This window comes from Ylistrum balloti, unplaced genomic scaffold (assembly GCF_031769215.1).
Source record: "Ylistrum balloti isolate Yb309-2 unplaced genomic scaffold, AGI_CSIRO_Ybal_v1 Utg371442, whole genome shotgun sequence".
NCBI classification, from domain to species: Eukaryota; Metazoa; Mollusca; class Bivalvia; order Pectinida; family Pectinidae; genus Ylistrum; species Ylistrum balloti.
The window spans coordinates 369,268-486,548 of record NW_026782756.1 but is presented as its reverse complement, the minus strand read 5'-3'; the positions used below and the strand labels follow the sequence as shown (position 1 = coordinate 486,548).

At 35.2% G+C, this 117,281-nt stretch overlaps 10 protein-coding genes across 11 annotated transcripts; 4 read left to right on the top strand and 6 right to left on the bottom strand.

Annotated features, from left to right (window-relative positions):
- Positions 1 to 4,297: 4,297 nt before the first annotated feature.
- LOC132562520 (dnaJ homolog subfamily C member 21-like) lies at positions 4,298 to 21,753 on the bottom strand. Its single transcript, XM_060227265.1, has 17 exons — positions 21,613 to 21,753; positions 20,793 to 20,917; positions 19,585 to 19,713; positions 19,125 to 19,219; positions 18,808 to 18,933; positions 18,341 to 18,514; positions 17,871 to 17,921; positions 17,060 to 17,139; positions 16,524 to 16,636; positions 15,904 to 16,012; positions 14,296 to 14,460; positions 6,778 to 6,921; positions 6,338 to 6,413; positions 5,989 to 6,038; positions 5,545 to 5,634; positions 5,179 to 5,221; positions 4,298 to 4,491 (listed from the first exon to the last, which is right to left on the bottom strand). The coding sequence occupies exons 2-17, from the start codon at positions 20,905 to 20,907 to the stop codon at positions 4,339 to 4,341; spliced, it is 1,713 nt and encodes a 570-aa protein (XP_060083248.1). The 5' UTR covers positions 20,908 to 20,917; positions 21,613 to 21,753; the 3' UTR covers positions 4,298 to 4,338.
- LOC132562521 (uncharacterized) lies at positions 11,519 to 12,623 on the top strand. Its single transcript, XM_060227266.1, has one exon. It carries the CDS (start codon positions 11,652 to 11,654, stop codon positions 12,402 to 12,404), a length of 753 nt encoding a protein of 250 aa, XP_060083249.1. The 5' UTR covers positions 11,519 to 11,651; the 3' UTR covers positions 12,405 to 12,623.
- A 3,364-nt stretch (positions 21,754 to 25,117) lies between the features above and the next one.
- LOC132562535 (microcephalin-like) lies at positions 25,118 to 37,477 on the bottom strand. The gene is made up of 12 exons (XM_060227281.1): positions 37,408 to 37,477; positions 36,340 to 36,544; positions 34,275 to 34,368; positions 33,415 to 33,588; positions 32,356 to 32,443; positions 31,758 to 31,838; positions 29,520 to 31,263; positions 28,991 to 29,153; positions 27,885 to 27,962; positions 27,132 to 27,272; positions 26,434 to 26,521; positions 25,118 to 25,394 (listed from the first exon to the last, which is right to left on the bottom strand). The coding sequence occupies exons 1-12, from the start codon at positions 37,475 to 37,477 to the stop codon at positions 25,312 to 25,314; spliced, it is 3,009 nt and encodes a 1,002-aa protein (XP_060083264.1). The 3' UTR covers positions 25,118 to 25,311.
- Positions 37,478 to 41,683: 4,206 nt separating this feature from the next.
- On the bottom strand, positions 41,684 to 58,877 carry LOC132562525 (uncharacterized). Of its 2 annotated transcripts, XM_060227269.1 has the most exons (10): positions 58,760 to 58,877; positions 56,106 to 56,173; positions 52,773 to 52,893; positions 51,708 to 51,898; positions 49,616 to 49,862; positions 48,304 to 48,453; positions 47,707 to 48,066; positions 46,939 to 47,187; positions 44,889 to 45,011; positions 41,684 to 43,924 (listed from the first exon to the last, which is right to left on the bottom strand). In XM_060227269.1, coding segments are annotated over exons 3-10 (1,650 nt in total). In that variant the 5' UTR covers positions 52,774 to 52,893; positions 56,106 to 56,173; positions 58,760 to 58,877; the 3' UTR covers positions 41,684 to 43,595. The 2 variants fall into 2 exon arrangements, with proteins under 2 accessions (XP_060083252.1, XP_060083253.1); XM_060227270.1 differs by lacking the exon at positions 56,106 to 56,173.
- A 5,243-nt stretch (positions 58,878 to 64,120) lies between these two features.
- On the bottom strand, positions 64,121 to 73,327 carry LOC132562537 (uncharacterized). The gene is made up of 4 exons (XM_060227284.1): positions 72,185 to 73,327; positions 65,647 to 65,881; positions 65,263 to 65,436; positions 64,121 to 64,698 (listed from the first exon to the last, which is right to left on the bottom strand). The coding sequence occupies exons 1-4, from the start codon at positions 73,325 to 73,327 to the stop codon at positions 64,178 to 64,180; spliced, it is 2,073 nt and encodes a 690-aa protein (XP_060083267.1). The 3' UTR covers positions 64,121 to 64,177.
- An 877-nt stretch (positions 73,328 to 74,204) lies between these two features.
- On the top strand, positions 74,205 to 80,845 carry LOC132562529 (homeobox-containing protein 1-like). Its single transcript, XM_060227274.1, has 7 exons — positions 74,205 to 74,290; positions 74,706 to 75,366; positions 75,688 to 75,773; positions 76,247 to 76,408; positions 76,868 to 77,068; positions 77,216 to 77,314; positions 79,695 to 80,845. The coding sequence occupies exons 2-7, from the start codon at positions 74,765 to 74,767 to the stop codon at positions 79,865 to 79,867; spliced, it is 1,323 nt and encodes a 440-aa protein (XP_060083257.1). The 5' UTR covers positions 74,205 to 74,290; positions 74,706 to 74,764; the 3' UTR covers positions 79,868 to 80,845.
- Positions 80,846 to 82,402: 1,557 nt separating this feature from the next.
- Positions 82,403 to 101,821, bottom strand: LOC132562527 (structural maintenance of chromosomes protein 6-like). The gene is made up of 26 exons (XM_060227272.1): positions 101,763 to 101,821; positions 101,117 to 101,264; positions 98,959 to 99,073; positions 98,438 to 98,543; positions 97,721 to 97,857; positions 96,612 to 96,754; positions 96,215 to 96,316; positions 95,507 to 95,644; positions 94,547 to 94,627; positions 94,154 to 94,389; positions 93,531 to 93,695; positions 92,814 to 92,992; positions 92,169 to 92,344; positions 91,295 to 91,321; positions 90,722 to 90,805; positions 89,475 to 89,573; positions 88,543 to 88,812; positions 88,194 to 88,250; positions 87,774 to 87,944; positions 86,242 to 86,379; positions 86,014 to 86,132; positions 85,651 to 85,750; positions 84,770 to 84,928; positions 84,319 to 84,471; positions 84,002 to 84,099; positions 82,403 to 83,491 (listed from the first exon to the last, which is right to left on the bottom strand). The coding sequence occupies exons 2-26, from the start codon at positions 101,255 to 101,257 to the stop codon at positions 83,371 to 83,373; spliced, it is 3,315 nt and encodes a 1,104-aa protein (XP_060083255.1). The 5' UTR covers positions 101,258 to 101,264; positions 101,763 to 101,821; the 3' UTR covers positions 82,403 to 83,370.
- A 1,996-nt stretch (positions 101,822 to 103,817) lies between these two features.
- LOC132562519 (heat shock protein 70 B2-like) lies at positions 103,818 to 105,736 on the bottom strand. The gene has a single exon (XM_060227264.1). The coding sequence runs from the start codon at positions 105,731 to 105,733 to the stop codon at positions 103,832 to 103,834; it is 1,902 nt and encodes a 633-aa protein (XP_060083247.1). The 5' UTR covers positions 105,734 to 105,736; the 3' UTR covers positions 103,818 to 103,831.
- A 3,767-nt stretch (positions 105,737 to 109,503) lies between these two features.
- Positions 109,504 to 109,938, top strand: LOC132562524 (uncharacterized). The gene has a single exon (XM_060227268.1). The coding sequence runs from the start codon at positions 109,504 to 109,506 to the stop codon at positions 109,936 to 109,938; it is 435 nt and encodes a 144-aa protein (XP_060083251.1).
- Positions 109,939 to 114,190: 4,252 nt separating this feature from the next.
- LOC132562523 (uncharacterized) lies at positions 114,191 to 115,594 on the top strand. Its single transcript, XM_060227267.1, has 2 exons — positions 114,191 to 114,223; positions 114,626 to 115,594. Exons 1-2 carry the CDS (start codon positions 114,191 to 114,193, stop codon positions 115,592 to 115,594), a joined length of 1,002 nt encoding a protein of 333 aa, XP_060083250.1.
- The last annotated feature ends 1,687 nt before the right edge of the window (positions 115,595 to 117,281 follow it).

The window sequence follows — 117,281 nt, the reverse complement described above, 5'->3', positions numbered from 1 at the left end:
ATGTCGAGCTGGCAAAACATTCAAATTCTGAATGTTGAATGTCTAATGTCTAGCTGGCACAACATTCAAATTCTGAATGTCTAATGTCTAATGTCGAGCTGGCACAACATTCAAATTCTGAATGTTGAATGTCTAATGTCGAGCTGGCACAACATTCAAATTCTGAATGTCTAATGTCTAATGTCGAGCTGGCACAACATTCGAATTCTGAATGTTGAATGTCGAGCTGGCACAACATTCAAATTCTAAATGTCTAATGTCTAATGTCGAGCTGGCACAACATTCAAATTCTGAATGTCTAATGTCTAATGTCGAGCTGGCACAACATTCAAATTCTGAATGTCTAATGTCAAATGTCGAGCTGGCACAACATTCAAATTCTGAATGTCTAATGTCTAATGTCGAGCTGGCACAACATTCAAATTCTGAATGTCTAATGTCTAATGTCGAGCTGGCAAAACATTCAAATTCTGAATGTTGAATGTCTAATGTCTAGCTGGCACAACATTCAAATTCTGAATGTCTAATGTCTAATGTCGAGCTGGCACAACATTCAAATTCTGAATGTTGAATGTCTAATGTCGAGCTGGCACAACATTCAAATTCTGAATGTCTAATGTCTAATGTCGAGCTGGCACAACATTCAAATTCTGAATGTCAAATGTCTAATGTCGAGCTGGCACAGCATTCAAATTCTGAATGTCTAATGTCTAATGTCGAGCTGGCACAACATTCAAATTCTGAATGTTGAATGTCTAATGTCGAGCTGGCACAACATTCAAATTCTGAATGTCTAATGTCTAATGTCCTGTTGGCACAACATTCAAATTCTGAATGGCTAATGTCTAATGTCTAGCTGGCACAACATTCAAATTCTGAATGTTGAATGTCTAATGTCGAGCTGGCACAACATTCAAATTCTGAATGTCTAATGTCTAATGTCGAGCTGGCACAACATTCAAATTCTGAATGTCTAATGTCTAATGTCCTGTTGGCACAACATTCAAATTCTGAATGGCTAATGTCTAATGTCGAGCTGGCACAACATTCAAATTCTGAATGTCTAATGTCGAGCTGGCACAACATTCAAATTCTGAATGTCTAATGTCTAATGTCGAGCTGGCAAAACATTCAAATTCTGAATGTTGAATGTCTAATGTCTAGCTGGCACAACATTCAAATTCTGAATGTCTAATGTCTAATGTCGAGCTGGCACAACATTCAAATTCTGAATGTTGAATGTCTAATGTCGAGCTGGCACAACATTCAAATTCTGAATGTCTAATGTCTAATGTCGAGCTGGCACAACATTCGAATTCTGAATGTTGAATGTCGAGCTGGCACAACATTCAAATTCTAAATGTCTAATGTCTAATGTCGAGCTGGCACAACATTCAAATTCTGAATGTCTAATGTCTAATGTCGAGCTGGCACAACATTCAAATTCTGAATGTCTAATGTCAAATGTCGAGCTGGCACAACATTCAAATTCTGAATGTCTAATGTCTAATGTCGAGCTGGCACAACATTCAAATTCTGAATGTCTAATGTCTAATGTCGAGCTGGCAAAACATTCAAATTCTGAATGTTGAATGTCTAATGTCTAGCTGGCACAACATTCAAATTCTGAATGTCTAATGTCTAATGTCGAGCTGGCACAACATTCAAATTCTGAATGTTGAATGTCTAATGTCGAGCTGGCACAACATTCAAATTCTGAATGTCTAATGTCTAATGTCGAGCTGGCACAACATTCAAATTCTGAATGTCTAATGTCTAATGTCGAGCTGGCAAAACATTCAAATTCTGAATGTCTAATGTCGAATGTCGTATGTTGAGCTAACTTCACACAGCTGATATAATGTCTTTAGTTCCAGACCAAGGAAATCGAAAAAGGATAGATGCATCACCAGTCAGACAAATATAAATCCATATAGTACAAGTCAGCGTGATCTACTTAAAAAGTCTACAGCGAGACAGCAGTAACTTTACCGTTTCTCAAGTTGTAAACAAAATGTTAGAACCCGCATCTTTTTATTTTGGCGGAATACTTTTTCCTAGTTTGAGATGAATACCTCGTCGAATATAAGATTCTGTAGTTCTGGTTTTGGTTGAGTTGAAGCGAGAGCATTGTTCTACAATCATGGTATGGTTCATCAGATTCTGCGTGAAAGGTTTTGTGTTGGTGTTATTCGAAGGTATCTCGTGGTGCAAGACGACGTCCTAGGTTGTGAATAAAACAAAACACCGGAAATATGATCCTCTCTTATCGTAGCAGTAAATTTGACAAATAAAAACCCCAAGTCTAAAATATCCTAATTTGATTCTGCAGATGTTGACATCCGTACAAGTTATTCTTATAAACGTATATGTACATCATAGACTGATTAAATAACAAAGATTAAGGCAAGTCTAACCATATCTAAAGTTTCAATTCTAACCAGATTAGATTTCAAGTCTAACCAGATTAGATTTCAAGTCTAACCAGATTAAAGGATTAGAGTCTTACCAGGTTCAAGGTTTACAGTCTTACCAGATTAATAGTTTGGAGTCTAACCAGATTAAAGGTCTCAAGTCTAACCTGATTAATAGTTTGGAGTCTAACCAGATTAAAGGTCTCAAGTCTAACCTGATTAATAGTTTGGAGTCTAACCAGATTAAAGATCTCAAGTCTAACCAGATTAAAGGTTTCAAGTCTTACCAGATTAAAGGTCTCAAGTCTAACCAGATTAAAGGTCTCAAGTCTAACTAGATTAAAGGTTTCCAGTCTTACCAGATTAAAGGTCTCAAGTCTTACCAGATTAAAGGTCTCAAGTCTAACCAGATTGAAGGTCGGAATTTAACGCACTCGTCTTTCATCAAGAGGTTTGATATCCAATTCCCAGAATAGTTTCATCATAGACCCTGGCAAGGTGTCAGAAACATAAACTGTATTTAAGCATATAAAAGATGCTCTGAAGATTATTCTGGTGAAAAACTTGTGTGGAACATCTTCGGGGCCTACTGAAGCATCGCATACTATTTGAAAGAATTTGCTTTTCAATATCAGCGAATTCTTATTTTATCTTATTTTTCCACTCTTTGTCTTATGACAGGATTTTTTGGAATTGAATGAAAATGAATTTGACAAAATCATATGCCATAATAGATACTGAGGTAAGAGTTGATTTTGAGAATTATTCCCCAAACATTTTAAGAAGAGGTGTTGGAGGGGGGAGATATTCTGTTCAACTATTCCTCTTGTGATTTTTATAAGAGTGCCGTTCTCTATATCTTAAAATTATGCTAGTTTGTAATGCAGGGCATGTTTACAGCTGAAATAGTTACTGGAATATTCTTCTAGAAATGGAACTTTTTAAGTCTGGCCTTGTATTTGCCTGTTCAGCAATACAGTGATTCTATAGCTGGTTAATAGGGTTGTTAAATGCCTCTTCCTCCATCGTCTGTGTTAAGACAATATAAGAGAACCGCATCATCTGTTAAGGCCATTAAAATCCTCTAAGATAATTGAAGGCTTACATCACTTCTAACTGGATCAGTTAATGGTGGTGAAGATCAGTTGATGGTGGTGAAGGGGTGGGGGTTAAAATGAGCAATTAGTTACCCATCTGAGTAGTGTAAGGATATTGCAATATCTTGTAAACCATTTGACCATTTGTGGGAGAATTTGAAATTTTACAATATAATGCATACAAATAACTAAACATTTAAAATGAGAGTTTAGTCACTTGCAGCTGACATTTTGTGTTAGCAGTTAATGTAATGCCCAACAATCTCTGTTATTATCATGTTTCCTGTTTTCCAAGTCTTTCACTGAAACAATATAATATACCCAATATATGATCACAAGAGGTAGATATAAAGGCCCCATGGGGCATTAGGTTGGTTCAAGTGATTTCAGTGTAATATAACAGCAGGATGTTTAGATAAGCCCTGTGAGTGTAGAGTGCACATGTAGTCATAAAATTAATTCCCTAGATCAACACTATATAATATTTTCTCCATTTTTGTTGAATTTGTTGAAGATAGGCTCTTCCCACTGATGTAGTCAACTTAATTACAGCGGATTCTACCGGACAAAAATTCCGTCTCCATGTGTTGTATGAAAATAAGTCATCAGGAACGTACAAAGTAGTGGTATTTTGTCTGTTAGAGTTTTGTGATGCTATTGTTGAAAATTTAGTACACTTGGTATGTTTCCAAGACTCCATTTGTTTCTTCTTTCATCATACAAGTAAACAGATGTAGACACAGCATACACAGCTGAGAAAGACAAGAACAAAAGCTTGTATTTGTACATAGATTTAATGGTAAAAGATGATAGACTTATGTCTACTGTCATCTCTTTCCTTTGCGTTTGTTTTTTCTGTCTCGCTTCGTGGTTTCTTGAGGAGGTACATCCAGTCGGACGGCATGGCCCTCTTTTTTTATATGATCAAACATTTTGTTTCTTGTTGGAAAGACACCGCTACATACATTACACTTAAAAATCTGAAAACAAATACATTAAAATTTTTTTTGAAATAAATATGATATCGTGATTTCGAGAAATGAAAACAGACTCAATGGCTAATAAGTTGAGATATTTTGTAACTTAAAAAGTGATTAATAAAAGTTTTCATAAAAATTCAGTAATTCGGTGCCTCTAATAACTATAGGTGTAAGAAGGATTGAAATTAATTCATTGTTGATAACACTTGTACTACACCTCAAAAAAGGAACTCTAAAATGGCTGTTTATGTTTTTGGCGACATTATTAAAAATCCTATGTTACTTGGGTCACTGTTGCCTAACTAAGTTGAAATGGTTCAGTGGTCTGGAATCATTCCACTATATACAAACACATAGGTACCAGATGTTGGGCCTGATACATGTAAAGCTCAAATATGTACGGAATTTCCTGTCAAGCATAAGTCAATTAACTAAATTAGGATACCCTCCATCTCAATCCTACTTAATCGCTTCTGGAAATATATCAGTGCATCAGCCCTACTTTATCCTGAAATTCTGAAAACTAATGGTATGCAGCAAGATAGTTTTGGACAGGTATGCACATGCCAAATATTCCACAGACCAGCCTTGGTCCTGGTCTGTACCTGGTATTTTTCTTGCACGTCTAACCGTTTCAAGTGACCTTAGTATATCAGGAGTGTAGGAAAAATGCAGATTTAAACTCACCTGTGCAGGTTTTTCATGTCTTATATTTCCAGAATGATTATCACTGAAAAAGAATATTATTGAAATAATTTTTATTTGCCTGATTCACATAATTTAAAAAATCAAATAACAATACAGATGGAACAGAAACATGTATTATATCAGGCTAAGAAAGTATACAGATGAGTTTTAGTTACAAGTAAAAACACAACAGTCATACTCAGTACCTTTGATATTGAAAATTCTTTCACATAAAAATTACATTAAGGGCAAATCTATACAGATCTGAAGAGTTCTTACTTCTATTTGGTGCTAAGTTAGTTAGAACCTTTAAAATCATATCTAGTTTAATCTTAAAGATGACTAGTTCACATCTATAAAACAGACCTTTGAGAGTTGTGTGTGGCTGCAATATCTTCAGGCACTTGTTCTCCATTATCAACTGCTGTTTGCTCCCCATCTACATCACCATTAGTACTGGCAAATGATAGAAGAACAATCATACTATCTTACCATTAAATCGCCTAGATGCTCAAACTTTAATGATTTAGAAACCAGTGTTTCAGTTTGAAAATCACATTTTGTCTTTAGTTTCAGCATCTGTTTTATTTTTGTTTTTATATTGAGCAAATTTTTAATTATCCCAAATGTTCTTTACATGTAATGGTATTATGGTTACTATCACTAACTTCTGTTAAATATGTCAATATCATGTAATATTTGACTGGTAAATATTAAAATCTAGCTTTCCATTTTATAAAGAAGTTTTGTATATTTAAACTACTGTAGTCCTGATGGACAGTATACACCTAGTATAAACCCAGTATATACCTTTGTGCCTCAGCTACACTTGCCTCCTGGTTGCTGTTGTTATGGTTGATCTGGGAAAACCAAAGATCATTAAACCAAAAGTCTGCAAGAGTTGTTCCCCTTAGCACTTCAAATTTTCAAACTTGGATTACTTTTTGTTAAAGGATTATTGTAAAACATTCATCAGATTCATTCAAATGTGATGCTCAACCTTAAATAGAAATTGCTGAATATTTAATAAAAACTAATAAATCTATTGTGACTGTATGCAAGCACAAGAGTTCTTCATACAAAATTAAGAATATCTCAGATTTTTCCACAACAAAAAATGTACAACTGATATTTGTTTTTTTTTTCATAGTGAACAAACCTGAGATTCCTCAGTCTTTAAACTTTCATCATTTTCATTGCCTTTCTTTTTCCACTTTTTTTTTTCTCTTTCTTTTCTGTAACAAAGAAATATCACTAATTAACCAGTGCTAAATACTCAAACGTAAGTGATTTGGCTTGAGCAAATTTGTATTTCTTATCCACCAAAGTATCTGCAGACGATTTTTAAGGAATGTGAAAATATGCCAATTTTGATGTAAGCCCATTAAGCTAACCTCATGTGGATGGCAGGCCCTCTCTTTTAATAACTTAGGTTCTCTCCAGGATCATTCCGGCTAAGTATCATCAAAATCCGTTCAACGGTTATTTATTTTCACAGTGAATGATGAAAACACAATGGTTATTGATCATCCTAACCTATTTGATCACACAGATGGACTCAACAGAATTAAATGTATATATACAGTATAATTGTCTGACCTGGTGTCCTGTGTAGTAACTTCTGTCTCCTCACACACCAATCCATTAACTGCCTTAGAGAGCTCATCTTCCTCCTCCTCCTCCTCTTCCTCTAATGTGGCACGCTTTTGCTGTTTCCTTTTTTTCTTTTGCTTTTTCGACAACCTGAACAAAAGTAGTTGGTCACATGTCATTTATCAAATAACATTGTTTTTTATATCCCTCAGGATTGCATATCTTCACTGTTGTTTTATAAGTAGTCAGGCATTCATTCTCACTCCCATGGGAGTCTCCATGAAATATTGATAAATTCATCCTGTCTTACACATAAAAGTGGTGTTCACCTGAAGATGATTCCAGGTTTTTGAGGATGTAAACAGTTTAAAACTGACTCATGATTGATCACCCCTTGTGAAGTCATTCTGATGATAGGATACGGAGAGGGGAGCTACTACATACATTCAAGTATCTTAACCAAGAACACAACAGTATAGGACTGTCTATGATGTCAGTTTCCTGATAAACACGGACCCAGGTATGGATCAAACCAGAACACATCTGGGATTTTAACACGAGGTCACAAGTCTGATGCTCTGCCACTTGAGAAAGCACAGCTTAAGAGCAGAAAGGGCCAAAGATGTATTAATAGTGACCATGACACATTAATTATATAATAGCAATTACTGTTAAGGTCATGTTCAATATAATACAACTCAACTAGTGACCATAAGGTCATATTATATGCTCTCCTTAACAAAAGCCTAATGAAATGTTATTATTTAGGTCCTTTAACAATCTGTATTACGGTTTGTCAAATTGTTAGAGAAGGAGTCCATCATACGATCGTCACACAGCCCTAGTGCCCATACGATCGTCACACAGCCCTAGTGCCCATACGATCGTCACACAGCCCTAGTGCCCATACGATCGTCACACAGCCCTAGTGCCCATACGATCGTCACACAGCCCTAGTGCCCATACGATCGTCACACAGCCCTAGTGCCCATACGATCGTTACACAGCCCTAGTGCCGATACATGAGGAAGTTGCTGACAGTTACACAGCATGTGACTTTAAAGTAGGGTGGGATAGTGTCTCATCAACAACTGTACAGAACTAGAACACAGGCACATCTAAATACAGGGACAACAATAAAACACAGGGAGATGAAAATTACAAACAATAGGAACATTACAATAAAAAAAAACATATACATAAGGATAACAAAAAAACAGGGAAAAAACAAACACAACATAGGGACATGACACTAACAAAAAACAAGGAAAAAACAAACACATAACACAGGGACATTACATTAACAGAACACAGGGAAAAAACAAACACATAACACAGGGACATGACATTAACAAAACACAGGGAAAAAACAAACACATAACACAGGGACATTACATTAACAAAAAACAGGGAAAAAACAAGCACATAACACAGGGACATGACATTAACAGAACACAGGGGAAAAACAAACACATAACACAGGGACATGACACTAACAAAACACAGGGACTTGAAAATAACAAAACACAGGGACATAGGGACATGAAAATAACAAAACACAGGGACATGAAAATAACAAAACACAGGGACTTGAAAATAACAAAACACAGGGACATAGGGACATGAAAATAACAAAACACAGGGACATGAAAATAACAAAACACAGGGACTTGAAAATAACAAAACACAGGGACATAGGGACAAAAATAACAAACACATAACACACAGGGACATTAAAAATAACAAAACACAGGGAAAAAAAAATAACAAAACACACATAACACAGGGACATGACATTAACAAAACACAAGGACATGAAAGTAATAATAGAACACAGGGACATGAAAATAACAAAACACATGAAAATAACAAAACACAGGGACATGAAAATAACAAAACACAGGGACATGAAAATAACAAAACATAGGGACAAGAAAATCACAAAACACAAAATTTTCTGGATAAGACATACAGTATAGGAATTAATACACAAGTTTTATAGATAAGACATGTAGGAATTAATACACAAAATTTTCTCGATAAGACATATAGGAATTAATACACAAAATTTCCTCAATAAGACATATAGGAATTAATACACAAGTTTTATAGATAAGACATGTAGGAATTAATACACAAGTTTTATAGATAAGACATGTAGGAATTAATACACAGATTTCATAGATTAGACAAACATGATTTTTTTTTCTAAAGATTCAATCATTCATCTTACCAATATATATCTTTAATTATGCGATAGATTATCTAACAAAAGTAATACCCATGGGATATGGCCAAATCAATACTATTCTAAATCAACAGCTTTCCTAACCTAAGGCTGCTTTCCTTGTCAATATGATTATAGTGTGTGACTGCATCCACTAACCCATGTTACTTGTAACTGTATATGAATTTTGAAGGAGACAGAAAATACCTGATCTTTGACCCCATGTTGAAGAGAGGTCAGATAACAATGTTAGATGTTCACATGTCTTCTATACAAAGCCTGACTGACAGTATACAAGTAGCTCTCCATGGCTACCATAAATATCCAGAAAGACACTACCTCTCTCTAGCTACTATAAATATCCAGAAAGACACAGTATAAATATCAAAAGAACTTACCTCTCTTTAGCTCTCTCTCTTTATGGCTCTCTCTACCATAAATGTCCATGAAAGACCATAAATATCCAGTACCTCTCTCTCTCCAGAAAGACACTACCTCTCTCTAGCTACCATAAATATCCAGAAAGACACTACCTCTCTCTAGCTACCATAAATATCCAGAAAGAACTACCTCTCTCTAGCTACCATAAATATCCAGAAAGACACTACCTCTCTCTAGCTACACCTCACTGTAACTACCATACATTGTTTAACGATTGATGCATGTCACTACAAAAATAAGGTAACATCGGTATTTTCATTGCCACCTCGTTTTTAATAGGAAGTTCTCATATAAATATCTCGATCTCTCATCTATAAGCTTAAGATCTAAATAAAACTGACATCAGCCATTTTGTAACAATCTACCATTCTCTCTATCAATATTTGAGCTACATGTATGAAATTGTTGTAGTCACCCTAAATATATAACATGACAAACATGAAGGAGTACACCTCAATGAAATCTAATTACACTGTTCACCACATGTTTACTATAAAGCTCTGGAATGACATAAAATTTTAAAGGCAAGCAGATATTGTCAGTTATAATTGTTATACATCTTACATCGGGTATTCAATAAGACTGAAACTTTTCCTGCATGAAATAAAGACACATCATACCATAATAGCAAAACTTTTCAGACCCACTATCTTGAGGAGTGAGATTGGGAATTTCAATTTAAAGGGCCATTAAGGCTTGCCAAGTGTTTGACAACTTTGGAATCTTTTGTAAGGGTTGAGATCCCACTATCATCTCATCATCCAAGGCATGTATGATACTTGTGTCATACTGATTCTACAATTGTACCTCTTTATCAGATCACTGACTGGTCACAATATATAGAAACATATACAGACTCAACCCTAGGATAGGAAACATTAAACTGTCATCCTCAAACTGATACCCCTCTTCCCCCTCCCCCTACTATCATCACCCACCAGATGCAAGAGCATATATGGTTTCAGTCACAGTGTAAGACATTGAATTTCTCTAGACTCTAGGCTTCATCTAACCAAAATTGTCACACACACCAGTGTTTAATTAACTGATTACCATGACAATGAAAATTTCTGAATACAAAATATCTGCATGAACATCTACACATGACCTCTTCATGCTCCTGTACCGATTCATTGAAACTGTTTCACAAGTTTGGTAAAAGTTGACCAGATAAAACTTCATACAAAAGCTGGTATTTAATGAGCTGGCAACCATGACAAACAAAATTTCCGCTCAAAAAATCTACATGCTCATTTACACGTGGTCCCTGGCATTTCTCTGTAGTTCATAGAAATCAGTTCTACCTGATTCCAGTATATTCTCCCTAACATCACTGCATGGGGCTATAATAACACAGAATGGATGAATCTTGTAGTGACTGATTATTTTTCTCTAATCCAGCAGGTCTTCAAATGTAGGTAACAAAGATGTTATTAAAAGGAAGCTGCCCTGGTTGCAGTGATTGCTAATGTGCTGACAGTATAACCTGTGCAATCAAGTGTTAGTTTTAGACCACTTTCCCCAAGAACATGAGTTTGAGATGCACTGGTGGTGGGAGATGATGCCAGTTGGGTTAGTGGTTCATTGTGATAGAATGTTGGTTTTACTCAATGGGGTTTTCCTCCAACAACCAAAACAACATGTTTTCCCTAAGCTGTGTCATGATAAAGCTCTAGAGCTTATGTTAATTGTTAATTTGGAAACAACACAAAATAAAAGGCTCAGAAATGCTTGGTTTTGTTGATGTGATTCTTAAGATTGTTCATGTAATATACAATTGTAATATACAATTGTTTTACATGTAAATGTGAAGGGAGGTTCCCAAATCTGAACTCAAACAAAATAATCACACCTGTTAAATTGTGGCTAAAATTATAGTTCAGGGTAAAAGATTTTTTTTGTGGTATGATTCAAATAAAGCATATTTACATGAACAACTATGGTATCTAGGGAGGGGGTAAACACTGCTGCATCTAATTGTTAATACAATACAACAGGATACAATTATTTTGTCAGGAAGAGTATATAAGGGCCACACAATACGTGACACTTCATACCTTATAGCCCAGCACCACAGACAAGCATCACAAGTGACAGGGGATACACATCCCAGTTAAAGCCAGTCTGTGAGAAAACGTTTTTGATCAAGCTAGACTTGATATTGGAGTGTGTGTGTGTACTCATTACTTCAAAACAAGGCCTTTTTAAGACAATGCTTTGGTCAGTGGTGTTTGTACTCGGGCCTATGTCAGTACTGACTCTGCCCACCACTACACAAGTGTATACTGACCCCCCAGCTGCGACCAATCCAACCGTTTCTTCTGTGCCCCTACCCCAAGGGGAACTGGAGCTCATCCTGGACACCCTTCTGACTCAGGTAGACAGACACAACACCTGGCTAGAGACACTACAAGAAGATGTCTATGGCCTCGGTGATTCTGTAGAATTACATTCGCTTGACCTCCAGAAACTCAAGGAGAAATTCCACAAGATAAATAAGGAACAGAACAAATCTTCCAAACAAAGCAGAGAGGACAGCAAAGGCTCAGATGAACATCTCTTATCACTTGACAAGTCATCATGGGACAAAAGTGGATCATCCCAGGATTCCTCTAACTATGTATATGATGAGGAGGACTGGGAACTTTTCAGGAACAAAGAGTATGAGTTCATGGAGAAATACGGCACAAATGGCAACAGAAGAAGCAAAAGTGAGAGGACTGCTTCCGAAAAGAACTCAGAGGAAGAGAAGACATATGGAAACAATGTACCACAATATACCAGAGAGGAACAAAGTTACAGGGAACAACGTGTGTACGACAACACTAATGAAAGTAGCGAGGAAGGGACAGTTCATGAAAGTCATAGCTCACATGAGAGTCAGAGTGACAGCAATGAAGAAAATTATGAAGATCATGATCATTATGAAAGCCATGACAACAGTGATGGACACAACTCAAAGTAACAATAATACATAATATGTACCAATATATATAGTTGACCTGAGTTAAAAATGACAGGAATTAAAATTCTAAGGAATACATTGACTATAAAAACATAATCTTGTTCTCTTGGTAAGTGTTTGATCTTTTACGTTATCTTCAAGTTTTAAAATATGTACATTTTTTGTATGGAACTGCAGAAACATGAAATATTCCATAATTTTTAATAAAAATAAGTCACATGACTGTTGAGAAATCCTTTGTTATTCCATTGTTTGATTAGATTGGACATTGCATAATTAATTGGTTGAACAAAATAACGATGAAGTCACCAATGGAACTTGTAAGAGATAATACCCATATATTTTCAGTAAGACTTTTTCTTATTTCTGTACTCACATTTGTTTGTAACAATAACCAGCTGGTATATTTCTGTACTCACATTTGTTTGTAACAATAACCAGCTGGTATATTTCTATACCACATATGTTTGGTACAGTAACCAGCTGGTATATTTCTATATCTCATATGTTTGGTACAGTAACCAGCTGGTATATTTATGTACTCAAATTTGTTTGTTACAATAACCAGCTGGTATGTTTCTGTACTCACATGTTTGGTACAGTAACCAGCTGGTGTATTTATGTACTCAAATTTGTTTGCCACAATAACTAGCTGGTATGTTTCTGTATTCACATTTGTTTGTTACAATAACCAGCTGGTATTTTTCTGTACTCACATGTTTGGTACAGTAACCAGCTGGTATATTTCTGTACTCACATGTTTGGTACAGTAACCAGCTGGTATATTTATGTACTCACATGTTTGGTACAGTAACCAGCTGGTATATTTCTATACCACATATGTCTGGTACAGTACTTAGCTGGTATATTTCTGTACTCACATTTGTTTGGTACAGTAACCAGCTGGTATATTTCTATACCACATATGTTTGGTACAATGTCCAGCTGGTATATTTCTGTACTCACTTTTGCTTGGTACAATAACCAGCTGGTATGTTTCTATACCACATATGTTTGGTACAGTTACCAGCTGGCATATTTCTACACCACATTTGTTTTGTTCATTAACCAGCTGGTATATTTTTATAGGGGAAATTTGACAATCAATGAATATCTAGCCTTCAGTGTATTTCAGCATATTTCATAGTTTAATATATTAGACAGCTGGTATATTACAGTAACCCTTACAGCTGTAGGATGTTAAGCAATACAAACCTAAGTTAAACAGTATTACAATGACTTGGTTAAGTTACTAGAACCATGGTTAACTAGTACTACATTGACTTGGTTAAGTTACTAGAACCATGGTTAACCAGTACTACATTGACTTGGTTAAGTTACTAGAACCATGGTTAACTAGTACTACATTGACTTGGTTAAGTTACTAGAACCATGGTTAACCAGCACTACATTGACTTGGTTAAGTTACTAGAACCATGGTTAAACAGTACTACATTGACTTGGTTAAGTTACTAGAACCATGGTTAACCAGTACTACATTGACTTGGTTAAGTTACTAGAACCATGGTTAACCAGTACTACATTGACTTGGTTAAGTTACTAGAACCATGGTTAAACAGTACTACATTGACTTGGTTAAGTTACTAGAACCATGGTTAACCAGTACTACATTGACTTGGTTAAGTTACTAGAACCATGGTTAACCAGTACTACATTGACTTGGTTAAGTTACTAGAACTATGGTTAACCAGTACTACATTGACTTGATTAAGTTACTAGAACCATGGTTAACCAGTACTACATTGACTTGGTTAAGTTACTAGAACCATGGTTAAACAGTACAACATTGACTTGGTTAAGTTACTAGAACCAGTAAACAGTATTACATTGACTTGGTTTAGTGACTAGAACCATGTATTAAGGTACTCACTTTTGTTTGGTATCCTCTTCCTCCTCACGAGGCTCTGTACCAGGGTCTTCTCCGAGGTCTAGTCCATCCAGAGCCTCTGCCAGCTCTCCGTCCTCCTCCTGCATCTGTTGTCGTAGAAATGCAACATTTTCTTTGTGTTTCTTAGACCGCTCATGATTTGAAAAACTGAAAATAACAATTTCAATTTATACATCATCTGTCATAAGATGAAAAGCTATACAACAAAATTATCATTTTGATGGAATTATCAGGGATTTTATATGGAGAAAGCATATTCTGCTTTTTACTGTCATGCAACTTCAACATCGAAGGGCCAATTCCAAAATATACATACACTCTAAACCTTTCAGGTAAATCATGAAAAAATAGTAGGATCTAAATGTACCACCCTATGGATACTTTGGACAAGTGTGGACAGATAAAGAATCCTGAGTACCGTATTTTCTGGGTTATAAGCCGCACTGGTTATAAGGCAGAGAACCAATTTTCAATGATTTTTCAATTTGATCCTAATATAAGCCACACTGGAATAAAAGCGACACCCTTTCCTACAATATAATGACCACTATTGTTGACATTCCCAGTAACAGATAACAGAACACAGTTCTTATGACATGGTAACTGTTACGCTGTTCACTGATACAACAGACAACAGAGGGCGATTTATCAAGGTCATCAGCGAATCATTTAATAAAGTTTGCAAACGAATTATACACCAATAATCCTTTATTTCAATGATGTAATTCAAAAACGCAAATAGCAAATATTTCACTCCATTTGTGTCTGTACTGTTGAATATCAACGAAGGCACTTGCATGCTGACCAAATTCTTATAGTCCTATATCATTTCTTCTTATAACATACATGAAGCCATTCATGTCACAAGCAGAGTGTTTGCTCTAGAGTTTGACCTATAACCTGATGACTTATTGATCCCAGAATGCAAAAGGCTATTGTAAACTTCCGCTGTGGCTTCCAAGTAACTACGAAAGTCCATAGGATTTTATTGTGATTCATATTAAAAGGTATGATTAGTTAAATACACAAAAATGATGTTTTTATTTCAATCTTCAATTTATACTGTATAGGATAGCTAATGACAGTTCTAGACGATCTGCAGCTTCTTATGATACAGGAGTATACTGTCTGGTACTGGTGCACTGGTACACTTCCCAGCTTTTTTGTTTCATCATTCCAATTTTTTTTTTTGTCCACATATAAGCTGCACAAGTATATAAGCCACACGCCAGACTCACAAGGAAAAGAGGTGCAGCTTATAATACGGAAAATATGGTACTTATTATCACTGTGACACACCCGACTCACAAGGAAAAAAGGTGCTGCTTATCATACGGAAAATATGGTACTTATTATCACTGTCATACAATATCAAATGAATTCTTATGCAACTTAGTACTGTAATTAAGAGACTTGGACATGATCAGAGTTTGTCGATAATCTTAAAATGACAGATATTAACCTAGCAATTAATTGGTACCTTAAAATAAAGTCTTAGATTCCATCAAGATATATAACAAGCATGCAAACGAGACATGTTTACACGTGTGTTGAATCTAGGATTCTGAAAACTGCTGTTTAGGTACTCACGCTTTATCGCTCTTGAATGCCTTGTTACACGCTACACAGAAAAAATCATCATAGTATTCCTCTTCTTCCTCCTCCTCGCCTACCTGGACCCCTTCCACATCGCCATCATCTTGAAAATCACAAGAACACATGATAACATGATATTGAAAACATTCATCAAATATCACAAGATTTTAATGGAGAATTTAACTCAAAATAAGTGATAAAGCTGTAACTTTTGTTCCAAAATCCCACATAATCCTTAGTGTAATGAAGAAAATCCCTTGTCCTCATTTCTGAAAAGGCCTTTGCTATATCAGTGATAAAGACAAAACATCAACCTTCATGTGGAAAATATTCACCAACTACTGGATACAGCTTGATTATAGATTAAAACCTTACTGCTTTGTTGCTTGTTTAATAAATCAGTGGGTTTAAAATTTTTTTAAGAATTTGTCTTTTTCTGTTTACAAAACTGTTACCCACACTAACAACAGCTTTCCTACTTTAACCATATCCATTCCTAATAAACCACAACTACTTAAATGCTTCTAAAAATTATTATGAAAAACTATTTTTGAAAATAATTCACTTCAGTGCACTACATGAATTTTAAAGCAAAATATAAGAGTAATTTATACCTTCTCTATGTGTTTCACCAAACTGGTGGGAAAGACTCCTCTCCAACTTCTGTAAGTCATCCTCAAGCTCTGTCATAGCTGACCAATCTGTCTCCTTGTAATTCTCCATCTTCCTAAGAAACCAGGGCCAATCTTAATATTTGGTATACTCAGTGTAAAAATGATTCATTGAAAAGTGTTCATATTTTTAATGGATACTTGCATCTTCAGGTGTTGTTCATTTCAAAGCACCTGTTGTATCTCATCTTACAAGGCTTCTTCTTAATCTTGAACCTCATTATAAAACAAAGAATTCCTCCAGTTTCTACTGAGAAATGTTAAATGGTAAATCAAAACTGATCTGACACAAAACATTTGTGAAATTTTACCTTACTTTTATGTCCCTTTTCAACAACTTTGTATCTCTTCAATCGTCTCCATAGACTCATGTTTTTTTAAATTTTCTTTCCAGCCTTGTATGAATATAAAGTGTTAATAATTCCCATCAAAATATGTTAAAACTTAGTTATATATAATGGTGTGAAACAGAAACTTACTTCTGTCTCTCCTGAATCTGTCTCTCTCGGTTATCTTTGGCTTTCCTCTTTATCTCCTCATTCCTTTCTTCTAACAGTTTCTAGAACAAATTTTTACTCTCTTGTGTTTATATCATCATGTTATGATAAAAAAGTGATATGATTATGTGCATATCAAAGCATTATATTATTGCTTCAACATAAATTAAGGAGAACACAGAGAATACCACCACATACACATCCTACTTCCTGAAACAAATGGACACCACTATAGATCCCCACACTTCGTCTGACACTAAAGTTATGTAGCATAAAAATGAATCAGAAGGTGATGTCTGAAAATGGACAACTGGTCACCACTGAGGAAGCCTGCATAACCTAACTACTTGGTAAACAGACACTGCACAAGTTTGAACAAGGAATAATGTTTTTTTTACAAGTACACACAGAGTTTTAATATAATCAACAATTACTTGGAGGAAATTTTATCTCAAAAAGCTCAGTATTGCAACATATCTGGTAATCAGATATGCACATTCCAGTAAATTTTATTATCATCAAACTTCTTACTTAACACTATAACCATGAAAAAAAAATTCCATAATTTAATCAAAGACTTTGTTGACAGACATATCTACTAAAAACAAAAAAATCTATTTTGTTTTTAAATGCAGAGGAGAATATTCAAATATAACACAACTTTCAAAAGGCTCAAATGTATAATGACAGCATGTGGTACCCTGATACAAATGTATAATGACAGCATGTGGTACCCTGATACAAATGTATAATGACAGCATGTGGTACCCTGATACAAATGAATAGTACATACCTTATATGCTTGTACTCGTTTGTCTCTTTTCTTAATAAACTTCACCAGGGCCTAAAAGAAAGAATACAAGTTGATATCAAAACTGCGCTATTCCAGTCACACACTTAGGCATTCTTGTATAAGGATATAATGATCTAATTAAATTAGCAATTCAGCAAAGATTAAACAGTATTTGTTGTTTAATTGATACAATTTTTAATAATGATATACAACTGTATTTTTATATGAAATTTTTTAAAGAACTTGTACTGAATCATGATATATTAATTTTCAATCTTGTTCTTGAATTAAAATTGTGTTCTAATTATTTTTTCATTTTTTTCTTCTTGCAAATCTCAGTCATTTTTTGCTGAAACTCTCCAGTTTCATCTGATAACAATGTATATATTTATTTCTGAAAATAATCAAGATAGCATTGTGTGAGTGAGCTTGTCACTACATAAAATAATGTCTGAACTAAAAATACTAACCCTGATTTGTTCATTCCTCTCCTTTTTGGCAGCATCTCGCAGCTTCTTGTTTTCTGCCTCCATAAGCCTTCGACATCGACGATCTGGTGCCTCCCTTGTATCATACTTTTCAACCCACACATAAGATTTGGCTGTCTGGTAACTCTCCCAGAAATCATAAAATGGCTTCACCACCTACAGATACAACACGAGAAGTAATTCATAATAGCATTATTACTGAGTCTAAGATGTCATAATAAAGTGTAGGTCATAAACAGATCATCATATGGTTCATCATCTTGCTCTCTGATTTAGTATTGTCTGCCTTGTCTTAAAAAAATCTTCCAATGAAAGATTTGTTGATAATTCAGAAGCATCAATAAACATCATTGAAAAGATATGTAAGGTTTAAACCACAAAAGTAAAGTACATATGATGAACATTCCATGTTATACAGTACCATACGATGGTAGAAAATGGTAACATACTTCTTCATAGGAACTCTTGGAGTTTCCAAATTCTGGAAAATCACAGTCACTTTCTCTGTCATCCATGAAATGGTAATCTTCTTCAGATAGTTTTGTAAACACGTCTTGGTATACAGAATAAAATCCCTAAAATAAGTCAAACAGATAAAAAACTATTTCCTGTGTGAAAAAAAATCAGAATCTTATTATATGCAATGAAAAGCAACTCCACTTCAACAAATAAATAATTTCATAAAAACCTAAGAGATTTAAACATGAGCAGAGACAACAAATTAATCATTTCATTAGACTCCATCGAGACATATACTATGGCTTACACTTTCATCATCCCCGAATCCTGTATAACATGAAGAATTGAAGTACTGGAAAACATCCATACTATCATCTTCATAATCATCACCATGACCAAGACCTAAACACAAAAAAAAATTTGTTTCTAAACAAATCATACATCAATTAATTTGTCAATATTTTTAATGTTGATTAGTCATCAGGATGTATCATGAAGTCTTAAAGTTAATTAACATTAAAGGAATGATTTCACCATTTGTTTAAACCAATTTTTGCTCTTAAGAATGATTATAGTATACAATTTTGTCATCCATCAATCTCAATACTCAATAACAAATCACACAAATCAGTAAAATAATTGATTCATTCATAAATTGTATCAAATACCTGTGTAATAATTGATAATTATACAGTTGGGTTCGGTACCAGACATAGGGTTATTGCCTGATACAGTAAACAAAACTGTTATATGACAAACTGACTTACCTCCCTTGAGTATAGCTTCTCTATGTTTATCATACCATGCACGCTCCTGTGGGTCACTGAGTACATCATATGCCTGTTGTACAAGGCGGAACTGTGTTGTACATTCTTCCACATTGTCTGGATTTTTATCTACAAATGGCAAAGGAAGACTTCTTTAAGAAAATCGCATTTATTAAATGTACAATCCAAAATGTAAATATACTGGTAAGAAGTCTACAGAATTGTTAACATGGCAAGATCAGAGAAATAAATCAGTGTTTTTGTATCAAAATCAGAAGTCAATTTACTAAACCATAGTCTCTTATAGTATAATAGGCTTTAGACTATTAAGATCTCTGCTGTGATTATGGGGTTTCATCAAACAGAAGAAAACCTGATAAGTAATATGGAAGTGGTGTTCAGTATGTGTTTCTATGTAAATATCAAACATGGTACCTTGATTGATTTAAGATATCATGTTTGATATTTCTTAAACAATTATTTAAGGTAAAAGATATAATATTTGAATACAAAATGCCACTAAAAGGTAATTAAGAAATTACATGATATTTTAACAATGGAATTAATTCAATGCCTCTGTAAGGACTCGAACCCAGGTCCTCTGGCCTTCTAGTCTTGCGCTTACCCAATCAAGCTAAAAAGTTCTCTCAAGCCAAGCAGTATATTGCTTCTAGTATTTACCAAATTACATACTTCCCCTCCAAGAAAGAATTTGTCTGAGTTTTCATGAGATTACAGCGATGTTTGTGAAGTAACACTAAATATCATTTCTGATTCCCTATATTGGTGCCAATGTAAATGAGGTCATTACTTATTTTAATGCTTCTGCAAGGATTTGAACCCATCACCTCTGGCTTTCTAGTCTTACACTCAACTGATTGAGATTAAGAGAGGTTCTTTCTAGCTGAGTTGTATAATGTGACTAGTATTTACCAGGGTTACATCTTTTTATATCATGGCTGCAGAGCTAACAATTTTCATGGAAGCATCACAACACATTTTTTAACGAGATAATATGGCCCATGTTTTTAGTCATTCCAATGATCTGCAAACCCTTTGTTCTTTACAATAAAAACATTGTAATATTTTTCACTTTCAATGTTACAACATTGTAATATCTTTCACTTTCAATGTTACAAATTGATGATTTGTCAAAACCATGCATGTTATATACTCTCAAAATATATGCATGCTTCTTTCATGTGTACCTGGATGCCACTTGAGGGCCAATTTTCTGTAGGATTTCTTGAGATCATCAGCTCCAGCATCTCTCTCTACACCAAGAACCTCATAGTGACATTTCATTTTTGTCTTCCCCGCCATTTCTAGGTTTCTGTAATAGAAAAGTTCAAAAGCACTGTTATAATTACGAATATATGTTCATGAATATGAGAATACAGAATCAATGAGAATAATAACCTGGATGGAAGACCAAAAGGCCTTTTCCCAATTTTCATAAAGTTTGTTGAAAATAATTTTCAAATGTAAGCATTAATTCTCTTGCCTTAATCATGTTATACATTAATTTACTACATGTACCTATACATGTAGAGCCCTTGTTTCCTTTACTTATATAGATTAAAACCAGTGACTACACCCAAACATTGGCGAGATTCATGTCTTGTTCAAACCTCTGTAGTACATAGAATACTAAAACTAATTCAAAAACATCTACAGTACCCTTATAAAAGAAGTGAAGTGGCATCTTACTTGTTAGCTAAAAATTTGAAATTTGAACGAGTTGAATTCACATTATTTACGTCATTAATCTATATCACTTGGATATCTTAAAACTAATACAATTAAATTTGCTTTAACTACTGATTATCCCGTCTCTTAATCTAAACAAGGTTTTATTGTCATATCTTCATGATACAGTCGTGCATAAAATGGTACAAATGTTGTGAAATCCAACAATGAACAGATAAAATATCCTTTCAGATTGATAATTCAGAAAATTAATTCTGTTATGTGCGCTTGTATACAAGTTCACGCAAAGGTTGTACATGTGACCAGCTCTAACAATACCGTTAATGTTTGTCGCAGAAGAGTGACACGATAGTCCATACAACTGTATATTATCCCGTTTCTACTAATCCATTCACATATCAACACAACGCTGTAACCTAACAGCCAGACAGAACCACGATGGCACGTTACAATCCAAAGACGAGAGAATAGCCCGGAAGTTGCGCAATAACTTTCGGAAGTCTCTGTATTGTGAGATATTTGTATGTAAAATCCCGACGCACACAGAAATGTTTATAAAATCTGCTCTAACAAACGCGCCGAAATTTGCTTGATATCGTGTCTTGGCGGGTCATAATTACTTAAACGCTTTATGCATTATCAGAATATTCTAAAGCTTTTGCTTAATTAAGAAACACTGCTGATTTTAGAACTTTTCGTTAAGCTAAAGTCGTTTGAAGCTTCTATCACATTTGACCCCTGTGATCTTGAATATGGGTTAAGGTAAAACTTTCATAAGCTTCATTCCAGGAACCTTCCAGGCATATTGGTTATTGAGAAGAAATTGTACATGTAACTTTTAACAAATCTTATATAGGTCAAGGTAATTTCTTCTCACATTGTGACACTGTTCCAGGAACCTTTAGGACAAATATCATGATTCTACGCCTTTTGGTTAATTAGAAAAATTCTATGCCTTTTGGTTATTTAGAAAAGGTTTTTTTTTTAAGTTGCCAACATAATGGAATCCTGAACCTTCCATCCAAATATCATGATTCTAAGGCATTTTGATTATTGAGAAGTCATTTGAAGGTTTCAATTAATTTAACCCATGTGACAGTGAATGTAGGTCACCAAATAACATGGGTTTTATCCCAGAAGTCTTCCATCCATATATCAGGATACTTGGTTTTGATTTAAATTGAATTTATGTGAAAGTTTAAAATTTGACCCTTTTGACCAGAGACGTATAAATACGTCTCTGTTTTGACCTTGAAGAGGTAATGGTAATTTCTTTTCACAAACTTTGATGGACCTGATTGTAGTAACCTTTCAGTCAAACATATCATGATTCTAGGCTTTTCGGTTATTGAGAAGAAATTGTCTGAAGGTTTTAACAAGTTCGACTCTGCAGCCTTTAATGCATGATAGACTTGATTACAGGAACCTTCAAGCCAAATATCATACTTCTGGGCCTTTTTGGTTGAATAGAAGAAGTTTTTTTAAAAGTTTTTGTCCAATTTGACCTGTAACTATGAATATGGATCAAGGTAATTTCTTTTCACAAATATTCAACCGAAAACCTTCCAGCAAAATATCACAATTTAAGAAGAAATGTTATAAAGGGGAAAATCTGAAGCCAGACAAGTGACATTAAAGAAAAGCTCACCTGGCTGACCTGAAGAGCCAAGTTAGCTAAAAATTCATCTCCAAAAAATGAAAGGAACATTTTAGGATAAAGGAATACACTACATATCCTTTGGTATTGAACTATGGAAGATACACATTTCATCTTAGAAATAATGATAACTTGTCCTAACAATCAGTATATTTATACAATAGTCCAAATACATGTATATATAGTGATAGAATTTTATCCCATAACAACAAGAGGGTCCTACACATGAAAGTAGTTCCGAAAACAATGTGATAACAAACTATCCAAGATGGCTGCTTATCAGCCTTTTTTTCCCCTGATCAGTCCGAAAATTAAACTGAACATTAAGTGACCAAGTGGAAGCTTCAGATCCACCTTTTACTTCACAAGAAATACTGATAATAATCTTTGATTGTCAAAATCTGAGATGGAGGCTTCTCAGCCTTTTGTTTATCTTCTCGGTCCAAAAATAAAAAATGGGAATAATTGGAGACCAAGCTGCAACTTCACATGAAAGTTGAGTAAGATCCATACAGTACTTTTCAAGAAATGGGGATAAAAAGAACTGTTACAGACGGATGGCAGGCTGATGGACATAAGATGTAGGGTGATTTGAATCATTTGATGATGCTGGGGCTAAAAACATCCGTTAGATATTTGTAACTACAAGAAAGTACAAAAAACTAAACATCAATATTTTATTCTTTAATTGCATCACAGTGAATAGACAAATTTACTGACTTCTTTTCATCATACAGAAAATGGAGTGTAAAATAGGTGTATAATTCATTCTAACAGAAAATAAAAGTGGCAAATTAGGTCAAAAGTAATAGAAATATATATCTGAAGTTTATTGAAATGCTAGAAAATAATTGAAACACTAGAATAACCAAAACCCAATTGACGTTGCTATCATCATAATAGGACATTATAGTCTTGAAAACCATATAGATGTCCCCTGATTTAACTAGCTGTAGTGTTTCAAAAGTTACTTTCAGAATTTATCAATCAATTCAACAGCATAAGCTTCACCTACAGCTATTTTGTCTCGATCTCTTGTAATCCATTTCTGGTTTACTGCAGCCATTCACCAATGTTCCACTCTTTCACTGGTAGCATTATAGAAGAAATCTGAGTTTCCTTTACAATGGGATATTATCACAACACTTTCCTAAAATGGGGAAATATTGCCAAATAAGCTAGCATCAGCTGTCCATTCTTTCATAAAAAACAATAACAATAAAAATGAAATATCAACTGCATGATATTGTAGAATGATCACATAGCAATGTTAAAATGAAATTCAATCTTTATTTTAATATTATTTCGGAACATGTTCTTCAGGTTAGTAATGTCAATAGAACAGAAATTCTTATAACACAACCAATAGAAGATCAGTGTACACGCTAATCTTCTACTCATTGTGTTATAAGAACTTATTATTGTCACATTATTCGGCTTTAACATTATGAGTTATGTCTGTACATACAAATATATGTATGAAAATAATCAAGGACTACTGTATGTGGGGTTTATAATATTTAGTATGTCACAAACGAGGGAGGGCCTGCTGGTCATGAGGCAACATTACAATTTACTAGTGTGTTTTTTATATTTCTCTTGGTTCCACATTAAACTAATATCTTACTCCATCTGAAAAAATGTTTCAATTCAATTGGATATTAGCCATAATCCAACCTAATCATAAATTAGCTCCCCTATGTTATGTGTGGTGTCATAATTTTACCCATCTTACAAGGTAATAATATGTTTCAGTCTGTCTTGAGGTATATAATATGGTTATATTTATTGCACTAAAACTCCATAAGGGTGATACATGCAGGCCTCTAGACATCTTGCAATGCACCCTGAAGGCAGCTTCCATTTGGTTGCACTTAATCTTCAGAGACATGTCTGAGTTCACCTTGAAGTGTGCCTCATTTTGGTTGTACTAAATATCCGGGCATGTTCAAGTTCACCTTGAAGAGTGCCTCCTTTTCATTGTGCTAAATATCTGGACATGTCTGAGTTCATCTCGAAGAGTGCCTCCTTTTCGTTGTGCTAAATATCCGGACATGTCTGAGTTCACCTAGAAGAGTGCTTCCATTTTGTTGTACTAAATATCCGGGCATGTTCAAGTTCACCTTGAAGAGTGCCTCCTTTTCGTTGTGCTAAATATCCGGACATGTCTGAGTTCACCTAGATGAGTGCCTCCTTTTGCCTGTACTCTATCTCCAAATCTCTCTGAGTTCACCTCTTTTTGATTGTACTAAATCTCTGGACATGCCAGATCCCATTTGTGACGAGTATCTTCAATTGTTTGTTCTTAACCTTCAGCCATGTAAGAGCCTGCATTGAATAATGCCATCTTTAGGCTTGTATTAAAACTCTGGACTACTATCACGTTTGGGTCTACCTTGAAGGTAGGCCTCCATGGGCTCTAATCTCTGCTGTATGATACAATCTGAAAGGAAAAACAATCAAACCATAGAAGTATGTCAAGTTTGTAGTTTATTCGAGGAAATTCCTGACAGATTTGATAAAGAACCCTTTCCTGTGTTATGTATAGTTACAGAATAACACGGTTTATGTTTCATTCTTACAGGTTTGTTGCTTGCAAAATTGATAATTCACAATAAGAAGGTCGTGGGGATACCCAATTAATATGTAATACAGAATTTGTTTTCACAATGCTATTCACCAGTGAGTAAATTTTACCTGAGAAACCAAAGAAGTGACACCATTTGTGGATAGTAAAAATATAGAGGACATTGATCCTTACAAGGAGAATTCCGAGAGATGACACATGTGACTTACAAAAAGGTGGATGACTTTGATACATACCAAGAATCCCGAGAGATGACACATGTGACTTACAAAAAGGTGGATGACTTTGATACATACCAAGAATCCCGAGAGATGACACATGTAACTTACAAAAAGGTGGATGACTTTGATACTTACCTAGAATCCCGAGAGATGACACATGTGACTTACAAAAAGGTGGATGACTTTGATACATAACAAGAATCCCGAGAGATGACACATGTAACTTACAAAAAGGTGGATGACTTTGATACTTACCTAGAATCCCGAGAGATGACACATGTGACTTACAAAAAGGTGGATGACTTTGATACATACCAAGAATCCCGAGAGATGACACATGTGACTTACAAAAAGGTGGATGACTTTGATACATACCAAGAATCCCGAGAGATGACACATGTAACTTACAAAAAGGTGGATGACTTTGATACTTACCTAGAATCCCGAGAGATGACACATGTGACTTACAAAAAGGTGGATGACTTTGATACATACCAAGAATCCCGAGAGATGACACATGTAACTTACAAAAAGGTGGATGACTTTGATACTTACCTAGAATCCCGAGAGATGACAAATGTGACTTACAAAAAGGTGGATGACTTTGATACTTACCTAGAATCCCGAGAGATGACACATGTGACTTACAAAAGATCGAAGAAATTGACATTTACCTAGAATCCAGAGAGGTGAAACACTGGTCCTGTCAGGGTAGAAATCGTTACCTACAATTATCTGGGCCTTCGATGTAGACATTGTTACCTGTGGTACAAAAAAATCCTTCAGTAACAATCTGAAGACAATATCTACAACAACTTGGACAAGATCTATCATTTTATGTTTGATAAATCTTCTCTCATGTTAATCAATACATTTAGTAATATTTTTGTGTATTTGCTTGTGTAATACAATATGCAGAGATAACAATGAAAGGATGTCAACAAACGCATTATAACGTTACAATGAAGACTATAACTACAGAACCAATATGAATAAAAAATTGGCACTGAAAAGATCAAAGAGGTCATGGGTGACCTTTGATCTTTAACCTTTACCACCAAAATCTAATCAGGTGTGAATATTGGATTCATGAGATATATTGTACATAAGGTTATCATGGACGCGAACTCGCATGTACAGACAGGCACATAAACAAAGTGATTTTGATATGCCCAGTATTACTTAATCAGAGGGTAAAGTTAGGACTTTTCACAATAATTTCTACAAGGAAATCCTCAATCAATTATTAGTAGATTTTTTGTTTACCTTTGAGAGAACATACAATTATACACAAGGCGTTAATTTCTATAACTTATATGTCCCTAAGTTCAAGCTAACCAAGAACTGTTCATAACTTTGTTAAAATCCTTACCTGCCCACCACAAAGTTTGATGAGAGCACAAAGATGTGACCTTGGTGGGGAAGTTTTCTGTGCCACGAACATTATCCCTTCACCTGAAAACAGTGTTGACTTGTAGTTCTCCTTCAAACTTTCTTTTTGTAGTCGGGCAACCTAAAATGGGACAACAATATGCATGTAATTTCATGCTCTCAAATGTAATACTAGATCTAACAGTATCATGTACAAGATAGAGTATAAATGATACAATAACACATCTTCATCCTTTGAATCAATGCATGTAGTGTACATTGTAAACTGTAACTGTAAAACTCATCAAAGAATAGAAAAGAGCTGGAACTCCTGAGACCAGGTTAACACAAAAAGCTGACATGTTTTGGCCTGATAGGCAAGCCATCACCAGGACACAATTCATTTGTGACTGTTACCTGAGGATGCTGGTTAACATCAGAGGTCATGTTTTCAAAGACAAACAATGTATCAATTCATGCTCTGTTTCATCCTCAAACTCATGAATTCTGACACTATAGTATTTAGCTAAGAAATATCGTCATCTCTATTTTTTTCCCAAAGAATTTTATTAAGCCTATTATCATTGACATAACTGAAGTTAGGAATCACATTCTGTGATACATATAGCAACTGAACCTTCAATTTTGGTGTAGCCTTGTTTTTAATGGGAACTTAAGGTGCTTGACAGATGTTTTACTTGTACACTTCCTGTGTACATGTTAACAGATCAACAGAAATATTACGGTACTTTACCTTGACAGATGGAAACCAATCGGTCACCTCATATTCCTCTTCTGGTAACCATTGACCAGCATCCAGTGAATCGTAAACCTTAAAAGGAAGCATCAAAGTACTACAAGTCATTGCCTATATCTTAGTGATCATTTCATTAAGTTGTTACCTTTTTTTATTTGTATAGACCGCCAATGTTATTGTATAATAGTTATTGTTATACCCTGTAGATTCAGTTCCTATATATTTATATAGAGAAAGAAATGTCAAAAGTTTAACTGTTTTGTTCACCGGTCCAAATGGACTTTTAAAACCGACTGTTGACCACTTTACTGAAACATACAAGTACGCCCGAGTGATAATGTTTTGTTTACATTACAGTTATCTTCTCTTATCGTCTGCACAACAAAATGGCAACCAGGACCATAGTGACTCAGACAGATTCGGTCTGGCATCGGAGGAGGAAATACAGTGAATCTTAGACGATCGTGACAGCAGAAATACCAAGAATGTTATTAAGACTACTGACAATATCCTCAGCGATTTGTGAAGGATATAACAAAACAGTTATTGACTGGGGTTTCGGGTTCAGCCGAGGGCAACAGTTTGCATTCGGGTCCAACAGATCATCTGTTGCCCGAAACCCCAGTCAATAACTGTATACTATTTTAATAATCAAAATATTTGTTTACAGCTGGTGTGCAGTAGGCACTGTATTCATGACAATTTTGATTTATGAACTTGTTCAATTGGTTCAATTAAAACCAAGGCACTTTAATCATTAATTCCTAAATCAAATATGGATGTGTAATGATAAAACGCAACCAATCGGGGAACTATATTGTTTTCAGAAAAGCGAATTATTTGATAAGGGGGCAACAATGTCATTGCTCATGCACAATGCAAAATCTTAATGATAGGCATCACAGAATCTCATAATTAGTAACATGTTTCAAGAAAGCAGTTTTACTCTATCACCATTTGATAACACACATTGCTTTTGCTATCTAACAATTTTTTCACATGCAATCCCTCAGACCTACATTTACTATCAAAACAACAGATGCGTTCATAGACAATATGAAAATGCTACAGCTGAATATTTGTACCACAGTATGTGTTTATACCCATTTTTGGTGGAGTATCCAGGAGCCCCTAGACACAGCATACAACAGGTTGAGGGTGCGTCGAGGACCGCCACATATTACATGACTGGTGGTATCAGAAACATTGTCAGAGATTACAAAGTGACCAATATTTTTCACAATGGCGATGACACTGTCCTGTTCACTAAAACACAAAGTCAACAGAATATTAGATGTGTACAAATGTGACAATAACATTTAAAGACAATGCAAATATAGCATTACAAACTGAAAATGTTTTTTGTATTGATACAAGTTTTACCAAACTCTACAGAGTCTTCTTTTAAACTACTGCATAATTCAGCAGTATTTCAAATCATTATACACTACTAATTAATCTATATTAAATGTAAACAAACATACGAAGCTTTAAAAACATTGACTAGTTATTTCTGCAATAGTTTAGAGACTTCTCCTTTATTCCCATTTTAGGAAATAAAGAAACTACATGTAATTTATTTGTGGAAAATTTTGACATGTAGTTTTTTTTCTCTCTCTAATGCAGACTTACTGTGAGTGTAAACTTGTCATGACAATGGAAGGTCTATGTGGACTGCGTCTGAAGGAAGACCCTACATCTCCAAGGACCTTGGTTTGAGATTTTCCAGTTCCATCACTATCACTACTTGATTTTTCACTATCACTACACTTTTTCTTGTATTTGCCCACTGATGACTCAGATAATGCTTTCTTCCTCGTCTTGTTGTGGGACTTAATCTTCTTCAGGTTGAATTCGTCAATGCTGGGTCTTGGTGGTGCAAAACCACAGACAGAGGTAGTCATGGTCTCGTCCCCAAACACTGTTGACAAGGACATACCATGAGGACCAGTTGTCTGTAAAACAGACTCAGTCTGTATACCTGATGCACTCAAAGCACTGTTATTCTCTAATATTTCTCTCATTATGTTTCTGACAGGAGCAACATGTCTTTCCGACTTATCACTGTCATCACTATCTGAAAACATATCACTAGCTTGTGGTTGCTGGGTTTCAGATCTGCTGCCCTTCCTCGACTTTTTATGCGATTCCTTATTACCTTCTTCCATTGTAACTTTTCTCTTCTGCCCCACAACACTTGCCAATTCTTTAGGATAGTTATCTAGAAGGGTTGGAAGTACTTTATCTGATTTCATTGTTGGTTCAATCAGAAATGAGCTAGGCATGCTATCTTGTGACATCAACATCTTTTTCTTGGAGATTCTCTCTTTCTTTGGTTGCAGTTTTGTTCTAATGTTATCACCAGTTGCCACGGGAGGACTTAGGTTATCATCAGACTTATCAGAGAACCCCTCCCCTACACTGGGAAAATTAAAATTTGATTTTTCATCATTAACAGCTGAACTACTAGTATGTGAATCATCAACAACATTTACACTAGCCCGATCTGTATCAATCTTGGAAATGTTTGAGTATTGTTGCTCATCATCAGTAGACTTTTTACCAGCAGACTCCTGATCAATGATACTAGCTTTTGAGGTGGAAAATGTTACAGACTTCCTTTGTCCCCTCCTTGAGGGAAGGGCAGATGCTTTCTTTGTAGTTGTGACTCCTGTACAGGGATCCGATACCCGACTTCTACGTCTACTCACCCCAGCCTTTACATTGGCTATGCTCCTTTCAACAGGGGAGGGGTCCGATATTCTTCCTCCATCTCTAATGCTCCCATCTTCTTCATTGGCTATGCTGATAGAGGAATCTCTACCACCACAAGAAACATCCTTAACAGTGAGTTGTGTGGTATTATTTTTATCAACCAAAGATTTTCTACGACCTTTAGCTGTTGCCTTGTTGCACTTAAAATCAGTTATTTTCTGTTTTATTTCAGGAGTATTTTTGTCAGATGATTTACACTTGGCCATATTTTCTTCAGTACTAACAGGAGCTATATCTTCGTGGTGTATTTGTACAACATTTGAGGCATGTTTATTTTCAGGGTTTGTGGCTTCGTCTTGCAGTCCTTCTGGTACTTTATTGTCCATGTTAAAAGATGTCACAGCAATTGACTTTCGACGTCGGGATGATCTTGTAGACAAATCCATACTATCTTTCTCTGAAAACTTTTCTGAAGACATTGATTTACGACGATTACTTGTCCTCCTTGACGTTGTTAATTTTGATGTCTCCAGAGCAGCTAAAGAAGCTGATACTTGTGTGCTGCTGTCCTCATCAGGTACTGTTTTGTTGATTGATTTTGCTCTGTTTAACACCATCAGTGGATCTTCTTCCTCCACCTCCATATTAACCTCACTAGTGTCTGAAACATTGTAAAATTACATTGGAATTCTCATATTGCATTGGTAAATACATTTTTTTTTCACATCTTCTGTTTGATTTTCTATCTTATTTCCGTGCACTGTTGCATTTCATAACTCTGGGCTGACCATTACTTTAGAAAACTTCAAAATCAGAACCAAAAAAAAGATTCCCTCCTCAGTGTAGAACATGATGTTATGACATTAACTCGTAATATGAACTTAACCTTTTCAGAGATTCTCAAGATATGACACTGCCTGGAATGAGACAGATAAAATGGCTTTTAAGCTCAGTTTAATGCTACTCAAATCATTTTGCCAGAAATCAACACATCTAGAAAAACCAAATCTTCATTCAGTTTTATTTATACATTAAAACTGCATTCAAACTATTACAATAAAAGAATATGAAGTGTTCTTTCCTTATTTTCTATATGTAATAAAACATCATGATGTTTTACTGTCAACTTATCATATAGATTAATACATGTCTTACTGAACAGCTTCCTGATTAACGGCTTATCTCCAGTCATTTGATCTGCTTCTTTACTGAGAGATGTATCAGGCAGGTTGGAATCTAAAATAGATGAATCCACTGCAGTAAAAACAAACAGAAAGAAACAAAAAGTGTACCATTGAACTCAATTCTTTTATACAATATACATCAACCTCTATCTACTTTTTATACAAATCAAATTACATCACACATAAAAGTTTTTTTAATGAAATTTGTTATATTGAAAAACATTCATATTCGACTTAAGTGGATACTAAAGGGACTTTCCACTTTATCCTTAATATGAAACATATTCAATTGTGCAGGCTACATGTTTACTGACCACAATGCAAAGTAAAATACTGCAATGCTTATACAAAAATTGCTTTATAAATTCTTGTTGCAGTATGATAAAACCGATACTTGTCCCTTGGCAAGGAAGTGTCAAGAGCTCAATACATCCTGACAATACAAACAGGTTTTTAAAAATATCTAACATCTCATAATTACAAAATATTGTAGTATATCATAAATTCTATCATTTTCAGCCATCAAACATTTAATATTCCAGTAAAGCATTATACAATACAATACCAACCATTATTCTTCCTGAGCTCCTTTAATCTGGCTCTCATGCTGGGAGGTGTGTCTGGAATTGTCAGTCTTAGAGGGGTGGGAATCTCCTCCTTTATAATAGTAGAACATCATATCACAAATGTTATACATTTGAACTTTTCATCAATAACATTAATGGCTGTCTAAAGCATATTTCTGCTATTTGAAAGTTAGAATGGAGTATAAGTATTTTCTATATTAAAAAAAAATTAATTACAGATTTCAACAAGAGTTCTGCAAGTGTTACAAAATATGCCCATCCTAAGTTGAGCAACCATAACTGGATGAATTTCAGACGGATAATTTTGGTTTCTAGGTTTTAAGATTGATTTCCAAGATTATCTACTGAATTTCTCTACTGTTAACAGTGCTTGTGCAAATACTGCTAGGACGATTTGTAGCAAAGGATATTTTTGATTCGTAGAAAGGATTACTGACAACTCTTAAACAAACTGACAATGACGATTGGTAGAAAGGTTTCATTCATAGGAAGGTTTATTGATGAATTTTGGTTATCGAAATTGCCTTGGGTTTTATGGTAATAACCCTTCATGTGAAGTTTCCAATTAATATGTAAAAAATTTCATACGTTATTGATCGGAAACCTATTTTGCAAACGTACCATGACCATAACTCTGTAAATATTAGATGAAAAATTTTGGTTATCAAACTTGACCTGGCTTTTATGGTAATAAAACTTCATGTGGAGTTTCAAATTAATCTGTAAAAAATTATTCAAGTTATCGAATAAACCTATGTGCAGCCACCCACCTGCCTGAAAACATAATACATCCTGTCTTTCGACGGGCGTATAAAAATTGCATATTCAGGGAATAAAGTAAACTCATGAGTGTATTTTTTGACAACACAAATGAGGTATAACACTGTACTGAAGTTTATAGGAATGCTTCTATATCACATATGTTTTTACCCTTCAGGTTTACGATTTCTCATCACAAATTGCCAAATATCAAGAGTCAGCTGAAGGTTCTGTCAAACATTAATAGATGACAATTCTTGAAGACTTTACGATGTTACTCACTGGTGACCGTGGCTGTGTCTCCATAACAAGGATTCCTCCAAGGCCAGGAGAGTTACAGGGAGTACTATCTTTCCCTATCTTGAGAAGTTCCACCTTACGTTTCCGCTTTGTACAGCGTTCTGCACTATTGGCAACATCTTCATCAAAATCTCGTGGCTGCATTGACTTCATTTTCTATCAAAAACATTGGCAATATACATATAGATAATGTATGTATAAAAACAGGCTATCTTTGACTTCATGTCAAATTTGTTTCCTTATCTGTAGATAAAATAATTACATAAAAGCAATGAAATGATCATGTCTTAAAGTGACCTTTCTAGGACACAAATATACCACAAGCACATAACTACACTTTTTATCTAAGGATCATCGTAGCTGTGACATAACATCCTTCCGAATTCCTCAGGCTGTGAAACTTTGCAGCCTTCTTGGTGGATAACAAATTCTATTCATTAAATTTGGTAAGTAGATAAACATGGCAAGCACAAATCAACATGGGTTGTAAAATTGTGAAAAATGTCCCGGTCTCAGGAAATTTTCTTAATCGAGAAGGCAATATGCCCAATAAGTTACAAAAAACAACTAGGAACTTACCTGGTAGATTATTTTACTTTGCACAACAACACAGGCAATATATACACAAGTGCTACTTCCATTTAGTTATTTTCATTAAATTGTTACATGGAATAAACACGCTTTCCACTTTTTTCTCAAAGAAAGAAGTGAAAAAGAGATTTTAAGGAACTTAGAAGTAGATTTATGAAGTAATGTAATGTAGGTTTAAAATAATTACCCCCTCCTTCCCCTACCCCCTCTCTCTTTGGGCCTGTGGGCTGTTTTACTGTAACATTACAAACCTTGAGTTTTGTGAGAAGTATGGGTGTGGACTTGTCATCTGGAAGTGTAGCTGGATAAAGTCTCTCTGATACATGTTCTTGATTTTGTTTACAACTGCAAGTATGAAAAAAGGTTAAAACTTAAAAACAATTTAAAATCCAATCAACAAACTTTCACTGTGTCTGAAGATAGTATGAGATATCACCAGTCATTACATTCTAACACTGGTGAGCAAATGTTCAGTCAGCATAAATTTTCTAAAAAGTATTGTTTACCCATAGAAAACTATGATAAAAAAATTAATTTACCTTGTCAAGCAAATGTCTCATTATAAAGATGAGGAGATGGTCCTGATGTTACAAAAACCACAACAAAAGTACCAATTATCAAGAAATACTGGGTACACATAGTATATTATTATTGTTTGTATGAAATACGCTTCATAAAGTCTTCATGACAAAAGTTCTGCAAAAGTTTATGTCCGACAATACCTTCTATGAATGAAATAGACTAACATGTATGTCACTGAAAGTGTGTACAAAGACATCACACTGAAAATAATTGGAGTTCTTGCCAATTTTCTAAATATACCAAAAATTAATGGGTTTTTTTTACCAAAGCAGTTTTGGGGAAGGATTCATATACAAAGTAAGTTTCAAGCTTGTTTACCAGTCCTAAATAAACTGTATAATTACAAGCAACTTGTAATTTTACTGAATTTTTTTATCAAATAACGTTTTAATTGAAGATTTATTTTTCTATTCACTAAGGTTGATCAAGCACTTACAGAATTTGAGAAAACTGAGCTTTATCAAATGCTGATGCAGATGCTGATATCAAGAAGAACTTTCATCAAGCATGACAGAAATTGTACTGCTAAAATTGATCCCTAATCCCCTTATAACTCTTTACAGCTAATGATGACATATGATGACCTTGCTAGTAATTCACAATTTGAATTTGAGTAGCGCCCCGGAATAATTAAGAAGAGCCTACCAGCCCTTACAGTCATCTATCTATGAAGACCTATATATGATATAACAGCAGTAATACATGTAGTAGCGTGAACAATTCTGATATTCAAGCAATTAAGATTACAAAAAACTATTAAGAATTTCTACATCTCAAAAAATTTTCAACTCAATGGCACCAGTGGAGCTGGAGAGGAAGTTCAAAATGTGTTTTTCAAAATGGTGACCATGCTGGCCACTTTGGACCAACCCCAAAAATGAGAACGCTTGGTCAGGACCACCTCAGAATCATTTCAAGCTGAATCTGTTTGGTGGGTTTGAAAAGTTTAAAATAGTCCAGGAAAACCATGTTCGTGCAAGGATGTTACAAAATGACCATCATGTCTGCTATGTTTCATTTTTGTCTGCTTCCTATCCCTAAATATATCAACCAATTAACAGTTCAATAGCAATGATGAAACTTAAAATGATGTTAAAAATTTTTTTTTGTAAGATGGTGTTAATTTTGGATTAAGGACATCTGTGAAAACTAACTCCTGGAAAACACCATCTCAGGATCATTACTGGAAAGTTTCTGGAGGCGTTAAACATGAAAAGTTTATGTCACACAGTGCATGATGACAGAACAAACATTTAAAAACATATTAATATTCAAATCAGCCTAAAAGATGCGTTTGCTATCCAAGAAGTGATTGCCATACAAAATTAATCACTGGAACATCAAGAATAAGATTCCAACTTCAATGTGAAAAGTCAAGTGATACATGAGATTAATTAATAGGTAAATCCACAAGTCAGGTAAACTTGTTAAGTTTAGGATTGAGGAAACTCTGGACATTTTTTTAAAATGTCATTTCAGGAATGAACATGATACCTGTAAGTTATTTGTTCAAAAAGGTGAGAGGAAAATTCTTGCAACTGTTGAAATTTTTCAAATAAATTTAAAGTATCATTGGATTAGGTTTGTGAATTCCGAAAAGAAAAAGAAAGTTGTTATATATCATCATTAGGGAGGGAAAGAGGCAAGGGAGAGTCAAATGTCCTTGATGGTGGAGGATGTGGAGTGTCTGATGGTAAAGTGGGACTTTACTAGAGCACTGATGGTTAACTTTACCTGTCAACCCAGAGGACGGACACAAGGTAAACACCTCTTTTCTGGGCTTTTGTCCTCGTCCTTTTACAGCCTTCTTTGTACACAACATGTGTTACATCATCTGTGAACGTCTTTTTAATCATGGCCCCAAGATTCTCAAGCTCCTTACATATAGCTTTTGTTCTATTGTCATTGGTAGATCGTACTTCTACATAGGCTACAACATCTGTAATGAGATACCATACAAAGAACTGTGTCTACATTGATATCCCAATAATGCAAGCATTATCATACTTCAATCATTTTGCATGAATACTATATCTGAAATTGTCGTCCATTCAAACCTCTTTCCTCCATTTGTATATTACATGTTTACCTATGCAATTATCAGGACTTCAAATGTCATCATTAAGTTTCCTGTCAGTGTAATATCAATACAATTGGGTGAAAACAACAAATGTTGGTATGTGTATACAAAACTATTACACTGTTCCTACCTTTACCTGATAGAAGAAGCATCTATGTATATTAAAAGATACTAGAATTTTGATTTCAATGTAAAACATTATCAAGCAAGCATTGGAAGTTGGAGGGAACCAATGAAAAACACTCTAGAGTATATTACACTAGTGACATACGTTTTAGTAAAAATATCACATGGGTAAATTCACTGAATAACAAACTGTAATAAATAACATTGCATGATACTGATGGGAGATAACTATGCATGGGGTTCGAATGCAGAAAGTGGTGTTAATAAAGGTTAGAGAGAATTTTATTCTCAAATCTGTTGAATCAGAAACTGAAACTGCCAGATTGATGGATATTTTGTACTTACTTGTAGCTGTACATTACGTGTGCAGTGATGTTCTTTTTTAACACAAACAGACCCAGGTTAGGATCAAACCATACATCTCTGATTTTTTATCTTACATTATATTCAGTTCAATGCTTTAGCAAGTAAATTATCACTGTCCTTTCATTTGAATTTAGTTTCAAAGAATGTGACACTCTGTATGAACCTGTCAGCATTTAGCATTTCTGTATACCAGGCTTTCAGATCAGGATTTGGTGTATAGATAGGTATACCTTTGAGAACTCTGTCATCCAAAATCTGTGTATTGGGAAGGTCCATATCATCTTCCTGATAGTTAGCCATCCTTTGTTCATCACAGTGTCACCTGTTCAAATAAATAATATCCATCACTGGGAATGCTGTATTTAAATTTAAATATTCTGTCCATTAGAAATAACTTTACATTACACATCCTAAATTAACATTAAATATTTATACACCATGTCATAACATATGGATGTAGAAAATCAAAGTAAATGAAGCTGAAATGAAATTGTTTGTTTCACGCCTATAGCAAGTTTGAATACCAATTCTACATACATTGTAATTCACTATATTTCATATTTTCCCGATTGAATCATCTTCCTTTACCGATGGTGAAAACTGTTTATGAAATTTAAATATACATATAAAGGAATTGAAAAATTAGTTTAATTCTTTTGAAAGTCGTAAGTAAAAGTATATTTTTCGATAACTATGACGTTCATTGTACTCTCTCTCACAAAAAAAATAATAAAAAACAGCACTAGCAAGTAGGTCCACTGATACCACATGCACACTGCCGAACTCATTTACTGCCAATTAGGCCTATTATCAGCTGATCGTGAGTTATTGACAGTATACACATAACATAACAGAGCAGAATTGTAACGGTAACAATTTGTGGGTTCCGCAACGATAAACTGATGGTAAAATATCCTGCATATAGTCATTTTATCTAATTATATCGCACATCACCTAAAGCATCCACGCACACCCTGTTGTTAAAGGCCAAAAGATGTTGTAGCAAATCACAACTTCCCAGCCATTCAAAAATGGCGCTGTACTAAAATGTACCTTTTCACTGAAGAGTTCTAATTGCCATGTCAGGACTGGAGTGACCGTTCTTTGCTAGCTTCTCTCCGATTGATGCAGGGAAAACGAGTCCTACGCCTTCCAATAGGTCTATTTCGTAGGACCATTCCGGCATTTTAGCATTGGCCGTGTTCGAAAGAAAACAAGAATTAGACGTGATAATATGTCTCCTCAGTTGTCCCGTTTTTATCGTGCAGTAGTAATGTCTAAACAAACTATACTGAAAAGACACTAAAGCATGTAAATTTCCCCCCGTCAAGATAAGTTAAATTCACTTTAGAAAATGATTAGTTATTTTAGTTAAACTTCAACTTTTCGAGCAACAGATCAGACTGATACCTCGTGAGCACAAGGTTTAAACGCAAATGTTGACGATGTCACTCACTGCCACTGTCGTTAGAGTAATGGCCAAATATCGGTCGACCTCTCTCTCAGACGAGAAAAAACTGTGCGCCAGTGCACCCGCGTCCGACGATAATGTTAAATACATGTGGCCAATTGATATACATCATGTTAATTGCATATGTATGTCCACATTAGGCAGATCAATAACCTATATGTAACCATTGGTGATGATCAAGCTTTAATAGTTGATATATCAAACCATGAGTGGATAAGTGGATGTTAGATTTAACCCATAATAAATCAATAATACAAAAAACACCTGTTGTCCGTCGTTTGTTTTCCCATACACACAGTTTGTATATTGTCATGAACAGTAATGACCAATGCGGATGAATCATGGTCTGCCATATACAAAAGACTTATGAGGAACCTTACACACGTAATTTTTCTCGAAAGGTCTCGAATATAAGATGAACATATATAAAATTTTATTTATAAATCTTACGAAAGAGAATACTCTTACAATTCTTAAACATAAATTATATATAAACATTAGGTCAATACAGGAGCACACGGTATTGTATGGGACAATTGTAATACTAAATAACGGAATCAATTCAGATATAATTTGTACGGGTTATTACTGGGCTTAAGAGAGGTATATCTTGTGACAAAATTATGAAGAATTCGGCAGGAAATTTCTTGCCAATCGTCTTAAAATCAAAACCTTATCCTAATGCACCGTTTCTTAATAACTGCACCACTATAGATAAGTGATATAGTCAAACTATTAGGTAAAGCCGAAACTCCCAGTAAGTGATCTCCGAATATAACGGCTGCTTGATTCTTTCTGCAGTTCTAACAATTATTTTAACATTAGTGTATTCGCCCGCCAAAAAATGACCGCGAAATGGTGTTGTCCTTGATCGTCATTACCTTCTTAAACCCCACAAACGGGGTGTCCATTGAGCATGGTCAACGGTTTATAAAGAGGCGAAAACGGTGGCACGATGAGTTAAACTCGAAATTTTGTCTTAAATAAGGCTGAATGTGTCTTGAAAGTGTGTCCACGGGTTGGCCGAAAGTATTCGGTCATTATCTAAGGAAAATCCACAGATTAAGAGTTTACTTCTGGACAAGTTAGATTTTCATAGATAACTGAATGGTCATTCTTCTCATTCACTCTTTAGTGGATGGTGATGTTCAACTGTAACTTGGTACGTATAGATGTTTTTAAAGGAGTAGACTTATGGTCATTTAAACTTTGAGAGTTTTGCTAAATTTTTACCAGTGATATAACCAAAAGTGTAGAGTCTTGTCTAGTCCAGTGGGAATTACGAAACATGACCATTGAACGCTATAAACTTTTCAGGTTTTATACATATTGTTCCAGTGCTTTTTATGTCCCTTGTGTGCTGCACCTTGACCTTTAAGCTGCGATGTTGTACTCTCTGTATTATTATGATTTTACACCATATCATAATACTACAGATTTCTAACAATTGATTCTCCAAGCAGACTTTACAATTTGATCTCAGATTAATCATTTAAATATTGCAGGTATATTTCCAATCATGTTATTGTTACTGTATTTCATTTATTCTTTTGTTAGAGCTGCAATTCTGCTTTCGGTTCTTTATCAAAGATTCTTCAAGCAGGTCATCATTTCATGTTCTTTACCATATATGTTGTAAGCAAAACTTTATTTAAATATCCAATACGGCACCAAGAAGAAGGGCTGTTCATTACACTTCTACATTCAGATTCTAGGTTTTGGCCGTTAGCAACACTTTGGCTCCGAAACAACTTCAAACAGTGGGAAAGTGAGAATGACAAAACATTTGTATTGGTGGATAGAAAATATAAAGAAATTCTCAGTTTATTCTCATTCTCAGTTATAACTCACTGGAACATTAACTTTGGTCAACCATAACTCGAGTCTGTAAAAGCTACAAGAACATAAAAGCCAATGACACTTAAACTAAAAAGTTAACATATTTCTTAATGTCTTAAAAATCGAGCATTCATGTGACACTGACGTATCTCTACGAATCGGCATACGGATGAGAGGTCAAATAATTTGGAACTTCCTTAATCTATGATAAGATATTGGCAACCAGTGCAAAAGTTGGATTTCAAGAGCGCACGGTAATAATGATTTTTTGAACATTTTTTTGCTATACTCACTGAAATTGCCATTTTGTGTATTCGCATGATGAATAATTTTCTTCTCGAAAACTGGTATTTTTCACCAATTTTCAGTTGAACTTACAACTGCAACTCTTTCGTTGCTATGAAACGTTTTCGATTTTTATCGGACATATACTTCGGTTAAGTTACACGACACTTACGACGTTTATATAATTATGTGGATAGCCCACCTCCACATCTTAATTTTGGCTTATTCTTGGATCACTTTGAATTTTCCTCTGTCGCCTCCTCGGCTTCAAACTTTAGGCCCTTAACATCACTGATGAGTCCTAGGACTTTCACTACCGCTCTCTGCACTCCTGGAACACGTCATGGCAAAACTGAAGGTTCCATGTGCGGCAGCTTATGGACACGATTAGTTTGATCCTTTGATATACATCAAACGAATCTCGAGGTCGAACAATGGTATTTTGTTCTGGCATGAAGTTGGGTGTCGCTCTTTTGTGATCTTCAAAGGAGCGTACCAATCATTGATTGGTCAGTTTTATTTCTCCTGGAACCACTCTAGACCAATCAAATTACTTCGCTTGTGCTTTCAAGTTTACCGTCACATATTCCAGGGATGCAGAGAGCGAAAGTGAGCGTAACCGTGTTACATCATTTGATAAGATAACAAGACATTGGTAACGTTTCTAAAAATATCAAATTAATTCATTTTTCATTACTCCTTCAATTCAAATCACAAAATCCGTGTGAGATTCTGGCCAGATCAACAATATTAACAAAAGTGAATCATCAGACACTACACTTAGTAAATAGATAAACGTGTTCTAGTATTGTTTACGACTATATAAAATATACTTGTTAAACATTAAATAACACGGGTCAATCACAAATGCTAATTAAGTATTGTTTTTACACTGTAAACGTATCATAAAATATACTTGTTAAACATTAAATAACACGGGTCAATCACAAATGCTAATTAAGTATATGAGTCCATAATTTACACTGTAAACGTGGATCAAATGACACGAGTCAATAACATAAATGCCAATTAAGTATACGAGTCCATAATTTACACTGTAAACGTGGATCAAATGACACGAGTTAATAACATAAATGCCAATTAAGTATATGAGTCCATAATTTACACTGTAAACGTGGATCAAATGACACGAGTCAATAACATAAATGCCAATTAAGTATATGAGTCCATAATTTACACTGTAAACGTGGATCAAATGACACGAGTCAATAACATAAATGCCAATTAAGTATATGAGTCCATAATTTACACTGTAAACGTGGATCAAATGACACGAGTCAATAACATAAATGCCAATTAAGTATATGAGTCTATAATTTACACTGTAAACGTTGATCAAATGACACGAGTCAATAACGTAAAAGCTAATTAAATGATACGAGTAAATGACATCAGAAATAAACGTTTTGTGATATAGCATGCAAGTAAAAATTGTGATTGTAGACAAAGTTTTTAAAATAGATGTTCCCGTAATTCTACCCTTAAATCAAACCACCAAAATGTTATCATCCAAAACACCCGAATGTTTCCCAATCGAAAACAATTAAATTGTTTCCCTCTTTACGTAATCATGAAACCATGGAGAGGAGAAAACAAAATCAAACAACGACAGTCAAGATCAGTTTTTGGTCTAGTTTCGTCACCATTTCTACCGTTTTATCACAAAACCACGTTATACAAATCTGTCACAGTGTGATGAAATTAGCGTCATCCCGAAATCAGCAATACATATGCCTCAGTGTTGTTTATCATCAGAAATGTTAATGGATGATTTTCAATCAGTAAATACGTGTACTAATACGGCTGATATGGTTACCAAGGGATAAGTATCAACTTTGTTCATATCAGAATACACATGCTAACATTTTAGGGACCGAGACGCCTCCCTTTCAAAGAAAGCTTATATCTATGTTAAACATGGCAAAACATTAGTTCAACATTCTGGGTGGATTGATCTACTCTTTAAACAAATTGTTTCGCCAAATGTCGGTGCGGGCCATTTTTATACATGAGTATAGTCGTATTTCTATGACTACCAATTCAATCAGACGGCAAACTTCATACCTTCAACCTTAATCATATTATTGCCGATTTCCAATTGATCAAATAATTTGACATAAAGAAACGACGAGGATTCGACCTAAACATTTCTGTATGATATTTCTGTATGATATTGCACTCTGAAAAACATTTCAGAGTGACAGTGTTTTATATCCCTGAAGCAAAATGAAAAAACATCACATGCATAAAAAATGTATTTTGCTCAAAGCTCATTGAGTGCGAACGCTTTGACTCCAACTTAAAATATATAATTGAATGACTGACTATTGCGTTTAAACCATATACGCCCAACTGACATCAACTATACGAATTCTAAAGTAGACACTATTTTGTCTCCATGTCAACCTTATCAATTTAGAAACCTCTTTTATACATGTCTCTGGTCAATGGCAGTACCTGGCTGTTTGTTTTCTCTACAAAACTGTCTCAAAATAACAAGAGTGTGACATAACGACTCCATGTTAAATCGTATGTAAAAGTCCATGTGTTGGAGTGACAGTTTTGAAAATCGCATGCATAATATAATATGTAAATATTGGCTTACAATGCACCATACAATGAAATCTCCAGGTGACAGTCTAGAGTGGCAGTGTAAAATGTGACTTCAGTAATTGTATTTAAAAAAAACAGACGAAAGTAGCACCCTAGTATAATCCATTCAACGCTCATAACAAGTTCAATCTACCAAGAGTTTAAAGAACTCAATTGCCCGAAAAATTTAATATATGGCAGCTATAGTTGTTACTGTAACTGCGCATCCCCCTGGACAGCAACAACACCAGGTGTGCTTCCGTAAGAAATATCCTCTGGATCACTGAATGGAAGAACTTCCTCTTGGAGAATTCCTTCACCATCATTGACCTCCTCCTCATTCCTTAGACGGGTAAACCTTCCTCTAAGGTTACAGCAGGGGATGAAACAATCCCCATCACGCGGGAACCCAATCTTACTGTAGACAACTGCAGCTGCGCAAACAAAAGCAGCTGACACGATGATTAGGGAACCAGACACGTTCAAAGTAAACGTATCCAGATTTATGTCACCATAAACATCGGCTTCCTTTCCTTCTTCTGAAAAAGATAGAATTTAATATATAACTAATGTACTTACATAATTTGTAACACTTTGTGTTTATGAATTATCATATACCATCTAAATGTATATGATTATATCATCTTACTATCGTACATCATCATCACAACTGATGAAATTTTTATCACGATTTCCGAAATAAAAATAAAATATGGATACTGAGCAGTTCATAACAAGACTAAATACTGACAATGAGCAGACCTTTAGCCTATCCAATAACTAGCAACACCTTCGCCAGACTGACGAAACAAGAGGGCCAATTCATTACATCACTAAAGACGAGGGTCTACATAGCCTGGTATTCCGGTAAGGAAAAAAAAGGGGGTGGGGAGGGGGGACAGACAAGAGGGTCAGTTAAAGACATCACTAATGAAGAGGGTCTACATAGCCTGGTATTCTGGTGAGAAAATTGTAAAAAAAAAGTGGGTTGGGAGGGGGACAGACAAGAGGGTTAGTTAAAGACATCACTAATGAAGAGGGTCTACATAGCCTGGTATTCCGGTAAGGAAATTGTAAAAAAAAGGGGGTGGGGAGGGGGGACAGACAAGAGGGTCAGTTAAAGACATCACTATTGAAGAGGGTCTACACAGCCTGGTATTCCGATAAAAAAATTTGTAAAAGAAAGGACACACAAGTGATTAACATATCTTAATGCAAATTTCGAATTAGATACAATAAAGTAAAATGATAAATTGCACTGCATCATACAACTGTTTCGTCACATCAGGTCTCGTCAGCGATGCTTAGGACGAGTGACTAACGAAATTCGAAAGGTTTGAAAGAAATGTTATACTCTAGATGGCAAGGGGCACTTGGCCAATTATTCAAGTAATGTCGTAATTTTCTGGAAGACATAAGTAAAAAGACCAGTCAAATCTTAATCTAGAACAGCAGTTATAGTGTAAATTCATATATTTGCTGGACATTACGAAAGTGCATTACCTGTCGCTGACACTATAATCTCTCCTATTCCCGAGCACGTGTACAACACACCAAAAGCCAGGCAGTATTGCTCCTTAAGGAACTGGGCTGTCAAGATGACATCCCGAAGCGATTCTGTCGTGGCTTGATTAACATAAAAACACAAAACCAATATACAATCCAATAAATCCTGCTTTATCTTTATGTGGTTTCTACAACGTAAGGACAAATAAGCTAAACGATTTGTATACATATTGTACACATCATAGTCGCAATGACTGAACAATGTCGGTCAAAGCATTGCAGCTGCCTGACATTGTAAACATATCGGTCATACAGTTATTCTTCCTACCATATTTGTACTATAAAGTCTACCTCGAAAGACATTCATTTCCTACCATATTTGTACTATTACGTCTACCTCGAAAGACATTCATTTCCTACCATATTTGTACTATAAAGTCTACCTCGAAAGACATTCATTTCCTACCATATTTGTACTATAAAGTCTACCTCGAAAGACATTCATTTCCTACCATATTTGTACTATTACGTCTACCTCGAAAGACATTCATTTCCTACCATATTTGTACTGTAACGTCTACCTCGAAAGACATTCATTTCCTACCATATTTGTACTATAACGTCTAGCTCGAAAGACATTCATTTCCTACCATATTTGTACTATAACGTCTACCTCGAAAGACATTCATTTCCTACCATATTTGTACTATAACGTCTAGCTCGAAAGACATTCATTTCCTACCATATTTGTACTGTAACGTCTACCTCGAAAGACATTCATTTCCTACCATATTTGTACTATAAAGTCTACCTCGAAAGACATTCATTTCCTACCATATTTGTACTATTACGTCTACCTCGAAAGACATTCATTTCCTACCATATTTGTACTGTAACGTCTACCTCGAAAGACATTCATTTCCTACCATATTTGTACTATAACGTCTAGCTCGAAAGACATTCATTTCCTACCATATTTGTACTATAACGTCTACCTCGAAAGACATTCATTTCCTACCATATTTGTACTATAACGTCTACCTCGAAAGACATTCATTTCCTACCATATTTGTACTATAACGTCTAGCTCGAAAGACATTCATTTCCTACCATATTTGTACTATAACGTCTACCTCGAAAGACATTCATTTCCTACCATATTTGTACTATTACGTCTAGCTCGAAAGACATTCATTTCTTACCATATTTGTACTGTAACGTCTACCTCGAAAGACATTAATTTCCTACCATATTTGTACTGTAACGTCTACCTCGAAAGACATTCATTTCCTACCATATTTGTACTATTACGTCTAGCTCGAAAGACACTCATTTCCTACCATCGACAATTCGATAAAATCGCAATCCAAACTCAAAATTAAAAATCGGGAACAATCTATAAATGAAAGAAAGATATACATGGATTTATTTGAAAAGAGTATAAAGAAATTCCGTATAGGTATTCCGGACGTCTAAGCGTCATCTGCTTCAAAGATTAACAAAGTTGAAACCGTCACGACAAAAAACGTCTCAGCATTTCTAAATGTGACCATGGTGGCGATCGACGTCTTAAGCCCGTATAACTCGGATCCCTGTGCTATGTCTACCAGTAGTTGGCAATCTTTTACGAAAGTCATAATGTTAAGAAGAAGCCCTAACACATGGAATCAATTGCGATCATGATAGCAGTGTATCTAGAAATGGAACAATCACAAGCGGGCAATTGAAATCATCATGGGTTGGTGGAAATTGTAAAATTCTTGGTTTCTAGTTTTAGTGGTTACATGTAACATTTATCACATCAATGTGGACAATGATTATTGGTCGCATTCCGCATTCAGCTTCATTCTGCTCTCGTACTTTTCTGCACATGTATCGATAATATGAATATCAAACCCATTTCCACAGTTATAGCTGCGTGTCACCATAGGCGTACAAATAATTGCAATGGTATTTGGAGTACAACACGTCAGCTTTTTGTGACAGTAAGATTGGTAACGTAAGAATGGTAAGGTGAGACGTAATGGCATCAGACATAGTTACTTACCTACAGCGACGCCAACGATTATGATAAACAAGATGATCAGTCCATCTGAATGATCAACTTTGGGTACTGCTAACGTGTACACACCAGCTGCTAGACTGAATGCCGTCAGGATGACATGGGGGAGGTAACCTGCCACACACCGCTTAGAGAACATGACGATAGGACCTAACCATTGTGCAAGATAAAACAGAACCAGGTACAGACTACTGTTTAGTAGAATCCCAGCTTGTTCATCCAGGTATCCAAAGCCTGCAAAAATAAAAATTAGTGAGATGCTAAAGAAAACATCCAAACAACTTTTTGCTTTTTAATTTTGTTTTGTCAAATTTAAACACATAAACTTTACACAGTTCAGTCATTTACACGCCTTAAACGATTGCCAACATTGTACGGTAAAGTGGAACTCCACGGTAGTTTTAATCAGCTTTACTGTGGGACATCTTTATAATATATACACGCTCAAATTTCCTATACTTTAAATTACATTAGACTACTTACCCTAATAAAAGATACAGGTATTTATTTAGGAAGTCCCAATATCGTCAAGGAAAGCAGAGACACGATGAATAACATGAACATGACAACGTTGGAACACTGATACAGCGAATACATTTTTATTGAAATAAAACAAAACATATTCATTGTCGGCTAAAACATCTATAATCGGTAAATTCTATTATCAGTTACTATCATCGAAAAGTCAATTTATCTGCAAACACTTCAAAAAGTTATAGACTATATATAGCATGCACTTTCACTTTCACCTACCTATACGCTGGAAAAGGAAGCACACCATCAACAGATATAAGGCAGGGTGTTTGAATATGTTCCATGCGAGTTTTCGCTTAGTCTTTGCCGGTTCGTTTGTACCTCTCAAGATTATGGTGCTGTCATGAAACTCGGCAGGAGTAAGAGCAAACGCTGATCCGAATGCAACGGCCATTGGCAAAAGCTGCCACCGAAAGAGCGATCGCCAAGAATTATCGGTTGCCATCCGCATCAAGGCACAAACGACATAACCGACTGTCTCGCCCTGATGGACGGCGTGCAGTGCGCGGAAGATTCCGTCATCAAAATGTTCCAACACAGGTAAAATGGCACACATATGTAGGAACCCGGAGGCGATACCTGAAACATGTTAGGTGTGAAATATTGAAAAAAAAAAAATTGGAAATTGGAAAACATTTCCGATGTACGAAACTAACCTTTGTAAAGAAATCTTCCTGGCTCTATCGCTGCTATCATCATTATCAAAATTAATGGATTTACAAGGAAAGAATGAGATATCCCTACCGTGCTGTCTTATCTACACTCCGTGTACTGTAATACACTATGTCATGCAAGTCACATTCATTTAATAAGTACCTGCAACGCCACCAACAAGGAAACCGATGAGAACGACGAGTGAAGAATCCAGGAAAGACGTGATGAGAATGCTGATGCCAAGCACAGTCGACGAAACAAAGGCAACAATTCTGTACTCAAATCTCACCAGCACGATGGACGCCAATACCACTACAACAAGATTATTAGTTTTTGTTGGCGACAAACCGAAAACCAAAACCTTACCTGGTCAAATATTGATAATCATCGCGAGGTTGACAAAATGGAGACTGCACTGATACTGATTGATACACAGTACATACTGAAGAAAGGAACTTTGATCCAATCAGTTAGTTATTACTGTAAAAAGTACCGTGTATTTTTCTCATATCAGCCAACATCACAAAATGTAATAGACGATCCAACAATCTCGTTAATATTACAATCACAGGTATCATACGTTAATATCACAATAACAGGTGTAATATGTTAATATCACAATAACAGGTGTAATATGTTAATATTACGATAACAGGTATTATATGTTAATAGTACGATAACAGGTGTGATATGTTAATATCACAATAACAGGTGTAATATGTTAATATTACGACAACAGGTATTATATGTTAATATTACGATAATAGCTAAGATATATTAATATTACGATAACAGGTATTATATGTTAATATTACGATAACAGGTAAGATATGTTAATATTACGATAACAGGTATTATAAGTTAATATTACGATAACAGGTGTGATATGTTAATATCACAATAACAGGTGTAATATGTTAATATTACGACAACAGGTATTATATGTTAATGTTACGATAACAGGTGTGATATGTTAATTTTACAATAAGAGGTATCAACTCCATTCTGCACTGTTGCTATTTATGTAGATAGTTTGGCATCATTTACAAATACAATGATGACATTATCAATGATCTTTGTTATATACTTTGTTATAGGATATATTTAAATATGAGGGTTACTTATGAAAATGGAAAATTTTGCCAGTGATTATTGCTATTTTAATTTTGCCAGTGAATATTGCTATTCTTTGACAAACAACAGAAAAAGATCCAAAATGACGACTCCTCCATTAGTAAAATGCAACAAGAAAGTGATAGCTTGTACAAAGTTTCAGGTAGTTGTTGAACAACTTTGTTGCCATGCTGTGGGAACCTTGAAAATTGTAATCCAATCTGTTTCCATGGTAACAAGAAAAATGATAACTCCTTCATCGTAGAAGGCACCACAGGCTGTTGTTTGCTTGAGATGTTTTGCTTGCCAGTTGTACAAAATTTCAGGTAGAAATGCTTTTCGCTGGTTATAATATACCTACCGGAAAGAATCCGAGTACAAGTGAAGGCCAGTTGGATCTGGTCCTGGTGTTCGCCCCAATCTGACAGGTCCTTCTTCACCTGATCCGCTATACCAATCTGCTCGAAGACCCAGGCAAACAACTGACTCTCACCGCTGATCATGAAGGCAACTACACTATTACAAAGGCTAATGAGAGCACAGGCGGATAACAGCCCACAACAGCCCGCACGGGTCTCCGTGGGAATGGTTGTCTGCTGGCGCCATCTCTGTACCAAAAAAAATACTCGAATTACACGAAATCGATTAATATTTCAAGATGTATTTTCCCGTGCCTCACAATTTTCAAAATATTAAAACCATACGAGAGGCCCTTTAAGGACTTATCGCTCACCTGGGTTTGTTTGGCTGATTTCATTTCTGATAAAAACGAAAGGAAAATGAACTATAAAGGTTGCATCTATTTCTCCCATAGCCCCCGATCCTCTACCCTAAAAGGATCAAAAGCGAAACACTAACCCCTGGTTACAACAAAATTCTGAAATGGGACATTAAAACTGTACTGTATAAGGCATGTGCTAATTCCATGTACACATTGTGAAACATTTATGACTTCATTTTAATAACATCATCTGTCACTTGAGTCTGCAAGCGCTCTTATGGTGCAATAGTTATAACCAATGTTAAAAGTTTTCAAATATAGGTCAAAGGTCATGGTTAAGATCACATGATCAAAACCATCGGAAAGTTCTTGTCACAAGGAATACACATGCAAAATATGAAAGCTCTACCTCTTACGTTGCAATCGTTGTAGGCAGGTTTAAATTTGACAACAGACGGCACGATAACATGCCTCCGATCTTTCGATCCGGGGCATACAAAACTGTATATAGTGGATATATAATCTGTTTTGAGAACCATAATATAAGTAAACAGTCGTGTAATGCAGATTCAGTCAATGTTTGGCTGCACTGTATCTTCTCTAAATTTGTAATAAAATATGTTTAAAAAGTGGAATAAAATCATTTCATTACTACAGGGGAAGGGGCTTGTTGTTTTAAAGAATTTGCTCTATCTTCCTTATTGGGTCGTGTCTGACCCATCCAGGGGAACAAAGCCATTGTACATACAAAAGTGATTCTCCTTTATCCAGTATTCCATTCCTATAGAAGAAGAACGATTTTTACGAATTATTCAATTTTCCTTCTTGGCGCCCATCCCTTCAGCTCCAGCAGGCTGAGACTCACCAGACCAAACTAGAACAGAATCCTGATATTCCTGCTAGAGAAGAAGAATTTCAAGTTTCCTATTTCTTTTATTTGGTCCCACCTCTCTTGTCCTTCGTTTCTCCTTCACCGTACAATGATTTACACCCAATTACGACAGAATATTGACATTTCATATGAAGAAGGATTTTGAATAATTTGCTCCGTTTCGCTATTGGCTCCTGCTCCTCCTGCCCTCCTAGTCCAAGACCTACCGTTTACCCCTTCACTCAACAATTTTTCAGATCAAATTAGAACAGAAACCTGACATTTCTACAGAAGAAGGGAGCTTTTAAATCACGTCGTATATTTTCCCTGTTGGACCCCCATCCCTCCTGCTATCGGAATCAGACCAACATTTATAGAATTTTGTTTCCCCTTAATCCTTGAATGTTTCGGACCAAATTGAGATAGAATCCTGACATCCCTACAGAAGGAGTTTAAAGAATTTGTTCCATTTCTCCACGTGGATCCCACCCTAAGACCCTTGGGTCAGAGACCTTTCATGCAAACTTGAATCTCTTCACAAGATGATGTTTCAGAACATACTGGGGCACAATCTGCTCAGTCGTTCACCTTACCTTAGTCCTAAGATATACGCTTCACATATTTGTACAACGTAATGCTGAAAAGGGTCACACACCTCTAAGATGACATTCAAGTGTTTTTGTTACAATTGTGGTAATAAGTAAAGGTAATCAAGTTCCTTCCTGCTCAAACTTTTAATCCCTTCAGCAATGATAACGTCCATTATACCGGCGGACTGATGAAAACGAATGACTGACGAAAGACCCACCACGGTTTGAACAGAATTAAATATAACTTAAATAGATAATTGACATCACTCACCTTGTCTGTGGTGTCTGACACTGTGGCGGAACCCGATGATCCTATATTTATCTGGGAGTCTCCAATTACAATGGTGGTAACTCCAGGGATACCTCCAACAACATTTGTCACACCTCCCACCGGCCCGTACCCCAAGGGGTGCTGCACGGACAGCTGCTGTACTTGTAGAGGCTGACGTCTTCGAGAATCCACTAAAAGAATGCTTTCGATGTTGAGCATGTATTGTACATTTAATAAGTATAATATATATTTGATATCAATTAATAATTTAATTGGATGAAGTAGACATTCATTACAAATATTTTTTAAACATTGTTCGACACTTCAATAAACAACCATTACAGAAATACTGGCATAAACCACGGTTTTCCTGTTAGTCATATCTAATAAAAACAAGAGGCCCTTAGGCCTTAACGGTCATCTGACTATAAAGACCTATGTATAAAAGAAGCAAAATAGACCTTAAATAAATTGTCCAATTGCTCTACAGCTTACATGGAAGACATTGTTTGTTCATCAAGACATTTTTTGTAAACTTAAAGTCATATTCTTTATACATGCATTACATAACTGTGGACGTATTGCTTGTTGAAAAAGCAAGACACAAGCCCAATATCAAGACCCCTTGACCTTTTAGCTATTGAGAAGAAGTCATGGAAACATGTTAACACCTGTGACCTTGAAAGTCGGTCAATGTCATTCATATTAACAAAGTTGGTAGTCTTTCATCCTAGCATGCTACAGGCGTGATATCATCATCTTTGGCCTGTTGGTTATTTAGAAGAAGTCATTTAAAGATTTCAACAGGTTTGATCTTTGTGACCATTCAAGCAGATCAAGGTAATTTCTATTCACTAGGGGTCGAATCAACTTTCTGAATTTTAGTAAGGATTCCCCACTCCTAGTGATGGTTAATTCTAAATTTGGTTGAAATCCATTCAAGCAATGAGAAAGAGTAGCATTTTGAAGCAAAATCTTGTCTACCTTCCCTTTTTGGGCCCTCCCAAAGTCCATATAGGGCGATTCAACATTCTGAAGATCAGATGACGTGACTTGTATACTTACTTGTGCGAGTTATGTTGCTGTAAAGAGACTGGTCTCGATACAGAACAACCCTAGCTCAGCAGTTTGCAAATATATTCAGCTGTTAAAATTCAGATGCAGCGACTCCTAGCTGACTGATAAACTGAAATAATAAAAAATAGGTTACCAGGTACAATCACGGACTTATATGTAGGTAAATATCCGTGTCCAAATATAATTTAAATCACGTGGTCTTCTTTTCTTGATTAGACATATTACGAATATATACTTATATAACTTAGAATAGCTGTGCAGTTAATCTAAAGCAAATTCGATGAATGAAACAAGATCAACAGGAATTTGAAATATCAACGGTGAATTACAGCATCGATATCGATAATTGATCCGTTCTCAGCATTCTTCTCAGAGTAACAACTTACATCCCATCTGAGGGTTAGAATTTAACATGTATTTTTGTATTGCCTCGGTATTCTTTAATCCCTGCCTGAAAGGAAGAGTACACTAATAACCTCTACACCGATGAACAGTCTATGTTAACCACATGTTAGTACTGTTTGGGGCACGAAATAACCTACAATTCATAGGAAACAATGGTGAAGTTGTCGGACTATAAGCATTAATCCGTGCTTAACAATTAAGTATAATTGATAATTAGTGTGAGAAAATTGACCTTTTTATATACATCTATGTAAATCATCAACACAGTTAGGTGTTGGTGTTAAATAACGTAGCTAAACATACATAGAACAAACGTACTTACTTTAATGAACATACTACCGTAGCCTGTCGTAGTTTTACTTGGGAATAATCTGTGAAAAACTTGAAGCCCTGAGTGGTGATTTATTTTGAACACGTTCGAATGATAACTACGACAAGCAAAAAAAATAATTGAACGTACCTGAACGAAAATGACGCCCAGTAACGTACGTTCACATACTTTAGCGTATCATCATCCTGTACCAGTAGTTTAACGTACTTTTAATGTAGTTGCGCGTACGTAATTCAACAAGGGAAGAAATATCAAAGGGTTGATTTTAAAGTAAAAGGCAAAGTGGAAAATGGAAAAGAGCACAAGATGTTTCTGTAACCAAGAAAATCGACATTATACAGATATACCTGATTTAGTAGTGGATGAAAATTAAGTGATTGTGAATATTAAAGATATGACAATGGAACAAAGTAAACCCTATGAAGAAATGGTCAGTCCTTTCTGATGTAATTATGGGCTTCTGTAGAGCGTGCTCAATCACGTCAGAAATATCATCACAACCGTTTTGGTTAAAAAACGATATCAAGATAAACAGTTTTTATCGTATCAAAAATGGGTAGATAAACATATATTCTTCATTAAAGACTGAATGTATGGATGAAAATCCACTTAAAAATTGATATGATGTTCAAATTTACTTCGTGGAATATTACGGCATACCAGCATCTATCCTCAAATCATAGAAAAATGCATTTGACATATACAAGGAAAATATTAATGTACTTGTTAAAAAATATATACATATATCACAAGGGAAGGAAAAGATAAACAAGAGACTTTAACGCATTAAATTTAATAGATATCAAAAACGTTTTTACTGGTGTACATTAACGTTTTTATCGGAGCCTAACTTTACAATGAACCCTTCAACTTGCCGAATTTATACGTAATTTACTGTTCTTTACTGTACTGTGTTTACTTTCATTATTTGACCCAGTTTAACCTTCTTTCACTTACTTAATTTAACGTATTTACCTTGCATATTCTGTAGTTATTTCTCAGTAGGTTAAGCTTCCTTAATTAACATATGTGTGACTTATGTTTAATAAGCTACTGGAAGAACCTGTCACGCTTTCAGAAAGCTCTTTTCCTTACGCTATTGTTGTCTACTTTCATTTTCTATTCTTAGAATTACAGTTGTGACGAACGGTATAATATGTGTGTGGAAAACACTCGTGTAACTTCTGAGTGAATCGTCGGTGTACGTTTGATGTCCGATACTTGTCAATAAGACTTAAAACTTAATTGGTATCGAGTTATTTTAATTAACTTACCGATATTGAAAAAGTCTACTGACTACTGAGATAAAGTTTCATGTTATCTAACCTTCATCTGACGGATTTTGCCGGGCTAGTTTGTTCTACTACTAGATAGTAAGGAATGTAGACCAAACTGTAATATGTATTATAATAATGGGGAATGTCCATCATTTATGCAAAATTGATTTCCCATTCCTCAAGGACGCCTAGACGAAATTGGGACATAATCTTAGCATTCCCAAACAAAGGACACCGATTGGGTCACGCCCCCGCCAAAAGAGGCCGACACCCATGGTTCCGTAAAATCTGCTTATCGTTTACAAAATGATGCTTCAGAATGTTTTTTTTTTTTTTTTTAAATCTGACCTCTTGTAACATACTTTTTATGTCTGAGAGTACCAATAAAATTTGAAATCTGAGAAAAAAATTGGACACGCTCCTGCCATTCATCCACGAGAAGAATTTTTTAAAAATAGCTCTATTCACCCAATTTTGCCCGGCGTTGCCTCTCCTATCCCTGGGACAGAAACCTTCCACTTATACAATAATAGCCCCCTTCAACCAAGCATTCAGACCAAATTGGGACAGAATCCTTGCATTCCTACATAAGAATTGAGATTTTTAAGCATTTGCTAATTTTCCCCTCCTGGGTTCCGTCCATTCGGACCATGTAAACTTTTAGTTTATCTACTTTCACTTTCAGTACATTGCTATTCTTAGAAACACCTTTTAGTCTAGAAGGTTACTTTTGTGTAAAAGCAATATTGAAAATTAGCTTTATCGCATTTTTGAAATGTATTAATATATTTTTATTTGCTTCATAGACTGTACATTTATACTTTGCATAAGAACACCGTTAAACACATTATAAATGCATAACCGACAGTGTTGAAAGTAAATGGTACTTAATGAAAAACTATATTTAGCATGTGAACGTCAGCAGATCTAGGTTATAGTGATTTGACAATATTGCATTATATTAAACTAGGATCTCAATCAGGTACGGAAGTCAAATATCAACCCATCGGAGATGCCAATCAAGGTTGAATGTGATCTAAATGTTGTTTTCTGGGTTTTTAATAATTCAGATGATGTTCTTCCTGGGATTTTTCTTGATATCTAAACTGGATTTTAAAATGTAATGAGTACATTTTGTGACTTTTTATACCCCCTACCCTTCCCTCCACTCCAACAACCCGCCTCCCTCTCCCCCCCCCCCCCCCAGCCCCCCCCCCCCCCCCCCCCCCCCCCCCCCCAAAAAAAAAAAAAAAACAACAACAAACAAACAAAACAAAACAAAAACAGCAAACAAAAATCAACACTTACGATACTGGTACATGTTTATGGTTCCCCAAACGCCATATTCTCACTGTACATTTTGTACATCACGGTATCTAAAAAACAGATAATTATAGTCCTAACGACCATCTAACTGACCTGTAAAGACCTATAAATGGCACACAGTACTAGCAGTAGTAGTACACTGTACTAGCAGTAGTAGTACTCTGTAGTACACTGTACTAGCAGTAGTAGTACTCTGTAGTACACTGTACTAGCAGTAGTAGTACACTGTACTAGCAGTAATAGTACTCTGTAGTACACTGTACTAGCAGTAGTAGTACACTGTACTAGCAGTAGTAGTACACTGTACTAGCAGTAATAGTACTCTGTAGTACACTGTACTAGCAGTAGTAGTACTCTGTACTAGCAGTAGTAGTACTGTAGTACTACTAGTAGTAGCAGTAGTAGTACACTGTACTGTACTAGCAGTAGTAGTACTGTAGTATACTGTACTAGCAGTAGTAGTACTCTGTACTAGCAGTAGTAGTAGTAGTACTCTGTACTAGCAGTAGTAGTACTCTGTAGTACTCTGTACTAGCAGTAGTAGTACTCTGTAGTACACTGTACTAGCAGTAGTAGTACTCTGTAGTACACAGTACTAGCAGTAGTAGTACACTGTACTAGCAGTAGTAGTACTCTGTAGTACACTGTACTAGCAGTAGTAGTACTCTGTACTAGCAGTAGTAGTACTCTGTAGTATACTGTACTAGCAGTAGTAGTACTCTGTAGTACACTGTACTAGCAGTAGTAGTACTCTGTAGTACACTGTACTAGCAGTAGTAGTACTCTGTAGTACACTGTACTAGCAGTAGTAGTACTCTGTAGTACACAGTACTAGCAGTAGTAGTACACTGTACTAGCAGTAGTAGTACTCTGTAGTACACTGTACTAGCAGTAGTAGTACTCTGTACTAGCAGTAGTAGTACTCTGTAGTATACTGTACTAGCAGTAGTAGTACTCTGTAGTATACTGTACTAGCAGTAGTAGTACTCTGTAGTACACTGTACTAGCAGTAGTAGTACTCTGTACTAGCAGTAGTAGTACTCTGTACTAGCAGAAGTAGTACTCTGTACTAGCAGTAGTAGTACTCTGTACTAGCAGAAGTAGTACTCTGTACTAGCAGTAGTAGTACTCTGTAGTACTCTGTACTAGCAGTAGTAGTACTCTGTAGTATACTGTACTACTCTGTAGTACACTGTACTAGCAGTAGTAGTGACAGCTATTGAATGGTTACTGATCAGAATCTTAATGTTTTAGCTTTGTCGGTTCAAAAAGCCATATTCGCAAACTTGAAATCTCAGTCCTCCACCATGCTACTACACAAATATCATGACCCATGACTTACTTCTTGTTGAAAATAGAAAGTTTATGTTCTCGACACATTTGACCCCTGTGACTTTGAAAGTGTGCCAGAGTCCATCATTGAGTATACTTGAATACCTCTTTATCCAACTGTTTCAGAATCAATATTCTGGGACTTCTGTGTATTGAGGGGTCGTTTGAAGATGTTAACACATTTGCCCCGTGTCACCTTGAAAATAGATCACTGTCATTAATTTGAATAAGTTTGATAGTCAGTCATACGAGCATGCTACAGGCCTAATATCAGTACCCTTGGTCATTTTGGTTATTAAGAAGAAGGCGTTTGATTGGAAAGTTTATGAACGGCGCATGACGACTGGAATATCTTGGAGAGCTCTGTGTCTTTATACACAAGTATAGGTTTTCTGCATTTCAAATACACAGTATCTCATTTACGCTAGATATTACTTTACGAAATACACATGTACTTATAACAAACAACGTGATCTCACAAAGAAACTGGGTGATTCTTTTAGGTAAACTGACCCGAACTATTGATAAATACAAATATATATGACCTAAAGTACCATTTTGTTGTAAAGGAAAAATTATATAGATGTTCAAAAACATGCGTTAATTCTCTTTTAAAGAATCCACGCATGAACACACGTTTTTATATACTTATCATTATAATCATGGCCTCAATGGAAAGTTGATATGCTTTTGGCTGCACGTCTTTGTTACTACGTTATGGTCTGCTAGGCCTAATCACTGCACATTGCGTTATAGTAAGGTGAAAAGTCAACCAGTACTGGCTGGCTGACTCTCTTGCATGGCGTTGTCTCACGAACGTCTGTGTGCCGTCTTTATTGATATCGTTAAAAAAATCGTCCAGATTGACGCAATTATCTTTCATTTCCAGCGTTTGCTTGGAATTTCAGTGATATTAAAAGTATTCACAATACTGACACATCGTCATCGGTCATATATTAGTAACTCAACTGAACTAGCGGTTTACAAAGATTAGAAGTTATCTCGGCGATTTGGAATTCCAAGAACTCAGTTTCTATCTACTTTCACTTTCGACTCATTAGTGTTCTTGGAAGTGTGGCTTTAGCAAGGTTTTGTGCACACACACACACTGATGCGTTTTAAATCTCGCTTACATTTTAGACGATGATTATTTCTGATAAACAAAACAATTTTTGTGTTGACAATTTTTTGTTACAACTTGGCATAGTGCTAAAAAAAGATACACAAATTTAGTGAAATTCTAGTCTCGCTGACAAGAAATACTGAGGTATGTGTTCAAAATAACCATCGAATGTTATACTTACCAATGTTTGTGCCGTTGTCTCGTTGGTCACCCTAAAATTTCAAATAATGTCGGCGAAGTCCAGCCACGACCGATTTTAAGTGCGGAGCTTTCAGATTGTAACATCCGCTGACGTTTGTTGCAGAACGCTAACTAGTGGTTAGGCCTTCTGCGTTGTCGGCCTGTGACTGCCAGAGCTTCGAGAGAGTGTAGGTGGAGGGCGTAGGTGGGGTATGTGTTATATGTGTCTCTGGCTAGACGTAATGGGATTATGTAAGAGATTTTAAAATGTTAACAAAAAGGAGGGGAATTGGGTTTTGCATTGTAAATAATATTTCACTTACTTAAAAGCTATAATATAGCAAATATGAAATAAAAAGAACCGTTTTACATGGCGAAAAAGCGAAGTGGCAGGCATGGGTTCGATGCTCACTCGCAAAATCTTTCTACTTCATTTTTTTTTCTTCATTTTCCTACACTTCATACCTCCCCCCAATCTAGCACTCTCCAGCAACTATGTTGCCATAAAAATGCTTCGATTTTCCGTAAAACAATACTGCTTTGTATATCGATATACTCAGTGGTTATTTCATGTATTTTATGTCACTTGTGAACATTTTGAAGACCACCTTTTGATAACATGAAGTTGGACCGATAGCCATAGTAAAAAGAACTATAGTACATAAACGAATTCTGTAAGGTTAAGGGAAATTCTTTTTATGGTACTGGCAAAAATACCCAGGCGGTTCATCTGCTGAAATCTAAGTATCTAAGTCTGTGCTGAAAGGCTGCAAAAGCTGGTGCCAGCCAATGAATTAATGAAAAAAAAGTTCGAGAAAGGTTGAGCATGAAATTTTTAAGAATGTTCAAAGTTGAAAGCTTTTAATTACCTGTAATGTGTATCATTATTGGTTTGTATGTTCTGAAAATTAGTTAAACTAAATAAATAATTGAAATCTTGCATACACTGAATTGTTTCTGAATGCATGAATAGTTTTGGATATTTCAAACAACTGGTTTTACATTTATGGAAATCACTTTTGAGTATGCATGCAGAAAAATGGAGGGTGAAAAAATGGGGTTATGCAATATTTTGATATTAAAGAAAAAAATTGTGAAAATTGGAGACAAATTAATCTATATTTTAAATGCTACGATTTGGTTTTCCATAGCAGTACGCAATTTTATCTTTTCTGTGCAACAGAAGGAGAGTGGCATGGTATTAGGTGATCTTTACTTATTCCCTACGATCACCCATTGTTTGGCAGGTTTGTTTCCACCTGTTATAGTTTAGTTTCAACAATATTATATTTAAGAGTAAACATTAAAATAATTAAAAAATGATCGAGGATTTTGACTGATCAAGGAATGCTGGTGTCAACAATATTACTGTCCAAGCACCTGATCCTTTGTTTATAAGGATATAAACGTCCAACTGCATGTAACAAGAAGCTCATAGGGCCTGTATCACTCACTTGGAACTTAAAGCCCAGCGATGGTATTCATGACTTCAGGCTGGGTATTTCAAAAATTTCCAAATTAAAGCCCATTCACATAACCTCTTTTATGAAGCAAGATTAATGGGTAAATTCTTATATCATTCTCTTTTGATTCCCAGTATGAGTTTATACGGTTGGCAAAAATATGAAATGATATCCCTTGAAGTGTACCATATGGTTTAGGAGTGGGGATCTCAACAGCTTTAAAAACATAACAAGGAAACTAAGTCTCTGGGGTTTCCAGTTCCTCTAAGAAAAGGATGCTTCTGACAAAATTTGGTCAAAATCCCCTCAGTTGTACATGACTAGTAGCGTTTTGTAGAAGAGTTGACATGATGGTAAACAGTGTCCCTATAACTCACTTCGAACCAAGTGAGCTAAAAATTACATAAAAATATAGTTCAGTAAGGGGTTACTCTATCGAAACTAGTCCCTTGTGTAAAACTGAGTACATTGTAAATTCATAACTTACTTTAGGGTTGTTGTGTCCTATCAAAATGTCAATTCTTTATGTTTGTCCTGTCTGTTTTCTGTGTTACCGTAACATATCATGTTTTGTATAGTAGTGTAGGAGTAAAATTTCTTAATAAAAAACAAAAAAATCAATATTTATTGGTAAATTTTTTTAATTGTCAGAATTTTTAGCATATACTTTATATTGATGTTATTGTCATTTGATCCACCATACAATAAAATATTCATTTTCACACACAAGTGATGGAGAAACCTTCATTTCTCGTAGGGATGTGCACACCACACAGAGGTTGACTTGCTGAATGATTCACTCATGTGCAGAAAATTAAATGGGGATCCACTGTTAATTAGTTGGTTTCAGATACAAGGGAAATCCCCTATTTATTGGACATGTACACCATGAAAGGATCCCTTCTTTGTTTGGATGGATTAGCAAATTCACACAATACGAGGGGTTCCCCTTCTTAGGATGGCTTGACACATTTGTATCTATACACAATACATTGGGAAGCCCTTTGTTACGATAGGTAAAGACAAAGTATCTATACATAATATATGAGGGATCCCTTCTTAAAGATGGAATAACATGTGTACATACGCAATACAAATTTCACACATGTACATGATAGAAAGGATATCCAATATTTATATGGTATCTTTGTATCTGTACACAAAACAAAGAAAATATTGAATAGATTCTCAGGTATACACAGTACCAGAGGAACTCTTTATTGTATAGATTTTAAACTGTATTAAATCACAGTGTAAATGGGTATCAGCTGTTTAATTACTATACCAGAAATTTGGATGAACCCATTATTTCAACACAGAACAGAAAAATGAAATAGTTCGTTAGCTCAATAAACCCCCCAAATTGTGTAAATTACATTTTACAACAAAACGGCTGAGATTCTAGAATCTGTCAAATATTATTGGTAAGTAACACTTTGATAAATCACAATCAATTATCACTGAAAACAGTTAATCTTTACACACACTGTGGAAGACATAATTTAATTGACAACATATAAAACTATCTACTCTCGGGTAAGAAATCTTGAAACTATTCTCATGTTTAAACTCAAGTCTTAGGCAAGATCTGTAATTTTCACAATTCTTGTGTTACTTTAAATCACATGTAACCAAAAAACTCAAAAAACTAATGAAGGTGCTGCATACGTAAAAAATAGTAACATTAAACCCGGACTTTTTTATTACCTTTATCAAATTTACCAGAAAATAAATGAAACATGTTATCTGTTTATTAACATTCATTTTATCGAATTTAACTGAAAGTAGATATTTCAAAATCAAACACAAATATTATTACGGTCTTCTATTTCACCACTGGTTTAGTATAAAAACATGATCAAGGTATGGTCATCAGCTGAATCTAGAGTAAAATCTATTTGAATCAGTAATTATTTGTTAGTGAAAAAACTTGATTTTAAAACTTAAACATCTTCTAAGTGTGAAATTATGTTATTCAATGGCTTTTTGATATCAAAGATATCACAATCTTAACATTTCACTTTTCACACATCACTAAGTGTACAGACTAACAAAGTTCCAATTATTTTGTAGTGGTACACATACCAAATATCAGGCATCCAAGATTCTACATTACATACATACAAACGTCTCACTATCATCATTTCACTTAATTCATAATAATCACTCATATTTATAGATTCCTCAACTTATGAGATGGTTCCACTAGACTGAAGTAGATACATGACATATATGTCTCTGTAACTTCAAACCACAGTGTAGAGAAGACAAATTATAGCTTGGAGCTGAGTAAAGTCATTGATTTTGAGAATTGAATCATGATGATATTCAGAGACAAAAGACAACCTTGGTTGAGTTGTTGTACTTGAAGGCTCAGCACAGTATATCTATACCTTGGTTTCTGTTTGGATATGATCATCATAGCTGTGAAGCAGAATTTTGCAAACAAAATAAAGTTCTTTAACTGAGAAAACATAATGACTTATAACTGTCTGAATTAATTTTGTCCTTTCACCCCCAAATAACTTTTGTAGATACTTCCAACCTTTGCAAGAGATTTCTCATATTTTTGCCTTAATGGGCGAAAGAATATGTTCAGTTACGAAATGCATTAAGCATTGATTTAGGTAATGTTTACATGTAGCATTCGTTATGGTAACCTCAACTTTAAAATATGGTTTTGTCAAATATAAATATTTTATTAACTAATATTTCATATTAGATACAACTTTTGTTTTAATGGTTTTATTCACAATAAGTTACCAGGTAATGAATGTTAATCTAGTATGATAACTTGTCACTCTTCTGTAATAGTATCATTCCAGGCATTACTTAAAATAATATCTTTAATATCATCAAAATGTTATCACCAACAAATACTGTAAAATTAGTATAAAACATGTAAGAATTAATCAAGAAGGACTTTCTATCACGGACAGCTGATATGGAAAAGATCATCACAATCAAACATGTCAAAAGAAACATTTTTTCTTAAAACAGTCCCGAATTTGAAAATAAATTCTAAAAAATTGTAAAGTATATTCTTACAGTTTATTTATACATACAAGAACATATATTCTGTACAAAAAATAAATGTGTACAACTATTATAATCTTCTAGTCATAGGGTAACATTCACAGCACATTTAAAACACACATATGGTACAAATGTACCATACACACAACTGACACACATATATACCAATGAAGTTTTAAAATTACACAAATACAACCAAATATCACTATAATAATCACAGCCATAACCTTGATATTTCACATGTACAAAAGAATTCTTCCATGATAGTATACAGATTTTTAGACGTTTCAGAGGATACTTGGTGAAAAGTGTGCCGTGTCATTCATATCAATCACACATCATTGCATTGCAGGGGTTTGTTGTGATAGTGTTGCAGCACAAACAATACAAAGTCACTTTAACATGTTTGGTTACTATCTACAAGGTCTTATCTCCTTGTATTAATTTAATTGATGGCACTGCTGTTTATATGCCATTTTAATATTTAATTGTTAGAAGTCTTCAAACAGTGAGGAAACTTGTGATTTTTATTTCTTTAGACTGAACTCCAGTTTCCACAACCTTTCAATATAGGTCATAGGTCAAAATTATTAGAAGTATTACATTATCAGATAGGTGTTGTAAAACTTAGACAATATATACATAGTTATAATATAACTCGGTGAGAAAGGAAATTAAGGTTAATTAGTTGTGTAAAATTTCAAGGTGACCCCATTACCTGAATTAGCTTTTGGCCTGTGATCTGAAAATATAGTCCACACATCTATACTGCACAAGATCAAATTCCTGGAGTGTTTATAAAGTATTGAATGCTAAGATTTCTTCAGGCTCAAATTTTGGGAAAAAAACCTTAGGTCTGTGTATATAAACATAAACTTTACAAAATATCACATAACGTCCGGTATAAATGCCCTCAATAATCAGCTGTATCCCCGTGGCACTACATACTTTTTCACTCTCTCCAGTACTGCTGCCATGTGCTGTTTGTAAAGGCGGTCATTACTCAGATCCACACAACTATATTTGGCAATAATCTTTCGCACCTGGTCTGGTGCACTTTCAAGGGGAGAGAACCTGAGGAGTACAGGAATGATTGGTTTGTTGAATGTCTCGGCCAGAGTTAGGTCTTTCTTGCAGTTGTCACTCTGGAGGTATTTCGGGGTGATGCAGCATACCACTACAGCTGAGGCCTTCATGTTTCGCTGGATCTGACTCTGCAATGTCTCGCCCCCAACCTCCAGCAGTGTTACACTACTGCGGCTACTCTTGCTACTGTGACCACGTGGTTGGGTAGTACTAGCCATTGTGATATCTGCCCAGCACTGAAGACCATTGTTTTCAAGCATTTGTTTGATGTCAAGCACTTTCCCTTGCATATCCCACTGGTAACTGATAAATACTTGAGGTTCACCTTCCTTGTAGTACTGAGAATGGGTTCCACCTGTACACAGAAACAAATTTATTATCATTGTATAACACTGTAGTGTATACTATGATAAATCTATCACACTTGCTCTTCAGACGTGAACATAAATTCAAAGTATAGCAAAAAATAAGTTACAAGGTCAATTTAGTAGGTTGACATTGTTTTCTTGATGTATGTAAAAAATTAGAAGTACGTTTCATATTAATATCTAGTCTCCTCTTTTCCTTACAACAAAATAAAAAATAAAATTGTAATCTTGTCAGGGCGACAACATTGCACCTAGCGCATTACATGAGATTCAGGAAGTGCTGGTCTGATTTCCATGAGAGTAAAAGAAGCTTCAATCAGAACCTAAAATGATGTCACACATTTAGTATAATAACTATATACACCAGGACAGATTGAACATTGGTACTATGAGATGATTAAAACTTGATGCTCCTAGATCAGTACACAGATATGTCTAAATGATAAAACATTCCTACAATTAGTATTGACCAGACACCTATTAGAATTACCTAATTCACAAACAATATTTAATGTTTTTTAGCTATCAGAAAGTTGTGAGCAGTTTTTTACCTGGTGAAACAGTGCCAAGGACCTCAAGGGGTTTTAGGCCCTCTGCCATCTTGTTGAGGTACGCCTGTTCAAGGACCACACCTGGAACTCGCCTTAAGGGTTTGATATGGTGCTCCAACACATCAAGACTCTCATTATACATTTTGGTTTCAAAATCCACAGAAGGGCATTCACCTGTTAATATCAGAAACTCGTGTAATTTTTCAATAGATGTCCGACACAAATAGTGAAATATCAACCATTGGTTTTGGAGTCATGTTTCTATTCTATATTAACTGGTTATGCACACTGGACCTTGTTTCTCAAGATGTTTATGTGACTGCTTTTCACTTAATATTACTTCCTTTTACTATCATATTAATTACTGTTAACTGATTTACTTACCCAGCACCGCTTTGAGAGAAGCTCTGAAATTCATCCAGACATTTTTAAACATGGCAGTGACAAGTTTCTTGCCTAGCCAGTCTGCAAACAAGACTTCATGGAAGACAAATGGAGAGGTGGTGGAAGCTTCTGTTAGAAGGACCACAATTTGGGAGGATGTCGCCATGACTGGACCATTTATGAGCAGGAACTCTTCCTTTGACTTTCCTAGCTTCATACTGTCATGGTGAAGCACCTAGAATACAAAAACAAACCAAGGTAGATAACTCATACAAAGTCATTTCATAAAAACCATTAAAAATGCAGGAAGTCATCTGCACAACATGCTTCCAAAGCTAACAATTAAACAAGATACATATATCATCTTACATTCTCTGGCTGCACGTGTATACTGGTATGATTTTATGTGCCACTACCGCACATTTGAACAGTTTGTGTCATGTATCTGGAAAGAAAGACTTTCAAACCTCGATTCAGCATTTTTATTATTAAGAAACCATATTGATATTAAATACATAATATGACATTGCTTGAAATAGAGTCAAATTTTGTTAAATATTAAGGGAAATAAAGTAGACATCCTTCTAGCTCTCTTCAAAACACAAATAAACACAGGGTTAACCAGGCAATTATTCAATCGCTCAAAGAAAAAAAATCTTCAAGACTAATTGATCGATAACAGAACAATAAAATTAAATTACTATTAATGGGGATAACGATAATATGTTGAGAATGCTTAGGAGTCGTTGATATCTTTTTAATTGAATTAGCCTTTCATGGGTACTTTCTGATTGATTACTTGTATATTTGATTTGTTGTCTGCACGACTAGTCAATAACTAAACATTATGTATGGCTCAAACCAGTAAATAAGTAGTGCGTGTATTTCATGGTCATATTTCTTTAAAAGGATCCCAATCTTTTTAATTAAGTTTTCTGGGTTAAGAATATGATTCTTTTGAATCTTAACATCTAATTTATACGCTAGTAATTGGTATCTTTCACTAGGTAATCTTGATGTGTGTAATACCTGTATAGGATTTTAACTATCTATTTATTAACCCTTTCCATCCGACACTCTCCGCATTAAAAATATCTCACAGTTTGATAAGGTGAACTATGTAGTAATGGAGCTGTGACCAGCCTACACAGGTACGATATGTGGCAGAGAAGTTGATATCAAATAACATTTATCAAGGATCACTTAGAAAATTGATAGACTACATTCAATAGAAACAGTGTTGACTGAAACGCCTGTGTCATAACACCGCTGTAAACTTTGATTGTTGATCCACAAAACTGGATACCTATTGTAAACCTGAATGAACTCTTGTCCCATGAACAATTTATCGCTAATGTCAACATCCATTCTGTGAGTCAGTGGGTAATGTTATACATACAGTGATAAATACCATACACAGCTAAATCAACACAGTGACCATGACATGATTAGAAAGAGAAAAAACTTTAGTGATAAACTCATTAACAATATCCTTTAAAGTGAGTTGTCGTTTGTGCCATAGAATAATATTCACACATACCAACATGGGATTATATATATATAATTGTGTATGTTGCACTTGTATTAAGGTAGATTAGTTTGCAGATCTGTCACTGAGATATAGGGTAGCTGACCAAGTACTGATTAGGTCTTACTTGTTTGCCAAAATATCAAACATGCATTCACTATTGCTTTATAACAGGCCTTTCTTGAAATTTCAATATGAATGTTCAACGTATTCTTGAATACATCCATTTATGCTTTTATCACTTTCAATTTCCACCAAAACATGTTGTTTCTTTTTAATTATACTCAGCTGTTGACTCAAAAGTTCAATTTTAAAATCACCTGATTGAAATACAGAACTAAAATTACATGTAGTTTACACATTTTTATTACATTTGAACTTTCAAAAAATCACTTTTTTTTGGTAATTTACTAAAATAAATTGGAAATATTTGAAAAAACTTTAATTAATAATTGTTTCTATTAACATACATTCATTTATAGCTGCATTAGGTAAAGGACTGTAAATTTGCAACAGCAGAAAAAATTGTCAGGAGACACATTACCCCTGAAGTAAGGGTCCTCGCTATTATGTGACAGTGAAATAGCATTTGTTGGTAATTCTATGGAATAGCCAGAAGATGTGGGTAGACTTACTACAGTCCCTGCTTCAATAAATTATGGTCATAAAGAGGAAGGTATTACGACTAATGAACTCATGTCAGGTCACATTGCTTCTGCTGTCATATCTCATTTCATCATATGTTCATCCTTATTGGTACTTGTCACAGAATTGTTTCAACCACTTGTAAGACAATGTATTATAGAGTTGATAACTTACTACAAAATCTATCATTTTTGTGGGGCATTTATTCTCCTTCATTCACTGGTCCTTCTAAATCCATGAATCCATGAATCACAAACATATTGATTATTGCTTGAACAATGATAACAATTTTCTAAAAACAGTATTACGGTCATTTATAAGTGTTTGAGCTGACTTGATCCCATAAGGAATGAAGCCCCCAGAGAACTGACTAAGGTTTTTAGAAAATGATAAATGATTTTGACTCATCAACTCGGAAACTCAGAACTGTTCAAGGTTGTTTTTTTTATGTAATTGTGTAAAGTTTTATGATAATCCCTCATCCAATGAAGCCACTAGAGTGCAGAAAAACTTTGTCACAAATGCATGGACAGACAGATAGATAAAGTACATATAGTTCCCGAGCTTTCATTATTAGTGGACCAAATAATGAACGGTTCAAAACTTAAGATAAATTTTTCAGGAGTAGAATTCTTAAGTACAATGAAAAAAGTTTGAGTCCCATGAAAATTGAGGACTTTAAGTAACTGAGACCCTTCCCTTTCACAGACTATCAAGTGTAAAATATAATCAAACTAAGCATGTTAAATTCAAGTAGTTATATGCTCTTAATATGAAAGAAGGAATATTTCACCTATATGTATTTTATGTTCTCTGACAATGATTTCCTTATCAAAATTAATTCAAGCTTGGCATGTAAACGCTTATCAAAATACAATATAAATATAATTTGTATATAAATTCAAAATTCAATGTGTGAACTTTTGTCCACTTATCCTTAATTTTATATTTACATTATAAAATTAATCTCAAGTTCACAAATAAAAAATACAATTGAATTCATACAATCAACTCATTTCTGTTGAAATCAATATTAATGAACAGAACTGGCATAAATGGTTACCAGAAATAAGAGCGTTGATGTCACTCATGTCAAACTGTCTTAAAATAAGGGTAATGAAAAAAATAGATTTTTTATCATATGTTTCTACAGTAGGATTGGTCTCTGAAAGGCATGCTTTGTTTGACGATCTCTTCTGGTATCAATGGGCAAACACAATGGACTTTCACATATGGCATAATAGACTGGTGAAGGATAAAACTGACATCTAAATAACACTGTTGTTGGCCTCACATGAAAGAATGTGCCTTACCATGTTTTCAGCACATCTTACGACTGAAGTAACAAACATTGTCAATTAAACTCGGATTGTGATCAACTTGGTGGTCACCAAGGTATAATATAAGGGCCGCAGATAATCTCTTCAACATAGAAATTGTAAAATAAAAACCAATATTTAAAACATTCAACTTCATGTGCTTATCAAATCTGACATACTCCTGTGAAGATAGAGTGCTGTAGTTTGTTTGATGATAGATATTTCTCTGTGTCAATACTCAACACATGGTAACACACATTGCTTTTGTAAATGTTGTCAGTACGTTGAACCTAATACCCATAAAAATATGTATCCTGGACAGAGACAATTTATTGTGATCTTTATAGGCAATACTAAATGCCATGTTAACTGAGACTTTCATTAACAACCTAGAACGTTATAATTACACCTCGTTATAAATCATAAGGACTCAATATTGTTGACCCAATATTGTTATAAAGACTTATAATATGAAAAAAAAAGTTCTTGCTCAAGTAGACACTTTTAGTTTAATTGTGAAGAGGAGAAACCATACTCCTAAAAGCACCTTTAGCTAAATATTGTGCTGATTTTGACACTGTAATATCTGCAATGGGAGGCAAGAAAATTTTAACTTTCATTTTATGACTTAATTCTCAATGACTAATGGCCAGATCACTCCTTCAATAATATCATTTCAATTTTTACAATAAGAAACGGTAAAAAATAAAAATAAAAAATAGACGTTAAATTAAAGAAAGAATGTATATTTTTAATACTGCTAAGTAAATCATAATAAATTTGCTACAAAACATCTATTGTTATCATTATAAGTTCCACTTTAACACCCTGTCAAGTAATATGAAACCATGCTATGTACAGTAAGTCAATGTTGACATAGGGCAGATTGTCTTAAAACATAAATGCTTATACAGCATGGGTTACATTGTTTAGCTGAAGAAGCTCTTGATATCTCTTTAGATCTGTGATATCAAATGTTTTGTTTATTATTATCTATGGTATTACATTAATAATAGTTGTATTTCTAAATTTAGACTCCAAGGTTAACCAACATGACATCTCGAGATTGTAAACAGTAGTACAACGGTCAACATTAAAGGCATACAAGCATATATTGTGACATTATAATCAACTGTATATTAATTGCAGACACTTTTGTCATGCCCAACATTCCCCATATCTCCCTGATCAAATGTAATAAAGCTTGTAGATGATTCATCTTAATTTATAACATGCAGACCTGTTCAATCTTTATCCTATTTCATGCCAATGTTATTTAACTTGAGGAAATTTATGACTAACATGAAGACAATTTTATAAAAATTCAGAACACAGTTCTGAATGATAAAACTGTCAACATTAAACCTTGTAAGGTTGTGAAACTAGTAATACTAACAGCTATCAAAAACACATAATCCGCAATTTTATAAATTCTTCTGCTTCAATTTAAATTGTTTTACTCAATGATGAAAAAATAACAAGAATGACATGGTTTACTTATATGAGTTTCTATGATTTCTATTTTGCCAATATAAATTACTAGTTGTATGTTACTAGGCAGAAGTGAAAACACGTAATTCATGTTGACTTCAGAAATGTTTTTCTTGAACTTAAGGTACAGTTGACAAACATATCATTATGGAAGAGTGCTCCATTTTATCTGTGGTATTGAAGACTTTTATCATTTCTTCTTATTGGTTGTTATTTCTTAAATAGTTTTTAAAGTAATGAACTTCTGTAGCAAACGTCACATTAATGTTTAAATACAGTAAAACAACAATCATATACATACGCTACTGGGATAAGCCATTTACATTTGGACATGATTTTGGTTTTGACAAGTAAAATACAAACTTTCTAAGTTCACAACTGAATGATTCTGATAGACAGCTAAAACAGAAAAAAATACATAAAAACACATCTATAATTTTATATATTAAGTGCTATCGCACATCCAAATTTTTCTCTGTGTGACTGTCAGTTTGAGTGTGACTGCTACATAACTTGTCAGTGTGATTGTTATTATTATCAAAGTGTAACTGTTCTAGTTTGCAGTTGTAACTGCTGTAGTTTGTCTGTATGTGAGTGTTATGGTTTGTCTGTATGTGAGTGTTACAGTGCGTCAGTATGTGAGTGTTATAGTTTGTCTGTATGCGAGTGTTATAGTTTGTCTGTATGTGAGTGTTACAGTGCGTCAGTATGTGAGTGTTATGGTTTGTCTGTATGCGAGTGTTATGGTTTGTCTGTATGTGAGTGTTACAGTGCGTCAGTATGTGAGTGTTATGGTTTGTCTGTATGCGAGTGTTATGGTTTGTCAGTATGTGAGTGTTATGGTTTGTCTGTATGTGAGTGTTACAGTGCGTCAGTTTGTGAGTGTTATAGTTTGTCAGTATGTGACTGTTATAGTTTGTCTGTATGCGAGTGTTATAGTTTGTCAGTATGTGACTGTTATAGTTTGTCTGTATGTGAGTGTTACAGTGCGTCAGTATGTGAGTGTTATAGTTTGTCTGTATGTGAGTGTTATGGTTTGTCAGTATGTGACTGTTATAGTTTGTCTGTATGTGAGTGTTATAGTTTGTCAGTATGTGAGTGTTATAGTTTGTCTGTATGTGAGTGTTATGGTTTGTCTGTATGTGAGTGTTACAGTGCGTCAGTATGTGAGTGTTATAGTTTGTCTGTATGTGAGTGTTATGGTTTGTCAGTATGTGAGTGTTACAGTGCGTCAGTATATGACAGTACCAAGCATATTACTGTAACTTGCTAAATAGTGTTTGTCAGCTTTTGTTATTTCATTACTTTTTGTCAGAAATGTTTTATTCATGAGACAGCAGATAAGTGCTATTTTTTTTACTTAAGTCGGTAAGTAAAATCAAACCATTTCAGTGACGATCATATATTTTCATCTTGGGGCACCCACTCTACAAGTTTTAAGATATTTGAAAAGCAGTACTCATAACAGACACAGCTTCATATATTTGAAAAACATGAACTGTGAAATTGAATCGTACTTTGAATTTAATTACTTGGTACAACTGAGGTATCTTACCTGCAGATTTTTCTTCTTTAAGTCAGCTTTGAGGTTCTGTGCAAGACGGACATCTGCAGGATCATACACCAGATAGATGACATCAGGTTTGGCACGCAGAGCACGTGCTCGTAGATGCCAGTTGTCTTTCTGTTTGTGTTCAGAGTCCAGAGTAATAAGAATCTGCTGCATGATTTTTTTGCGAACTACACGACTATCAATTCCAAGGTGTTGTATCATGTCATGGTCAGTCAGTGACATCAGGAGAAATCCATCCACCATATTTTCAGCCAAACTTTGACGATAAAATTCCTTTATTCCCAAATTGAAGAGCCATTCCTGTAGATCACTAGCACTCCACTGACATATCTTTTTCTTTTTGTACTCTTCTGTGAACTCTGTGTCAGGTGGTGTCACAGGTGTAGGGGGGATGTTCATGGAGGCATATTTATCTAGCTCTTCCATGATACCCCCTATCACAACAGACGTTTTCTCAGCTAGACTCTTTTTTACATGGTCTTTACTTAAATCTACAGCATGTTTTATTAATAAAAAATAATCTTTTGGAATTTCAGTGTTGTCTAATGATGAGAAGATAATGGGAAATATGGCTACAGAGTGTGGATCTTGTCGTCGTCTTTGTAGAAGTGTTTTACTTTCATACATTGACACAGGACAAGAAAAGTAACTTGGGGAAAAGAAGAGAATGGAGGCCCGGCATTTTTCCACTGCCTCCATGCGCAAAGAGAACCACACTGGACTGTCAGTATTTTTTTCATCTTTATCAAACCAAATGTCTTCTGCAAGATTGTTTTCCTTCAGCTGCCGCACTGTGTCCACCACAAACTTCCTCTCAACAAACCCAGCATCTGGAGAGTAAGAAATGAATATCCCTCTCTTCATCTTTTTTATTTTTTGAGGGGGAGCCACATATGGTGCCGATTCATGGCTCTGTGTTGTGCCTCCTCCCTCCACTCGTTTGTTACTGTCCATGTGTTGTGTATTCGTTGAATCTTTCAGTGCCTGCTTTGATACCATTTCTCTTGATCTATCCGGCTGAGAACGCACATTTGACACAGAATCAAATTGGTTGATGTCTTCCGTCTTGTCTTTGATTTCCACAGTCACGGAATTTTCAATCACATCTGACTGCTCGGTATTCATGATTTATTATTTGGGCTAACAATCACCGTGGTATGTCGATTTATGAACCTGTCTTTGTTTCATAGTACACTATATGGATCTTTTACCTGCATGCCTGCACCAGTTCAGAGACATGGTCGCTTACCGACTCCCCCAGTTCATCTTGGCAAGCTCTCATCCCGAAACTACACAACATTCACACTGCCGCGGAAGACATCGTTGGTTGCTCCAGACTACTGCTGTTTCCTCTCATTCGTTGCTGTGAATTGTTCTTGTGCACTAATTAAACCCAAAAGAAGACCCTTTTTTAACATTTCCGTCACCGATCACGTTTTTTTCGAGCACATAGAAACCAAACAATAAGGTCGCTTAAGTCTAGGTAAAAATGGCTATTCCGTTATTCTCCGACGTGAAACGGTAAACTAAATTTACTTGTACAGAGATTACTTGAAATCGTTCTAAATGTGACTAATTTTTTGCCAATTTATAATACTTATATTCCCTATATATCATTCTCTATACAATTCAGAATTTGCATCCAAACATGTTGTGTATACGCTGTTCCATATACCTCCCCCGTTATCACATGGTTTTGGTGTGCAATAAACAAGCAAGGCATTCATGTCTAACCGCGTATGAGTGTGCTCACTGAGTCGTGTCATCCGTAGCCAATCACATGCCCGAAGATTTACTTAGTTGATTACAATGTATACTAAATAATACATGAATTATTTATACACCGTCGCATTAAACTGCGTTACCTAACATTTGTAAGCGCGATGTCAACAAGGCTAACCACGTGTTAGAAAACCGACGAAGCGTGTATAACCTCGTTTTGCATGTCAACGTGTTCAATAATGATATTCAAGATGGAGACGCCTAACTAGGTTCTGGAGGTTAAGTCTTTTTTGTAGGTAATTAATTAGTAATCGAATCAGTGGGATGCACATGGAATGAAGAAAATCGAAAGTATTTACGCTGCAGGTAAATGACTAACAACCAGAGGCACTGGTTATAACAAAGAGGCCAGTGCGATGTAAAATATACACGGAACAAAGGGCAGTGATTAGCGATGGTTTAAAGTGTTAGATCTTGGAAATGAATGCTCTATTACTTTGACATAAAATGCAGTATGAAATATATTTGTTTATAGATAGAGTGAATATGTCATAGCATTAATACAATAAATGATGGATGATATAACACTCCAGCCGCATAGCAGGCCAAACCGACTTTAACTAGCATACAACCTTCTTCTGACGTTGTATTCAATTACTCCTTTATTATGCCTTTATTGTGCTTATCTATAACTTGAAAAAAACACAGCATTGTAATTAAGTCTTTATATGTATACATTTTATAAAATACAGATTTCGTGAGTATTGTTCATTGCTTGCAGTGAAGCAATTGTATTCTGGAGCTGTACAGCAATCATCCAACCCATGAGGTTTGGGGACCATGTCAGGACGTGTTGGCGGTGGCAGACAAATGTTCTCCATAGAGCAGATTGAATTGATACGGCGGCTGAGGAACAGCGGCATTACCAAAGAGGAGGTGGCACAGGCATTTGATTCATTTGACCGTTTAGACAATGAGTTAGGACTGTTGTATAGTGTTCCTGTATCCCTGTCTCAGTCAGCTGTGCCTGCAGGCCGTAATCCTGCCCAGTCCCTCCATCCTCGTACATCAACACCAAATGCCACCAGGACAAGCCATTCTGGAACAGGCCATGGAGATCATCAGTTTTCACTGTCATCCACACAGGCAAATAATGTCCCTGCCTCCCAGTCACACAATATATCTGGGTACAGATCACATTCATCCAGTCAAGTGTACCCTGTGTCAATGACCGCAAATTCACGTACACCATCTCAGGCAGCTTTCCCTGAAAGACAGATAGCTAAACGAGCACGCACTGAAACCATAGACTTAAGCTTGGTAGATGATATAGACACAACAGTTAACTGTGTCACTGATGAGGACAATAGCAACACCAGCTCATCAGCTTCCATATCAAACATCTCTGAGGAAATAGCGACTGAGCTACGAGAATTTTTAAAGTAGGTATTTTTCCTTCTCAAGATAAAAAATTCATGACCCTGAATGATAAGATTTTCAGGGTTTTCTTTTCAGTGGTTTTGTACAGGTCAATTTCCCCTCATTTTGGAAAGAAAATTGGCGAACAAGGGAGTAAAATTTGAGGAATAAATTGCAAAATTTGGGAGTTTGGTGTTAACATGAAATAATTTCTGCAGGAAGAGGGATCATTATCGGCCCCAACAAACCTAAAAAAAAAATGATTTTGTTCCTTAATGGAACAAATAGAATATATTAATAGATTGTATAATGATAAACCACTAAATTTTACATGTCACTAACAGACAAGGTATCCAGAAGGCTGGTGATGAGGTTCGCTGGTTTATAACCCAGTACAACGTACAGCTGGGACAGCTTGCTACCATGACAGGTGAGTGATTGAAGTTATAAGGATTAGTTATATAATTAAATTACAGAAATTTGTGGTATGATGGGTGTATACAAGGGTATGTATATGACAGATATCTGTTGTATGTTGGATGGGTACCAGTTTATTTATATTACGCTGGTACCTAGGAACTAAATTAAATTGAAGCACGATCACATTTCAGCAATTTGACACATTGATATATTTGCATATACAGTGTTTGCAATATAAACAGCATGCAGTAACTGCAACTGACAGGAATAATATTTCAGCTCTGTACTTTCGCTTTGAAATATGAGTACCACTAAAATATGTAGGTTTACAATATTTCAGTAACAGATCTTCTCATTGTACCATAGTAAAATCATATTTATTAGACATACACCAATAGTAGTCACTATAGGCTTCTACATGTACATTACTCACATCAAACAGCAAGCAGTTGTTATCTGTGATAGCAATGTCTCTGTTTCCAGGTCAGACATTTGCTACTGCTACCCAGTTTTTACAGGGAGAATACAGTGGTATTCCTCAACACTGTATGCAGAGTTTTTTCACCTGGTATCTCACCTACAAGAAAACTGTGTCTACTCCTGCTCCACTACCACCATCAACTTCTCCAGGCAACACGCAGACAGGTGAATATAGAACAGGCAATAGTAATGTGTATATTAGGAATGGTGAAATAATGGGAAAAAATTGTGTCCTGAAAGCACTTAATTGTTAAATGTAATGAAAAACAGATGATTGTTGTATCCACACTACCTTACCTCTGATCAATTCTAATGATCTAAAAATTATATCTGGGTTGAAATTTCTTAAGAAAATGCATTTTGAATATTTGTACTAGAAGAATTAATATAGACAAATTGAAGGCCTTTTTTCCTATTAATTATAATCATATTAAGCATAACACAAAGTAAGAACTTTAAAATATGGACAATCTTATGAAGGCAACATTATCAAAAATTACAGGGTAGACACATGTACACATATAGTGATAAAAACTGTATGAATGTTTATCATGTTAAATCTGGTGGAGTTAATATGTATTTATCACATTTCAAACTGTTCACTGTTTATTTGTAAATTTAAAGGTGCCCTTCCCATGATTAATCAGAAAGTGAAACTGCCTGATGGTCAGGAAATCTTCATTCCCCATCAGCGACGAGAACGATTCACCTTTCGAGAAAAACATCTGGAGGTGCTGGAAACCTGCTTTAATGAGAATGCCTATCCGTCCCATGAGCAACGAGAGGCCATCTCTCACATGTGCAATATGGCTGTTAGTAATATGGGTAAGTTGTCAAGGTAACCAGGTGTATATTTTCTGAATGTTTATGGATAACTCATTGATTAAGATTTCTTGAATAGTAAATTTCATGATAGATTCTGAATTTCAAACCCAAAACTTTTAGTAACTTAATATTTAAATTGGATTCTAGGAAATCGTTCCCTACATGACAGAGAAAAGGTGACTCCACATATGGTGCTGAACTGGTTTGCCAACCGCAGGAAGGAAGTGAAGAAAATAGCGAGAGAAGGTGAGATTATTGGCAAAAGAAAATGATCTCACAGAAGGCAGATCAACTGAACTGGTTATTACAGAGGAAGGCAATGATTAGCCATTTTAGCCAGCAGTGAACCAACTGTTGTAGGTTAACCCCAATTTGTTCTGAGACTTGTACAAGTATAATATATTATACTTGCCAAAAGTGTCTATTTACTGAAAGAATACTCCTCCTGGTATAGGAGTAAGCTGACGTTGTTGTAAGTAGGAGTTTGTTGCTGCTATAGGTAAGAGCAAGTTCAAAATATATAGAGTAAATTGATATTATAGGTGTGAACTTAGTGTAACTAGTGCAAGAGTTCATCATCTTTACAGGAGTGAGTTTACTTGTATTAGTAGGACAGCATGAGTGAAGTCATTATAGGTGTCCTATGTAGGTAATAACAAGCTTACTCCTTGTCCATAGATGCAAGTTAACTACCATCATAACCATAGTTGGGCTTATGTAAACTTGCTATCAGCCGAAGTGAAGTAATGTAATGGTCCTTCTAAGGGTGAACGAATTCACAGGTATACACAGGACCTGTCTTGTAAGAGAGTACTAGTTCAGAGTTGTTATAAGAGGGAGCCGAGTAATTCTCATTTTCGGAAGAAGCCAGTTAATTACCTTTATAATGAGGGTTCCAATTAATCATCTTTTAGGAAGGAACTAGAAAACTGTCATCTTCAGAGGGAGCAAGTTAACAGTTGTTGTAGGAGGGAGCCATTTAACTATTGTTATTTGAAGAAGCCAATTAACTCCTTTAATAGGAGTAAGCCATCTTTTTAGGAGGGAGCTAGTTAACTACACTTATAGAAGGATGTTGGTTAGCTATCTTTTTAGGAGGGAGATAATTAATTACCTTTATGGGAGGAAGCCAGATAATTTACCTTTACCAGTGGGTGTCACTTGACTCTCTTTAAAGAACAGGTGCCAGTTATCTGTTTTTGGGGGAGAAAAGCAAGTTACTGTTGCTGTAATAGGAAGCCAGTTAATTGGCATTATAGGAGAGAGCCAGTTAATTGGCATTATCGGAGAAAGCCAGTTAATTGGGATTATAGGAGGCAGCCAGTTAATTGGCATTATAGGAGAGAGCCAGTTAATTGGCATAATAGGAGAGAGCCAATTAATTGGCATTATAGGAGAGAGCCAATTAATTGGCATTATAGGATAGAGCCAGTTAATTGGCAATAAAGGAGAGAGCCAGTTAATTGGCATTATGGGATAGAGCCAGTTAATTGGCATTATCGGAGAAAGCCAGTTAATTGGGATTATAGGAGGCAGCCAGTTAATTGGCATTATAGGAGAGAGCCAGTTAACTGGCATTATAGGAGAGAGCCAGTTAATTGGCAATATAGGAGAGAGCCCGTTAATTGGCATTATCGGAGAAAGCCAGTTAATTGGGATTATAGGAGGCAGCCAGTTAATTGGCATTATAGGAGAGATCCAGTTAATTGGCAATATAGGAGAGAGCCTATTAATTGGCAATATAGGAGAGAGCCAGTTAACTGGCATTATAGGAGAGAGCCAGTTAATTGGCAGAATAGGAGAGAGCCAATTAATTGGCATTATAGGAGAAAGCCAGTTAATTGGCAATAAAGGTGAGAGCCAGTTAACTTGAAGAAGGCATAGATCAGTTGACTGCCATTACAGGCAAATAGGAGAGAGCCAATTAATTGGCATTATAGGAGAGAGCCAATTAATTGGCATTATAGGATAGAGCCAGTTAATTGGCAATAAAGGAGAGAGCCAGTTAATTGGCATTATGGGATAGAGCCAGTTAATTGGCATTATCGGAGAAAGCCAGTTAATTGGGATTATAGGAGGCAGCCAGTTAATTGGCATTATAGGAGAGAGCCAGTTAACTGGCATTATAGGAGAGAGCCAGTTAATTGGCAATATAGGAGAGAGCCCGTTAATTGGCATTATCGGAGAAAGCCAGTTAATTGGGATTATAGGAGGCAGCCAGTTAATTGGCATTATAGGAGAGATCCAGTTAATTGGCAATATAGGAGAGAGCCTGTTAATTGGCAATATAGGAGAGAGCCAGTTAACTGGCATTATAGGAGAGAGCCAGTTAATTGGCAGAATAGGAGAGAGCCAATTAATTGGCATTATAGGAGAAAGCCAGTTAATTGGCAATAAAGGTGAGAGCCAGTTAACTTGAAGAAGGCATAGATCAGTTGACTGCCATTACAGGCAAATAGGGGTAAACTGTTGTTACAGAAGTTGTATTGATTTAACTAGAATTACAGGTGGAAGAGAGATAGCTTATTATTAATCACAGGTAAGGGCATGTGAACTGCTGTTACATGTCAAATAAGATAGATGTAGTATCAGGTACATTAATCTGCATATTATTGATACATTGCAGAAGGAATCCCAGAGTCTGAAGTGGTATTACCCAGCAAAGTCAACAAACGTCCCATCACTTTTGACATTTCCATGGATAATGTGACTTTGTCCCCGTTAGAACAAAGTCAAACTGACCAACCTGATGAGACTGATGACAGAACTTCACCATCCATCAAAAGTGAACCAGGCTGATGGGTCACTTTCATAACAAGCTGATTCAGCTGAAGTGAAACCTCCATGGCCAGAATACATTTACCGGTAAACCAAATCGGTAACTCCAGACAGTCAAGTGAGACTGTAAGGGGCGATTCAACTCCGTTTTATAACTGACTGTTATAATTCTTACTAGTATTTCCAAAACAGTATCTGAACATTGTGATCTATTAAGAAAATTACATGCAAGTGTACATACAGTCTTTATAATTTAAAAAATTCCTGGGGAATTTCCTATATGTGTTTATAAAATGAAAGCGATTCCTAGTCATAGCTTTATTAAACCATACATGAAGGAATAGGTGCAATTTGTAATGTGATCAATTTGTGAATTCATCCATGTCTGAAGTAACGCTCTATTGGATAACAGGATCAATTGTCAAGTGTTTCCAGAAAGTTATCCAGCATCAGCATTGCAAAAAAGCATTGAGAAATCCTGAACTATTTCATTTGTCAACAATTTTGAAATCCGTTTTGGATAGGGTGTGCCACCGAGATGTTGTTCTCCTTTTTGTGACTTTTCACCCGAGAATGATCTAATATAGAAATGTAGATAGCTGTGTAGAAAACTTGTCCAAGGATATTTGAGTTTCAGTTAAATTGTTTTAATTGTAGGAAAGTCTTTCAAGTGTCAATCAATTTGTTTTACTTGTCCGACTGCATTGAGAGTGGGTAAGCTTTATTTGATTGATTGAAAGCAGTCAAAACATGTGTTTTCATTTAGGCTTTCAGGTAAAAATATGTAGAAGCATTTTAGAATTTTTTTTAATGTGATAGTAGAATACAAAGAGAAGTTTTTGAAGTGTTTTTTTTGTACTGTTTTGTAATGAATCTTTGTTTTAACAATAACAATATCTGGTAATACATTTAATAGAATCATCAGTGTATGTAGATCCAACTTTGTTTTAATTGGGTGCTTTTATATAAATGGCAATAAATTTGTTGTTATAAAAATCACTTTGTTTTAAAGGATTTTTATGTCATGGTATCAAAATTACCATGTTTCTTTTTTGACCACCCTGTCGCACAAGGTAGGCTGATCAGATAACTTTGTGTCCATGCTCCTTATCCATGAAAAATTCTTAACACTACTCCTCTGAAACAATGGTATCTTCTCCATACTGTCAGTATGTGTCCCTTGGTCCCTAGGTGCTCCACTAATTTTGATATATCAATTTTATTTTCAAAATGGCCACCAGTGGCCACATTGGGTTTTGGTAGGTAAAGTATGTTATTGCTACTTATCCAAAACCATCAGGTTGTAAGTTCAAATATTAGTGCATTTCCGTAAGTTGGTCCCAAACCATTTTCAATATGATCCAGTTTTCAAAATGAATGCCGTGGCATCTACCTTGTTTTTGACATATTTTTGTAATGTACATTTTGCTTGAGAGTGTATCTAGTAAACTACTTCATGTAAAGTCATTGAACTTGGTCAGTTGGTATATCCTGGGAAATCAGAGTTTATTGGTGGAAAAGCAGGTCATTCTAACCTACAAAAGCTTGTTCTACTTATCAATGTATATCTCCTTCCACGTTTCATGAGGAATCATCAATCCTGCTCTGTAGAAACATTTTGGCAGAAGGTGATGTGTTTAACAGAACCAATATTTTTATCTGTTAAAAAGAATGATTCTGAGCATATTTCAAACCCAATTTAATGTAGTCATTAAACATCTTATATAGGTAAATCCTGGTTAGACAGAGTGTTTTATACATAAACAAAGTCGCTGTGATGTAAAACCTTGTTAGAAGAAAAATGTCTTCAGCCTATTCCATTTCATATTGGGTCCTATGTAGATGACGTGCTGTGTGACATACAACGGTTACTGTGACCCATTACATGACCTTTTTAGTTTGACACTGTTCGAAGAAAAACCTTTTTTCTCTGCACATCTCCCACCCTTTTTCAAGCTGGAGGGACATTTTGGACAAGAGGAGTATCTTGGAACATAAGGTCATGGTGACCATATACATTTCTAATTCTCTCTACGGTAAGTGCCAAGACCCCTCCTTCGCTCACTTTTTGGAGAATGGGACTGAATTTTGTATAAACTGTGGGTCTACTGAGAGTACCTTCCTCTCTCTGAGGTTTGAGGAGAGGGGTCCCTATAAAGGATCCATCTTTAAAGTGTTGAGATGCATATAACTTTGTATAAAGAAGATCATTTGGTGGCAGTATCCTGTGAAAGAGGGAATCTATTTAGAATAAACTGAGGGTCTTGAGCTCTTGGGCAGGGGACCAATAAGTTAAATAAAGGAAGATTTAAAACTTTTTTTAAAAAGATATATATACCGTTAAGTGTTTTCTGAAAATCTGATCTAATGTATCCTTGTGTAAAGGGGACTGAATTTAAACAAAAGGAAGGGAAAGGCCCAGAAGACAACATTGTAATGAATCTTTAAATCCCTTCTTACTATTGAATACTTAACAACATAATCACACAGATTAATTTAATGTGATTGCTGAGAGAGTCACTGACAGCTGAGCAATGCAGCCTTATTTAACACCGATACACAAAATGCAAAACAGAGCTCATGTTATCTTTATGATTTTAATTTAAACAAATAACAATTGAAATCTAGTCGTACTTTACCGATTAATCATCCATGGTGTCTACTGATCAGTTTGTGAACCTTTCAAAAAGTGATAAAACTGAAATTTTGCATCTAAAATCTGATACCATCAACACTTCGCTGTGATGGTCATGAGTACTTTGTGGTAAAATCTGATTTAAAACTTAATTACGATTATGACATCTTTAAAACAAATAACCAATGTACTGGATATTTTGTAATAGTCCTTACAAAAACAACAGGTATAAAAGCAGAAACCTTTATGGATTCTTTCTTTTATTATTGAAGAAGAAAATTTAATCATGTGCTAATATTTGTACCAACAAATAAATATTTCCGACGACCAGAATAACATCGCTCTTGAAGTAAATTTAAGTACTGAAATGAAAGACATTTCCTATATCACTTAAACACAATGAACTTCATAAACAGCCCCCATCATAACAAAAAGTTGGAAAGAAAAAGTTTCATTTAATTGGTTAAGATGTTACTATAAAAGAAAAAAAACCTTTCAGGTATAGAAGTATGTATCAACACCACTACATTTACGATGGCTCGAAAGATATCGAGCTCGAGTAAATTACCAAATAGGAAAAGGATGGGGCTGAATCAAACTATTGAAATAAAAGTAGATCTTTTTTCTTACTCACTTAGAATAAACATCTAAGAACATTCTCTCCAACACTTGAATAATTCTTATCTACTAGACAGATTCATATATGCAAACATTTGTGTCTGCACTAAGACTTTCTCAAAGTCATACATGATTAAAGTTAACAACATGTAGTATGTTTCAAATCCTGAAACTACTGCAGCCTATTCCAGAAGTGTTTATTTTAATGTCCACACAGCTCAGTTAATAAGTATCCTTGTCATTGTTATAGTTGAGTTGTCTTTCCTTTCTATCAATTTTCATCCTCCTCTTCCTGTTGCCTAGATAACGGTTCAAATGGCAACACAGACTGTCCCCGGTCAGGGTCAGGCATACGAAAGATATTCAATCCTTTCACCTTGATCCCCAGCTCACTGTAAAGCAGATTAACACCAAGATATATATTGCTTTCTGGAGACATCATACTGTAATGTTCAAAATAAAATACCATCTGTTGTTTTCCCCACTTTTCTAGGTAACTAAGCAAAATACGAAAATAGTGCAGTGGATACTATATACGCTGCCACAAAATATAAAGATCAAGATATGGCATAAATCTTACAAAAATCAATGAACCGTAAAATCGCCCCTTCATGCACATCTACCCATTGTAGTAGTGACATTGAGCAAGTTTCGTAAAAATCTGATGATTGGTTTAGGAGGAGTTGCGTTCACAAGAAATTGACGGACGGACGGCTCGACGGAGAAGATGACGCCAATATACAACCGCCTCCAGCGGCGTATAAAAACATGTGACCAGTTTGTAAGAACATCAAAAGATTAAATAAATGCCACGTTCTTTCACTGCTGCTTGGTTTTTTGCATTATATTCTTTTGGCCAGGAAGATAAATTCTGCAAAAGACAAAATTCACAAACACCTTACCTCATGTTCTGTGGTGTCATGAATATAAATTGTCGATGTAGCTGTTGCTTAGCTACCTTTAGCATAAGATCCATGGAAATACGCCTGTTCACCATATCCTGGGGAGAAAAGCCTGTATTATAGTAAAACAGCAAGAGTTGCTCTCTTCCATTTTATTATCTACTTTAACCCTGTCAAAGTTTATGAAAGCTGTGGGACAACACTGTTGTAATAATGCAGAGGAACCAACACTTCTCTCACATTGCTATGTAAATTAAAAATTATTTTCCAATGGAATTCAGTCTAAAAATTTAGCATTGAAATTTGACCATACTCACCATAAAAACATCAAACTCATCAAGACATCGGAAGGGTGATTCCATAGCATCCCAGAGAGCAAGGATGAAGCAGACAGTGGAGAAAGATCGCTCTCCACCGGATAAAGACCTCATGTCCTTGGCGCCATCTCCATTAGTTGAGTTTGGTTGTACCTTTATGGCAAATGTTTACATGTAAATGAACACATCCATACTCAACACACATACAGCCAAACAAGCAATTTCAAATTATCTTTTCCACTGATTTTGTTGTTTGTCCACATGTATCATGTTGCACTAAAGCAAGACATGGAAAATAGGCTGGGTGTCTGAAATATTTTCTCAGCCTTTGAGTGAAGAAATAAAATTTACAGGACTATTTACGGTCTCCTTTACCATAGGTAATATTGAATAAAGGACTAATTGAAGTCTATCTTTCCTTCCCTTTTCAGGATGGCCTCCCATGGCTTACCGAGATTTCCAAGGTTTCTTTAGGGTGGTTGAAGGTCATCTTCCCATTGTACTTGCGATTGCTCAACAAAATTATAAAGAAATGCTTTGCTCTGAAGGCAATAGATTTCCTGAATTCGGAGTACTGTTGCTGTCGTTGTACCATTACCTTCTCTAAACGCTGTAAAACATATAAAAATAGGTCACCTTGACCTTCACCTTGATAACTTGTAAGATAACTGACTATGTATCTATTCCATCTGTGTTTATATAGGTTTATCTCCAAAAGGTATGTCACCCACATTTTCTTCTATTGATTTCACTGTCCATATCAATTACTATTTTTTGGGATATTTTTTTGGGGGGTTGTTTTTGTTTTCAAAGGTTCAAAAAAGAAATATTTTTCACAAAAATCATAAAAAAATGTAATTTTTTCCTTAGTAATTCCTAATTTTCAAATTCTCCAAAATGTTTAAAATTAGAACCCATCAAACTAACCTCCTTTAAAGAAATATCATACCTGATTGATAGTATAACGTGATCAGTTTTATATCCATACACATTCCAAATAGGATATTAAAGGAGTGAACTTTGGGAGGAGTTTCATAAAATCTTTTATGAAATGAAAATAAACTTCAGATATATTTTCAACACTCAGGTAGCCTACATTTTGACAGGAAGCAGTCATCTTGGTGTACCAATTCCAATCCATCATGTAACATCATTGTCCCTATTATGTCATCACATGACTGGGGCAAGCAATGAAAAAGGCTCTAGAGTATATTACACTTGTGACATGTATGCAAAATTATTACATGGGCAAATTCACTGGAATACAAGCAGGTTATGTGATAACATTTTATATCTACAGACGTGTAAAATTATTTAAATAACACAACTTACATCCATGAACCTTTTGAATTGTTTGACCTCGTCTCGGATCTTTTTGTAAGAACTCTTCTTCTCAAAGTATGTTTTAGTTATCTCGGTGGGGTTTCCATGGCTGTAAATAAGGTTAACTTCTTATGTTTACATTGATTGTGCTTCTGTATCTAGATGTAATATACAACAAGTATTTAATTGTAAAGAAGATTTTATTACATGAACGTCAATGTAACAAGATATTAACAAAAATAGTCCTTTAACTTTACAAACATTTTCCTATGCGACATCAATTTCTTTTAACATACAAATGAATATAAAATTACATCAAAACTGATTTAATAAGACATTAGGGATTTTATGTTTTTCTATTTAAAATCATACCTCTTCTCCTCCACTTTGATGCGTTTGGTGATTTGATTAATCTCGCTCTCTAAGTTCTGCACAGACCTTCGCATATTGACTTTACGTGGACAAATCTGCTCTGCCTTCATTGTATCATTCTGTTAAATAAAACAAGAATTGTTCAACATTTGTTTCAAGCTTTAGTATTGGTGATGCTTCATGAAAAACATAAAATGAAAACAAAATCAATTTGCCAACATGTCTTACCTCTATTTCTTTCTCCAACATCTCTACTTTTTTCTTCTGGTCTGCAATTTTATGTTCCTGTTCCTTAAATTTCTGCTCATAATGCTTTTTGTGTGATTTTGACTGCTCAATTTCATTTTGAGCATGTCCCAATTCATCCTAAAACATAAATATTACATTTTCCAATTTTGTTACAATGACACACTATCAAAGTATTTCCAAACCATCTTACCTTGAAAATCCAAATATCTATTGGCTAGTTTGCCTTCAAACTTTACACAAGAGGATTGAGAGGTCCAATGCTTGCCTAGCTAACTCAGCTATTCAGTCATTTGACAAAGAATTTCAAATATAACAAATATTCTCTGAAAAAATTTCCCTAATGGGTCCTGGCCTTGTGGTCAAATAGAAGTCAGATTCACTATTTGTAATATACAATACACAATATCCTTGTATGGCTGAAGGATTTTTAAGAACTTCCTGAGAATCCTGTTATATCTACAGAAGAAAAGGATTTTAAAGAATTTACTCTATTAACCCTTATTTGTCCCTGCCACTCCAGTCCAAGTGGCAAAGATTCATCATTTATACAAGTTGATTTCCCTTCATCCGGGCATGTTACAGACCAAATTAATACAGAAAATCAAATATTTCTACAGGAGATGGACTTTAAAGAATTTTCTCTATTTTCCACTATTGGACCCCATCCCTCTTGCCCATAGGAGCTAAGATCCACCTTTATACAAAATTGATTCCCCTTTAACCAACAATGTTCCAGACCAAAATGGGACAACATCCAATCATTCCTACAGAAGTATGATTTTAATGAACTTACAAAATTCCCCTTTTTGGTTCTGCCTCTCAGGCCCCTAGGAGCCGAGAAGCAATATCTATAAACTTGATCCCCTTCACCTATGACATTTCTGACCAAAGTTGGGCAAAATCCCATCATTTCTACAGGAGAAATAGGATTTCAAAACAAGAGTCCCAAGGTGCCTACATCGCTCATCTTGCTAAATTAGCTATTCAGTCATTTAATAGTTTCAAATATGATTAATAATTACTGATATAATTTCCCTAATAGGTCTCAGCCTTGGGGTCAAACAGAAGTCAGATTCACTATTAACAAAAATTGCTTCAGAACAAACTTGGATATTATCTATGAACAGAAGAAGGAGTTTTAAGAACTTACATTTCCCATATTGGGCCCCCACCCCTCCTGCCCCAGGGGGTTGGTATGAACCATTTAAACAGAAATGGGTCCCCTTCCCCTAAGAATACTTAAGACCAAATTTAGGAAACATCCATTCATTCCTACAGGAGGAGTAGAATTTTAAGGAATGACTCTCCCATATTTTACCCTGGCCCTCCTGTCTTAGCGAAAGGAGACATTATGTCTAAACGAGATTGATCTCCCTTCACCTAAGAATACTTCAGACCAAATTTGATCATTATACAGTCATTCCTACAGAAGGAGTAGGATTTGAAAGAATGTACTCTATTTCCGCTATCAGGCCTGCTCCTCCCAGCCTAGGGGAGCTAAAATTTCTCACCTTTAGAGGGTCAGCTCCCTCTGCCATTGTCCTCATCTGATTTTCCACCTCTTTAAATTTTTTCTCTAATAGTTCAAGCTCTTGCTGGGCCTGACTATGTATATTGCTTTTGACCATGAGCTGTTCTTCATGGATTTTGATTTGATCATTCATGGTCTGTACCTCTTCTTCCTACAAACAAAAAATATAAACTCAAATAAAATTATTATGAAAAAAAAATGCTTTTGTAAGCTATTACCAATTTAGACTGACTGAATGCATCAACATGTAAACAGTCAATAGTTCAAGAACTCATCAACAGACAAACAGCTCATACCAATTTGGATTTGTCTCTCATAAAGAGGCAATTACAGCTCATTCCAATAGAATTTGACTGGTTAAAATATAACGGCTCATCATACCAACCAATCATAGCCTTACCAGTGTTTCCACATCGACAGGCTCTGGGTCTTCTATACTTTTCAAATCCTGGATTTCCTGGTAAATTAGAAACATCAATGTGAAAATTCCTGGTATATTAGAAACATCAATGTGAAAATTCATGGTATATTAGAAACATCAATGTGAAAATACACAATGTGAAATCTTCAACAAATGGTTCTTAAGCAAATTGACTGTTCAAATTTAACACCAAACTTTAAAACTGGGTTCCATTTTGTTCAAATCTTTAACAACTAGTTTTAAAAAAATTATGAATGTATAAAGCCTGAGATATGTTACATCATTAATTGGATACCCAAGTTTTTTAATTAGCATGTTGTATACATACATCGTTGAGTATTCTGATTTTCTGAGCAATCTTTGTCAACTGAGTTTCTGTTTTGTTGCTCTCTATTTTGTTGGTACGTATTTCCTCATTAAGGCTGTCTCGTTTCTGTTCTATGCTTCCAATATCTTTCTTCAGAATATGCAACTCCTCCTGGTATCGGGAGATTTCCTCCTCCACATTGGTGGAGAGAAAGCGGGCATGTCCTCCCCTGGAGGAGTAGTACCTGAGGGATGGGTGGCAGTACAGTTGATCTCCATCAGCAGTAAATGCCTGGTAATACAATCATGTTAAAATAAACACACATTTCCTGATGAGGTCAGAGCAACATTTTCAAAGTTCTGACAAATCTCATAGCTGAAAGATAAAGTGGATTTACAAAAAAAGATTGAGTATCAGGGTTTTTAATATTTTGGTTATGCAAATCACTGTTCAAAACCAATACGGAGTAACTCAAAGTTTTGACATCTTTCACAGTTAAAGACTGCTAGACTGCTACTATATAATCACTATTTTCATGCGATTCAAATGTAATGTTTTTTGAAAAGATATGTAGTTCAAGGGCTTTTGATTTCAGAAGCAACAAAATCAGCCAATTCTCCACAAACATTCATGACTTTTATCATATTTACTAAAGTTACCATAATTCCTAATTGGTTGCCATGCCAAATACTGTATATATTTGTAGGTACAAACTCAATACAAGACTAAAAACAGACTGACTGGTCGAAACAAGATATTGTAGTTCTTAAACCACAACAGAAAACTTGGTCTTATAGGATATTGCTATAAGGTTTTGCACTCGGCTTGAATATCATTATTACCGTCTGCTTTGGAGTAAGATGTATTAGCCTAATCCTGTCTGACATCTGGTATTACTGTAAGCCCAAGAGAAATATTTGCTGTATAAATATGTATTGTGAAATAACAGTTACCTCTTTGGAGTATTTGGGTGGCCCTGGCTTTTTATCAGGGTCCATCACATCTCGTGCAATCCTGTTGTCTTTGATGAGGAGAATGCATTCCACTCCCCTCTTTGAAATGAATAATAATAAAAAAATAAAAAATCAATTAAAAAAAACATCAAATAATTCTGTCGTACATTCATGATGTGACATCTGATCTAAAATCTTGGAAGATTCTGGGATGAATTTAAAACAGTTTCCTTGTCTATCAGGACTGAGTACTAAGTGAACATGACAGTGTTCCAGCAATAACGACTACTGTTTTATTGAAATGTCTCATTATGTGGTGTTGTACCTCTTACAGAATAGATCTTCCATTAATTGAACAAGACAACACAAAGCAGGCTATTATTCCCCACACAGACAAACACATATATATGTGTTAATATTACAATAACAGGTTAACTGCATTCCATCACTGTCACTGATATCTTTATGTTAATCATTTTTTACCGTTGAAAACTTTGAGTGTGGTTTGGCATGATTTACAAATAAAATGATTACAAAATCAATAATCTCCATTACATTAATGTTCGTTAGACATATATATAAATACCAGGGTTACTTATTAAATTGGATAACATTGCCAATGATTTATGATATTTTTGACAGACAACAGAAAAAGAAGCATATCCACAATGAAAACTCCTCAAATAGCAAAACGCACCAAGAGATTGTTGGTACATACAAAATGTATGAAGTTTCTGGAAGTTTTTGAGCAGTTTTCTTAACATGCTCTGGAAGCTGTGAAAGTAATTTTGCCTTTGTTTTCAATTTGTTTCCGTGGTAACAATAAAGATTGTCTAATTGATACTATGGTTGCAAGAATAAAACTTCCCAACCACAAAAGTTGCACTAGAATGATAGGATGATATGCAGACAACATTTCAGGTAGTTATCTTGAATGGTTTTGAAGTCATGGTCCATATAAAAGAAATTTGTAATTTGGACTGTTTCTAAGGGCAAAAAAAGTACTTGAGTGGGAAACTTTTCCATAGCAAAAGGTACTACTAGAGTATTAGCTTGATAACTGTACAAAGTTTTGAGTAGTTATCTTGAACAGTTTCTGGCCATGAAAATGCCAATGCACAGACGGATAGATACAGTCCAATTTAAAATCCGCTGCAAATATGTTTCACATGGGATAAATAGATAGTTGAGAAAGAATTATGTTATGAAGATCACTAAACCTTACACTCCTCTGTATGACACATTACCTGATCAATGAGACAGTTAAAAGTGACAGGATCATTCATTTCCAGCACATCCACCACGGCCTTGTACTTAGTCCCAGTCACACGCTGTAAAAGTCAGATTTCAAATGATTCTGTTCACAGACTATCTAAAGTAGCTGACATTAAATACCTATAATTACATGTACCACACATAACACCTGTAAGAGTGATTTGCACTTCTGCAATATACTGAGAGAGCATGATGTATTATGGAATTATTTCACTACTGCAATTTTTCTCAGGCCTTGAATTCAGTCATTTTGCCTTACTAAAAAATTGTCAAAATTTGAAAATCAGGTAGTACAAATCATATACTGAAAAATTGTCTGTTTTCCCTGAAATAATTTTGTGTGTGATAAATATTCAGTATTCATAACTTATCAAAATATTTTCCTTCCTAACAAGAAGTCTCAGAGTGTTTCTCAGGAAGCTGACTTGTCTGGGCTGTTGTGGTTATGTTCTAGGGTGAGGCACTTTTGATAAAATGAAGGTAATATCTCATCGACGTTGCATTTCATTATACATATGGTAGATCTACTCTGTAATCCTACTTACTCCGCGGCTGATGTCATGCCTTCTGTCCTGAAAGGGAAATAAGTCAGTAGAAATAAGCTTTTTACACTAATTCTGTATATACTACATTATCAATAAGTAATGTCCATGTCAGATGTAGAAACACACATTTACTACTGTAAATCACTTAGATTTCACGAATACTTTATTTCACGGACTTACCTCTTCAGACATATTCCCAAATATATGATTTTGCAAACAGTGGTCCGAAATAATTTTAAATTCGCAAATCATTGACTTTTAGAGATATGGATTTTGATATGGGTAACCAAATCAGCATGGATGTTATCCAGAGTTATTTTTATACAAATAATCCTTAATTTGTTCTCCTCGCATATTAATGCAAAAAAAGATCCCACACAAAATGATTTACAGTATGTGTTGAGACACTGTCAATGTTTATATATATCCATATCAACTTTCTTATCATAAAACGATTAGATTTTGAATGTTTTATCTGCTTTCACAACTGAACATTACAACCTGTTACCATTGTAATTTGGTAACAATATCTAAACAATAGAGACAGCAACAGATTTCTAAAGTCCTCTATTATGTTATGAGAAAATTGACAAATTGTCAACATTCCCAGTTAAAGACCTTAATGAACTTTCATATTGCAACTTTACTTATCACAGGAATCTAAATGTGAATTTTTTTAGTACTTTTCAAAAATTATAACCATATTCAAACATGTTATCTCAAGGTTCTATTTTTGATTAAGTGAAGGTATCAAGGTTTATTATTACACTTTGACGTTTAAAACAGCAAGTACGTGATTAGAATAAATCAACTCCATGGCAACATGACAAACTGTGAAAAAGGTTTAAAAATAAATAGATATCTGAACACATACCTTAAATGCAGAGACAATAATGGATGGTCGATGTCTCTCAGGACAAACATCATCAAAGATCTTCTCCAAAATTGCTTCATCGTGGTGGTCATGACAACAAAATGCATGTATAAGGTTTCCAAGGCATCGTTCCACCGCAAACGCCCACTCCATGTCTGTCAACTTGAAACATGACCCTATAACAAAGAACGGAAAACAGATAAATCTTTATTTGAAATCCAAATATTTTGTCAAAAACTAAGATACCTGGTTAAGAAAGAAAATCAGAAAATGCATGAAGTTTAACTTCTTCTTTTATCATTTTGACCTAGAATTTTGTCAGACTAGGACACTGAGGGATGACTACAACTAAATCAGTGCCATCTTGAAATTAATAGTATGGAACAATATCAGGAGGGTCTGACAACATAATTAACAACCCAAAGAACTAATGGGTGGATAATCCCTCTCATATCTTACCATTCAGTAGAATTACAAAAAAATCCATGTTGATAGAAGAAATTCAGTGTGATTGTATGATAACATAACGAAGTAACAAATTAATAAACACCTGATAGTGCCATGTACATACAAAAAGAATTTATAGATGTGAATTTAAAAAGAGGTTTAGAGTAACACTGATGTGTTCTTTTTTATCCTTTTTACCTATAGGCCCCACCGGCCTGCGATGGAACTGATTGCGACGACATCTTTCCTCTATGTGTTGTAATAGTGTTGGCATGTAGGCTCCAAACCGGCGGATGTTGTCCTTTTTAGCAGCACAGAGATTCTGAAGATCCTTCTTGATCAGCCTTTCTCTTGTATCCATATTCTGTCTATCCGCACTAGGGAAAATATCATATTTCTTCTATAAGTAAGGTGTACTGTTGTTTTATTCTCACAAACCCTGAAAAAGTCCGCTGAGGAATTTGTTTAACAATGAAAAGCTTAACATAGAGATCACTATAAAAACATGTTGTAAATGATCACCAAGCAACATTAAATCAAGTATGCCATAATTTTCTAGTTAAGTAAGAATGATACTATGAACATCAATTTCAGAATGGCACAACAAAAAAATACTTAATAACTATATTTATTCAGGAAAGACTGATAGTTAAAAACTTTGCTGGTATATTTCAGAAGCAAGACCCTTAAATTTAAGCACCTGTTACTCCTTATATAAAGGTCAGATGTTAACTGATTTTTCACTTATTCCATGATTTCATGTTGGTATTTGTAAAATAACTGGATATTTCACCAGAGCTTTCAATATGAAATTTCAAACAATTCCTGTTTGTTCGTGATCATGTTTAGAGACTTCAGAAAACAAGAAAAAAGTTGGTTCATTGGTGAAATCTAAACCCTTTAATCTATACTAACTTGAGAGAATATTCACTCTGTTTTAACAGAGTGATGGCTTGGCGGTACTGTGATTGCTGATGTTCTGTTGTAGTTTGTTGTGCTTTCAAAGCACTGACCTCATCTTCTTTCTGTTTTAGTTTTGTTTCTCTCATCTTCCTCTCTGACTCATAATCACGCTGTGCACTGGTCAAAAAATCATCAGTAGAGACAAAATCATCAGCAGAGACAAAATCATCAGCAGAGACAAAATCATCAGCAGAGACAAAATCATCAGTAGAGACAAAATCATCAGCAGAGACAAAATCATCAGTAGAGACAAAATCATCAGTAGAGACAAAATCATCAGCAGAGACAAAATCATCAGCTTGAAGAACAAAATATATTTCACTCATACATTGTATGTTTTCCCCCTTTTTCTAATTGTATTAATTATAAGAGACAGATTATAAAGAAAACTGTTTGAAGATCTTGACACATTTAATCCTTGCAATCTTGAATGTGGTTGACAGTCATTTATTTCCACCAATGATGACAAAACCAAGCATAACCGTAGATACACAAATATAGATCCTTGTTTCATATCATTTGATTTAAGCATTAAAGAGACAACAACCATATGATTATATAAACCTAAGTCCTACCTTTTCTGTATCTCCTTTATTTTTTCCTGGAGGAGATGCCTGTCCCTTTGTACCTTCCGTAAATAACTCTCAACCTTCCTGAGGTCATTCTGTGTATTTCTCGTCACCTTCTTCTTCTCAGATACCTCCTCCTTGGCAGATTTATATGTTGGCCGGAGTTCTTGTACCTGATCGCTCATCGTCTTCAACTGCTCCTGTATGTCCTTCTGACGCTGGACACACTTGTCAACCTTAGACTGGGAACATCCATATTAATTCTTAATAGCAGGAACAAAAGTACTAGGCAATCTGAATCTCCCATATCATATACTTTTTACTGCTTCATTATTTTTAAAATGCTAAATATTTAGGTATACTTGTCAACAATCATCAACATATAAGATACTTAATTACCTTGGCCTCCTCCACCTTCTGTACAAATTTTGGCAGTCTGCTTTCCTCCTGCTGAAGCTCCTTTGTCAGAGGTTGCAGTCCCTAAAGCAGATTTCAACAGTAGATATTAAAAAAAAACATGCATGAAAAGCCAATATCCATAAAAGGTCAAGCGAGGATAAGATATGACAGTGCAATTAAAAGTCTCTAATGATTAAAGAGACATTGTGTATATCAACATGTTCCTGCTGTAACTAATGCTACATACTGGATCCTTTCCAGGTCGTCCTTAACATGCTTTTTGTTTTTGTTTAATCAATGTTCTGTTGAATGGTGCTTTAGAACCTTGTATGGAATAGACTGAAGTCTGTAGCTAACTCAATCCTTCTTGAAAAATCTCCAGTATAAAATATTCTACCCTCATCTGACAAATATTCACACTTTCAGGGAGGTAAGATATCTATGTCATGCAAGGGTAAATCAGCCCGCACACACAGAACATAAACATGTGCTAAACAAGTAGTTGGAAATTGAAGATGTGACTGATTGATATCTATTATCATTTTAAGACAGTATCTGATCCTCTTTCAATTATTCAAACAAGTTATATGACAATGATTCATCATTATGATTGATTTTGTAAGATTATAGATCAGTCAAAATAAATATAAAAATCATTGTCTGCCTGATACCGTTTCCATATCTGTGAGCATCTCTGTCTCATTATTCTTATAATTCTAGTGTGTTGGAGATATGAGGTAAAAAAAGGACCACTTCCTAATTTGATGTTAGGACAGAAAGTTCCTTCCCCAGGAATTGATTCACAACTGTCTAACCGAGGCTTTTCTCCTCGGAGGGTACAGATTTCCTATTAGACTTTAACTGACTCTCCTCCATGATGATGCTGCAAAAATGATGACCCATGTGAGAGTAAAGCTCACTTAACTTGCCTTCTCCAGATCAAATGAAGCCTTTATTTACCCTTTCTTTTTCCATGACGAAAGCCCACGCCATGCTGTCCTTGAGCTCTTTGATCTTGTTCTGCAGTTCTTTAATAGCTGTCAAAGATTTATACTTTCGTTCCCAATCAAGAACCTCCTTCTCCAGTATTGGCAGTGACTGCAACATTATTACTGATAATATTACAAACCGTTGATGATGGCTGATTTTCTTATTCATATTGAAACATTTACCTGAGTTACCTGAAAATTTAGGTGCTAATGATAGATGGCTAAAACTTAAATTTTCTTTTTGTAGCAAAAGGCTTTGACCATTGACCATGATATTTGAAAGTTAACTCAAGGAATAAACAATACATGCATTTCAATACCAATGGTGAATGGCAACCTTTTTATCGTGTCAAAATCAATTTCATACTTGTAAAATGCATGTCAGATTATTACCTGTGAAAAGCATTGAAAAACCATTACTTGATTATGTTTTTGATGTTAATGTGATACAACTACATGCTATAGAACGGTCATGAAATACTGTCACTATTAGAACAGCATGCACTTTTTGAACTGCTAACATTGCTTATTTGAAGACTTTCCCTATAGTCTATTTTCACATAAAATTATAATGAGGCTGACAGCATTATGTGGTTATGTTATTCCCACAATAAATGATACTATTTTTACCACACACTTGAACATAATGAAAATATTCTATTTTACTCTATCTTTCTACCTGTTCTTTCTTTTCAATAATCTCTCGGGTGATTTCTTTTTGCTCATTGGCCATGGAGTAGTCCATTTTCATTTGTTCCAGCTGTGTGGCCTTCAGAAAAAACTGTCAAAAAACAGGTAATGTTAGTACCATGTTATCCACATGGAAATGTGTTTATAAATAGTGGCTCAATATCTGTAACTCAATCTTGATGTAATGTGAAGATTGGAATATATTCTTGAGCTTTTACTTGCTATACCCTTATCAATATGAGCAGAGACCAAATCAATGGAAGTGATTGAAATAATCTGAATGATCATTCAGGTGAAATTACAGCAAAGTACTGAAACTGAATTAATATAGATTTTACTTTCTGTAACAATTGTAATCACTTATCATGACGAACCTCTATACTTACCTTATACTTATCATGTGGACTTTTAGAGTTGAGGAAGTTTTTACTTGTCTCTTGATTCAGGATTGATACTGGATTGTCAACTTGAATGTTAAATTGGTCCAGAATGTATGTCAGATCTTCACGCTTCTGGGAAATCAGTCGACCTACAAAACATCAATTCCTTCAATGTTATTCCTAATTTTTTTCCCTGTTTGGGGATAAGAAGCATTTCCTCATTTTGCCGCAGAAATTTTCAAGAAGTAAAATGCAAATTTAGGAAGAAGGCTTAAATATTAAATATTTCCTATTCAGATGGGTTGGGGTCCCTTATCGCCCCTACACAGTCCTCAAAAAAGCTGTTGTCTATTCATACTAAGTTAGACAAAAATTCACCGAGAAATACTAGAACTAGAGTGATCACACTATTGATACATGTTAACTTATATAGGTCTTCCTATCAATAACATGATATTATGTTCAGTTCATATTTAAAAACTGTATCAGCATGTCTCAATTACAACCAACGCATTTATTACAATTCATTTTCTTCTAACTTAAAAAAAAAAAAAAATCAAGGACAGCACAAAAAAAACCCTTTAAAACATTATATTAGAAATTAAATGGACATATCAATTTCATATCCAATAATACAGTGATGCCAATAGATTATCTATTGTTCATCAAGAAGTTCAGTTTGACCACTCCAATTGTTTGCAGATGACCCCTAACAGAGTGTCTATGATATACACATATGTATATACCTCAAACAATTTTCAAAACAGCAGTTACATTTGATTTTGATGGCAGAAGCAATTTCCAATTGATAGAAGCGACAAAGACTGTAAACATGCAATTTTTGTGAAACGGAATTAGCTAGGAATGTATTGTTTGTCAAATTCCATTCATGTTCTCTGATGCAAATTACTTCCTTCAGAGCTATGGTGGGGATCTTAAATTCTGTTCTAAATGTTGCTGTGGATGAAGCCCCCATACACCTATATGTAATCCTAGGTTTTACTGTGACATAGCATGCTACGCCTTGATTTCCTAACCATTTAAGACAAAAAGAACTGCGTATAATATCTAAACTACAACACTATACAATGAGATATATTGTGAATATTTCTCACCATCTTCAGATTTCAGTTTATAATGGCTCCCTCCGTCTCTGGCAAACTTGCGTTCAACAATGATGGAATTGCCATACTCCTCTGGTTTGTAAGCGTCCGGACCTCGATTCCTCAATTTGATCATCACTTCTGCTGTCCTAAAAAATTAGTATTTCCACATTTCTGTAAAGAACTTTATCATGATAGAGTGACATCAAAAACAAAAAGCATTGCTAACCCACAACAGAGTAAAAGCAGAGGTAAAAGAAACTGATGTTTATTCTAAACCATGTATATTCTTATTAAATGCATTAAATAATGAAATGTATAATGGATTTCCTGTACTACTCCGTTGGACACGTCAAGAGAAATCTACCTTACTTTACAAGTGCTACAAGAATATACTGTGTATAGACTTTCCATTTACTATAGCTTGGAACTTTGTCTTTGTTTATTGTACTTGATAAATATAATTATGTCATCAAAATTCAATCATAATGAAACGAGTCGTTCCTGAAAAAATTAAGTGTGGACAGAAGGAATGGTAAACTTAAACTGTATGTAGCGACATTATTCCGCTTAGCTACAGAGAGCTTTTCCTTAGCATACAATATCCATGGATATTTCAAACAACATATTAACAATAGTTAAAACATTGTCTGTAATAAATATACAGTATTTCTAATTGCTAGTGATGTAACTCTGTAGTGTATAGTTGTTCACTATGACAACACTTACTGTTTTCCAGTTTTAATAAAACTTTTGATAGTATTTCCCCTACTGGTGATGTTAGCTTTTCCACCAAGTCCTACCACCAGAGCAGTGATAATTGCACTTTTGCCACCTGACAAAACAAAATTAAGAGTATACAAGAAATAACTTACAAGCCACTAGCACTTGGTAAGAATAAATTTAATGAATTTTTATAAAACATGGCCAGAATAATAAAATTGCTGCATGACATTTCATTGACCACAATGCCACTATCATCAAACAAATGATCAGTGAATCATATGTGCATTGAGGTGCATTGAATGAGATGGTATTAAAAGAACTTAACAGGACATCAGAAAATAATGTAAGAGGTAGCGATAAGATCTGAGAGAAAACAGATTAATCTAGTAATATTCAATATGTACATGGTGGTAACCATATACCAACCCATGTCATTTGATGCCGATATGCTTTGTTTAAATTTTATCAAGGATTTATTCAGATGAAGTGACATCTAATTTAAAACTTGTGAATAAGTGTCTTACTTCCATTTCGTCCCATGATGAAATTGACATGTGGTCCTAAACTTATATCTAGACGCTGGTGGCACATGAAGTTTCGAAGGTTAACCTTCTCCACAATACCAATGTCTGCTTCTCCCTGTAAACACAGAAATCATCCCAATATTTTATTCAATTATTCCAACAACCAATACATTACTTTTATCAAAACAAAATATAATAACATCCAATTATTCATGTTAAATTCAAGATACAATAAATACTACTTAAAGGGATATTCTGCTCAAGTTGTAAAATATCTGGCCATTCTCATGACTCTTTAAAACTATTGTTAGCATCAAAATATCTCTCCTGTGGACAGTATGGACAGATAAATTGGTGGAAAAATGTCTGAAGCCAACATAAATTTAACTGTCTGAATATAGTGTATGAGGAAATCCAGAACTAAAGGATAAGACAGATTTTAGGCCGACACAAGTTTGTTGTTCCCTAAAATTTCTGCAGGGGTTACAATTTTATTACTGCATTAGGCTCTTATGTTGATTTTAAAATTAACACAAATATTTCATTCTGTTTGGCTTATAACAACACAAACCAGTTATGATGTAATCAGGTGGCACAAACATTTATGTATATATCTAGCTCGATCTGTACAAAATTTCCCAAGATTAATTATCATATGTTTGTTTAAATGGTAAATTTAGATGTCATCATCAGACTGAAAGATGCTAAAGGAAATGGCCTCAGGTGAATAAGGTGGATCCTCCATCAATTCAAAGCCACCGTCATTAATGTCAGTCATGGCAATGACAGACTAGTGAATAGGGGATTTGTCCTTGTGGAACAACACACCTTTAATAACACCTTTAATGTGTTTGAGTTTAATATTATCTCTTAACTGACTCAGAAATGATGCATCACATGTGCCATTGATTGCTTGTCCATTTGCAAATAACCTACCATTAGAATACCATCACATTCCAAGAAAATTGAGGTCATAACCATTAGCAGCTGATGGGACAATCTTTGCCTTCTTTGGCACAGGTGAATCAGGGTGCTTCCATTATTTAGACTGTTGTTTGGCCTCTGGGGTGAAATGATAGTCTATAGTCACAATTCTCTTCAGAAAGTTATCAGATCTGCCTCTAAATAGCTCAGATTAGCACACGAAAAGTCTGTCTGGTGTGCTTCTGTGTCATAAGTCTTCCTACCCACAACAGGCTGGATCTTTCTCATTGCAAGATCTTCCGTGGGCACTCTTTCAAGCGAAATCCCAACTGTTGCAACTTGCCTGTCAGCCATAACAGTATCATGAACTTTATTTGACTAATTCTGGGGTTGCAACCTTCCAGGATGTGCATCATCCCCAAGGCTCTGTCTGCCACAGTTAAATTCCACCACCCACCTTTTCACTGTAGCATATGAATGGGCATCATTCCTTGTGTTGCTACCATATCAGTATGAATATCCTTAGGTGCTAGACATTTCTTATGCAAATGTGGAATCACTGCTCTTTCAGTGATTTTGTCCATTTCGCAAAAGTCACTTGCCTTGTTTAATTAGAGCGCTACCTCTGCCCAAATGACACCAGTCTTTGGGGAACACAGCCTTAAAGAGTCAGGCAATAGTATAGGTGAAAAAGGACATCCCTGCTGATTTTTTTCAATACAAGGCTCACAACTTTCCTCTAACACCCCAGATTAATTAGGGTAGCTTAGTAGGAAATCCTTTAAATTTTAAAAAGTTCCACTAAAATATTATCAATGAAAATTGTCAACAAAAATTTGAAATTGGTTAAAAAGGTATCAAGTTGGTTGAGTAAACAGAAATGGTACTTTAATTAGGCCTGATGGGGTATCAAGTTCAATCTATGCAATAAATCATAGTTAGTCAACACCAACTGCATCTTATCATGATGACCAAATTTCTGACAATGTGCAAAATATGTAGACAACACAAGGTTTGATACTTGGTATTATTAATAATGAATATATGCAAAGTTTAAACATATAATTGTGTAACCAACTGAGGAACATTGCTAAAAAAATCATGTTATTTGCAATCATTGATAATTAATATATCTTATGTATGCAGACACAAGTACAACTGCAATGTGGACAATGCATTATTATGAAAATGATTACACAAGTTTTAAGTCTATATTTAATAGCTATCAATTTACCAAGGATTTATCAAAGTCAGCTCGGCTGGTTAAGTCCATATCTTGACTTTGGTCCATTTCATCATCATCTGATTCTATGATCTGCCGTTTCCGAGGGATCTTCTCTCCCGCTACATCAGTGCTTGCTTTTCGCTTGGACATTTTTTCACTGAAAAATGGGGTAAAATAGCAAAAACATGTAAGTTTTAACTGTACAGAATGTCTATCATTCAAGAAGGCATTGCAGCTAAATCGATGTAGGTATATATATGCACTTGTGTCATAGTCACTGTCAAATTGCAATCATTTAACCACATTTTGGATTGATATGTATAGACAGACCTTTATATATTTTTGACACTTGTCGGTGCACATGTGCCTGAGGTTGCTAACTAGATATGGGGTGTCTTGAGCTTCTAATAATAAATAAATTCAATATCCTTGATCATGGGTGTAGATGTAGATATCTATGTTCGTGCATTGATATTGACAGAAGAGAAGAGTCCTGCCGTCATTAAAGTGTAAAGCCTAATACTGAAGGGATACGCATGTCGATGATGCAAATCTCAAAACCAACTGATTAAGACAAATAATCCTGTATAAATAACACATTTGACAATATCTGTATGTACATATAACAGTTTGTAACGTGAAATTGATGTATTACGTGTTCACTGTTCCTTGGCCACTTCCGTCATTTGGTCTCTTGCGAGGTTCTCGCTGTCGAGGTGTTGATTGGCGCCGTTGAAGAGTTTATGTTTTGAAATTACACTAAAAACTGAACCGGCTTATGTCCAGAAATCCGGACAATGACAAGAAAAGGGAAAACGAAACAAAAATGTTACGGCGTTGTTTATTCCCTATTTCTTTAGTTAATTTTTTAGCGTCAGTTGTAGTGACCTGTTTGATATTTCGCTCTATTCTGTTGTAACAAAATAACACCAGATTTTAGAAAACATGAATAAACCTTTGAAAATCACAAGGGAGATAACTTGCAGAAGTTCATTATTCCTGAACTAACATTTTCGTTGGTGAAAGAATATGAAACTAAAAGGTAATGTCTTTTTCCAAACGAAACGCCATCCACCTTAAGATCCGTCCGTCCGTCCTTCCGTCACGGTATGTCAAACCTTTTAGCACGATAATTTTCATCTATATAATTTTATTGGTTTTTATTGGTTTTTTCTTTTATCTTACGGTTGATTTAACAAGAAGATATTTAAAAGGGTGATGCAACTTTCGGAAAAAAAACAATAGCAGGAGTATCTTGATGACTTTCTAGCTTCTGAAATTCAGTGTTCAGTGAAGTTTGTTACTTCATATGAGTCACGTGGCACGTATTGATGTAATCAAACTACAGGAAGTAAAACAAAAAAATGATTATTGTTTTAATGATACTAGTTTTTATTATTCAGAAAAACACCTGTTTAACAATAACAATCATAGTATTTCGAATAAGTATCATATCATTTTGTTAAACATAAAACATAGCATATGAATTATTGGATTTTCTTTATATACGTCACATGCTTTGAACTATAATCAAAACAAACAAAAAAAAGATTAAAAAAAAAAAAAAAAACGAATCACAAGATTTTTTCGCCATAATGACTTCACATTAGAAAGTTGATTAAAAGCGAAAAATCAATATGTTACTACACTACTTTTTCCAATACAGGCGTCAGAAATAATTCATTTTCACATATTTTTCTAATTTTTTCCTGAATAACATACATTGCCTGTTATTTTCGCGGCAACTATTTTTCAAATAAATTATTGTCTTTCATTATAAGATAAGGGTATGATACCTGGATATCAATAAACAAGAATAATGCGAAATAATCAGTTTTCATTTGCTTCAACGAGCTTGAAACGGCATAGCAACCAAAAAATGAGAATGTTCCAAAATGACTTAAATCCTTTCTTTGACTTCCAGTATTGATTTTTTTTAATATTTTCTATATTTGGATAGAGATATTTTCGATGATTCTTCTCATGATTAAACTGAAGTAGGGGGTCACTGTGCGTTATTTTATTTATTCATTATTTTTTTCCAATTTCACTCCAGAATATTAAGTTTTTCCAAGATTAAGAAATAAGCTGAATAATTCGTTTGTCCTAAAAATCTTGGAAAGTGAATTTGAAATCTGTAATTTGTGGTGATAACTGATACAAAATTAAGTTGAAATATATAGCAGATTTCCTAAGTTATACTCAAGAAAATTACCTTAGCAACCATCAAACGTTGAAATTGTTGACGCTATCAACCGAATCACGCCGTCAACTACGTCGTAAAAAAGTAATCCACTAGCGAAATTTCTTCAAAACGTCACAAAAATCGCCTTTTCAAGTTTATAAGTACAATTCCAGATTGCTATATTGAATTATGTCTTACTTCCAATCAAAACATCAGAGGAGTACAGCGATTTAAAGAGCTAGTGCGAAAAATAACAGCAATGACAGAGAAGTACATAGAACAATGACAGAACAACATAAATAACAATGTCAAAGCAAATATTTCAAATAGATAGTACAACAAGAGCGATACATTGAACAATGATTGTATAACATGTACGACAGCAATATATTATATACAGAGTAGATCAGTGACAGAACAACATCTGAGTATCAATTCAGCACTATACATATTCAAACTGAATAAAGACAATAGTCAATAGTCCTTGTTAATAGACCTCTATTATCAAGTATCCTACTTCCTGCTTCCAGTCAGTGCGCTCAATCCAGTTCCTCTATTATAGGACCACCACTCTTACTATCGGTAGCCTTCCCACTGTCACCCTGTGGGGCACCCCCATGAAGTTTAGTCATGACAGGTGTGCACAGGTTTTGAAATTCCTTCAGTTTGTACTCGAATTCATCTACATCTGCTGTTGTGTTATTGTCGAGCCACTTGATTTGTTCGTCACAATTCTGGCTGACAGTAGCTCTTTCTTCCGCAGAAAGTTTATCGCCCGCATTTTCTATCGCCGTTTTTACACTGAAAACGTAATTCTCAAACTGGTTCCTTGCGGCAATTCGCTGCCTGTGTTTGTCGTCCTCATCTTTATATTTCTCCGCGTCGGCAACCATTTTTTCGATTTCGTCTTTACTGAGACGTTCCTGGTCATTGGTGATAGTAATCCTATTTGTCTTACCACTGTTTTTCTCTGCAGCGGTGATGTTTAGGATTCCGTTCGCGTCAATGTCGAATTGGACCTCGATCTGAGGTACACCGCGTGGAGCTGGGGGGATACCGTCGAGGTCGAATTTTCCAAGCCGGTTATTGTCTTTGGTCATAGCACGTTCTCCTTCGAAAATCTGAATGTGGACGCCTTGCTGGTTGTCCGAGTATGTCGTGAATGTTTTGGATGTCTTTGTCGGGATGGTTGAGTTACGGTTTATTAAGTTCGTCATCACACCTCCCGCTGTTTCTATTCCCAATGATAGGGGAGTCACGTCCATTAGCAGAACATCTTTAATGACGTCACTTTTGTCGCCAGTAAGAATGGCGGCCTGAACGGCGGCACCGTATGCTACCGCTTCGTCAGGGTTGATTGATTTGTTAAGTGGTTTACCATTCATGAATTCCTGGAGCAGCTTCTGAATCTTCGGTATACGTGTGGAGCCTCCTACGAGAATGACCTCGTGAATCCTTGATTTATCTAACTTGGAGTCCACGAGCGCCTTTTCCACCGGTAACAGAGTGGCACGGAAAAGGTCAGCACACAAGTCCTCAAACCTCGCCCTCGTCAGTTTACTGTAAAAATCAACACCATCAAACAAAGCGTCTATTTCAATGCTGGCTTCGCTACTGTTCGACAGTGTCCTCTTGGCGCGTTCGCACGATGTGCGCAGTCTTCTGACAGCTCTACTGTTCTTGCTCATGTCTTTACCATGCTTCCTTTTGAACTCTTGTATGAAATGGCTTACGACCCTGTTATCGAAATCTTCCCCGCCGAGGTGGGTATCCCCGGCGGTGGACCTCACTTCAAACATGGAACCCTCGTCAATGCTCAGAACAGATACATCGAACGTTCCCCCGCCCAAATCAAAGATGAGAACATTTTTCTCACCTTTCAAGTTTTTGTCCAAGCCATATGCTAGAGCAGCGGCAGTCGGTTCGTTGACGATCCTCAGGACATTAAGTCCAGCGATGAAGCCAGCGTCTTTTGTTGCTTGTCTCTGAGCGTCGTTGAAATAGGCTGGTACCGTTATGACGGCATTTTTAACCTTTTGACCCAGATATCCCTCAGCAGTTTCCTTCAGTTTTGTCAATACCATGGAGCTAACTTCCTCGGGGTTGAACTGTTTGGTCTCGCCTTTACATTGTACCTGTAGCTTTGGTTTACCGCCGCAATCAACAACTCTAAATGACCAATGCTTCATATCCGACTGCACCGTCTGGTCATCAAACTTTCGTCCAATCAGTCTTTTCGCATCAAATATTGTGTTTTCAGGATTCATGGCAACCTGATTTTTTGCCGCGTCTCCTATTAATCTTTCCGTTTCTGAGAACGCCACATAACTAGGCGTGGTCCTGTTCCCCTGGTCATTTGCTATGATCTCCACCTTTCCGTGCTGAAATACGCCAACACACGAGTACGTGGTTCCCAAATCTATTCCGATTGCTGTAGCCATATCGAATAATTCTTTTCACAAATAATATTTCGTTGAAATGAAAAAAAGTTAGAGTCTACGGTTGTTTGTAAAACCTAAATTATTACCTAGCTCTGTCTATAATCAAGCAAGAGTATTTAGTACCACTCTGTCGAGTTTGTTTCCAGGACTAATGACAAAGCTGGGCTCTGACTGGTATATATAACCCGCCAAAAGAACATTCTAGATTGCTCAAAACTGGGTTGCTGGAACCTTCGTGAAATTTTCTCATTGTTTAAAAACGTTCGGGTCCCCTCGTACTTCGTCATACATACCAGCAACTATACCGGAAAATACCGAGTGATTGGCCTAAATTTCCATGACATAAGTTCCGGACTTTTCTAGAAGCTTCTAGAAGCATGACAGTTGGTTGTGCAATAACGGAACTATTAATACATGCAAAACCAGTCAAAATGGATGATTCATATAGCCGTGATATATTTAGATTTGACCAGGTCCTTTAACAATGCAGGATATTTTTGGTAATTAATGTATTTCATATTTTCCGTATATATCTCAAACTTATGGGAGATTTAGGATATGATAAGAGAAAAATGCCGTAATCGTAGAAATGCTAGTTTGCTACTCACATATAAAAACAGACATAAAATACATATTTTATATGATGGACACAATTCAAAGTACATGAAAATGACGACATTTTATTCTATGAGAATCAGAATTAACATTTTTATATCATTGGCTGGAATGTATGAAGTCTTAGTAACAATACATGTAGATTTGATAAATACTTCTCCTCGTGTAAAGAAGAATTTTACCAGTATCATGTGGTAAATAAATGTTTGCCGGGAGGATGTTTATAAAAATTAAGGCCTATGATACGAGTGTATTTATGTTAAACTGTTCGACACGTCTCGCTTGTGTGTGTATATTGTTGATTTGTTTACCCATGTAAACGTGTGGTATTCGTGTGTAGTCGCTGTACTTCAGATAAACCTATCGATCACGTATACACCTATGTACTGAAGTAGTTGATATATATACTGATTTCGTTAACTCTGACAGCCTCAGAACAAAACGACAAACTTTAATACAGGTAGGGTTTCACGCCTTGTTATCGTCCTTGTGATCACGCGACATGGAGACATATTTCTAATAATGTTTTCACATTTTCACATAGATGTGGTGTAACTTAACTTTCAGAAAGAAATAGTGCTATTTCTGCCCATGTTGACATCGTTATATAGATCTTCTGAAAACAAATAATGTCAAAATATGTGAAGTGTTATGGAACGAGACACTATGTAGTGTTGTTCAAAGTGATGGGTGAAGTGTTATGGAATGAGACACTATGTAGTGTTGTTCAAAGTGATGGGTGAAGTGTTATGGAATGAGACACTATGTAGTGTTGTATAAAGTGACGGGTGAAGTGTTATGGAATGAGACACTATGTAGTGTTGTATAAAGTGACGGATGAAGTGTTATGGAATGAGACAATATGTAGAGTTGTTCAAAGTGATTGGTGATCTTTAATAACGAACCTGAATACACACTAAATTTATCTGCTTATTCGGCCTTTTAAAATACAATTATGCTTTACTAATAGAAGTAACAAATTTTTGACGTATAAAGTGTGACTGGTTCATTGCTAATAAAAACCACCTGTTTTCCCTGACGATTGAAACACAAACACTCGACCAGATCTATAGTAAGCAAGTTATGTAACGTGTTCCATCTAATGTGACATACTGATGATAGTCCACCCCACAAACAGTGTACAGAAGATGCACATTCCTGTTGTAGTGTTGTCTCGTACTGTTCCTTGTCTTTGTATTACGTTTTACGTTTTATCTCATTCTGATGTTGTTGTCTTTCTATTGTTCTATCCGTTTGTTTAAAGTGACTGATGTTTATTTTTTTGGCCAAATCTTTTATCCTTAATTATTTATATGATAAAAACTACGCTTTGCAGAGACGTATATAACACGTTATATACGTTTCTGCGCTTTGGTTTTTGTTTAAAACTATTAATAATGAGTTTAGTATCATAGATATTGTGGTCCATATTTTTTAAACAAGATTTTGACGCCTAAAATAATAGATAGCAACATCCTTCATCTCCTACCTTTGACGCTTATATATCGCAGAATATACCTGTTGTTTCCGTTGTTGTTTGTTTTGTTCTCACTTTGGAACGTGACATCACTTACCTGTATTTACAAGGCAACGAAGCAGAAGACGACTACCCATCCGAACTTACCTGATTTTATTCTCTTTGTTCTTTTCAGGAGTCTTTGTGTATTTTTATCTTTTGTTCATATTTTGCCCTAGTTTCATCGACTATGTTTGAATTCAGAATCTGTTGACTCGTTGGTATTCTAAAATTAGCATGTGGTAGCTAATAATGTCCAATATCGAATTCTCAGCCACTTCAGGTCAACATTCTTCGTGAATCAATGCAAAATCCCGTTATATTTAAGCGAATACGTGAGCTTATCATCAATCGTGCTGAACCGAAGTAGCAGGATTTTGAATATAAGAAAACATGAATTAAAGTCAAAATAACAAAACCAATATTAAGCACAAATAAAAAGATTTCGTTACATACCTCATATTATTTCTAATATCGATGAAATCGTTTTGATAAAAAAGAGACTGTTAGATATTTTTAAATAAGCAATCAAGTTATACAAAAGTTAATTGCAGAGAGCCAATGTTCAGTATATATTCCATTTACTTCGGTCAATTATTAAAATCAAATATGCAGTTTTATCATTGATAGGTTATTGATTCAATAATAACGGTAAGAAAGTCTCATATGTTACACTGTCCTGTTATTTCACAATGAGTTAATTATCCATAATATCCAATTAGTGGTAGACACTAAAACAATGTAATTATTGTGATTGTGTGAGACGTGTTAGTGACCTAGATTTCAGGGTCAAATGACAAGTTGTCTACTAGACACACATACATATAACAGTTTCTATCAATTATTTATCTATTATTACCTGGTAAGACGACGTATTGTCAGACACATGTCACAAGATCATATAACTGTTTATGACAAGAAGAATATTGGAAAAGCTGCGAAACCACCTGTTGGTTTCTTTATAGTTGGACATAAGCTTGATTGATAATCTCTGATGAATCACCCTGTGATAAGATTTGGTTACTAAAAACCCGCATTTTCTTAAATAGAAAATCGACTTTCCTTTAGTTGAACATGATGATAACCTAAAACAGGATCTGATGGTAAATTTTAACATGTAATCCTGGGGAAGCACGTAAAAAGATAGCAAAATGATACAGGTACCCGTCTGTGAATTATTTTATCTCTTTACAGTGTACAACTGACCTCCACTAACGTAAACTATAGTGTAGGTATTGTAAACAATACATTTCAAACAGGTTATGAATGACCTCCTTCAAAGCATTAAGTATCAACAAGACCACTATAGGGCGGGCATAACCATTCCACTTTACTTCCACATGGCAACGGATATTATCTCCTCACTTAACACAGATTCTTCTTTTTATTATGATCAGTAGCAGTTCTGAGTAGTAAATACGGTACGTGGTTATGTCACGAAAGGTTTGTGTCTTATGGATAAACATGAGATTCCCACACACTGATTGTCGTCCAATATATACAAGTCTATTAATTACCAGTAAGCCTTGGCACGGTTGACGGGGTAGAATTCGGCTTAGCGCACACACACACTGGCGGTATGTTGATAGTAGCGGGTGACACTCTATATCTGTAGACAGAAGTTAACTGTCGGACAAGTATGGAATTACAACGGATAGACAGTATTTCTCTGAAGGAAGAATATCTCCTCAAAATTTGGGAGGATTATGTGCTGGAGAACATTGTGGAGGCCAATTCATGTCAGATGGCCATATTTGACCGTCGGACTAAACGACTGATTATTGGCACAGACAATTTTAAGATCCAGGCTTGTGAGCTAAGCCATATCGCAGAGGGAGTGATGTACCCCGATCTAGTTTACAGAAATGGGGTGACAGTCTGTGGACGGCATTACGAAGTCCGTCTGGCGGACGGCAAACAGGGTATATACGCCCGAATGGACGAATATGGCTGCACCGTTTGTCGGACGCAATCATTGCTTCTTATTTGTATTAATGATTCCCGCGCTGTGGCGTCGGAGTGTAATGAGCAGGTGATGAAGCTCGGAGACTTTCTGTTCCAGGCGGGGATGTAGGCCAGTTAATGACGAGTCATGAGACTTTCTGTTCCAGGCGGGGATGTAGAAGTACTATGAAGACGAGTAATGAAGCTTTCTGTTGCGGGCGGGGATGCAGAAGGACTTTCCTAGGCGGGGATGTAAAGGGATTGTGAGGTATGGGTGATGAGGTAGCTCGGATACGTTTTATTGGAGGTAGAATGATGACTGTGAAAAGTGATAAGGAAAATTACCTTACTGGAATGGGCGTAGCCAAGGATCTTGTGTGTCAGTTCAGAGGGCATGAATACTTTTTATTCCACAATGGAAACATTTAAGAAAAACAAAAACTGTGTTAATCATGATGGCCAAACCATGGAAAGAATGACTGATCTGTTTAAATCGCTGACTTATGGTGATTAAGAATTAAAAACTGGTTTATTATTTTATGTCAAACTGTTCCATGGCTGCCTTATAGTGATGCCTGAGAATGATTTTGTGGTAATCGCAAGTGTTTGTTCTCCCCTCAGACTTGGTGTTGTCATATGTTGTACGCATATTTGTCAGTCTTTAAACAATTTTGCACGTTGTAGCTCTACACAGAGGATATAAAATGTGAAAAAAACATACTAGAATGAAGTTCGAACGGCACTTATAAAACTCATTATTTGATATTCACATGAACGACAAAGTCGTCGAATTTTAGATGTTTAGACATATATTGAATAAAGCGGGTGTCGTGTCACCTTAGATAAGTAGGTATCTGGTCGATATATAGATTTAAAGTTTTGTGTAACCGGTGCTTAGCCAATGTTCGGTTTTATGCTCGTTTCAAAAGAATTTTGTGCCCATACAATGAGTGTATTACCGGGTTCCACTGTCGTTTTGTTTGGAGCTTACATACACATATAGTATTTATATTAGTTTTAAATAGTCCACAGAAAAACGATTGTGGAGAACAGGTTGGGATAGTGTACAGCAATACCATTATGTATTGCATGATAGAATATTTCATAGCCATTAATACTTATTGATTGAATGTCTATTGAAGACCGAGCCTTTGGTGGGTGTTGAATGGAGTCTCTGAGCCATTGAGGCGGTAATTTAGGCTATCGACAAGTTCATGCGTCTACCGAAAATGTCCTAATAAAATCAAAATAGTTTTGGTATTAGATTTTAGATATTCTGCAATAGCCACTTGATACTTCACTTGTCAACCAGCAAGACTCCTGATTGTCACCTTTTGCCGAACATTGTGACTAATGGAGACCCTTATCAACAATGTCTATTTGCAATATATTTTCTGTTTTAAAACTTCTCATTCAGCTGTATTTTTGAAATACAGATGTCTGTGATAACCTATATGATCAATTATCCCGACAAACGTATGATGAAATATATTTACCTAGTCTACAACCAATTACCGATTTATGCAAACCTATCATATCTTTGATAATGAATCGTGTTTGGAAATGGATGAAGCTCCTTTGTTGGCATGCATCTAGTTATAGATAAATTTTCATTTGTTGAAACGACTTATTTGCTAACCACGAGGCGTCAATTTCACATCGATACATCATCTGTATTTCTAGTTTGTAGACAGGATATTCATATCAAAAACACAAATCCCTGAAATTATAAAGTCGTGTTTCATTGTGAATATTGTTTTAATTTAGGTTAAGATGGGATTGTTTTATAATGATAGAGCTTCACTATGGCCAGAATTGTTTCCTGCTAGAGATAATACCGGGCTATTGGTGAGTGAATTCATTAGATATGACTGTTCATGTTTTATGTCGTATATGTTTTGTGCTTATGATAATACGCGATGTTATTCACCAGGTACAGTATTATGTTGAGAGTATATATTTATTTATTACAAGGATTTATTTGTTAGAAATCAATAAAGACAATTTTTATGTTAATATGGGTCTGTGTTTTATAAACCAACATAAATTTGTACATTTCTGGATCTTGGAATGAACCATTGATAACTTCAACATGTATCTCAATTTTCCGACTAATATTGAAAAATAAGGTGTTGATATACTTCTTCCTAATTTCCAGTATTCTCAATTTATGCATATGCATTAAACATCAAGTGTTGTTTTACACTATTCACTTCTTTTGTGACATCCTAACCACGACCCTGATCATCATTTTACATTTTCAAATTTAAAAGGGAAATACTTTTTCTCGCCTTAAATTGAAAATTAAACATACTTGCATTTCGATTAATCTGGTAAATCGATTCCTTCAGAAACATTTACGTAATGTGTTTATATATCTGTAATATGGTATTTTTCTGTAAATAATCAGCCGGGAATTAGTCATTGTTTAATTCTACATCGATACGAGATATTAACTGCCATGAAACGCCGTGTTCTGGTAGAATCTTTTTCTGTCAAACAGTGAAAAAAACAGTAGGATAATTCGATGTTCGCGCTTTCTCGGGATTAAAAATGCTTTCAAACTAAAATGTATTCTTAAGTATCGCCATAAAAGTCCCGGACTGTTTAAAGTACCGGATATAATAAATATAGTGATCAGACACCATTTAAAATCAATTTCAATTACTGTGTATTGCATATTGTAAAGACGTTCATATTTCCTACTATACTCACTTTTGGACATATTGAATTTGTCTGGTCTTAAAATAACAAAAAATACCCTCAAGAATTGGAAGTAAAGAACACGACGGAAGTCCTGCCACTCGATCATTGTCTACAACGAAACCTTCAGAAGCACATTTCTTACAATGTGATGATATCGATTTTTCGACTGTGAACTTTCCATTTCTATACAGTAAATATCGTACTTCCCCAAAGTGTAATGTTTACATATCACAGTTGATTTGATAGTCTACGGCGTGTTTATGCTATATCGATTTCCGTGAGAGATGACAACGGCTGATTAACTAACATCATACAAGATGCACGTCTACGCGATCCGATTTGAAAATACTCTATTTCCTTATGTGATATGAAGTTTGAAGATTTCTATACTCGTTAGTCTGTCTGGTGGTTGTGGCAAACCTCGTGGTAATACTTACTTGGACTCTCCTGTTGACTTTTTAATTTTAAAAGTCTTCTTTCAAATCCGCATTTCATTTATTTCTTCCTCGCTTCACATATTTTTAATTATAATGAATATTTTCTTAATGTGTCAGTATTTTCTGTTTCTTTTTTATTGCACTTTGCCAATATATTATTACGTCATTTCAAGTTTAAGAATACGGACATAAAGATTACTTATGAAGCCTTACCAAATTCTTTTTAAAATTTATTGCAGGTGATATAACGTAATGTTCACACGTAGACTTGAAACATAAAGCAAACCAATGATATATTTACTGAGTGTGTAGTGGAACAGTCTGCCATTGGTAGAAAAGAAATACATTCGTCACACATTTTACCTTATCACATGATAGTGGGACTTTGAGTTTTTGGGACACATCCAAGTTTCGATCAGTATCTTGTACCTACTCACTATCGTTCAATGATTGCTGCTAGTCAATATGCAGAGGTCAAGGTCAGAGATTAAGCTCAATAAAATGGGATACACAGGAATCTACCATAACAAACGTCTGCTGAACACATTTTGCTCAAGTTAAGGAAGTATTGAATACTGTAGCACTCCGAGACAGACGTTTTCATATAATCGGATTATAAATTATTGAGGAATTAGACAAACAACTTCAAGGAACATTGTACGTGTGCCACTCATCAAATAGATGTTTCGAAGCACGGCGCTAGAGTGTTCCATTGTGTATAAGTAGTTCAGCTGATATACATTTTTGGCCCCCAGGAGATATAATGACATTGAATGTAAAGGTATAATTTACAATCTTGCGGAAGAGTTTCTAATTTTTGAATATATGATTTTCCCCATTCTTAGTGGACATGAACTGCCTTGCAATTGTCTAATGAAGAAGCTGAACACCAAGTTGGATACAAGACAATCAACTCGTGGTAAGTATACAGCAAGTCAACCGATATTTAAGTTAAAACAATATAAATGCATTTTGTAACAGATTCCTCTTATTATTACAATGACATACTTTGTATAACAAATATGATCACAACAACAATGGAAGTTTAATAATGGAAACTGTACCAGCTGATTTTACATAATGCGTTACCGAATTAGTGACAGTTTTAACGGCTTTGTAAAGATCTTGCAGTCATAAAGTACACAATGATCAATGTCGTGTCTTTGTGCAGTAAAAGACCAAAGAAAAACTTACAGACTCTAGTCCAACGCATTTCACTTGTTTTTACAGTTCATAACAATGGCGTCACAGGGAACACCCCTTACTCCAAGGGTAAGTAACAAAAGTTAATAGTCATTAGTGCAATATAGTTCATTTTATGAATTTAAGCGAATGTCAGTGATTAAGAGTTTGCTAAAATTGAATTTTTACTGTTAACGAGCTGTTCCGTGATTGATTGCCTTTTATAATTGTGACGACAGTAGATTTACTGGAACGGTCGGGTTATCTAAACCGCTCATAATTTTATGCTAAATATAAGGTTTCAAGTGACACGTACAAATAGTATCATGTCAGTTTGGTGATATATATCGACGAAGACTCAGAAAGTAACTATAAACAAGATATTGAATATTGATTTATTGAAAAATAAGCATTAGAAATATCACAGGTAAGTAGAGGCAGGGGAGGAACATGGAATTTTATTGAGAAAACTGTATTGTTTTTCTTGAACAGAATGAAATCCGGGTAGATGGTCAGGCGATGAAAAAGACACAAGGAGCTGGCGGTAGTGGTGCAGTTACGTCGAGGTCAGACAGATTGCCAGAAGGTGATAAGACTACTGCTGCATGTGAAGAAGAGTCTGAGATTAACTTGGAAGAACCCGTACCCGTTATAACCCAGCTGCTCGGCTTCAATAAATCCCTTCAGCTGCAGATTGAGACACTCAGAATGCGTCTTGATTTAGACAATAAGAGTCACGAGAGAGAAAAATGGTCCACAGTGGAACAGACAGAGATGAAAATGAAAGAAAAGGAAACAGAAATTGACGATTTAAAGTTGGATTTAGCTACAAAGGAAGATAAAATAGGAAATCTTGAAAGTGAAAACAGACACAAAATTTCAGAGATTGAGAGATTACAGCAATACATAACGGAAATTAAGAAGGATATCAGCTTGACCAGATCATACGCCAACGACCTTCAAAGGGAACTGAAAAGACTTCAGTCAGAAAACAAACGTTTGGAAAAAGGCACGGCATATGAGGATAAAGAAGGACACATTGCTGATTTGAAGAAGGAGATAGATACACTGAAGTCAAATTTGGAGACAATGGAAAAGGAACTGGAGAAGGCGCGGATGATAATCACATCACAGGGAAGTAAGATCCGATTGATTGAAAATGATAAGAGTAACATGCATGTGAAATTCAAGGAGGAGTTATCCCGCATGTCGCATATGATGAGGCACGAGGTGGAGAAGATGAGGGAGGTGATGAGAAATCAATGGGAGGAGATGAAGATTATGAGGGAGCAGAACGAGGAGATGGGTCGCGACATCAAGGAAATCAAGAATATGTTGGTGATGAGACATCAGGATTCTAATATGTCGAGGAGTCCTCCTGGGTACGGACAGATGTTCAAACCCACGCTCCCGGCCCTCACAAGGGACACAAAGAGGATTGTCACGGGCAAGAAGAAGTGAACCAGAAAACCATAACCTATCAGCGTCAAACTAGTCAGAACATTACCAAGCGTTATAAACGTTAACATATTAAGAATCCACGTTAGACATTTCAAACATTGGAAATGACGGTTTTAATTTTGATACGTATTTGTTTTGTTATCCCATAAAGCGTTGGTGGTGCTTTGAATTTCTACTAATTGGATGCATAGCTTCTCCCTACCTAATTCCAATAAATTATCAGCGAATGCAATTTATGATCAACATTGTCATTGTCAAGTGCCAAACTGACTTTCACCAGTTCACCGTTTCCTTGCTACATGTATTTGTGGGTCATCATTTTCATATTGTGTGTGATTTAACTTTATCAGTGCGACTTCAGACTTTACCTGGAGAATAGAATCTGGACATTCCAAGTGTTACACGGTTTTGTTTACTGCTGGAATTTATATAAGGTGTTTGCGAATCATATGATATCTTATAATATGTATTGACATTTTGCATTTGAAAATGTAGAGAATAAACTCATCTAAGTGTTCACAGTGGGGTTTTTTTTTGTCTCATCCATCATGGATGTAGATCATTAATTAAATTGATTTTCTTCCTTGTTCAATACTTGTACTTTTCCAGGAGTCTCCTTATAATCATTTCTTTTGTTCATGCTCTCGTTTTATTGACTTTGAGTTCGGATTATGACTATGATGAAATGTAGGCATTTCTTGTTTTTTCAACAGTGATACATCATTTAGGGTACATAACAAACAAATACTGATGCAGTAGTTTGGCTGAAATGGGAGGTTTTTGAAATATTTTTATGGTTTTTGCATCAACAGTTAACTTAAATATTTTCTTGCAGCAGTTTTTCAAATTTTCCAATGCAACAAATGATATATCTTTTTAGATGCAACTGCAATGTCATTCATCTTTACTTAAAACAATTTGATTGAGATTATTCCTGTGGTAGTGGTATGGTTTATCATAAGTACAAAATCTGACATCATATACTTTGAAGTGATATTATCTAACGGTTTTCTGACATCATATTTCCTTCAAACGTGATTTCATCTGTTTGCACTCTCAATCTGATTACGGTATACAAATATGATCCATTAAACTGGTCTGTGAAGTATTTTCTTTTTTAACGATGACGTTACTTTTTGGCAATTTATGAGATTTGAAACATTAACAATACTGGTGACTTGGCACTAACGCCAGCAATAATATTGAAAATTAATCATCCGATCGACGATTTAGTATGAGTGTAATGTGCAGAGATAATTCGAATTGACACCTTTACATTTTCATTAATCTGCTGACAGAACGTAACCTGCGGTGTTATTTCCGCACAAGTCATAGTTAAATGACGTAGATAAACGAAAACACACAAAGGAAGGAGACCATCTGTCATCGAGTAACACGATGTTGAAATAATGCCAAAATTCGAGACAATGACTATACAATGACACCATTGGAAAAAGACCACATCTGGTAATCACAACGTTATGCTTGTCACCTTTAAAATAGTATGGACAATACCATTATATGTAGTAAAATCACTTCCTCTCATTGATTTTAAAATTACATTATAATAGAAACAGTTTGAGAAATAGGTAGTGTTATATTTTACCTATTATACCGGACCCACCCTTACCATGACGGGTACGACATGTCCTGTGTTGACCCCTGGTCTTATTCTGTAACAAAGAAT

Coding starts and splice junctions, on each gene's coding strand:
- LOC132562527 (XM_060227272.1), bottom strand. CDS start 101,257: ATGTCCAAGCGAAAAGCAAGCACTGATGTAGCGGGAGAGAAGATCCCT. Junction 99,074..101,116: donor CTGACTTTGATAAATCCTTG/GTAAATTGATAG, acceptor CTGTGTTTACAG/GGAGAAGCAGACATTGGTAT. Junction 96,755..97,720: donor TAAACTGAAATCTGAAGATG/GTGAGAAATATT, acceptor GATGTTTTGTAG/GTCGACTGATTTCCCAGAAG.
- LOC132562519 (XM_060227264.1), bottom strand. CDS start 105,733: ATGGCTACAGCAATCGGAATAGATTTGGGAACCACGTACTCGTGTGTT.
- LOC132562537 (XM_060227284.1), bottom strand. CDS start 73,327: ATGAATACCGAGCAGTCAGATGTGATTGAAAATTCCGTGACTGTGGAA. Junction 65,882..72,184: donor TAAAGAAGAAAAATCTGCAG/GTAAGATACCTC, acceptor TTTGTATTCTAG/GTGCTTCACCATGACAGTAT. Junction 64,699..65,262: donor CCTTGGCACTGTTTCACCAG/GTAAAAAACTGC, acceptor TTCTGTGTACAG/GTGGAACCCATTCTCAGTAC.
- LOC132562523 (XM_060227267.1), top strand. CDS start 114,191: ATGGCGTCACAGGGAACACCCCTTACTCCAAGG. Junction 114,224..114,625: donor GAACACCCCTTACTCCAAGG/GTAAGTAACAAA, acceptor TTTCTTGAACAG/AATGAAATCCGGGTAGATGG.
- LOC132562520 (XM_060227265.1), bottom strand. CDS start 20,907: ATGGCGGGGAAGACAAAAATGAAATGTCACTATGAGGTTCTTGGTGTA. Junction 16,013..16,523: donor TGGTGAAACACATAGAGAAG/GTATAAATTACT, acceptor GTGATTTTCAAG/ATGATGGCGATGTGGAAGGG. Junction 14,461..15,903: donor GCATTCAAGAGCGATAAAGC/GTGAGTACCTAA, acceptor TGTTATTTTCAG/TTTTTCAAATCATGAGCGGT.
- LOC132562521 (XM_060227266.1), top strand. CDS start 11,652: ATGCTTTGGTCAGTGGTGTTTGTACTCGGGCCTATGTCAGTACTGACT.
- LOC132562535 (XM_060227281.1), bottom strand. CDS start 37,477: ATGGCTAACTATCAGGAAGATGATATGGACCTTCCCAATACACAGATT. Junction 36,545..37,407: donor GGATGACAGAGTTCTCAAAG/GTATACCTATCT, acceptor ATCTCATTACAG/ATGTTGTAGCCTATGTAGAA. Junction 26,522..27,131: donor TCAAACTTTGTGGTGGGCAG/GTAAGGATTTTA, acceptor TTTGTACCACAG/GTAACAATGTCTACATCGAA.
- LOC132562529 (XM_060227274.1), top strand. CDS start 74,765: ATGTCAGGACGTGTTGGCGGTGGCAGACAAATGTTCTCCATAGAGCAG. Junction 77,069..77,215: donor TATGGCTGTTAGTAATATGG/GTAAGTTGTCAA, acceptor ATTGGATTCTAG/GAAATCGTTCCCTACATGAC. Junction 77,315..79,694: donor GAAGAAAATAGCGAGAGAAG/GTGAGATTATTG, acceptor GATACATTGCAG/AAGGAATCCCAGAGTCTGAA.
- LOC132562524 (XM_060227268.1), top strand. CDS start 109,504: ATGGAATTACAACGGATAGACAGTATTTCTCTGAAGGAAGAATATCTC.
- LOC132562525 (XM_060227269.1), bottom strand. Junction 49,863..51,707: donor TGTCAGACACCACAGACAAG/GTGAGTGATGTC, acceptor TTTTTGGTACAG/AGATGGCGCCAGCAGACAAC. Junction 43,925..44,888: donor GATTATAGTGTCAGCGACAG/GTAATGCACTTT, acceptor TATCTTTTTCAG/AAGAAGGAAAGGAAGCCGAT.